Source organism: Indicator indicator, chromosome 17 (assembly GCF_027791375.1).
Source record: "Indicator indicator isolate 239-I01 chromosome 17, UM_Iind_1.1, whole genome shotgun sequence".
In the NCBI taxonomy this organism is placed as follows: domain Eukaryota; kingdom Metazoa; phylum Chordata; class Aves; order Piciformes; family Indicatoridae; genus Indicator; species Indicator indicator.
In genome coordinates, this window is record NC_072026.1 from 17,376,573 (window position 1) to 17,514,156 (window position 137,584).

At 53.0% G+C, this 137,584-nt stretch overlaps 9 protein-coding genes across 11 annotated transcripts in view; 6 read left to right on the forward strand and 3 right to left on the reverse strand.

Moving 5' to 3' along the window:
* Positions 1-1,293, reverse strand: part of LOC128972772 (chloride intracellular channel protein 2-like) — a 9,861-nt gene extending 8,568 nt beyond the window's left edge. The window contains exon 1 of the mRNA XM_054388883.1: positions 1,272-1,293. Coding sequence (XP_054244858.1) covers positions 1,272-1,293 — 22 coding nt within the window. The remainder of the gene's footprint in view (positions 1-1,271) is intronic.
* Positions 1,294-2,240: 947 nt separating this feature from the next.
* Positions 2,241-7,691, forward strand: LOC128972700 (protein eva-1 homolog C-like). The gene is made up of 8 exons (XM_054388804.1): positions 2,241-2,322; positions 3,598-3,797; positions 5,169-5,292; positions 5,493-5,645; positions 5,812-5,955; positions 6,115-6,186; positions 6,530-6,619; positions 7,306-7,691. The coding sequence occupies exons 1-8, from the start codon at positions 2,241-2,243 to the stop codon at positions 7,689-7,691; spliced, it is 1,251 nt and encodes a 416-aa protein (XP_054244779.1).
* A 4,464-nt stretch (positions 7,692-12,155) lies between these two features.
* CCNB3 (cyclin B3) lies at positions 12,156-15,914 on the forward strand. Its single transcript, XM_054388727.1, has 11 exons — positions 12,156-12,248; positions 12,331-12,414; positions 12,580-12,698; positions 13,182-13,263; positions 13,612-13,710; positions 13,890-13,982; positions 14,241-14,378; positions 14,809-14,982; positions 15,227-15,376; positions 15,549-15,679; positions 15,842-15,914. The coding sequence occupies exons 1-11, from the start codon at positions 12,156-12,158 to the stop codon at positions 15,912-15,914; spliced, it is 1,236 nt and encodes a 411-aa protein (XP_054244702.1).
* A 788-nt stretch (positions 15,915-16,702) lies between these two features.
* Positions 16,703-37,797, reverse strand: LOC128972436 (diacylglycerol kinase delta-like). Its single transcript, XM_054388417.1, is given in 30 exon segments — positions 16,703-16,777; positions 17,200-17,330; positions 17,859-17,967; positions 18,056-18,204; positions 18,207-18,342; positions 18,429-18,546; positions 18,657-18,823; positions 18,918-19,052; positions 19,242-19,355; positions 19,536-19,643; positions 19,722-19,818; positions 20,274-20,381; positions 20,760-20,859; positions 20,963-21,064; positions 21,309-21,549; positions 21,842-21,941; positions 22,183-22,274; positions 22,746-22,827; positions 22,971-23,110; positions 23,282-23,390; positions 23,487-23,649; positions 25,462-25,564; positions 25,934-26,059; positions 26,495-26,601; positions 26,799-26,931; positions 27,145-27,249; positions 27,458-27,538; positions 27,650-27,760; positions 36,590-36,804; positions 37,758-37,797. Coding segments are annotated over 29 exon segments (3,540 nt in total). The 5' UTR covers positions 36,788-36,804; positions 37,758-37,797.
* Positions 37,798-40,878: 3,081 nt separating this feature from the next.
* Positions 40,879-52,613, reverse strand: SHROOM4 (shroom family member 4). Its single transcript, XM_054388483.1, is given in 12 exon segments — positions 40,879-42,471; positions 42,550-42,822; positions 43,380-43,566; positions 43,649-44,053; positions 44,314-44,913; positions 45,293-45,354; positions 45,524-47,456; positions 48,031-48,162; positions 48,828-48,943; positions 48,946-49,006; positions 49,331-49,482; positions 52,488-52,613. Coding segments are annotated over 12 exon segments (4,317 nt in total). The 3' UTR covers positions 40,879-42,201.
* A 2,893-nt stretch (positions 52,614-55,506) lies between these two features.
* On the forward strand, positions 55,507-57,132 carry BMP15 (bone morphogenetic protein 15). Its single transcript, XM_054388571.1, has 2 exons — positions 55,507-55,834; positions 56,357-57,132. The coding sequence occupies exons 1-2, from the start codon at positions 55,507-55,509 to the stop codon at positions 57,130-57,132; spliced, it is 1,104 nt and encodes a 367-aa protein (XP_054244546.1).
* A 4,772-nt stretch (positions 57,133-61,904) lies between these two features.
* On the forward strand, positions 61,905-80,944 carry PHKA1 (phosphorylase kinase regulatory subunit alpha 1). Of its 3 annotated transcripts, none has more exons than XM_054388730.1 (32): positions 61,905-61,982; positions 62,141-62,299; positions 62,838-62,885; positions 63,432-63,600; positions 63,964-64,046; positions 64,244-64,324; positions 64,691-64,789; positions 64,900-65,046; positions 65,352-65,405; positions 66,937-67,059; positions 67,172-67,267; positions 67,956-68,063; positions 68,265-68,343; positions 68,718-68,852; positions 69,875-69,984; positions 70,590-70,734; positions 71,713-71,791; positions 72,237-72,391; positions 73,354-73,391; positions 74,367-74,526; positions 74,916-75,010; positions 75,215-75,354; positions 75,503-75,659; positions 75,824-75,903; positions 76,097-76,175; positions 76,261-76,390; positions 76,773-76,874; positions 77,276-77,401; positions 79,003-79,202; positions 79,691-79,744; positions 79,855-80,055; positions 80,771-80,944. In XM_054388730.1, the coding sequence occupies exons 1-32, from the start codon at positions 61,905-61,907 to the stop codon at positions 80,942-80,944; spliced, it is 3,684 nt and encodes a 1,227-aa protein (XP_054244705.1). The 3 variants fall into 3 exon arrangements, with proteins under 3 accessions (XP_054244705.1, XP_054244706.1, XP_054244707.1); XM_054388731.1 differs by having other exon boundaries at positions 77,276-77,391; positions 79,032-79,202; XM_054388732.1 differs by lacking the exons at positions 73,354-73,391; positions 74,367-74,526 and having other exon boundaries at positions 72,237-72,412; positions 77,276-77,391; positions 79,032-79,202.
* Positions 80,945-83,988: 3,044 nt separating this feature from the next.
* Positions 83,989-99,652, forward strand: HDAC8 (histone deacetylase 8). The gene is made up of 10 exons (XM_054388572.1): positions 83,989-84,069; positions 84,630-84,682; positions 85,876-86,006; positions 88,621-88,762; positions 91,142-91,254; positions 92,804-92,912; positions 94,517-94,689; positions 96,015-96,109; positions 98,766-98,871; positions 99,158-99,652. The coding sequence occupies exons 1-10, from the start codon at positions 83,989-83,991 to the stop codon at positions 99,178-99,180; spliced, it is 1,026 nt and encodes a 341-aa protein (XP_054244547.1). The 3' UTR covers positions 99,181-99,652.
* A 1,318-nt stretch (positions 99,653-100,970) lies between these two features.
* Positions 100,971-106,237, forward strand: RPS4X (ribosomal protein S4 X-linked). Its single transcript, XM_054388881.1, has 7 exons — positions 100,971-101,003; positions 101,227-101,304; positions 101,505-101,685; positions 102,119-102,216; positions 103,277-103,448; positions 105,264-105,421; positions 106,089-106,237. The coding sequence occupies exons 1-7, from the start codon at positions 101,001-101,003 to the stop codon at positions 106,188-106,190; spliced, it is 792 nt and encodes a 263-aa protein (XP_054244856.1). The 5' UTR covers positions 100,971-101,000; the 3' UTR covers positions 106,191-106,237.
* Positions 106,238-137,584: the final 31,347 nt, after the last annotated feature.

A 137,584-nucleotide genomic window follows, 5' to 3' on the forward strand; every position in this document is an offset into this window, starting at 1 on the left:
TTTCCTTCCTTTTTCAAGCGGGGAGGAGCGACGGGGCGAGTGCCGGGACCTGCCGCCGGGGAGGGGGAAGCTGTGGGGCCTCCCAGCCGTGACTCAGCACGGGTCTATCGGGACGTGTTCACGGGTCCACTCCAGTCTATCGCAGCCGCCCAGGCACTGCTCTGGTGGCTCCGAGCACTGGGCCGGCTGCCCAGGCGGCCCCGGCACCGCTGCGTCACCTCCCAGCCGGGAGCGGCGAGTTTGGCTGAGGAAGTTTCTCTGGTCTTGCCCCTTCGCCATCCTCCCACCCTTGTGCCCAGACACGGGTTGCCCAGGGCTCGCCACTTCTTTATCTCTTTCAGGTGAAGCAAGGTGACGTTCCCACTGCCTTCGTCCCTCCTGCTGCTACACCACGATGGGCAGCTGCCAGGAGGGAGGGTACAGCCCCTCTCCCTGACCACCACCCACAGGGTCCGCTCGGGTAGGTTTCTCTGAGCATCCCTCGCTGCCAGGAGTGGGGTGAGGGCTCAGGGAAGCAAACCGGGGCAGCTTGGCCACCTGCCACCGGCTCTTTGCAGCCAGCTAGGTGCTGCCAGGGTGCAGATCTTGCACAGGAAGGATTACAAAACAGCCAAGGAGTGAAAGCGAAGGGGCTGGACCGTATCAGGGTGTAGCGGGGAACCCCAGAATGCCGCTGGCAGCAGCCCAGCCACGTGGTGGGGTGATGGGAAGGGATGTCTCCGGAGCTGACCCCCGGCAGGGCCCCGTTCCTGGAACCGGGGCTGTTTCTCCGGAAGGATGACCCGCTCGCCTTCCTCCTCAGGATGGGAGGGAAGCGCTCTCCGTCAGACCGTCCTGGCTGCTGTCCCAGTGGAAACGGCTTCCCAGCACTCAGAGGGTTAGCTCCTCTCTTGGGCAAGTCCTATCTCACACACCAAGACCTCATAGCTCGTACTGAGCTTTGCATTAAAATGGGGATCCTGATCTTTTGACTCAGTGGCTTCCCAGCTCGGGTAGCTCAGACTTTCCTAAACGTAACCAACCCCAGATAAGAAAGTATCCACTTCATAGCAATTAGGAAATGATTTTTCAGGCTCCCGGAGGGGTGTCCCCAAGGGGATGTTTCTCTTGGGTGCTGCTGCACAGCCCAGGGTGGTGCTTGTGCTGGCAGCTGTATGGCAGGGGCTGAGAGTATTCTTGTTTTCACCTCGCTGGAACGTTTGGAGAACTTGAAACTCCACCCAGTGGGACAGGAAGCACTGCCTGACGTTCTCATAAGCAAGAGGAATGTATTAATGGCATTGTGAGGGCCATGGCAGCACCCTCAGCACAAGCTCAGCACCATCTTGCTCCCCCCACCCAGCTCCTGCTGCAGACCCCCAGGTGATGGATGTTGGTCCCTGCTGCCGCTCCATCTTCCCCTTGCCGTTCCTGCACAAGAGAAGCTGAGCCTGCAAACAGCCCGCCGGCTCCTGGCACTGCCGGTTGCTGCCTTCACTGCTGACCTCAGCCTAGGCACAGTGAGCAGCTCCTACCCATTGCACTTCCCTCCAAGCTGCCAACTGAAGCAGGATTTAACTCCTGCCGAGCAGAGGGCACAGAGATGGCATCATGCCGTCCCTGCACTGAGATGTCAAAGTGCCCAATATCTGGCCCGGCAGAGGCTGTCGAGGCAGAACGGTGGCAGTGAGGAGCTCCCTGCCCATGGTGTTTGATGAGGGTGTTTGCCTTTTCGGGAGGAACAGCCGTCTTGGGAGGCAGCACAGGCAGCCCTTCCCTTCCTCCCCAAATGGTGAATGGCCGGACATTTGCCGAGGTGGAGATTACAGCACAAGCATCCGGATTTCTCACCATGTCTGTGCGAAGCAGGGTGCATGTTGGAAACCTCACCAAGCCCTGTCCCCCTGCCCAGGGAGAACGGAGGTGGGAGGGAAAGGGCTGCTGGTTTCTCCACCAGTGATGGTGATGCCAAGGCACAACTCCCGCTCCCCTGCCACCAAGTGCCTTTGAAAACATGTCCCTCCCTCCCCGTGGGAGGTGTCCCTGTGCTGAGAGTGTCCCAGCTGTCCAGAGCAGCCCCTTGCCCTGGGCAGCAGACAAAGACTGGGTACACAGGCGCCCGCCTGGCCCCAGCTCTTTGGCAAGGGAGAGAAGTGAGCTATTGTCCCTGCGCACTGCCTGCCCCAGCGCCTGCCGCCACCGAGGACCAGGGCAGCACAGACTGCCTGGTGGGACGCAGAAGAGCCAGCAGTGGTCGTGACATGGCCGGGCCAGTGGGGCCAGCAGCAGCCATGGTCCTCCTCAGCCTGGCCATGGGGCTGGAGGCCAGCCCGGAGCTCTCTGGTGAGTGGGGGCACAGGCAGGGTAACAAGAGATGCTGGGGACTGTGCTGGTGTGAGGGGAGGGCAAAGCAGCAGCCGGGTTGGTGGGGTAGGGACAAACAAAGCATAAACCAGTGCAGGCCAGAGGGAGTTCACCAAGAAAAAAACAACAAAAAAAAATCTTTTTATCCTCACAGCAGGGCTGGGACATGAAAACACCCTGTGGACCTGCCACAGGCCCAGTGGGAGCAAGGGAGCAACTTGCCTCACTGCTGCTGCACTGCCTTAGAGAGTTTGTAGGCAGAAAAGCAAAAAATACAGATCTTAAGGCAGTCCCTGAGATTTCCCAAGACCCTCCTGGCTGTTATGTTCATGGCCTCAGTGCTGGTCTGTGTGCGTAGCTGAAGTCTCTCCTGCAAGCCTCTGATGCTCTCAGAAAGTAAGGGAAGAGACGAACTGAAGCTCTAGCTGTTCTCTGTCAAGAGGCAGTGGCTGAGGTCCCCAGCCAGAGCCACACATGAGTAGGGGTGCTGCAGATGGTACAGGCACCAGCCACAGCAAGAGCCAGGTACTCTCCCTGGAGGCAGCACCAGTGAGCTTTATAGATGTAACTAAGGCAGAAATTTGGAGTCCCTTGTACCACAGTGCTTAGACAATCAGGATAGGCACAGGCAGGCTGGGTGCCTGGGGACTGCCATTCTTCTGAGGGATCTTCTAGAAACAGCCACACTGTGCATCAAGGGTGGGCTGTGGCCAAGAGGATGTGATTTCATCTGGGCAGAGCTAGCTGCACAACCACACCACTAGGGACTGAGTCAGTGGCACGGGCAAGCAGCCAGAATCAGTCATGGTACCTGTCTGAAGCCTCCTGGCCATAGTTTCACTTAAAACAGCCCCCATCTTCACATTTGCTTACTGCACCAAAATGGTGTGATGGAGAGTCCCTGTGGCATTGTTTGAGCCTTGGTATAAAATACAAACTACCAGCACTGCCAGCCAGCATGGCGGCAGGGGAGTGTACCTGCTGTAAGGCAGCTGGATGTGGGAAAACTCATTTCTCCCCCTATTCCTCCCTCATGACCCCCAACATCTCCAGGATCTGGGATGCTGGCCACAGATACTGAAGGATTAGTGGCAGCAGGGAAGGTGAAAGGGCTCTTTGTACAGCTGAGCCTGGCACTGGTTTGCAGAGGGACACAGAGAAAAGCACGGGGCTGGAGCCACCACTCCCCCCTTCTTGTATTGGTTTGGGGGAGTTTGACAGCTCCAGTTAATGCCCTGTGCTCTCCCCTTCCAGGGTACCTGCGCAAGGTGCTGAGGAATCACACTGCCCACACCTGCGACGGGGAGCAGCTCCTCATCATCTGCCCTCGCAAGACCACCATCAGCATCCTTGGTGCCTTCTACGGGCGTCGTGTGCCCAGCCCCAACCTCTGCCCCAGCCCTGGCAATGCCTCCCAAGAGAACATCGAGTGCACGTCTACTACTGCCTACCTGGTAAGTGCAGAGGGTTCCATGGGACAGGGTTGCACAGTCCTCCTTCCCCATGCCACTGGGCTGCCTGTGTGGCAGCACAGCCTCCATATGCCCCTTGCTAGGGCTGCAACAAAACCCCTTCCCCTCAGAGAGCAAACCCAACAGCATGCTGCTGCTGATGGGCAAGGGGAACATGGAGCTGAAGAGGAACAAGAGCTGAAAGGTCAGGTCCCTGCTTTGAGAGCTCCCCAGGCTTTGCTGCCTGGTCCTGCTCCAGCTGCAAATCTCCTCCTGGCATCTCACATGTCCCAGGAGCTCTGCAAGCACTGATCTGGACCATGCTGATGTGGCACTAAGTTGGCCCACAAATCATCCTGGCCCCACAAACCACCCTGCAAACACAGGTGGCCAGAGCTTGCATGTGAAGCACAGGATGGAGGCACAGACATCTGAATACTGAAGGGCAGGCCTGTGAGACAGACTTGTGCTGCTCAGGCTTGCAGAGGAATGGAGCTGCTCCCCCCAGGAACTGTGGGTGCCCAGGGCTGGGTTCCTGCAGCCCGGAGGGTGCTGCTGAAGGAGAAGGGGTGTCTGGAGAACAGAGAGCATAGGGGCTGCTGATGTCCAGCTCTGCTAAGGCAAAACATGAGCAGAGATTAATTGTATTTGCTCTTTAAAGTGCACCTCTGGCAGCTGGTGAGAAGCAAGAGGAGGCTCAGGCGCAGAGGAGGAGGGGGAGAAATGGAGGGGGTCCCAACTGCCTCAGGCGGTGGGATCCCAGGGCCCGAGCGATGGGGCAGTTTCCCCTAGGGTCAGTTTCCCCTAGGGTCAGTTTCCCCTAGGGTCAGCAGCCTGGGGTTGAACGAGCCGCGGCTTCGGTCTCGCCGGCGGCCTCTACTCGGGCTTCGACTTCGCCGCTGCTGGGGCCTGCGACGCGCCTGGCACCGCGAAGGGTATGCTGCACGCAGCCCCGGGGCCAACCAAGCCCCGGCTGCCCGGAGCGTCCCTGCCAGCGCCCTGCCTGGGGCCGCCGGGGCATGCGAGGACAACAGCGACGCCACCCCTGTCCCGGCGGGAGGCGGCCGGAGCAGCGGCGGGACCTGCCTGGCGCCCCCGTGCGGCGGGACCGTGACCTGCGCCAGGCGGGGCCGGGGCGGCAGCGAATAACCGCACGACGCTGCCCATCGGCACATCTGCACGGGTGTTTGGTGCACATCTGTTCTGTGTGGTGCAGGAGGAAGCAGCGTGATTGTAACAGGGGCCCTGAGCAGCCACAACTCTGAGGGGTGAGAGGCCCTTTCCCTGCGCCTAGTGATGGCACCAAGGGACAGGAGGTGAGCACAGCTTCAGGACTCCTCACCCATCCTCACTCCGTCCTGTTTCGCTCTCCAGAAGCTGCTGGCTGAATGCCAGGACCAGCAGTGGTGCCAGTTCTCAGTGCACAGCCAAGTCTTTGGGCCGGACCCATGCCCAGGGACACACAAGTACCTCATCACTTCCTACAAATGCCGGCCAGGTGAGGTGCAGGAGGGTCTGGGCAACTCTGCGTGGGCACTTCATCTGCCTCAGTGGCTTGGGAAGGAGCCAAGCTACTCCTGCATCTCGCAGCCCTCTTCCAGACCTGCCCCTGCTGCTCTCAGCCCCCCAGCTGGGCTAAGGGAGAAAGAGGCTGCAAGGTGATTCAGGATGCATTGGGACACTAATATCACTCACCAGGGAACCACCGGGTCAAGACCGTGTGTGAGAATGACAAGCTGAAGCTGCAGTGCCGACCAAAGTCTGTCCTGGCCATTTATTCTGCAAATTATGGACGATTCCTGCGGGGCAAACCAGAATGCGATGCCCTGAACACCGGGGGACCCCATATAGGTATGCTGGGACAGTTCGTGTCAGAAATGGGGCCAGGAACCATGCAGAGAGCATGGGACAAGTATGGCATTGGGCCATAACTGTGCCCATTGACCCCAGCTTGCTGGTGCCCAGAAGGCAGGGGGAGGCAGGTCTGCCCACAAGCCCATGCCCCATATCTTTGCAGAGTGTTTGGCTCCAGATGCCCTCCGGAGGGTCTCCAAGAAGTGCCACCGTAAGGTGAACTGCACAGTGGCTGCTGACCAGGCCACCTTTGGGGACCCGTGCCTCCCTGGCACAAAGAAACAGCTGCGAGTCTCCTACACCTGCGGTGAGAGCCACCCACGGGGCTGGGGCATGAGGCCTACTGTCTGAGTCCCTGCTATGCCCACCCTGTGCCATGCAGACAGGGGCATGGGAATCCCTGACATGGGAGGGGGCTGCTGGGGGCAAGCAGGGTGATGATGCTCAGTGTGCGCTCTCCTTGCAGTGCCCAAGCAGCTGCTGGAGGAGGTGGGCTCTGACTCCTCGGACCCCTTCCTGCTCTCGGACTACATGCATGGTAACCAGGGAGGGGGGAAGGCTATGGCAAAACTGGTGTGGCATCATGTCCCAGGTGAACCACCCCTTCTATGGCCTCTCTGCATCCATAGTGCCCACTGCTGGCAGAAGCCCTGCAGCTCCATCCCAGAATCACTGTTCTGTGGCTGAAGCCACCCATCAGTCCTTCTCCATGTTTGAGGGGCTGGAGAGATGTGGTCTGCTGGGAGCAGGGCAGAGGAGTATCCACAGGGGAGTTTCCCTGTGCAGGAAGGAAGGAGCGTGGCAGACAGGGGCAGGCAGTCAGGCAGCAGGGCACTGGGCAGCATCTCGTGTCTCAGCCCACGTCCCCTTGTTCGCTGCAGGTGGCTGGTACAAAGGGCCCAGGTTCTCCAAGCTCCGGGAAGACCAGATGATTTTTACTAGCTCTCTGGCAGCTTTTGCCCATCTCTGGGGTACGTGCCCTCCCCAGCTCTCATCCAGCACCTGGGGGAGTGGGACAGATTTGGGAGGGTGGCTTAGGTCCCATAACAGACTCTGCTCAGCCTAGAGCTCATCTCTGGCAGGGTCGGCAGGGTCAGCAGTGTCAGCAGGCACACAAGGGAGGAGGACACCAAGCACTCATGCTGGGTTTGAGGGACTCGCATTGGGTGGGAGCTTGGAGGTGAACAAATCTCCAGGTCCCACAGCACTGTCAGTTGCAGTGCACTGTGGTCCTGCCTGCAGATCTTCCTTCTCCAGTGGCCTGGATTACCCATGGGTCTGCTTCCTTCCTGCCCTGTCTTGCAGGTGCACTGACAGAGAGCACCTCTCTGTCAGTGAGAAATTTCCCTTGCCAAGGGAAATTACTCATTTAAATTCCTGGAGGTGATTCCTTCCCCTGTGCTGCCTGCCCTGCATCCCAGTGGGGGTTTCCTATGGGGAAAAAGGCATTTTGGGACACTTGGGCACTAATGAGGCTCTGGGTGATGCTCCCATGGTTGCCGGGGCAAAGTCTGTCCTGCCCCCAGCACAGGTGCTGAGGGAATCCTGCTCCCCTCCTCTTCTTCCTATGTGCCTGGCAGAGGTGCTTTTCCTGGCACTGGTACCACAGGAAGCAGTTTGTACCCTGGTGTCTCTCTTTGCTCGTCACCCCTTCCAGGTGTCCCAGAGAAAGTTGGCCTCTACTTTCTTTGCGGGGTCTCAGGAGGCCTCATGCTCCTGCTGTGCATCATCAGCCCCAAAACAACCTTCCTCCAGGAGGTGGGAGAGGCTCTCAAAGACCCAGAGCTGGGGAGTAGCTCAGAGCTGAGTAGGACCAAGCTGCGAGACGAGCAGGATGAAGACCTTCCTGATGACAGCTCCTCAGACTCCTCCTTCCGCCACCTCACCCGCACTTACCGGGCCACAGACAGCATCTTCAGCCCTGAGCTGACAGCAGCCATGGAGGGAGCGGTGGAGCACCACGGCCGCGGAGGGGAGGAGATCTGGATGCCCAAGGAGTCAAGTCCCTATGCCATTCACAAGATCAAATCAGCCACCAAATAAGAACTGGAAGAAAATGGCTGGAGAGCAGTGGGAGGCGGGGGCTAAGTGGGATCCAACATGGGATAGACACAAGAGTTTGGGCTCCTTGGGGTGAGGGTGTATCCCAAGTGGCAGCCAGGTGACAGCAGCGCCAATATGGCCATCAATCTGCTGCTCCACCAGCCTAGAAACCTCTAACCTGGGGGAAAGATGCAGTCCCTGGGTGTCAGGAGCAGCTGGGGGATGGCTCGTGGAGCTGCTGGCCGCTTTGCTGCAAGCATGCTGCTAACCCTCAACTAACCTCCCCGCTCTCGGCTCACATCAGCTGGCTCCAGTGCCTAAGCTTGCTCAGCCACACCAAGCCCATCCTGAACCTTCCCAGCTGTTTGCTCCTGGTTCTTCTTGAGTGCTGTCTCTCAGTGCTGGTGCTGCAAACTCCCTAGCACTCAGGCAGCATGCAGCAGTGGAGATGCAGAAATGGCCCCAGTGCAGGGAGGAAGAGGGCAGAATGTGTGGAACAGCATCAGAAGCATCACCCAGCATGGTGCTGGTACCCCTGGGGGCTGGGACAGCCAGTGGCTTGGCAAGGCACTGCCTTTTGCTTCCCCATAGGCATTTGGGAGCTCTGTCACCCTGCATTGCTCTCTGCTTTCCTTCGTGCTTCCCCCTCTGGCAGCAGGGCCCCGGGGTTAACTTGCTGGGGCTTTTCCCAGTAAATAAATGCAGCAGCTCGTCGTCTCCATGTCCCTCCCTGACCTCTGCCATTAGCAGCGAAAAGGGAGGAAAAATGAAGCAGCAAATTCAGCCCTCTCTGCACAGATCAGCTCCTTGTCTCCCACCCAATTTTCTGGCGCTGGGCCACAGCGAGTACAAGTTGGGCCTGTTTGAGCATGGGAAAGGGTAAGGTTTTAGCCTGGGGAAAAGAAAGGTGGGGAAAGCAGTTCATGGGGATCCCATGAACAACATTTCCCTGCCCTTGCACATCCTCTTGAGCCTGAGGCTCTGTCTGGTAAGGAACCCTGAAGCAAACATGCCCAGATGCCATGAAGAGGGGCTTATTGGGAGACCCACAGTGCCAGGGAGCAAGGCTGGGCCTGGGGGCTGTTCCAGCTCCATAAAGCAGTGCAGGGTCTTCAGTACTGTGGGAAGTACTGGACAGAAGCAGTGATCCAGCTCTTCTCACACTATGGATACTTGAGGCACCAGTGCTCTTGAGCTGCATGTAGCATGGTCTGGTTTTCCATCCACCACCACAGACAGAGTGCCTGGGCTGGGTGCAGAAGGTGTGGTGCAAGCTGCAGCTTCTGCAGTGGGGCTGGGCTTCCAGAGAGTCTCTTGAGGAAAACCAGCATGGCAATGCAGCAGGGACTGGAAAAGCCAGCTTCCTCCTGCCAAGCCTGGAAAGGATGGGCAGGTGTGGACGCATCCCAAAACAGGCAGCTTGCCCAAGTGCCTGCAGAGCCTCAGGCAGACTTGGATGCGGGGTTTTTGGTTGAGGATCTTATCCACCAGTGGTGGGATGTGTCCCAGCTCTGCCTGGTGAATGTGCACCCAGCTCATGTTTTTGGCTGAAGTTTGTGCTGCCTGGACATGCACAAGGAGAGTCAAGCACATGGATCACTGAGCTCTGCTGAGCATACTTCAGCTGGGGGGGTTTCCTTTGAGCCTGAAGCTTGGTGCAGTGCCAAAAGTTCCCAAGAGCTGGAAAGGGGAAGACACATCTGCACAATAGGTAGCATATGTACCACCCGCCATTCCAGTCCCCAGTGGAACAGGGATTGTGTCAGAGCATTCCCAAATACTCTAGGATCACACGAGCAGCTCAAATGATATGAGTGTGGTTCAGGGGCTGCATCTATTTACTGGGAAAAGCTCCAGCAACCACCATCCTGCACAAGCAGGGCAGCTCCCACCCTCAGAGGCAACAGCTCAGCTCAGCTTCCCTCAGTTGAGCTCAGGTGATGGGCATGGGGATGGTGCCTCCCACCATGGGACTGCAGGCAGTGGTTACCTCTGACCCCGGCAGCTGCAGACACTGCTGCTCCCCCTCCATGCCAGCTGTGACATGACTGATACTCAACACTTCCATCCTCCTTCCAGAAAATGAGACACTGGGCAGGAAGGAATTCCTCCCTGGGGAGGTCAGCCCCTCCCTCTTTCAGGTATTGATATAAGAAGCGGATGGAACCCTCTGTGAGCAAGTGAACTGGTGGAAGAGCGCAAGATGGACCATCCTAGGTCCCCAGAGCCCAGCAGACAGGAACAGAGGGCAGGGGAGGAGGCAAAAGGATCAGACCCTTTCTCCCAGCCATGCTGCAAGGGCTGTCTGGGGCTAGAGCCTTTCTCCCTAGACAGCATATTAAACAACATGCCCCATTTGAGGTGGCATCTGCAGCAGTGGGGTTGTCAGCTCAACCAACAGGGATGGCTGCTGGTGCCATCCCTGCCGAGCCAGGTGTGATGGATGCTTTCAGCTCTTTAACCACACTCACGGCAGACTGGTTCAGGCTCAAAAGGAAGTAAAGGTCTGAGCCATAACTGAGCCAAGAACTCCTCCAGTTCAATCTGTTCTCTGAAAACCCACCAAGTGGCACAGTGCTCATCAGTGTACAGGAGTTTGGAACATCGATTATGTGATTAACACATGAATAGTGCATGGCTTTTCCAAAAGCTATTCATTTATCAAGGAACACAGAAAGTTGTGGGCACAAGGAGTCTCATGCCTACTCCTCACACGTAATTTGACTGTGAGCCAACCACTTTATTCCATGACTAGGGCAGCCTGAGCTCTTCTCCGAGCTCCCCCTGCTCGGCAGTGTGGCTGCAGGCATTGACCTTCCCTTGAGCTGGGACCTTTCACCAGTGGCAGACCCTCGGTAAGGCGAACCGACGTCAGCCGCAACCCTGTTTTGTGCGTTGTTAACTTGGATTTTGCCTTGGTGAATTTCACTCTGCCTTGGTAATTTTGTATCCCTCCCCGAACGATGGCGCCGCGCTCACAGCTTGAGCCCGGCCAGGCAACTCGGACAGACCGCACTTTTACATCCCGCTAAAACCACCTTCGATGACACCGACTGTGTTCTCACTGATTCACCACCGCGGGTCACTGGAGCTACATGGCTAGCCCAGGGCACAGCCTGCTCTTCAAACCAGAGTCCAGAGAAGCGGCAGCCCCGGTGCTGATAGCAGAGGAAGCCAACAGCAAGCCGGGGTCGCGGACCCTGCGGGGCAGCTGGACCCAGAAACCTACGGAAGTCCACCTCCAGCCCCCAGGGCGGGCGGCCGGAACAGCCGTGGCTGCTCCCCCAGAGCTCCGGGTCCCGCTGGAACACGGCAGGAGGTGCTGGAGGACAAGACTGCTCTTCCACCTGCAGTAAGCCCGACCTAGCGGCCGCCATACCACCCTCCCGCCAGCCCCCGCGGGCCGGAGTTAAACGGCATCCCGACCTACCAATCACTGCTTGCAGTGGCCTGCAGGCCAGCACCGCCCCCACCGCAAGCTCGCCCTTTCATTGGTCGCCGGGGCTGAATTTTAAATCGTGCCGCCCTGCCCCTTAGCAACAGCATCCCTGCCCGCTCGCCGATTGGCCTCCGTCTGGCTCTCCCCCGCGCTCTTATTGGACAACGGTCGGCCAGTGCTGGCCGGCCGCTACAGAGCTGCTACTTTCAAAAGCGCCGGAGCCGGCTGCGGGGCGGTGGCGTGGGTAAGCGTGGTTGGGGCTGGGGTATCTTCGGGGAACTCCGGGCGAGGGGAGCGCGGCCACCAGGAGTACGAGGGTGTGTGGGGGAGTAGGGGCGCGGAGCTCTTAACAAGTTCTGAGCCTCCGAAGTATCCCGGGCTGGGGAAATGCGGCCATCTGAGCCCCGAGGGGTGCAGGGGAGTGCAGCGGAGTGGGCTCTGAGTGGGTGGCTCCCTGAAGTCTTAGCCCCTTCATCCCCTGCTTTTCTCCTCCTTAGGCTCGGTTTTCCAATGCTATGGGCCTGCTCCGAGGCGGGGGGGGGGGGGGGGGCAAGCATGGGGACCACTGTCTGGGTGCTTATTCTCCCCTGGGGTGCAGAGGTACCCCTGAGTCTGCTTTCCTCCTGGTGTTGAGAAGGCAAAGAGAGTGAGAGCCCTTGCATTCTTCTGTGGCATGCAGGAAGCTGGGAGCTGTTCCATCCACCTCCCTGCTTCCAACAGGGTGCTCTTGCTGGGAGCTGTAGGGCTCCATGCCCCCCTTTCCCTGGGATGAGCATGCCAGCCCTTCCCTGAGCCCCTAGCTAGACCTGCACTCTCCCTGGAATTGCCTCAGGGCACCCTCCACTTGTCATGCTCAGGGAGCAGGCTGGGACCTGTCCCTGCTGCATTACCACCACCCCCCCTACCAGGGAGGGACAAGTGTCCCATGGCTCTGTCTCCAGACCTTGAGTGTATCCCTGGGGCAGGCAGCTGCCCACATCAAGCCCTTTCTGCTCCCAGCTTGCTGGTAGAGGCCAAGGGACAGGATGCCGTTGCCACGCAACGCCAAGATGCTGAGCACCAAGCAGTCCCGAGCTGGCAAGGTGGGCCCTGCTGCAGAGAATGTCAACCCTGAGAAGGTGAGTTCTGAGGTGGGCAAGGGGTGTGAGGGCTTTCTGTGGGAAAGTTAGCCCCTCATCTTTCTAATGGTCTCTATTACAGGAAGAGAGTTGTCAGGCCAAGAGGTCTCCATCTTCACCCCAGGGTGGGCCCAAGAAGAGGTCGGCATTTGGGGACATCACCAATGTGAGTTCTTCTGTGTGGGTGGGTGCTTAGGGGCCTCCTATGTGCCCTCACCTTGGCAGTGGGGCTGGGTATCACCTCCAGCATGTAGAACTGGGAGTGTTTCACACTGTCAGCAGGACGAAAGTTCTGTGCACCCCTCTATATACCCCTTTCTGACTCAAACAGGCTCACAAGAACCAGGTCGTGGCAGGGAAGAAAGAGGCTGTGAAAGCAGCACCACAGAAGGTCCAGAGGGCCCATGCTGCCCTGGGAGTGGCCAAGAACAATGAGATCAACCTGAAAAAGTGAGTAACTGGGGAGGATGCTGCAGCATCCAGCACCTGCAAACTTGTCCCATGGGGAAGAACAAGCAGTGGTGGGGGCTCCATTTAGTTAATGGAGGCCATCAACCAGAAAGGGAGGGCACACAGTAGATAAAAATGGACTCAGTTTGTACCAGGGAAGGTTTAGGTTGGATATTAGGAAAAAAAATCTTCGCTAGGTTGTCAAGCCCTGGAACAGGCTGCCTGGGGAAGTGGTGAAGTCACCATCCCTGGAGGTATTTAAAAGATGCGTAGATGTGGCACTTGGGGATGTGATTTAGTGATTGGAATTTTTGACTTGATATTAAAGACTTTTTCCAGCCTAAATGGTTCTAAGAGTCTCTATAGAGATATTTTGGGGATGATTTAGGCCCTTCCTGAAGCACCAAAGGGCTCTGGAGAACCACTTTCATCCAAGACGAGTGCCTTCCTCCCAGCAATGATTTGCTCTCTTGTCCTGCACAGGTCAATGAAGAAAACTCCCCCAACAGAGGCTCCTACACAGCCCAAGGAGGATCCTGTGCCAGAGAAACCAGAGTCTGTGAAGGTACCAAAGCCTTCTGATGAGAGGGCAGGGACCCTGGGTTGCAGCCTGGCCCCCAGTCCCATCCTGATGTGGCTGATCTGTGGCACCTAGTAGTGATATAGGACAATCAGGCAGTGCTCTGGACCTCAGACAGTACTCTGGGCAGTGGTGGGAAGTTGGGGAGGAGGATAAAACCCCATAACCTTCTAGCTCCAAAAGATATCCCATGGGAAAGTGAGATGGGGACTAGAGTGATGGGTGCAGAAGGGGAAGGGGGTGCAGAGGTGCAGTAGCCTTGCCCTGAAGGGGTGACCATCACCCTCAGAGTTCAGAGCATTCCCTTTACTGCTGCCTCCTCCATCCCAGCAGGTACCATCAGTGGAGGACATAGACAAAGAGCAGTTGGGTGACCCCTATGCTAATGCTGAGTATGCCAAGGAGATCTTTGAATACATGCGGAGCAGAGAGGTGGGTGATGTCTGGCACGGGGGTGGCAGCCCCGTCTGGGAAAACTGTGACCATGTGGGCAGGGCCACCCACTGCCCAGAGGCTCTGAGTACCTGGTGGGGGCCTGCATGGGTCATGAGGAGACTTGTTTGAGGGCAATGGTGTCCAGGGAGAGTCCTTGACAGCTGGTACCTCGGCAGGAGAAATTCATACTGCCTGACTTCATGGAGAAGCAGCCAGACATCAGTGGGGACATGCGTGCCATCCTGGTGGACTGGATGGTGGAGGTGCAGGTATGTGGGCATGAGGAGGGGCCATGGCCTTCCACAGAGCAGCTCCCACCCTGCATTTGGCATGTGGGATATCAGTATGCCAGCAGACACTCTGGCAAGTGTCCCTAGTGCAGAGCTAATGTTTCCCCTCCCCAGGCTGGGGCTAAGCCTGCATTCCTCCCTCTGAGCCTGGCCCTGTGGGCACCTCTGGCCTATGAGTGATTGTGGCAGGGCCAGGCAAGCTAGCTTCTGCTTGACACCCTGCCCCTATCCTTGCAGGAGAACTTTGAGCTGAACCACGAGACACTGTACCTGGCTGTGAAGCTGGTGGACCACTACCTGGTGGAGGTGGTGAGCATGAGGGACAAGCTGCAGCTCATTGGCTCTACTGCCATCCTCATCGCCTCCAAATTTGAGGTGACTCTTTGTGTGCTGTCTTGGGGTGCTAGGGAAGCGGGGGCTGTGCCTCTACAGTCTCCAGGAGAAGACCAGGTCCCTGCAGTGCCAGGCCACTGTCCCGAGAGCTGCTGACCTGGCATGTCTGTCCTCATGTTCCTATCTCAAGGGCTGTGAATGCAGTCTCGGGTGCTGGATTCTGCCTCCTGGTATCCTTAGAAACCTGACACCTCTCTGCTCTTCAGGGACCCCCCAGGACACCTGAGCTCACCTCATGCAAACAAGGCTTGGAGTTAAAGCCAAGGGTGGGGGCAGCACAGACATCACACTTGCCCCCCTGGATGTTATCACAGACATTTCAGGGGCTGGCAGGGCATGAGCCATTGTGGGCACTGCACACTGGTAGGATTTCCTGGGTGTTGCCAGGATAAGGCCCTGTTAGGGTGCTGAGCTGCTGTGCCCCTGGCAGGAGCGGTGCCCACCGTGTGTGGATGACTTCCTCTACATCTGTGACGATGCCTACAAGCGAGAGGAGCTCATTGCCATGGAGATGAGCATCCTCAGCACCCTCAAGTTCGACATCAACATCCCCATCCCCTACCGCTTCCTGCGACGCTTTGCCAAGGTGGGTGCAGCAGCAGGGTGGGCTGCTGTTGAGGTGACCCCAGGCACTCCAGGGTGGTGATGTGCATCACTGGGACCTGGGGCTTTGCTCAGCCCCTACCAACAGAGTTGAGTCAGGGTGCCAATCTGTGGTAGGCTGGGAGTGTGGGATCTGTGTCCTGTGCAGCACTCTAGCCCCCAAAAAGGCTGGGTGGAGAGCAGAGCTGCCCAAAGGGCTGAGCCCTTTCCTGCCTGTCTGGCTGCAGTGTGCCCGTGCCTCCATGGAGACGCTGACTCTGGCTCGCTTCCTCTGCGAGATGACCCTGCAGGAGTATGACTACGCCCGGGAGAGCCCCTCCAAGCTGGCTGCCAGCTGCTTGCTGCTTGCCCTCACCATGAAGAACCTTGGTGGCTGGGTAAGCACCTGCCCAAGCTGCTCTTCCCTCCGCTCTCTGAGGCACCACAGGGCGCAGGAGTGGATGGATTGTGTGCAGGGGTGATGCTCTGGGACTATGCTCAGATTTGGAGGGCTGGAGAAGAAAGATGGTGGCTGTGCCATTACTGAGAGGGCCCCATGTCCCTGTGCAGACCCCTACGTTGGAGTACTACAGTGGGTACCGCTCCCAGGACCTGCATGCCCTGGTGAAGAGGCTGAACTTCCTGCTCACATATCAGCCCCGTGACAAGCTGAAGGCTGTGCGCACCAAGTATTCTCACAGGTGAGTGTCACTTGGCTCTGCCTCTTGCCTGCCCCCTCTACCAAAGGTGACAGTACCAGCAATGCATCCTTGGGTGCCTCAGAGAGCTGGGGGCTGGGGGGGGTGCTGGTGGATGGATGTCAGGGCTGTGGCTGAGCTCTAAGCTGGTGTGGTTCCTTCCAGGGTCTTCTTTGAGGTTGCCAAAATCCCCCCTATGGACATGCTCAAACTGGAGGAGAAACTGAAGAGCTGCTAGCCCTGTCTCTGTAAATAGCCTGTAAATAGCCAGGTGCCCTCTGGCAGGGGAGCACCCTGTACATAAAAAAAAAAAAAAACTAGTAATTTTAACTGAAGGGGAAGGGGGAGTGGGGAAAAAAAAAAAGTTGTGTGGACCTGTCAATAAAATGCTGTTTGTCTTAGGTGCTGCTGGTGGCTGCTAGGACAGGGGTTAGGAGATGGTGGTAGAGATTGTGCTGAGCCCCTCAGCTGTGATTCTTTTTGCTGTGTTGGGGCAGAGGGTTTGGGGAGGGGCAGGAATTGTTGCATGATGGGGAGCAGGAAGGACTGAGTTGAGGAGTGAAGGCTGGAGGGGACAAGGTCCCCAACACCCTCCCTGCACCCCTCATTTCCCCAGGCAATGACACTACACAAGCAGCAGCAATGAGTATTTTTTTTTCTCCAAATATTTACACAGCTTAACTACCCACGAGGGGAAGGGGCAGTCTTTGCTTTGCCCCCAGCTTGGGCACACATATGGCAGCCCAGGCTCTTGTAGTGATGACCATGCCAGGGGCTGGACTCGGGGGGGGGGGGGGGTCATGCCACGTTGCCTCGAGGCTAGACCTCTGATTTAGTGTTTCCAGCCTCACAGGCTTGGGGAGAAGCAGTGGCTCCAGGGATACTGGGGGACAAACAGACAAAGCAAGGCAAGCAAGGGTGATCCAAACAGATGGGGTGCAGTGGGGACCTGGAGCTCTCCTGCCTGACCCCTGGTCCCTAGGGGCAGGACCCAGCACATGGTCTGAGTGCTGCCCTGCTGCTGGTCTATGGTGGGTTGCTGAGTTCCTTAATGGCTTGGAGAATTCTCTTCATGTGGCCCACTTTGGTGATCCCCAGGTCCTGCAGGAAGGAGAGAGGAGAGCTGTCATACTGGTCTGGGGCTAGCCCTCAGCTCTCACTGGCAGGGCAGCTGCAAGGCAGAGCATGAGACAGCAAGGCTCAGCCTTCCATGCTCTCCCTGTCAGAGCATGGTCCTTGCTAGGAGACCTCTGGTTCTCATGCAAGCATGTCCCTGGATGCAGGAGAGGGTATAGTGCTGTTGATCCTGCTTTGGGCAGGTGTAGGGAGCCTTGTAAGCTGGAAGGCCAGAGCCAACCCCCTCCCTTCCAGCCCATCTGCAAGCAGGGTAAGCTCAGCCCAGGGGGGCCAGGTGTGGGGTCTGCACCTCTTCCCCCTTCGCAAGGGGTGGGGAAAGGAGGGATGAAGGATACTGCACCCCAGGGCTGGTGGGGCTCTCAGGGTGCACAAGGTGGGGATTGTACCTTCAGGTCTCTCCTCTCCAGCAGGATCAACTCGGAGCCCTGGATGTCATGCCGGACAAAAATCTCTTTGTATTCCCCCAAACCAAGCGCTTCCAGCCAAGCTGCCACCTCCTCGGAGCCCCACTTGTCCGCTAGCAGGGAGGAAAATCACAGAAGTAGGCAGGGTCCCCAGGGATGCAGCAGGGCAGGCAGCAAAGGGCAGTGGAGGTGGCAGGCTGCAGCCACCATCCCCTCACACCACCAGCTCTGGCAGGGCCAGAGGACGCAGAAGGCTCAGGCTGAAGAGAGTTTTCCTCTCCTTGGCTTACTTACAGAGCATCTGAGCTTCTCCCCCTGGATTGAGACACCCAGCCCCGGGGCAGGGACTTACCCAAAGGGCTGAGCTGTACCATAGCCCACTTCTCCCCCTTGCAGTGATGGTAGTGGAGTCACAGGGCTGAGGGGCTCCCCATGTCCATTAGCAGAAAAATTAAGATCTAAGGGACTGTTGGTGACAAAGTGACATCTCCAGGCAGCCAAGACAATGCCCCCTTCACCCCCAAGAGGGTCCTTCTACAGTGTGCCCATGACACAAGGCCAATGGAAAGGTCAGCATGTAGGGAACCCCACATGTGCTCTGTACCTGCCTCCTTCTCTCCCTGGCACAATGTTCACTTTACCTGGGAGCATGCTGTTGGTCTTCTGCTTTTGGACCTTGTCCTTATCCTTCTTGGGCTTGGGGATGTTGAGGCGAAGCTTGAAACTGCCCTTGGCACTGCTAGCACTTTCCTGTGAGAAGCCAGGCTGAGAAGGGTTCTACAGCCCCTGCTGGGGCCACCCAGTGAACTATGCCCAGGGACCTGGGGGGAGCACCCACCTCCTCTGCTGGGTGGGCAATGGGCCCCAGCCAGTGGATGTCCAGCAGTCTCTGCAGCTCCTGGCCCAGCACACTCAGAGGGCCATGCAGTGCCTCTTCCTCCTGAGGTGAGTCCAGCTGTACAGGACAAGGACAAGTACTGCCACCCCTGGAGGTGCCAGCTGTGCAGGGCTGAGGGTGCTCTCTGGCCCCCCACTTACCGCCTTCCCTTCCAGGAATGCTCTGGTCTCAGTGTACAGTTCCTTGATGCTCAGCACTACCTCCACAGCTGCATTCCTGCTGAGAAACTGGAGGCAGGGAGGGGTAACTCCTTGAACAGCAGGATCCTGGGGTGCTTGGATGAAGTTTGCCTTGTGCCCCAGCCCTAGCTCACCTCTGACGTGCCAGCAGCTTTGTTGGAGAGGGCTTCACTTAGTGCCAGGGAGCTGGTGTTGACAGCATGTGCTAGTTCCTGCTCTACAGCTTTGTGAGCCTTGGCTGCTTCATGGATCCTGTGGCAAGAGGGGCTGGAGCTGCTGGGGCTCCCCTAGGCTACCCCTGTAGCTCTGGGCAGCCACAGCAAAGTTTTCCCTGCTCTCCCCTGCGTCTTCTGCATCCTGACCTGGCAATGAGGGTCTCTGCAACCCGTGAGACCTGCTGCAGCAGGCTGCTCTCCTCCTCCGTCAGGTACTCCATGGACTGCTGCGAGCTAAGCCGTGGCCGGGCAGCCGCTCGGTAGCTCTCCCCCTTCTGCTTGTCCTCCCACGACTTGAGGGTGCTTTCAAATGCCTGTGGGGGGACAAAGATGGTCCCCCTCAGCCTGTCACATCCCCCAGTGCCCCAGCACAGCCCTGCTGCAGAGGCTGCATGACCCTGAGCTCACCCGGTCCCTTGTCAGCATCTGGGCTCGGTTCTTGTGCTGGATCTTGATGATGCCAGGTGGCTGGATCCAAGCTTCTCCATCCACCTGCACAGGGACACCCTCGTCCCCCCGGATGGTGATCTTCACCACACGGCACTGTGGGGTGGACAGCCTGGAGTTGGCATTACAGCTCATGCTGCACCACGGGCTTCTGCTGCTGTGCTAGGGCTGAAAAGCCCTCAGTGCCAGCCAGGAGCTCAGATGAGCTGTACTGCCTCAGGCTCTGTTGGTGCCCCAAAACCTTTCTGGCACCACTCAGGGTGCCAGAAGGTCTCTTGCCCGTACCTGTGCGATGCGATGGTGCTGGAGGTTGATGACCCGTGACACAGCCATCTGGATGCTGCCAAAGACAGCCACCACCTCTAGCTTCTTGTCATCGAAGGACGGAGCCCCAAAGTTCTGTACGGGACCAGTACAGGTGAGATGTCCAAACTGGGCTCGTTTCTGGGACTCAGCTTTTTCCCTTGTCTGTGCCCAAGGCAGGGACACTCCAGGCCCCTGCCTAAGGGCTCCTACATTCCCTGGGCCTGCAGGAAGGACTTTGTGCCCCCCTCCTCACACCATGGCACTGGCACTCACGTTATCCTCTTTGGTGCCTCCCCAGAAGTTGATGCCCCCAGCATAGCTGGGGATGTTGAGGACAGCAATGCCCTGCAGGCTGGGCAGCGAGATGGGCACCCCGTCACACTGCAAGAGAGGGCTGAGCCTGAGGGGCTGCCATACAGCTGCCCCCGCCCCAAGTCCCTGTTGCCCCTGGCCCTGTACCTCCAGCTGCACTCGCTGCTCCAGGTTCTTGTATGTGCGCTGCAGGAGCTCCTTGGTGCCCAGCACCCCATACCACATCATGTTCTTGGTGCGGCTGCTGCAGGGCCAAGCAGGACAGGTGAGAGGGGCAGAGGGAGCTGAATCAGCCAGCCACAACCATCAGCCCTGCACCTGTCTCAGTTTCCCCATTCCCAGGACAGGGGGCTGTCCACTGCCTCCTGGGACATGCAGGCTGCAGCATGTGGCACACAGATACCCACCCTTCCCTGCTGGCACAGCTCCCCTGTCCAGGTGTGGAACAGGTGAATCCTACCAAGCTCTCCCATGCCTGTTCACACTTCCCAGGGGTGTTTGCAATCTGCCATCCACCCAGCACTAGGCACAGGTGGAGAACCTACCGCAGCAAAAGGTTCCCAGTCAGGCATGTCATCCCCAGGCTGATCCCATGGCTCCTGGCATCCTAACAGACCCTCCCACTGTGGGCATCAGTGAGCCAGGGGTAGATGTGGGTTTCCCAGGGGAAAGGTGGTACGGGGGATGGTTTCAGCCAACCTGCATTTCTTGGGGTGCTCATCCCTTTTGTTGTTGAACTCCAAGGAGATCTTCGCATCCAGGCCGATGCCAAAGTAGTTATTCATGACACATTTCTCTGAGAAGTGGCTGAAAGCAGCAGACAGGGTGGATGGGGTGGGAGGCAGCTGCACATGGGCAACAGCTTGGCTGGCACCAGCAGATGGGGTATAAAACCTGCCAGAGCTGCAGTGTGAGCTCACAGAGGGGTTAGCTCTGGACAGCCTAGCCAAAACCAACAGGGATGGCTGTTGTGGGATAGTGGGACACAGGGCACATGCAGGGCCTGCCTGCACCAGGGAGGGGGGCCTCCAAGCTCCCAACATGAGGTGCCACGCTGCTGGGCAAAGGATGTGCCCCAGCAGCCATTGCCAAGATGCAGCAGCATGGTCCCAGCCCTGTTCCTGCTCCAAGGTGGACAGCAAAGGTGGGACAGGGTTCCTGGTCTGAGCAGGACCTCAAACTCACAGAGCACTGGGATCTTCAGGGAACTGCAAGCTGCCAAAGGTGTCCGGCCGGTCCAGGATGATGGGGGAGGATGCAGAGTTTGCTGTCTCCTGCTGGGAGCCTGGCCAGGGAGGGAGAGGAGGCAGCTGCTGAACTGGCTCTTGCCCTGAGCCCGTCCCCATGACTCACGCCCTGACCAGCCATGTGTCACATTGGCTTCTTACTGAGCTTCTCCTCCTCCTTGTTGAGCTCCTCCGTGCTGTCCTTCCTGCTGGGACCCACACTGCCTCGATATGCTTGGGTTTGCTTGTTCTGCTCATCCACAGCTGGATGCAAAGGGAGGTATGACAGTGAGTCTTGGGCAGCTCCATGGCCCTGTGCCCCCTCCCCGAGTCAGCCCTGCGGTCTCGTGCCAAGCAGGGCCCAGGGTGGCACCTCTGACCCATGCTGCAAACCTCCCTGCTGCCACCCCAGGGATTCAGAGAGGGAAACCAAGGCATGGGTCCAGCGCTAGCCTGTGCCAGGCTGCTGCAGTGCCATGCGAGCTGCCAGCCCCTGCCACTCTCTCACCTTTCTCTGCCTGCTCAATGATTTGCCGCAGGGCTTTCTTCAGGCTGTTTGCCCGCAGCATGAGCTGCTCCTTGGATTTGAAGATGCGAGGCACCGGGCTGGGGTTGAAGCTGCCACCTTTCTCTGGGTCCTTGGTGTCAGCAGGGGTAGCCTGTGCCATTCCCTCAGGGACCACGATGGCCTGAGCCTCCTCATTCAGCTCCCTCACCAGTGAGTCCAGCTTCTCATTCAGCATGGCACACTGTGGGATGCCCACCTCACTCAGCACCCTGGCATAAGCTGCTGACCCCTCACCAGTGCTGGGTGGCTCCCTGGGCACTCTGTGTTTGCCTGGGCACTCCACAATTGACTAGAGACCCTGAGTGCCTGGGTACCCCATGCTTGCTAGAGCATCCTGCGTGCCTGAGCACCATGAGCACAGCACACCCCAATGCAAGGACACAGACCATCAGAGCAGACCCTGCCAGCCCCTCCACTGCACAGGGGCTGTGGCACCCAGCCCACCCCAGCTCTCCAGTTCCCCTCCAACCCACTTTCCGTGCCATCAGCTCAGCCTCCTGCTTGTTCTCCGTTGCCCTCTTGTAAGCCCGGCCAACCTCAGCCACGAAGTCGTTGACAGTGCCACAGAGGAACCTGCCAAGGGAAGCAACAGGTGTGTGAAGGGGGGCATGGCACAGACAGCTGGGCAGAGAAGACAGCCCAGGGGGCTGCCAGGATAACGTGTCCCTGCACCAGAGGGGTGGTGCTGGTTATCTGTCCGGCACCAGCACAGTTGGCAGCTGCTGGTGGCCAGACAGAGGACTGCCTGGCCTGGCAGACATGTCCCCAGCCCAGCTGGGAGTTCTGGCATCCCCACCAACAGCCTCCTCCTTACTTTGCAGAGGAGATCACCACTGAGTGCTTGTCTGACTCCAGAATCTTGGCCAGGTGGAAGGCAACAGAGTCAGCATAGTGTGAGATCTGGGCCTGGAGGGAGACAGGGGAGGACAGCTGAAGCCATGGCACCCTGCTGGGCACCTCATACCAGGATGGAGCTTTGCCTGGCCAGTCCCGGAACAAGGACAAGCTGTTCTCCTCAGCCTGCTCCCCTGCCCCAAGGGCAGCCATGCCTATGTCACTGGGTAGAGGGCATGTTCAGCCACAGCAGAAGGGAAACTGAGGCAAGAGGTTGAGGGGGAGCACACCAGGAGTCAAAAACAGCCTGCTGGCAGCTCCACCTCACCATGCTGCCTGCTCCCAGGTGTAGGTGCCCATCTGAGACCTGCCAGACTCATTTCATCACAGGCAGTTGGCTGCCAATCTTGGCACAGCTACAATCCCCAGGGCCCCAGCACAACCTCTCCCTGTGCAATCCCATTCTGCATGGCCCTGAACCAGCTGATGAGGTGAATGGGAACCTGATCCCCACCTTCCCTCTCAGTGCCCAGCAGTGCCCACCTGGATGTTGGAGTCCCCATTCTCCTCCTCCTTCAGGGCTGGAGGGGACTGCTTGGGGACCTCATAGGTGAACACACTCCACCTGCCAAGCAGAGACCACTGCTGCCTGCCACCTCCTGGCACTCAGGCACAGGGACACATGGGCAAGGGATGAGGACAGACTGCCTGAGAGGTGAGAGACGATTGGAGGGAAGATGAGAGGCATGTGCCCCACACCACGCTCACCGGTCCAGCATCTTGGTGGTGGCCCTTTCCAGCTTCTCCAGGATCTGCAGCAGCTGAGTGTCATCATCACACAGGCTGCCCCAGCCCAGCACCCGTGCCAGGTCATTGCCAGTCCCCAGGGGCAGGACACCCAGCTGGCACTGTGGGAGAGAGATGGGGTGGGGGGGTCAGAGCAGCTCCTGAGGGCAACCACGACACCCCCAGCCCTGCTGTTCCTGCCGCTTGCAGCATCCCAGGGCATGCAGTGGAGCTCCCAGCTCCACTGGGCACAGTGCCAGTCTCTGCTAGGGATGCCAGGTACTCCTGCTCACTTGCTTGTGGAGGCCAAGGGCGTCAATCTCAGACAGCACCCAGCCCACGCTGCCGTCCCCACCGCACACCAGAATCCGGAAGGTGGAGAACTTCTGGAAAAGGCGCAGCCTGGGTGGGGGAACAGGAGAGAGGGGCTGGGGGTTGTGCCAGGCACCTGCCAGGACTCTGCTGAAGCCACCCTGCAGCACCCAGGCCAGTGCTCACCCCAGGTGTGGGCCCCCATTCATGAGGTCAAAGACTTGGGCTGGGTTGAGGAACTGCTTGAACTTGCGCAGAAACTTGACGCCCTGGTTGTCCCCGCTCTTGGAGTTGACGAAGGCCAGGAGAGGGCTGGAGCAGGTCGAGGGGCAGGTGGCCTTCCAGAAACCTGCAGCAAGCCCTAGCAAGTCAGGCACCCAGCCCTGGCTCCCACCCCATGACAGTGATGGAGATACTTTAGGAGAGCAGAGGCTTTGTGGATGCCTTGACTGTGCTGGCTGTGCTAAAGCCAGGCAGTAGGGACAGTAATCAGGGTGCCCAGGGGATGGTGAGGGGTGGAAGGAAGAGATGACAGTGGGGATGGGAAAGGGAATGAGGTGGGATGAGAACAAGGAAGGTGAAGGCTAGCACTAGGGCTGATCCAGGTTAGGTTTCAGCTCCATCACTAGGCACTCAGGAGGGTCAGTTCCTCACTGTGCCAACAGCAAGTGCAGCTGGGACTGACACAGCAAAACCACACGGGACCAGGGCACACTCCCACCTGGGGGTGCTTCTGGGAGTGGCACTCAAAGTGGGCATGATCAGTCCCAGCTGTCACCCCCAGCTCTGCTGCCTGCTCCTGCCAGGGGTGGGTGCAAATGACGCAGAAGCCTCGGGAGGCTTGGCAGTCAGCACCACGCTTTTAAAGAAATGAGACAGGAATGAAATATGCCCAAGGCAGGAGAGGATCGATCACTGGCCTGCAGCCTGCATCTGCCTCAGGCACATCGTGGCCATCCCAGTCCCCCAGCCGTGAGCCAGTGCCTGCTGGCTCCTTCCCTTGGTAGACCTGCTGATGCTGCGGCAGGGTAAGCACAACCCTGCCACTGGCACAACCCCCGTGGCCACCACACCCGAAGGCCACAGGATGCAACTGGGAGCCCCAATGCCTGCCCTGTACAGGGTACAGGGAGCAGCATCCTGGCACCCACCACCACCCAGCCAAGGCATCGCTGGATCTCAGCTGCCAGCCCAGCAAGCGGAGCAGATCCACAAAGGAAAGCGCCGGGGGCTGCTGAGTCAGAGCGTGGGCTGCCAGCAGGGAGCTGAGCCTACTGCCAGCGGTACCCACACGCTGGGGAGGTACAGCTCAGCCACAGGAAGGGCTGGAGGCTTCGTCGGGTTGCTCCCTGCCGCAGCAGAGCCCTGCTGACCCCACAGCCGTGTTGGCTTTGACTGACCAGGCCACCACGAGAGGGACAGGGCAGAGACATCACAAGCTGCTGCGGCTCTGAAGCCAGAGAAGCTGCATGATGGTTGCCCTGACAGCATCCCGATGAGTAACGAGGAGCAGATGAGCCACCGGCTGAGCCGAGCAGTGAAAATCATTAAAGGAGGAAAGAAATATCCGGTGGAGAAGAACAGATTTTGCTCAGCAAAGGCCAGCTGGGCCCCTCCAGAGAGGGCAAGGGAGATGGGGGAAGGCATTGCTTCTCTCAGCAGCACCCCACAGCCACCTGTGCCAGGGCAAGCTGTGCTCTGCACTATGAAAAAAACGTCTGTAGTTCAGACACTGAGAAATAATCCAAGCAAGGGCCTCATCCTCCCCTGAACCACTGGGGTGTCACAGGGGGCACCCCATGTCAGGGTCTCAAGGCTGGTTCCGCTGACCTACCAGCAGGGAGAAACCATGACCAGGGTCACCACAAGAGGCAGCCTGGCAAGAGCAACTGAAGTCACGGTTGGGGAAGCAGTGCCACCTCATTGCAGCCAGCACTGTTGCAGCCCTGGGGCAGAGCACAAGGCAACAGGCAGCCTTCATCTGAGGGTGTGGCAGAAAGGGGCACTGACTCTGGAACCTACTGATGGTGGTGTTCCCAGTACCCCACAGGAAAGTGGGCACAGTGCCACAAGCCAAAGCGGGCAGCAGAGCTCAAAGCCCTGTCCTTGGCAGCTTGTCCCTCCCCACCCACAGCCTAGCCCTGTCCCCTCTGGGACTCACCATCTGAATCGATGCTGTTCAAGGCAGTTGGTGGGATGATGGACACTTTGTACTGACCCAGGGGACACCTCTTGCCAAAGAGCTCCTTGCAGGCACTGTGAACCTGAGGACACAGGACACGTGCATAAGCAAAGCGAGGGGACACAGTGAACAGCCCAGACAGTCTGCAATGCAGCCGCCAGGGGCAGTGCTCTCTGTGCTGTGGCAAGGGGGAAAGGGACAGGCACATAGAATCATAGAATTGTTAGGGTTGGAAGGGACACCAAGGATCATCCAGTTCCAACCCCCCTGCCAGGGGCAGGGACACCTCACACTAGATCAGGTTGCTCAGAGCCACATCTAGCCTGGCCTTAAAAACCTCCAGGGATGAGGCTTCTACCACCTCCCTGGGTAACCTGTTCCAGTGTCTCACCACCCTCATGGTGAAAGACTTCTTCCTAACACCCAATCTGAATCTACCCATCGTCCTTACAATGGCCTTGCACCACAGACATCGCCAGTCCTGCAGCCTCCGGACGCTGCCACAGGCACGGTCGCAGACAGCACAGCGTGCGCTGACGGGCAGGTTCCCCTCCAGCCACTGGTGGGGCATGGTCACCTGCAGAAAGGGACAGTCACCAACGGCATACCACCCTTGCCACCCCCTCCCTCAAGCATAGTGGAAGAGGTTGGTAACAGATGATGCCCCACAGCAAGGCAAGGCAGCCCCAGGACCCCTCCCCTGCCCTCTTGTCCTTGTCCGCCTGGCCCCTTGTGGCCACAGGCACGCAGGGCAGGGCAGGGATGTCCCCAGCAAACATTTTGGGGTGGCTCCACTTGTGGAGCTGTTTATAAGGGATCCTGATGCCAGGATCAGAATTGTCAGAGGATGTGTCCCCAGACTATGTCCCTGCAGAGCCAAGTCCAGAGGCCACACAGTACAAAGGACAGCTAGGTGACAGGGTCCCCCCTGCTCCTGATTTGGGCATAGCCAGGCCAGCTCTGCTGATCGCTCTGTCCTGCCAGAGTCTCCCATGGGGACTCCTCTGCTTACCCCATCCTCATCCTCGATAATTTCAGTGCCAATGGAGGCGAGGGTTGTCCACTTGCAGTTGTTGGTAGCTCTGACAGCACAGCGCTTGTGAGCCTTGAATTTGCACACTGCAGATGAGGGAGCAGGTGAGGAGTAGGGACAGTTTTCATGGCAGGTACAGCCCTGGTCCCCAGTCCCTCCACGGCTCGTGACAGCAGCCAGGGGGCATCGCATTGCACCCATCCTGCTCCAGGCCAGCCTCAGAGAGGGTATCCCACCCTGGTCCCAGCCCTAGCCCACCACCCAGCAGGACCCCAGCACTGACCTTCACAGGAGAGGCCGTGGGAGGTGACCCCCGGGAGGGCTTCCCGGCACACATTGCAGAAAGTGGGGCGGGCGTGGGAGCAGGCGTACCAGTTGTGCATGCCCGAGAAGTGCTCCATGTTGAACTGGGTGGCCTGATGAGGGGGCACAGTCCTGCCCTGTGAGTCTCCCGGGACCCCCAGCCAGCGCTCCTTCCCTCCTAGCCCCTCTGGGAACCCCCAGCCCCACTCCCAGCTCCTGTCCTCCCCACAGGGTTGTGCCAAGGGCAGCAGCTCCTGTCCAGCAGCCAACGGCTGAGGAATACCCACTCACAGATTAGCACCTCCACAGCCTCCCATCCCAGTCACCTCATGGACTTCCCACTTCTGGACAGATTTTAGGGCACTGATCCAGTCCTCCATCTCCTTCCGGTTCTCTGCACATAGGATGAGCTTCCGGAATGGCGTGATCACCTGCAACAGCCACCACCTCTGTGTCCCCTTGTAAGGCCACCCCCAGCCAGCCAGTCCCCAGGACAGCAGCCCCCAGCAGCCCACAGCACACTGCCATTGATGCCACCTCCAGAAGCACGAGGCCATGGCTCTGTGGGAAGATGGGGGGTCTGCAGTGCCTCCTCGCTGAGGGGCAGGGGCACAAAGGATCACCTGGCAGCTCCCTCACCGTGAAACTGTTGTTGATGTTCTTGGTGCTGGTCTCAGCCACGCTGGCATCAGAAAGATCCACTTCATCAAAGATTAGGGACTGCAGGGCAGAAATGGGAGCCCCAGCCCATCAGGTAGTGAATTTGGGCTCCTGCCAGGTTCGTAGGCTCAAGATCCCCTGGCTGAGTGTGCTGGAAGCCCCCCAGACTACCTTGGCATCCTTGGCGTAATAGAGTGTCCTGCCCCGCAGCTTGAAGTATCGCCTCTTCCACCTCTGGAAGGAGCTTGTCTGCTTCAGCAACAGCCCTTCCTTCACACTCTTCTGCAGAGACCAAAGGGTCATAAGTTCCTGCAACCCCCAGGACCCGCAAAGCCACCCCCCATGCCTTCAGTGACACCAGTCCCTGAGACCTCAGGAGTTAAGTAGTGCCCAGAGCACAGGGGACACTCTGGGGTTCACACTGTGTTGGATGTGGCAGGGTAAATGATGTCCATCTCCCACCATACCCTAAGCATCAGGTACTATACAACTTGGCAAGATGCTGCTGGATGAGCTACTGCTGCCATCTGTCTCTCCCCACCCAGAGCAGTGTCCTGGAGACCCTCAACCTGATGCCCCTCCCAGGCAACCGAGGGAAGAGCTGAAGCCAGGGGAGCTTTCTTGAAAGGGACACTGATGCCCCAGAACCACCAGGACTGAATCCTGGAGGTGGCATTACCCAGGCACTGCAGCCCCATCACCTTTGCTGGCTTGGAAGGCAGATGGCCAGGACACAGCAGCCGTGCTGTCCTCCACAGCCCCCAACAGGGACAACCTGGGGCCAAGGACAACCAGTGGCAGGCAGAGCATCCCCTGGCAGCACGTCCCTGCAGCCTGTCAGCCTGCCCTCTGCCCTCCCCGATCCACAGCACCTGCCAATATTTACCCTCCTCGCAGCGGTGTTTACAAGGCTCAATTAATTAGCGTTTGCAACGTGGCTACAAGCCTGTGCTGAGCAGGGTGGCAGAGATGCTCTGGCACTGCCTAATCTTTGATTGTATCTTCTTTAAACACCGCCGGCAGCCCCATTCAGCTGCTCCTCCGCAATTAGCCGCGGCGGCGCTCTATCAGATCCCGGCCCGCCGCGGCCAGGCGCAGTTCAGAGCACATTAGTGATGGACACTGAGGGCATCGAAAGAGAGCTGCAACACCCAGGCACCCGCCAGCCTGCAGCACATAGTCCTCTGGCCTTCGCATTAAACCCTACGGCCCCACTCCAAACAAGACATCCAGAGCACCAGGAGTAGCAGGAGCCTGCAAGGTGACAAAGAAGCTAAAAGCTCACCTGAGGTGCTCCTTGAGCCTCAACTCCCACAAGCCCCTAATCCATCCCCAAGGGCCCCTCCCCAGGGCATGCAACTGGATGTCCACAGCTCTCCTTCACCTCACAGTCTCAGGTTCAGAGAGGGATGTTTTAAGCCTGTATGGCTCCCTATCAACACTTTTGCCTGATGAAACTGGTGCAGGGTTTGCCTGCAGATGGCCCCGTGCTGCCTTGCAAGTGTTGGTGCAGGTTCAAACAGCTGTGGTGTCCACAATGCCAGCATCCAGGGACCCACCATATCCCCTGCCTGACCTCCCAGCTGTGAGAACACACAGGACACGGTGAGCCCAGAACTGTCCTGAGCACAGGATGCAACACGGCCAGCAAGGGGAGTGCTGCCTTTTGCAGGAGTCCCGCTGTGACCCCCAAAATCCAGATACAAACCATCCATCCTAGCAGTCCCTGCCCCACATCAGGAAAGGACAGGACAGGGTCCTGCCATGGTCGGGGGTTCCAACCACAAACACCACTTCCACTACACACGTTTGGATGTAGCAAATGCAAGCACAAGCTCTGAGTTTGCTGCAGTCATAGCATGCTATAGCAGTAAGCGGCACGGGGGAGCCCATAATGGCGAGGAGCAGGAGAACGTGATGACAAGAAGGAAGAAGAGGCAGGTTTGTGATGGTGGGTTGGGGCTGTCACAGCATGGGCAATGGTGCCCAGCTCTGTCTGGCTCCAGGTGGGTGGCATAATACAGCCAGGAAAGCTGTCCAGTGGCATGGCATCCTTCCTGTGAGTGGACTGGAGCTGAAACACCCCCAGCAGCACCACTGTAGCTGCTGCAGCAATTCCTCCTGGTAGCCAGTGGCAACGAGGCATCGAACAGCCCTACGATGTCGCAGCCTTGGCCATTCTGGGGATGATGATGCAGGTGCCAGCACTCTGCCTGGGGTGCTGAAGGGTTGTTTCTGGAGTGAGCCACCCAACCAAGCCTGACTGTTTTGTCCATGAATTTCAGTCAGGACACCCAGTGCTGCCCTGTGCCAGGAGCAGCTCCCCAGTGCCTCTGCAGTTTTGGACCCCTGCTTTTGGCACTAGAGTAAGAAAGAGACCTGGAAGATACCTGATGGCCAAAGGCCACCAGCAGACCTGGCCACACACTGGGAAGCTGCACTGCAGCAGACAGCATTGAGCAAGGCCATCACTTCCCCTTCACAAACAGGAAAGAAGTGGGGATGGCAAAGGCCAGCAGGCAAGACATGCCAGGATGGCATCACCCCTGCCATGCTGGCTCCCCACAGCCTCAACCAGGGCTCCAGGGTTACTACAATACAATCCCCAATAGCAAGTGGCTGTTAGGTACCCTATAGCTGCCAGAAGCAGGAGCCATGCACCTGAATCACAGGGCAGGGGCTGCCCCTTCCTCCCAGAGAGCTTCCAGGGACACTGACAGTCACTGACATCAGGGTGGCTGCTACGTACTGGCGACCTGCACCCTTGTTTGAGCCCTAGCCCCTCTACTTACCACAACTGCAGCTTTTCAGGCTGGTGAGCCCTGGCCAGAACTGCATGGAGCTCCAGCAAAGCCATTGCTGGCTTTGTCCCCACAAGAAAGGCAGCACGATGGCCTGCCAATGGCCACAGTGATATGCGACCTGCCCAGGCACCAGCCCAAGGCCAGGTCACCTTTGTGGGGCTCTGCCCCAGCCCTCCCCTGCCCTATCTCAGAGACCCTCCATGCCCTCTCCAGTCCAGGGGGCTCAGCACCATCTGGGACGTGCCAAGCACTGGCCCAGGGAGGTCCCAAAGGGTGGGAAGGCAAAGGCAAGAACGAAACTACCCAGTGTCTGCAAAGAAACTGCCACCCCTGTCTCAGCCACATCTCAGAAAGGGCACATGGCACAGGGCCTTAGAGAGAAGGTAGCTAAAAGTAGCCCCAAGAGGATGGCCAACCACCAGGCATGTTCTCCACCAGGACTGGGCTGGTCCCCAGGGGCCATCATGCCACAGGTTAGCTGTGTGCCTGGCACAGGCAAGAGGTCTTAAAGTGCAGCCTGGTGAGCTCACCTCCCTCCAGGACAATACCCCAGCAGGGCTTCTTCCAGTCCAGGGTGCCCCCAGAAATGCCAGCTCTTCCCTCAGCCCTAAGGCAGAGCCCTGGGATGCTGCTACAAACCCACCTCCTGCTCTCCCAGCTCTGCCATCACTACCCCAGGGAAGAGCTCATAGTACAGCCAAGTTTGACTACAGCTGGGGCAGGAGGGTTGTCCTGCTGAGATCAGCTTGGACAGCAAAGGAGCTGCAAGAGAAGAGGCAGGAATGCTGTTATTTGGGGGTGCTGGCGCATATGACTGGTGGCCACCACACCGGCTACCCACCTAGCTTGCAGCCCTACACTGCTCCTTATGGGATCTGCTTGGCCCCATGGCGACATCATGTCTCCCCTGGGGGAGGAGGAGAAGGGACTGAAGCCCCCCCAGTGCACTGACCTGCATTGCACCAACCACATCCCGCGCAGCCACCCTCCTCCAAACACCACTCTGGATGGCTCAGAGCTCATTCCCACCTGGCAGGTGCCAGGGTCTGGACAGCCAGCAGCCCCGCAAGCAGCTCAGCTGCAAGGCCACCAGCATCTGCTGGGCAGGCTGTGAGCTGCAGTCGGTTGGAAACCTTATCAGGCTTTGCGGTACAGCAGAGCTCTTCCGGGACAGGGCAGCCGGGGGGCTCGGTGCCCAGAGGGTGCTACATCTCCACAGACTGATCTGCATCCACGTTCCCTGAGGATGCAACCTGCTGCCACTGCAGGACCGTGAGTCCCCCTTCAAAGTGCTGCCAGGGGATCCTTGAAAGGAGGTTCCAGCACCAGTCCTGACATGCCAAAATGTGGTGCCTCAAGGCACTGCTCAGGCCATCGAGAGAGGACAGAGGATTAACGTGGAGGAGAGCAACGAGAGAAGGAGCCCCAGAGGAATGGTGATCCCTCCTACGCCTCACCCTCCAGCAGTCACGACCCTCACTTGCTTTTTAGAGATGAGCTCCTGCTTCCCTCTCTACAGCTACACTGCTCTCCGAGCATCCTGCTGGCAGGAATCCCATGCCAGCCTGCCCCGTGCCGGTCTCTCTCTGCCCCCTGTGCCCAAGTACCGGTGGGCACTGCTGCAGCTCTCCCACCCTGCCCTGCTGCTGGCGGGTGAGAGTGGCACTTGCATAATGGAAAATGTGAGCGGGGAGGGGACAGCACATCTGAGAAACCTCACAAACATCCGGCCAGCGACACTGGGGCTATCTTTACACCCCAGGCACCATCTCAGCGAGCCCTGATTAACAACAGCAAGCCCAGCCTCCCCTGCCCTGCTGCAGGGGGGAGTGACTGTGCCCTGTGGCATGGTCCCTCCACAGGGGGTGACCCAGTGACCAGATGGTCCCCTCAACAACCCCCAGCAGGCCACATGCCGCAAGGCTGGGACCAATGAGGGGCACAGCTGGAGTGAAAATAGGCTTTGGTGCTGGCTGGCCAGGGCATGGCTGGGGCTGGCAGGGAGCTCTGGGGATGGAGCCCGAGCAGGAGTCATCTGGAGTGGTCCATGATCATGAAGATACTCATGGTTTCTGAGTATCTCCATGTATAGAGACTCCACAGCCTCTCTGGGCAGTGTGTGTCAGTGTTTGACCAATCTCACAGCAGAAAAAGTGTTTTCTTGTATTATGACGCAATTTCCTATTTTTCACCTGTGTCAAATGCCCCTTTGGAGGACAGTAATGAAGGGGCTCTTCAGTTCCCTCTTCAATGCACTCCTTCAAATATTTCTTAACATTACTGAGGACCCCACAGCCCCAGCCTCCCTTCCCTGAACAATTCCAGCCCTCTCAGCCTTTCTCCATATGAGAGATGCTCCAGTCCCTCACCAGTGTCAAGACAGGAGGATGCACATGCCACCTTTCCACTGCAGGAAGGAGGTTTCCAGGCCTGGCCCCAGGGGTCTTACCTTGCTCTCCTTGTCTTTTGGCCAGGATCCAGCTCTCAGCAGATAGCCCTGCAGCACTGCCCTGCCAGGCCCCACACACTTGCCCCAATACCCCTACAACCACGAGCACAGCTCACCCTGCTGCACCCTGAGCCTGTGGGGTGCCCAGTGCCTCCAGCAAGGACCAGGAGCACTTGTTCCTTGGGATACCAATAACCACAGTGACCATCCCCAGCCTCCCAGGAGGATGCTAGCAGCACCACCTCCCCCTCCTCCCCCCCACAACCCAGCAAGCAGCTGCGATGTACCCAGCTTCAGGAATTTGGTAACATGGTCCCACTTTCTAAATAGCAGACAAACCATGCTCCTGCCTGTCACAGCTCTGCATACTGTGCTCACCCCATGGGCAATGCTCTTATCCCAGGTATGCAGCCTCCCATGCTCCCCTTGGTGCCTACAGCCCCCCAGCCCCAGTGTAAGCACCCCAGGACCATGCTGCAGCTCCTTGCAGCCTGGGGCAAACCAAGCGGAGCTGCCAGATTGCTCCCCACCTCCACCCAGCTGCTGGGGAAGCCTGTGCTAAGGCAGTGCCAGGAGCCAAGCATCCAGCCCACGCAGCCATGATGTGCCCCTCATCCTGTTTGCCAGCACCCCATATATCTTGGTGAGCCCTGGAGCCAGTGCCCACTCCTTCTCCATCACCCCTTCCCTCCAAGGGAACCAGCACTGGACAGCATCCTCCTCCCACTCTGCCCTTGCACTCCCAATACTTGCTGCAGGCAGCCAGCAGCCCCTGAAGTGGGGAGGAGGAGGGAGAGGCAGCAAGACCCCATCGTCCTGGGGCCGTTGAGCTCGGCAGGGGTATCGTCGCCTGGCAGCTGTCATTGTCACCGAGCACAATGGCCCCGCCGCCTCCACGCCAAAGCCAGCACAAAGCCACACAGGGTGCCCCGCAATTACAGCCAGAGAAAGTCAAGCCGGGGGTGTGGAGTGGGGAGACGTGATTGATGGGGAGGTTTGTGGAGGGGATGCGGGAACAGGCATTCTGGGGGAGGCGCTGGGAGCGGGAACCAGCAATCAGAAGGATTCAGCAGACTCCAAAATCATCCTCACCCATTCCTGTCGCCATGGGGCTGGACAACACCCTAGCATGGGAGAAAACACTCACTCCCATTACCAGGGAAGAGAGTCTTGCCACTCAGTGTGAATGGGCAGCAAGGGACCCAACCCTTACCCACCCCTCAACACAACAAGCTCCTACAGACCCCTTCCAGCACTGTGACCACCACAAGCAGCCAAAACAATAAGCCAGCATGCCCCTCTCCCCACTGCTAACCTGGTTATCTCTTGGGAGCTGCAGCCCTGGCATGAAACTCTTGCTCCCTCATTAGCTGTGTGCTAATTACATACATGACCCAGTCTCTGGGGTTCAGGCAATGGTTCCCAACCCCACATGGGGTGCACAGGGGTGTCACAGTGGCTCAGAAAGGTGCCTGCCATGGCTGTGGCTGCAGCCAGAGGGACAAGCAGCACATGTGCCTGCCGCGGCACGGCTGGGAGCCAGGGACAGCCCGACCCAGGTCACAGCAATGATCACATCCCGAAATCCTCATCTCCAGAGGGAAGGAAGGAGCCCAGCCAGCAAGGAACCAAGCTGGCAAACACGGTCCTACCCATCCAGACCAAAGAAAAGGGATCCTCCGGGAAAACCCTGAACCCTGATACTGAAAACACTTCAGCGGAGGCGGGGGGACGATGAACGCACAGCCCCCTCCAGCACCAGCCCTGCCCAGCTCTCATGCCTCTCTCCTCCTGTGCCAGCTCCGCGGGCCATTAACCCAGCCATATCCTTTCAGCCTGCCCATCCATCACACCGCCTGCCTGCCTGGCACACTGCGCGGCATCACCTCCTGCATGGCTAATTGCCGGCAGTGGGCAGAACGCGGGCAGTAGGCACTGCAGGCAGGGGGAGCAGGCAGCTCACACGCAGCCTGGCAGCCCACAGGGCCAGACCAGCTGATGGAATAGAGGGGCTTTGATGCCTGGGCTGAGGGCTCAGGGCATGCTTGTGTCCCTGTGCTGCTGCTGCAGGACGTGAGCACAGCCCAGCCATCCACCCTTGTCTCTCAAGTTTCCTGGCACTGTCTACTCTCTGCAATATCCCCCGTGCTCCACAGCACAGCAAATCCCTCTGGCACAGCAAATGCCAGATCGCAAAACTCCACTGGCTGCTGCTACTGCCCCTCCAGGAGGCTACTCAGCACTAAGCATCCCCAGCCACCTGGCACCCAGGTCAGAGTAGGCAGAGGAGATGCTAGTCTAGTCCAAAGAAGGGGAAACTGAGGTACATTCCTTCCTCACTCTGGCAGCCAGAAGGACTCAGACAAACTCCCCCCCCACCCCCAAACACTGCCTGCCCCAGAAATGTCTCTTGCCAAGTAGGAAAACCCCAAGGTGCCGAGTTGGGAGCATGCAACGTCCCGACTTCCACACCCCTGGGCAAAAGCACTTTGCCCTCCACATGCCACTGTGCCAGACTTGGCACAACAGCCAGGTTTGGGCCAGTGGGAGGGGAGCTTGTCCCATCCCCAAGTAGCCCTGAGGTGCCACCAGATCCTGCACACCACCCAATTCCCACTCTCTCTCTCAGTGCCCACAGCACTCAACATCACAGGCCAGAGGCACACCCCTGCCTGCAACTGCATTCCCCTATGGTCTTTTCTCAGCTGTACCCCCCCCCACCCAGGGTGACCTGGACACCAAATTCCCACCAAAGTGTGGCTGGGACCAGGAGACAGCTGCAGGGGAATTTCTGGCATGGCCTCAAGACAAGGGTCCCCCGCTCCACAGCACAGCAGCCCCCGCAGGCACTGCCTTGAGTCACACCACACCACCACCTTCCTCCCGCAGCCAGGAGGTGGATGTAAAGGGACCACTCACTCAGCATGTCTCCCAGAGCACCCCCCTCACGTCGTGCCCACATCCCTCCTCCCCAAAACCTCCTCAAGCCTCCTCCCCTTCTGCTTCCCACCTGGCTTTCAGCCCAGTTTATCTCCCCCTGTGCTTCAGGCAGGAGATGCCTGGCCATTTCACCACATCCACTGAGGACACCAACACCACACACTCCTGTCTGGCCAGAAGGCACCGTACCCATTATTTTTGTAGGTCCTATCAAAATAGCTTCCTCTGAGCAAGCTACGTGCACACACAAGCTGCCCTCATGCCAATGCTGGGGATGTCACGTCTGACCTTAAAGGTGTCCCCATCCACCCAGCAAATCACCGTGGGGGACTGGATCTAGGGAAGGCTGCGGGAACAGGGCCCATGGGGGTCTGGCACAGCCAAACTAATCTGGGGCATCAGGAAAGATGCCAAGTCCATTTTACCACCCACCAGGCCCCTGCAAGCATGGTACATATAGCAGGACAGGGGATCCTAGGAGCATACAGCACCACAATGACCCTGAATCTTACCCCCAGTGCAGCCATGGTGCAGAGCCTTCACAGAAGAGCTTCCTTTCCCTAGGAGCAGGAGGGGAACCCAAGGAATAGAAACGTGGATGAAGGCCATTTGGAGGGGCAGTCTGAGTATGAAAGACACCCTGCCTCCAACTCAGGGGTAAAATCCATGCTCCATAGCCCCACAGGACCAATGCTGACTCTGCCATTGTAGGTATGCAGCTTCTCCATGTGCCTTTCCACAGGGCACAGGGTACCAGACCCCTCTGGCACTTGCCTAGGTACTGATTCGGTTGGGTCTGCAAGCAGCAAGTGCCTGGCACTGACTTCCACTCTGGAGTGGGCAATCCCCCCCATGGTGTTCTCAGCAGGGCCCTCATGCACCAGCAAGCCCCCCACCCCAGGCTCCCATGCCCCTGACCTTGCTCCTCATCTGCCCAGAGGTGGACACCTTCCGGATGAGCTTGTGGGAACTGTCCTCCTGCTCGCCCTCGCTGTCGGACGACTCCTCGCCACCCGCCTCAGGCGAGATGGGTGCCAGCTTGTCCGAGTCCAGGGATGACACTGATTCCCGGGTCTTCCTCAGGAACAGGTCCCCAGCCACCAGTTTCTCAGCCATCTTCTCAGTGGGCTTGGCTCAGGGCTTTACCACTTCCTGTGACAGCCCTGGGAGGGCAAGGACACAGAGGAGTGGAGGAAGAGTCCTGAAAGGGGATGCACACCTTACCCTGTATGGCTCAGCCAGCTGAGAGGTGAAATCCTGGAAATCAGGGGAGATGGCATTTTCTTCATCACGAAGGCTGCTCAGGGTGGCTTCTTGTGTAGGCAAAGTTTGCCTTCCTTGCCTTTTTTCAGTGTCCCAACTCACCCCCACCCTGCCTGGTACCCCAACACTACCTCTCACTCTGACGTGGGAGACTGCAGCCACCCCATGCCCTGGCATTGGGGTGCACCTCCCTTGCTGCAGCCCAGTCCAGCCTCCCCTTCCGGTGCCCATCCCCAGGGTGCTGGGGATACCAATAACCCCAGTTACCAGAGAGGAAAAGCAGCAGCTGCCTCCTGCCATCACTCTTGCTCTGGCAGCCGGGAAGGGCTGAGAGCACTCCCCGGTCCCGCACCTGTGGGGTCGCCAGCTCTGGGCAGATGGCAGCGGAGTGGGGGTGGGATGGGGTGGGGGCAGCCCGGGTGCAGTGGGCGGGCCGTGGGGGGGCACATACCTGGGCGAAAGCGCTTGGCCGGATGAAGAGCTGCCGTGCCCGGGCCGGGGTATGGAAAGGGGCACCCCAGGGCTCTGTGCCCGGCCCCGCAAGGCTCTCGCGGTTCGGCCCCGCCACCTCCCCTGCAGCTGCCGGCAAACGCGGAGCCGTCTCCCCGCACAGCAACAAGCGTTTCGGGAGGCGAGGCGTGGGGGGGCGGGAGAAGCGAGGGCACCACAGAGCTACCTACCCCCTCTCCCGGGCGGAACCTTCCTCTTCGCTGCAGGCTTCGCACCCCCCCCTTTAATCTCGGCGCTTCCCGGTGCCGGGTCTCCGCCGAGCATCCCGCACACGCCCGGTGCGAGAAGGTGGAGGGTGCCCTCCCGTGCACACACCTTGCACGCCCCGAGCCGCCGCCGCCGCCGCCGGTGCAAGGTCGCTCCTCCTGCGGCCCCCGGCCGCAGCCCTCCCCGGCCCGCAGCGCGGCCCCGCCGGGATGTGCCTCTGCAGGAGCACCGGCCCTGCCCCTGCGCCGCAAGCCCCGGCCTGCTCAGCGCGGCGGGGCTGCTGCGCACCGCGGCAGCGGCGGCCCACGCACGGCCCCGAGCACGCGGGCACGGCGGGCATCCGCACCGCAGCCGCGCACATACGTGTGCACCGCCCCCGCGGACACAGGCATGGGCACGGGAGAACACATGTACCACTGCCGTGCACATACGTGTGCACCCTCCCACACGTGAGCACGCGCAAGGCTGCCATGCACATAGGTGTGCGCACGCCCACACCTGCACGGGTGGGCGCGGCATGGGCACGGGCAAGCACATGCACTGCCACCGTGGGCATCATTGTGCACCACTCGCACAGGCACAGGTTGGCACATGCATGAGCACCAGCCGTTTGTGGCTGTGTGTGAAAACAAGCACATGTGCACAAACGTTGGACATCCTAGGCAAAGGAAGGCACATGCACCACCTCTGTGAACATACATGTGCACCACCCACATGGGCAAGGGCATGCATGTGGGTGGCGTGGGCAACAACACATCTTGGTCATGGGTGTATGTGTGCACACACCCACCCGTGCATCAGTATGCACAACTTGGGCATGAGAGAAAAGATGCACTGCTGCCATGCACATACAAGTTCCTGCCCCCACGCAGGCACATGCATGCACGCATGCACTCTTTGCCATGTGTGTGTGCACGTGCCCACACAGGCACAGGCATGCACACTCCAGGGCTGAGCAAGCACATGCACCACCTCCATGCAACTGTATGTGCATATGCGCATGGGCATGCGCAGGCATGGGCAGGCTCACACACAGACACCTCTATACACACACAGAGACCATAGGAGTTGGCAATATGCACTCACAACCCAGAAGCCAAACACCACAGCAGCATGGGCAGCAGGTGGAGGGAAGGGATTCTGCCCCTCTGCTGCTCTCTGCTGAGACCCCACCTGCAGTGCTGGAGCCAGTTCTGGAGTCCTCAGCACAGGACAGACATGGACCTGTTGGAGCAGGGCCAGAAGCCACAGCAATGATGGGAGGACTGGAAGCCCTCTGGTGGCGGAGGGCAGGCTGAGAGAGTTGGGGTTGTTCAGGCCTGGAGAAGAGAAGCTTCTGGGGAGACCTTATTCAGATAGAAAGCTTTTCAATATAGAAAGAAAGAGAGACTTTTTACCAGGGTCTATAGCTACAGGCCAATGGGCAACGATTTTAAACTGAAAGAGGATAGATTTAGTTGGACATAAAGAGGAAATCCTTTACAAAGAGGGTGGTGAGACACTGGAGCAGGCTGCCCAGTGAAGCTAGATGTCACTGAAGTGTTACTGCTCCCCACAACCTCATCCTCCCCCAGCTCCTGGTCCCCGAGGAGCAGGGCTGTGGAATACAGGGAGATAGACCAGGAGTCCATAAAATGGAGAGACTACAGTGATGGGGAGTCAGAGAGCAGTACCAGGAGCTCCCTCAGCATGTTTGGGTCCTGCCTTGCATCTCTGGGAGGCCCAAGAAGATCTCATGCTACAATGACCCAGCTGGCCTGCAGCTCCCCTAGGGTCCCACACAGGGATCCCCAGACCTTCCACCCCATGGCCACATCCAACTTAGGTGCTGAGGGCCCTGGTACCCAGTGGCGTGCCCATAACCCCATGCCCCAGGTTCACAGTCCTGCCTGGCAGCAATTGAAGCTGCATGGAGGAGTTTCAAATAGGCCATGGGGCACAGACATGTGTATGCACATTCCCCTCCATGTCTGCTTGCAGTTATTCGTACACGTGGCTTTGCACAAGCAGCCCTGCCCTCACACATGCACACACATTCACCCACATGGGCACCCATCCACTTACCCCCCTGTGCATCTGCTCACCTACATGTGCACACGTTTGCATGCAGTCACCTGTGAGCACCAGGTGCATGTGCTTGCAGACCCCCATGCATCCGCGTGCTCACACTCGGCCGCGTGTACTTGAACACTCCCACAGGTGCACACAGATTGTCCCTGGTGAGTGCTCACTGGCAGTCACACACCCCTCCGTGCACACGTGCTCACCCCCACGTGCACGGGCTCACACCATCCTCCGCTCCCGTTTCCATGCCAACATGTGTGCACACACACTCCGACGCGCCCACATGCAGTGCCAGTGCACGGCCATGCCTGCAGCCGTGTGCAGTCACACGCAGCAGCAGCCGCCCGTGTCCATGTGCTCACACCCGCGCTGCTGCACCCGCGCACACTCACACGCGCGCTCACACAAACGCACGCCCTCACACGTGTGTGCACGCGCGTGCCCCCGCCCCCCCGCGCTCGTGTTCTCATACGCGCTCTGGCGCCACCCAGCGGCCGGTGCTGTCCCTGCACCGAGACCCCTGACCGGTCCGGTCTCGGAGGGTACGGGGCGCTGGCGGGCGGGGCCGTGTCACAGGAACAAGGGGCAGACCGCGCTCCGTGGTACCCTGGGGAAAGCATGTGGCCAGCAAGGGGATGGTGGCCGTGCACACTCGCACCCTTTTGCCGGGAACCAGGACACCCCGGAAGGGGCTCAACAGCAGCATCCCCACACTGCTTCTCTGGGCCCTGCCTCCCCTCTCAGGGCCACCCTCTCCTCGGTGCGGGGCAGCAGTGCCGTGGTTGTGACTGACAGGGACAATGCTACAACCACCACCCAGGAGCTGTGTCCCTGGGGAGGGGTCCAGGCACTGCCCCTTGTCCCTACCCAGCCTGGTTGAGCTGGATATGGAAACTCCCTTCTTGTCATGGATACACTTCAAGTGCCTACAGTGCCATATGGGAATTTAGGTCCCAAGAGATTGCCAGGGCTTTGGCATCACACCCCCATCCCCTATCCCCATGGCAGGCACCTACCAGCCCTGGTGCCACTGGATGAGGGCACAGGGACAAACCACACAAGACACAGCTTGGACAATCGTGCAGCCACTGCTGCTCCTTTAGTGTGAGAGGCACAACGGCAAGGCACGGGCACAGGCATGACAAACTGCCCCAGCACAGTGACAGGCTGAGGGCGGCCAGTCAGCTCACAGTGGGTGCAGTGTTTGGTCCTAGAGTATCCTTGTGCAGTGGAGGCCTGGTGGCAGCTGAGATTACACAGAACACCCTGCTCCTGCCAGGCACCACTGCAGGGTAGGGATGGGAAGGTGTGGGGTGTAGTGTTCAACAGGCTGAGGGTGGCACATCGGGTGAGCAGCCACACTGGGGAGAGTGCTGCAGTGCTGAGTAAGCAGGTATGGGTGCTGCCTGCACCCTGGGGCTGGGCTGTCCAACTGTGGCCACCTCCAAAGCGTTTGGGGCCCACCCCACCTCCCCAGAATACTTGCCTGCACCACCTCAGGCTGCTACAGGTTGCACGAAACCCCTGTGCAAAATCAACATCAAGGCACCTGTGTATTCCATGACAGACACACAGAGGCAGAGCAGGGAGGCTGACCCAAGGGGAAGTCTAAGTGCTACTTGGGGTTGCTGCAGCACAGAGGAAGGGGTCAGATACCCCATTCCATGCTTAGTGTGCTTTTTCCTCTATTAATCCCTCCTTGTGATGGGGTAGAGCCTAGAGGCAAGGGCTGGATGAGACTGGGTGGTCCCCCTGTCCACAGCACTAGTGGCAGGGGGTACCCACAGCTCCCAGTCTACTGATCCCAGCACATCACTTGGCAGGGCACCATTCCAGAGGCATCCGTTACAATGTCCCCAGGAGTGCACAGCACCCACCTTGGCCCCCCATGAAGCCTCTAGCCAGCAGGGAGTGGGTTAAGGACCCGCTGGCCAGGGCCATTGTTTTGGACACAATGGAGAGGAACAGGATGCAGGGGGCTGAAATTCCTCTAGCTCCCATGGGCTGAAATTCCTCCAACTCCTATGGACAGACGGACAGAGTTGGACAAACAGACTTGACAGAAGGTGAGGATGGTTTAACCCTTCCACACACTGTGTGGAGTTGCCCTGGGGCAGCCAGGGGGATGTTGAAGGCACATGGTGCAGCACCAGCTGTGGGACAGGCACGGCTGTCTAGGAAAATGTGCTGGGACCCCTGTAGGCACAGAAAGATCAGGGAGGGGGGTGGGGGGTGGCAGGATCTGTCCATCTGGTCCCACTGCACTACAGGGTGCTGGGTAGCTGTAGAACTCAGGACAGCTCTGTGGCATGACCCCTTGTGCCAGTCTCTGGACTAGGCACACCTTCTCCTCTGCTTGGTAAACTGGAAAATAAATAAAAGGCAGGACAGACGGACAGACACAGGGAGAGTCCCTGAGAGGCCACATCCGCTTTGGCAGCAAGCTGGGGTCATGGCCAGGGTCCTGGGACAGGCTGGGCAAGGGGCTAGCAACCCTTAGGGACCTGGCCGAGGCTCTCGCGCAGGCAACGGAGCTGCTCTTGGCCCAGCTTGATCTTCTCCTCCAGCTCCCGCTGCTCAGTGATGAGGGCTGACTTCATCTTGACGAAGTGCCGGTAGTCCTGCAGGTGCTCAGCGGGCAGGTACCGTGCCACCATGGCACCCACCGCCTCCTCCCGCCGCCCCACGTGCTCCTTCAGTTCTTTGGCGTCCTCTAGCTGTGCCACCAGCAGCCGCTGTTTCTCCCGCAGGGCCACCTGGAGGCGAGATGGGCAGCATTAATGGCAGGTCTTGCACCGCACTGGCCCACAGGTGTCCCTCTGCCCTGTGCCCACCTTGTCCTCCGCAGGTGCATGTGGCCCCAGGCTGCTCAGGGCAGTCTCCACCCGGGCCAAGCGCCCCGAGAGGGAGAGCAGGAGGTTGACCACCTTGTCCAGGTCACCCACGAAGAGGCGGTACTTGTCGAACTCCCCTGGGGTGCAAAGGGCTTGCAGACGGGCAGCCACATCCTCGCCCAGTGCCCCGTTGGCGCTGATGTCCTCCTGCAGCCCCCGCTGTGCCTCCTGCAGCACTGCCAGCTTCCGGCTCAGGCTCTCAATCAGCTGCAGCTGCCAGTGGGAGAGGGTCAGAGTGACTGGGACCACCCCATGTTGAGAACAGGGGACTTGCACATAGGTGCAGGGATGCCACACAGCACTGGGTCCCACAAGCATCTGGTGATGTCCCTAGTCCCCATGAGCAACTAGCAATGCCCCTGGTCCCTGCCAGCATCTGGCGGCATCTCTGACCCAGCAAGCATAGAACAATGTCCCATTCCAGTGAACAATGATGACCTACCTCAGTATCTGTGAGCATGCAGGAACGTCCCAGCCCCTGCAAGGACCCAACTATGCCCCGATCCCTATAAGTATCTGGTGATATTCCCACCTCATGCAAGCACCTGACAATGCCCCTGGTCCCTGCAGGCATCTGTCAATTTCCTAGCCCCTGTGAGTACCCAGCAAGTCCCAGGTCCCCATGAGCATGAGCAATGCCTCTAGTTTCTGCAAGCAACCAGTGATGCTCTGGTCCCTGTGACCATCCGCCAATGCTCCTGGTCCCATGGGCACCTGGTGATGACAGTGGGGAACCCTGAGGGCATCATTCCCAGTAGTGCTCACTTTACCTTCTTTTCCACCAGCTCACGGTCTGCCTCCTCATCCTCATCCTCTGAGCTCCCCTCCACCACCTCCGGCAGCTCCTTCACCTTGCCAAGTGGCTCGGCTTTGCCTGCTGCTGCGCTGTAGTATGCTGGGTAGGAGGTGGAGCTGCCAGTGCTTGTGGGGGGTGGTGAGATGGGCTCAAAACCCTGCCTGTGGGAACAGGGGCTCAGTGCTGGGATCAGCAGGGTGCAGCCTGGCCTCAGCACAATGCCTGATACTGCATCAGCCCTACCTGTCCTGTGCCAGGTTCTCCAGGCGCCAGTCCTGCTGGAAGCACTCCCGCCAGGCCTGCCGCTCACCCATCACCTCAGTGGTGGGGCCAAGGGAGGTCGAGGGGGCCAAGATGCCAGCCAGGGACTGGTCCCTGCCCACCACATCCCACAGCAGCTCCTCTGAGTCCACACGTCGGGGATGGGACTGGCCACCCTGGCAGCTCAACCCCTCGGCTGCACCAAGACTGGGCTTGGGTGCCTCTGGGGTGGTGGGGCCAGGGCCACCACGCAGGGGCAGGGAGCACTCACCCACCCTGCGGGGACTGACCCAGCCCTTCTCCTGGTTCCGGCTGAGCCTTTGGGGCTGCTCCTCCATCTCCCAGGGGTGCTTCACCTTCGTCCGCTCCTCCCCAGTCCCCATCGCCCTGTAAACACCCACCCAGGGAGACCCAAGTCAGCTCCCCAGCCTGCCTGTGGAGGATGGGAACACACATGGCCATGTCCACCCCATGTAAAGAGGTCAGGGACATCTCCCCCACCCCAAGAAAACCCCACAGTCTATCCCAAGGGGTGGATAAGGATGCTCTAATGTAGAGTTCAAAGGGCCACAATGCCCCAAAAGTCATCCTGTGTCCTGATTGTGCCCGCAGCCCCACTCCCATTCCCATGCCATGACAGCACTTGCCTGCAAATCTCAGTGCTACCAGCATCAGGCTCGGGTGTCCTGTGGAGTGATCCGGGGGGCTCAGGTCGGGGCCAGGCACCTGGTAGGGCATGAGGGCGAGCAGCATGCCCCCGGGACCAGCCTCCCTGCTCCCCAGTAAGGCTCTGCGACCGCTCACGCACAGCCTCAGCGATGCCACGGGACGGCACTGGTGTGGCGGTGAAGGCAGAGACATTCCCGGAACCATCTGGCAGGCGCTGGGACATCCGGCGCTGTCTGTACTTCTCCCAGTTGGGAGGTGGTGGGCGGGGAGGTGGAGGGCCTTTCTTTTTAGGGACGCCAGGAGGGTCCAGCTTGGCATGTGTAAGATCCCTTCGGCTGCGGCCCCTAGGGCTGGCAGGCTCCAGGTTGAGGTGGCTCTCGGAAAAGGCTCTGCCCCGCAGCGGGCGGTTCAAGGGCTCCGGGGGGCTCTCAGGGGAGCGGACCACACGGTCGCCATCCCATGACAGGTCATGCGTTGATGTAGCCCGGTAGCAAGGTGGCCACTCCGTCTCAGCACTCTCAAAGCAGGGGTGGAAAGGGCCAAGCCTTGGGAAGCCCAACTGGTAGTGGGAGAGCTCACTGAGGAGAGAAGAGGGTACCCACCCCCTAAGACAGTCATTCCCAGTAGCTCATACCCACCCCAGCCTCAATTTCTCCAGACGGAGTCACACCCAGTCCCTCTGGTGGAGGGAGCTCAGGCTGTCCTGGTACCCCAACACTGGGCAGAGCCCACTGGAGATGTCACTCCCACCCCCCACCATGGGCACCTCCTTGCACTCCCAGGCCCTGCTTGTCCAGGCTGCTATGTGCCTTCACTTTACAGGCCCTGGCACAGCTGTGGCATTAAGGAAGGCACTTTGTACATTGCCAACCAAAATCACAGCATGATCACACCTCACCTCATGGTAGACAACCTTGCCAACTGGCATGCACATCCTGACACCTGGTGTGGGCTCACCTGACTGACTGACTGGCTTTCCTGGTTATTGCTGGTGGTTCCCACTCATCCAGAGGAAATTCCTGTGTGAAGGAAGGAAAGGGAGCGTGAAAATGAGGTCAGCATCCCCTTCCTCGCACCCCCCAACCTATCCCTGTCCAGGAACAGTAAGCATGCAGGGGGTCAGTACCCCACACCCCAGACCATGGTTATGCTCCAGAGGTGTGGGGTGGTGCCAGCGGTCTCACTCACCGAGGTGAAAGCTCTCCGGGGGGGCCAGGCATCACTCTCCTCCCGCCCAGGGCGAGGGGCTGGGCAGCAGCATTCAGGGCAGCGCGCCCAGGGCTGGGGGTAGCACCGGCAGGTGTGGCCACGGGGCAGCGGCAGGGGGCACGGGTCCCCCCCGCAGTAGTGGCAGGATTCAGGGCGCAGGGGAACGCCGTAGGGATAGGAGAAGCCTCGCAGGTACTCCAGCTCCCCTGGCCTTCCCAGCGGCTTGTAGCAGGGGGGCTGCTCCCGGCAGCACTCGGTGTAGGGGCCGGCAGAGCCAGGACGGCTGGGTGAGTTGGGGCTGTAGGGCTGGTCCACAGAGAGGCGGCGGGAGTCCCGGCGCTCGGGGCCGGGGGCCTGGAAAGCAGCGGGATCAGCTGCCGGGGGCTTGCCGTGCCGGGGCGGCGGTGGCCGGCTGCTTTCCTCGAAGAACCGGCGGCGGTCGGCGAAGGGCAGGAGCACAGCCTCATCACTGCCCCGCGGCGGGGAGCCGCGGGCCACCGGCCCCTGCCCGTAGCCCCCCAGCTCGCTGGGGCTGGGCGAGCGCTGCGGCTGCAGCTTGCGCTCCGGGGACCAACGCCAGCGGCCCCGGCCTGTCGGCGCCGCCTGCTCGGGGGAGGGAGGCCCTTTGGGGGCTGGCAGCGGGTCGGGAGTGGAGATGCCCCGATCTCCAGAGTGGCCAGCGTTCCTGCCAGCCTCGCTCGGCACGGGGCTGAGACGCTCAGTCGGGGCAGGGGGGCCCTCCATCGGCACGCTGATTTCAGGGGGCTCTTCGGCCTCCTCCACTGGCTCCTCACCCGGTGGTGGGGCGCCGGGTCCCCGGCTCTTCTGCAGCTGAGCCTTGCGCCGCTGGATCTCATTGCGCAGGCTGGTGGCAAAGCGGTCGCTGCGGCGGCGCATCTGAGCAGAGCGGTGGGGAGGGCCACCAGCCCGGCGGCCCCCTGCCCGGCTCTCCTCCTCCGCTGGACCCTCGGTGGCCTGTGCTGGGCTGGCCACCCGGGTGTCCTGCCCACAGGCTCGCTGTGGCTCAGGGCAGCAGCGGCAGCACGGCTCTGGGCAGAGCTGGGAGTCTTGGGTGGCCCCTACAGCCCCTGGCCGGCTGCCCTCAGGATGCAGTGGGGAGAGGGTCCAGTGGTGCCCATCAGGGGCCGGTGAGGCTCTCCCACTGCTGGTGCCCACCTGGAGGGAGCGAAGCTGGGATGCCAGCAGCTGCTCAGGAGCACTGTGCCGGTGTGGTGTATGGCCCTTGAGGGAGGACAACAGTGGGTTGTCCCCTACTGCTGCTGCATCCGGTACTCTGTGCACACTACTATCCAGGTGCAGCTGGTTGCCAGGATCTGTGCTCTCCACCAGGAGAGGCTCAGCCAAGCACCTCTCTGAGTGGGAACTCAGCATGTAATACTGGTCAGCAGAGAGATGATCCTTCATGGGGTATGGTGCCGGTGTCCTCCCACCCGTCACCTCTGCCTCCCTGTCCCGCTGGCAGAGGAAGGTATCAGAGATCCACCGGCCCTTAGCATGCAGCATGTCCACTGACACTGATGCCCGACGCCTGTCCCCTCCACCAACTGGGGCTGCCCGCAGGCTATCCCTCCTGATAGGGGGTTGGGGGGGAACAGGTGCCCGCCAGGCCTCGGGGTGCCGGCTGGCAGGCAGCTCAGCTCCCGTGGTCAGGTAGCGCCCATCGGGGGGCTTGCAGGGACCTTGGAGGCTGGAGTCAACAGATGTGGCCTCCTCAGGGCGGAGGGGGAGGGCGCAGTCAGAAGCAATGGAGCTGGCAGAGAAGGAGCTGTAGGCTGAGTCCCGCTTGCTGTGGTACATGCCCTGGTCAATGGGTGAGGGGTCCCCTTCATAGTAGGCCTGGCTGGGCTGGTCCAGGCTCTCCATGCTCCCGATGGAGCTGCTCCGGTCAGTGCTGCAGTGCCGGGACAGCAGGTTCCACTGCAGGGACAGCTCGCTGCCATGCGGCCCCACACCAGTGTCAGGGGTGCCTGCTACCCCACCTCGAGCTCCCTGCCAGCCCCCCTCATGGGCACAAGATGCCAAGAGCCAACACCTCCCCACCAAACATGGTTCCCCCAGGATAGAGTGGCACAGGCCAGTAGAGCCCCAACTGCCCTTCACCCCCAGGTTTGGGGGCAGCACCAAGGCTGCCCTAGTGCTAGCAGGAAGAATGGGCACAAGGACACAGGGTGTGTGTGGCTCCAGCCACCCGGGCCCTGCCTGCTCCAGCGGGGGGGGCACTGGGACTGAGCAGCTCCTGGCTGACTGCAGTGGAGCCACCGCCCCTTCCTGCCGGGAACTGGGAGTAAACAGGCAGGGGAAAGGGCAGCACAGCAGCAGGACATGAGGGGATGTCTGACAGCAGTGTGGGGCAAGCAAATGATCACCCACTCCACAAGCCCTTGCCCCAACCCAAGAGGGTGCCCATTCTGCCCCTCCCCTTGAATAGTCCAATGAGTATCCCAGGGGTAGGTTGGGGGTCTTACCTGACATCACATCCCGAGGGCCAGGAAAAGCTGAAGGCATCAGTGGGGCAGTGCATGGTGGGGGCGTCGGGGCGGCTTTCGGCAAGCTTGGCCATGTGCCAGGAATGGGGCCGGAGGACGGGCACACTCCTCCTGCCAAGAGCAACAGCGGGAGAGGACAAGAATGGGGAGGAAGCCAGGCCAAGGAACCGGGGCTGAAGTCACTTCCTTCGGGGCTTCCTGTCCCCCTTAGGCCAGTGCCTGCTCAAGGGGCATGGCAGCAAGGAGAGCCCAGTTCTACCACCCCCAGCACTGGGCAGGGGGATCTCACAGTTCCCCCTCACTGCTGAGGCTCCCCTGCTTGTAATGTCCTAACTGCAAGCATCAATAGGGGATAAGGGATGTGGTCTCAGTGCAAATGATGGGCAATGTCCCAGCAGGATGAGGGACCCTGCCAGGACTGCATGGGCTCTGCAAGCACACCAGGAGACCCTGGGGGCACATCTGTGTCCCCACTCTAAGCCTAATCTTTCTTTCTTGTTCTTTGGTCCTTTAGCATCTGCAGCAAGCACCAAAGGGGTTTGGAATCAGACCCTATCATACACCCTGTTCAGCACAGCTCTGAGGGTCTCCAGACACCCCCTCCAAGTGCATGCAGGCAGCAATGTTCAGTGCCATGGCACAAACACTGCAGGGTGGCAAATACCACCTTTTGTAACCCCCATGTGCCCAGTGCTGCCCCAGCATCTGTCAGGTTGGCAGAAACAAGCTGTGTGGTCAGCACAGGGATCCCTCCCCACCCAGAGCCCCAAACTCACCATGGATGATGCTGAGCCCCAGCACTGCCCCGTGGCACCCCCTGCCCTGTACACAATGTCCTGCACTGCCCCAGCCCCTGGCTGTTGTTGGAGCTGGAGTCCAGTCGGGTTGCAGCCAGGGAATGGATGCAGGTCAGGAAGGGGGACACGACTACAGAGCCTGGCCCTGCCTCTCCTTCCTTCCCCAGGCAGGCAGCAAGCAGGCAGGCAGCAGGCAGGAAGGGAGAGGAGCGGTCACACTAGAGAATACCGCCCAGCAAGGGGGTGGCGAGCCTGCTGCACTGCCCCAGCTCTGCAGGCAGCACTCTGGGCTGGGGAATCCCCACCCACCATAGGGTACTAGCAGCCATAGTGGGGCTGCCCCCTTCCCAGTCCCAGCATGGGGCACCTCCAGGTTGGAAACAATGGCAGCACCAGGCTCCCACCAGGACCTGGGCAGGTGATGCCCCCCAGTCTTGCCGCCACTACCCCTCCTGCTTCCCCCCACCTGTAGTGATGCCAACCTGCGGACGATCATCTTCAGGGTGCGGTAGGAGCCCTTGATGAGGATCAGGGCCTCCTGGCGGGACCCGTACAGTGGTGTCCCACTGATGTTCACCAGCTCATCACCTGGCTGCAGCCGCCGGGACAGCGCAGCCTTGCCCCCGTCCTCCACCTGGGCAAGAGAGAGGGGTGTCAGGAGTAAACTGCCCCCCAGAACACACCCTGGAGTGCACCGGGGAGAAACAGGCTTTGGAAAAGGGGTGCACTGCAGAGGGATCTGTGGCACTGGGCTCCCCACTCTGCCCTGGTCACATGAATTTCTGAGCAAAGAAAGGGCATCAGGGAGGGGGGAGAAGAAAAATGTCCCATCCCAGCAGATTCCCCTGCGGGCGCGGGCAACACAAGGGCCCTTTGTCTGGCGTGGATGCCAGCCCCCCGCTACTGCTCCCAGCCTCACGTCAGCCCTGCCCAGACACCCACGGTTATTTTGATGCCCAAAGGATGCCATTACACCATCTGCACCAGAGAAACAGCAGGGGAAGTGGCAAGCTGTGCCTGGCCCTGGCATGTGCCTACCCCATCCTGCCACCCACAGCCAAAATGAGCCTGGTACCTGGCACCAGCATGGCTTGGTGGACACCATGGAGAAGCCCCAGTCTGTCCCCTTTGCTCCAGCAGGTAGGTGCAGCGCGGGCAGCCTTGGGATAAGTAGTGCCCAGCCAGGGCAGGCAGACCACCCAGTGCTGCCAATGATTTCTGCCCATCATGCTGTTCTCAGTGACTGGGGATTGCCATGTCCAGCTCCTCACAATGCAGGAGGGCATCCATGGCTCCTCAGCAGGCTGGCCCTTGGGCACCCCTTCCTAGCCCTGTTGCTGGGCAGGGCTCAAGGGGCATTCTGCTGCCCATGGAAGACATGGCACCTGGGAAGCCAGGCATGGACAGCCAGGTCTCCTTCCCAGCCCAGCACTGCTGTATGGTTCTGCTGGCATGGCTGTGCTGTGTCCCACAGCTCTCCCATTTCTTCAGGAACCTGGGGATTGCAGTGCCATGCCCAGGCTGGGCATAGCTGCCCAGGAGTCCGCCATGGGGCTGCCTTCCTCAAATGGGGCCCCAGCTGCCTTCAAGGGCTCCCAGTCCCACAGTGCACTTGCTACAGCGCCTAGGTTTAACCCTTGCCATGCTGCTGCTTACCACCGGGCAGCTTTGGCAGAGCAGGCGGGCAAGGCAGGCTGCACCTTCACCCTAGTCCTCTGCCCAGCCACATGCCCCACCATGTGCTGCCTGCCACAGCCAAGGGACTGAGTCAGCAGTGATGGGTGTACCTCTTCCCCCCAGTACAGGACACAGCCAGGGCTGCACCCATGTCTGGGCCACCACATGCTCCAGGATGGACACGGCTCAGCCCTGGCATTGCTCACCAGGAGCTAAATCTGGCACAAACAGCCCCTTGTTCTGCCTTCACTACCAATGAACTCAGCACTGGCAGCCCTGCCTGGACCGGCCAGCCCTGAGCACTTCCCCAACACTACCCATGGTGTTAACTCCGGGTCCCAATGGTGGGCACCAGCTGCCTCACATGAGTATTTGCCTGCCCTCAGAGAGATTTGTCTTACAAAGTGTCCAAGCTGTGCTCATCTTGCTCCACCTCTTGCAAACCTCTCTTCTTGCCCCGCACAGGCACACGGGTCCTGTGTCAGGGTGTGCTCAGCAGTTCCATGGAGGACTTGGCGCCCACAACAGCCCCCAAACAAGGGAGTCTGCCACAGGAAGAGATCCCACCCGGAGGGGGCTCAGAGGCCAAACTGCCTCTTCCAGCAAAAGGACCCCCCTCCTCTTTCCGGCCAGGGCCCCTCCGCGCCGCAAGCGGGGCTGCCCCCTCCCCGCACGGCCAGGCATGCACACACCTCGCTGGCCGCGGCGGCGGAGCGGACGCCCCGGGGGACCCTCCCCTGAATGCACAGAGCGCTGAACAAGCCCCCTTTGTCTGCCGAGCACACGCGGCGGCCGCCCGGCCGGGGGAGCGCGGGGCCCGGCACCCCCGGCCCACAAGGACACCCCCTCCCCATTCTCAGCAGCGGTGGGGAACATCCCCTGCTCCCTCCCGCAAGTCAGCGGAGGCACCGGGACCCACCGGTCCGAGGCCCGGCAGCGAGGCGGGGGGCGAGGAGCAGTTCCCCCGGCCCACGGCAGGGCCCCGGCTCCCGCCCGCCGGCGGTGGCACTCCTGGGGCGCAGGGCAGGGATCAGAGCCACTTTTCCAGCTCCCCCAGCCAGACCACGCTGCCCGCGCCCCGGCGCAGGGCGTGGAGGCCCCGGGGGGCAGCCAGCCCGGCTTGGGGCAGGGACGCAGCCCGGGGCCGCGACACAGCCCGGCCCGCCAGCTCCCCAGCCCCGGCGGGACGGTGGCACTAGGCGGGCAGGCAGCCAAGCCGCCCGGTGACAGGGGCTCAGCCGCGCTCCGCGGGGACACAGAGTGCCGGGGCATCTCCGGCTGCTGCACGGCTCCTAGCGGGTTTCGCGGGAGGGCGATGCCTCGACCGGGCCGCGGGAATTGGTGACCACTGCGTGGAGGGACATCGCGGCCGTGGGGCCGCACCCTCTCCGTTCCCGGCTGCCGGAGGGACACGGATTCCGGGCCCTGTAGCCGCCCCACCCGCCACCGCACCCCAACACCACCCCCGTGGGACGCGGCGGACTCCGGTCCCCCCGACCGTGGCCCCCAACGTCCCCGCAGAGCCAGGCCCCGGGAGTACCCACGAGTGGGCACACGAAGGGGAGGAAGGGGCTTTTACCCGCCTCGGGCTGTGCCCCGCGGGACTGGACGGGGGAAACGCGGGGGGGAGACGCGGCACCCTCCCCGCCGCCAGCCCAACGGATGTGCCAGAGGAATTTCTTCCTGCCGCCGAGCCTGGGCTGTCCCTCCGCCCCCTCGGCCCCCACGGCCCCCGCTCCCACTCATCCCCGCGGCTCGGGGTGGTGGGTCGCGGGGGGCCGTGGGTGCGGTGACGGCCACGGCTCCGCCCCGTCGCGCCGCACCGGGACAGGCGACCCCGCTCCCCGCGCCGCCGCGCCCCGAGTGTCCTCGTACCCCCGCCCGCGCCCCGCCACGGGGCAGAGGCCCCTCGCGGGAAGACGCCACCGGGGCCCACGCGAGACCGCGCCAGGCGGCGCCTACCTTGGAGACGATGAGGGGCTCTCCATGCTCCAGCCCGCCGCGCAGCGTGAAGCCCCAGGGCGCGCCCCCCTGCAGCTGCACATGCACGTATTGGGGGGCGCCGGGCCGGCCCCCGCCGCGCTCCATGGCCACTACTATCCCATTCCGCCCGGCCGGCCCGGCCCGGCCCCGCACCGCGGAGGAAGTGACACCCGCCCGCCCGGGCTGAGCGGCGCGGGGCCGAGCAGCGGGGCGGGGCGGGGCCGCTCCGCACCGGGGTTGTTCCGCCGCCGCCAATGAGGCACAGGGGGATGGCGGCGGTCGGATCCGGACCCTACAGCTCGGCTTAGGCACGGCATGGCACAGCTCAGTTTGTCATAGCTTGGCTTGGCTCAACTAGATGCGGAATGGCACAGCTGAGCCAAGCAGTGTGGCACTGCTTGGCTCAGTCCAAGACAGCTAGGCACAGCATGCCACAGCTCGGCTCATGGCACAGCTTGGCACACAATGGCACAGACCAGCATCAAACTACTCAGCTCAGCCTGACTTGGCCCAGGGACCTGCACTGAGGTGCTTGGCTCAGCTTGGCATGGCCCAGCCATCATGGTTTGACTATGTCTAGCTGAGCCCAACATGGCATGACATGGAGGGCTGGCAAAATTCACCGTGGCACAATTTGGCTCAGCTCAGCTTGGGACGGCAGGAAAGCTGGCATGGGTTGGCTGGCCAAGCATAGCCTCAGCCTGGCATGTTTCAATGCAGCTCAACTGGGTTGGCATGTTATGTCCTGGCTCAACTCAGCATGGCAAGGGCAGGGACCTGATCTGGTTTGGCCCCACTTGGCCTGGACTGCTTTTTCTCAATGCAGTTCAGCTTGAGTTGATATGGACAAGCAGGGAAGACATGGTTCAGCTCAGCACAGAATGGCCTGGCAGCACGACCCAGTTTTGCCCAGCACAGTATGGTGCTGCCAGGGACCAGCACCATTAGGGCCAGTTCAGCTTGGCACGGCTCAGCCCAGCCTGGTGACCAGGTGCAGCCAGCAGTTTGGCAGGGCTCACACAGGTGTGAGGGGTGCCTACTCAGGTGGCAGTGGGGCGATGAGTTAGAAGGCTCCCTGTGGCACCTCACCCTGATACCCTGGGCCCTGCTGGTCACAGGCAAACATGCACTGCTGCCTCCTGTCTGGCTTACCCACTATGGCCCCTGCCCTGTCCTGCCAGGCACCCTGAGGTGTGTGTGGCAGTGCTTCACCTCTGCCATCCCCCACTGAGCCCAGGAGGGGTTGTCGAGCCCCCTCGAGGAAACTGAGGCAGGGGAAGGAGGTAGCAGGTGGCAGCTGGGAGCGGTGGGAGCAGATCGACGCTGGTTCCCTGGGAAGCCTGGGAGTCCTGCTCCTCCCCTTCCCGCCTGGGGCCCCGACTCTTACTCATCTCCTTCCAGACAACCCAGACGGCCCGGAAAGCTCTGCCCTGCCAGCACTGCCCATGGCCCAGCTGCCTGCAGCCTGGGTGGGTGCTGCGCCACAGCCCAGGGGGTGGGCTCGGTGTGCCAGGCTGGCGAGCTACCCCAGGGGGTGCTGGAGGGTAGAACCCCTCTAGGTTTACTTGGCAGCTCTCATCCACCAACACCTGCCTTAACCCTTGCCCAGTCCTGCCAAAGTGGAGGCAGCCCAGGTCACATGCCCTGTGCTGGAGCCCACCTAGCAGCAATGCATGGCCACCTGACCTGACTCTCCTGCTCTCCCCCCCTTCCATGCCACCCCCTCATTGCCAGCTCCTGCCATGCCTGGACTTTTCCCAGCCTCCAGTGGGCTCAGTTGCCCCTGTGCCCTTTCCCAAATAAGTAACCAGGGCTGCCCAGCCAGGCGTGAGGGCTCTGCACCCTGGCTTGTCACATGGCCTCACACCCCATTAAGCACCACAACCCCACCTTGCCTCAGCACCCCCAACGTGGCCCTCCCAGCCTTAACTGCTCTGCCTGGCTGGCACTGGGAAGTACCCAGGACAAGGCAGGCACCAACACACCTCAGTGGTTCTCAAACAGAGTGCCCAGCCTCTCGGCACCTTCCATCCTGACATGAGAGTAACTGTGTCCTTTGGGGCTGGGCACCACGCCAGGTGCTCTGCTGGGGGCATGGGCCACCGCTGCCCACACCTCACTCCGTGGTGCAACCATGGAGCTTGCCTCAGGCAAGGGCCACAGAGAGGCATCAGGGCTAGGAAGAAACATCCCATGTAAAGGCAATGCCTCAAATGACCCATGCCAGCAAGAGGGTGGGAATCACCATCATAGCCCCTTGGCCTTGTGTGGGTGCTGACAGAAGGATCTTGAAGCTTGAACAGCCAAACCTGGGATGCAAATGTATGGTGATGCATGGTGATGCCTGCAGGGTTGGTACCAGCAGTTGATCTGCCCATTCTGAGTGTCACTGGGATCTGGGTTGTTTTGCCCACCCATGTGCCTCAGTGTCATGGTGAGCTGAAGGGGCTCACCACAGCACACCACTGCACTCCAAACCCCAGCTCTTCCCCTGGGACCTTGGGGCTCCTGGCCCTTTAAACCCTAATTGGGGCCATGCCTTTAAAATGGGCCCTGGAGGCCAGGACCTCTCACTCTGCAGGAGGAGGCTGACCAGGAGCAGGTGGGCTGAGAGAGCTGGTCCTCCCCACACACCCCTACCTCACCCCAGCCTCTACTTTCACCCAACTCCCTTGACCTGGTACTTTTACAGCCTCTGTAGCTAGGCTTCTATCAGGCTGGCTGTGCCCCTGGTCTGGGTTTTAGTCTGGAATTTGCACCCCTTTTGTCATACAGAGCCCCCCCTACACCTTTTTGTTCCTCTGTGAAACTGAAGCAGCTGGCATGGTTTCCCTGGCTTGATAGCAGCTGGCAGCACCTTAAGGTTCCCTTTTGCTGGTGCTTGTGACCAACTCTGCCTCTCCAGGGGGGAGAAGCATGACTGCAGGCTTCCCCTAATCCTGCTGCTGGCCAGCCCCACCTTACCAGGCTCACTGTTTCCCCTTTTCCCCCACCTATCATGGCTTTGTTCCATCCCTTCACCAGCCTCCTCCTCCTCCTCCTCCTCCTTGCTGTGCCTCTCTCTGGGGCTACAAACCAGTCCCTGCTGCTCCCTGGCTCGCTGCCTGCTGTCCCCCCCCTGCCCCTCCTGCAGGCCCTGCAAGTGCGGGCACCAGGCAGCCGGGGCTGGCAACTGGGGCCAGCAAGCAGACAGCCCCTGCGCTACATGCTGGATCTGTACCGACGTGCTGCTGACCGTGAAGGGCGACCACGCCATGGCCGCAACCTGGGCACCAACACTGTCCGCCTGGTCCAGGCCAGTTCCCACGGTGGTCTACCCTGGGCAGGTAAGGAGCAGGTGGGCACCAAGGGCAGTAGGGGACCTTAGTAGAGTCAGCAGGGAGGGCTTTGAGCCCTGGTCTCTGCCTGCCTCCTACCCTCTTTAGAATGTCCCAGGGCTGGCATGTCCTGTGCCCTCCAGGGCAGCCCTTGGCTATGGAGTTCCCCTTGGCAGGAGAGCCAGGCTCCCAGGCACATGGGGCGAGATAAGCAAGTGCATTGCTGGCCCCATGTGCCCCTCTCCCCTTCCCATCCTGCTTGATGCAGTGCCAGGCTAATGATGTTAGTCCAGAGGATGAGAATTGTCCCAGCCATTCTTTGCCCTTCATCCTTCCAGCAAGGTGCAGCACATGGCTGCTGTTGGAGGCTCCTGCCTCGTGCTGTGGCAACTGGTTGTAGTGGGCTTTGAGGGTGGTGATTTCGTGGGCTCCACTGTGGTGTGTGTAGCTGTAGCACCCCGGGAGAAGGCTGTACTGGTGTGGTGCCTGCTGCACAGAACTAAGGGGGCACTGACCACTGCTTCCCTACAGGTCGCTGGTACGTGCAGCCCCTCACCTACCGCCTGGAGGGCCAGTCCAAGGCAGAGCACCTCCTCCGAGCCACTGTGGTCTACCTGCCCAGCCTGCCACTGGCCAGCGGTCGCCTCCTTTGTGCCCTGGAGCTGGCGGCCACCGGTGAGGCACCCGGGTTGCTGCTCAGTCCTGCTGTCCACCCCCGCCACAGTTGGGCAGAAGCAGAGGTCACCCCCTACCTGGTGCCAGGAAACGGCAGCACAGGGAGCCTAGAGCTGCGGCATGTCTGTGTGCGTGCCGGACGGGCAGGCGGTCATGATACCCCAGCGGCTCCCAGCCACCCCTTCCTCCTCCTCTACCTCAACGACACCCGGGCTGGGTTGGCACCTCCAACAGGAGAGCCGCAGAGACACCGGCGTGACACAGGGACGCTGGCCCACGATCTGCCTGGCTACCTGCGGGAGAAGGGAGGGGAGAAGAGTGACTGCTCCCTGCGCCCCTTCCCTGTCAGCTTCGCCCAGCTGGGCTGGGACCACTGGATCATTGCTCCCCACCGCTACAACCCGCGCTACTGCAAGGGTGCTTGTCCCCGCCTGCTCCGCTATGACTACCACGCACCCAATCACGCTGTAGTGCAGAGCTTCGTCCATCAGCTGGTGGATGCCAACGTGCCTCGGCCGTCCTGCGTCCCCTACCGTTACAGTCCCATCAGTGTCCTCATGATAGAGCGCGACGGCGGCATCCTCTACAAGGAGTATGAGAACATGATCGCAGAGTCCTGCACCTGCCGGTAACGCCTGCTGTCTCAGCACGTTGCCCCCAGGCTGCACCTATCCCTGCGGGACCCAGACTTTAGGGTTTGTCTTGCTCTGCCTGGGGTGGGTTCATCCCCTCTCCCTGTACGGAACTGCTTTGTGGGAAGGTTTTACAGTGGCAGTTTTATGTAAATTGTAGGTTTTTAAAGGCAGGAGCCTATGCTGGGGCAGTTGCCCCATGGCATCTGTCCTTCCTACAGCCCCACAGCTGCTGCCTGTTTTTGGGGGAGGCTTGGCCTGATGCTTCCAGAGAAAGGCTGGATCCCTGGACTGGAGCACAAAGTCCTTCAGAGGTGGTTAGGAGCCTCCTGGTGGAGCCAGGGCAGGGAGGATGAACAATCCTGCCTGTGAGATTCCTTCCTAGTTCATATGCACCCTGTCCTGTCTAGTCCCAGCTGTGGTGACATCTCACCAGGCTGGGAATTGAGCTGTGGTGTCAAAGCCCCTTCTCTCCTGCAGTTCCGCTCTGGGCGGGGCTGTGAGAACTGGAGGGACTGAAGCTGCCAGCCCTGCTCCCAGTGGTGGGGGCAAGGCAGCTGCCTGCGCAGTGCTCTGCCTACTGCTTCCTCTGCCACCCCTGTCCTTCACTTCCTTGGCTTGCTCTCTAGCAAGGCTTGGGTCTCACCCTATCCCAGGGGTTGGACCCCTGTCACAGTGTCACTCTTCCTTTTTGCACCCTTATTGTCCCATGGGACACAGGCTCTGCTGGACTCCTGGTCTGCCCCATTGCTAGAGGGGTCAGTCCTACACCAGCACCCCTGCTGCTTGGCTTTCCTCTATTTATTGCTGACTGTGTAAGTAAATAAATGAGTGGATTTTGCTAAAGACCATCTTGACCTGTTCTTGCTCTGTCTCTGGGGTGCGACTCATGCCCCAGGACAGGGTGGTGTAGACTGTGTCTACACTTTGTGCTTGCACTGGAAGGGGTGGGTGCTGCTCCTTGCTACATGGGGGTGTAAATCCCAGCTCATTCAAGCAGGAGCTGGGAGAATCACAGGATGTTAGGGGTGGGAAGGGACCTCAGGAGATCATTGAAGAGGTTCCCCTGGAGCACAGACCTGCCCTGAGACAGGAGAGACCAGATGTGGCTGCAGGCAGCTGCCTTGGTGAGGCTGGGGTTGAGAGATGCCCTACATCTCTCTATATAGGGCAGCTCCTAGAGGACTAGGGTGGGCCAGTAAGATGAGTCTCCTTGGGCTGTCTGTCAGCATGGCCAAGCCGTATGGCTACCATGGTTATTTTGGGAAGGCGTCACCAGGCAAGCCTACCTTTGTTGTGCACCATGCCCTGTGTTTACAAAGCTGGGGCAAAGCTCCCCTTCACTGAACAGTGAGGCATGGGTAGCAGCAGTAATTCTTGTCCACAGTGCTTGGTGGCACTACCACCTGTCAGCTGGGTAATGCCTCTGCATCCCCAGTGCATGAGTCTTGCTAGGATCTGATCTCTTGCTTGGTCTCCAGCCTCATCTGTTACTGGTGGTATGGGGATGTTTTAGCACTCATTCCCTCCTGTAGATGTTTGCTGTGGGGCAGGGTGCTACCAGTCCTCATCCTTCCCCTTCTTGCCAGCCCCAAGTTGTCCCCATCCTAAGTGAGGAGCTACAGAACCCCAAGCTCCTTCCTTGCCCCAAATTTGCCAAGTCTGGCTACCTCAAGCCAGGAGGCTATGACAAAAGGAATGTCTTCTGCTTTTTTTTTTTTTTTTTTTTTTTTTTTTAAGCCTGTGGTCCTGACCCCAGGGAGAAGATTTTTTTCCCTTGTCAATCATTAAGCATGTGGTGTTGACTCTCCAGGCAAATGATGATGAAAGGCATGAGAGCTGGGCATGCTTGCAGGCCTGGGCTCCACTGCATGCCAGTGCTTGGTGCTGCCCCTGGCAGGGACCCTTTGAAGCTGTTGATTGTCCAGAGATGGATAGGCACTGAGATTTGTCTGTCCCAGCCCCATGTTCTCATATACACTGTGCTGGTGGGCTCTTGTACCTGTTGACCTGGATGCCTTCCTGGGGTACCCTCAGGTGCCAAGGGCCTGCCCCAGCAGTGTAATCTCTGTGCTGGTGGTGGGGCATGCCCTGCCAAAGAGATGGAGGAGCAGCAGTTCAGGGAAAGAACTGTCGTCCCTGGCTGACCCTGGCACTCTGCCTGTGTCAGTTCTGGGGCTGCCAGGGCAGAGCTAGATGAAGAGCACAGGGGCCCTAGCCCAGCGCCCTGACCCACCTTGGGGGGTGGCTCTTCCTGAAGGTCCCAGAGCTGTGCTCATCCCTCAGGCACAGACTGATACCCCATTGTTGCCAGCCCCATGGGGACCACCAGGAGCCCTGGCTTTGGGGACATGCCCTCAATCCACGCTCTGGGGCAGAGTTCTTGCCTGTGGGACTGTTGCCTGCAGTGGGGCTGCAGTGGCCCCCTGCTCTCCTCCTCTCCCTTCCTTTGGAAGACCAGCCAGCGCATCCCTGCCCCTTCTTGCTCCGTTCCCAGCCCCTTCTTGCTCCGTTCCCAGCCCCTTTTCCTGCCCACTCAAAATCCACCCTGAGGCTTTGCTCTGTCTCTGCCAGATCCCAATTCATTCCCCTTCTGGCTGCTCACCCCTGGCGGGTACTGCCACCTTGCACACTCCATCCTCTGAAGTGGCACTGAGCAGGGAGGGGGTCAACTGCCCCAGAAGTCCTAGCAGCACTGGGGCAATAGATGTGGAGCTCACCCAACTGTGAAGCACAGCTGCTCCCTGGGCATTCTGCTGGGGGCTGCAGCTGGAGGCAGATGGTGATGCCCAGGCACTGGGTGCCCCACAGATGCCCCATGAATACCCCACAGAAGCGCTGGCAGCCCCCAGCTGGGGTGGGGGCAAGGGGCTGTCCAGCTGCGTGGGGCTGCTCAAATATTTGTGCAGGTCTGTGACCCAGGAGAAGCCCAGCAGAGGCACTGGATGGCTGGAGTCTACAGCATCATGGCATCCTCAGTCTCTGTTGTATTGGATGCAGGCCAAGGTTGCAGGGTCAGCTGGGGTCCCCATGCACCACCACCAGCCTGGCACTGCTCTCCTCCTTCCTCTTGTTTCTCTCTGGCTCCCCCCAGGTGAGTCTGGGCACAGGAGGGGGGCACCAGGTGCCAGGGGGCTCAGCACCCTCTTCCCCACCCCATCTGCCCCTCTGGGTGCTGCAGGAGCACCAGGGGGCAGGTGAACATGCAGCCCCTCGGCTGCCTCGCATGATGCCCTTCTGGAGGACGGTGGGGAGCAGACCTCTGGGTGCCCACTGCTGCCAGGGCCTCGAGTGTGTCACCAGGGCCTACAGGTAAGTGGCAAGCCCTGCCCAGCCTAACCTGTGTCCCTGGGGCCCTGCATTTCCCTCTCCACAGGGTCTGCAGCTCTGGGACCCTCCATGTATCTCAATGTCCCCAGCCATGGGGCCCCCACAAGTACCCAAACTTTATCACCCTCCTTAGTTTTGGGAGTTCTCCACCCTGGGATCCCTTCACCCCTATGCCCTTCCCTGAGCCCAGATACCTCCTGTGCACACCAGTTCTGGTGTTCCCCAGTCCCAGTGACCCCAGCCTGTGACTGAGACTCAGCAGAGCCCAGCTTTGCACCCCACCCTGGGGTGCCCCTAGTCCAGGGGCATCCCCTGTCCAGGGTCCCTGACACAGCAGTCCCAGCTGTTCTGCCCCACGGTGCTGGGCAATGTGCCCCACCACAGTACAAGTGCTGACAGTCATGGGCAACCCCAGGAAAGCCAACCCTGCACAGAGACCATGGGACACTGGGGAGCACCACACGTCCACCACTGAGGCAGGACTGCAGACAGGGCTGGGCTGGGGAAGGGCTGTGCCCCCAAAACCCCCAGGGCAATGCCATGGCTCAGCCCCTCTCAATGATCCTCACAGGCAATAAACCCACTGCTCCCTGCTTGTGTCTGGCTGCTTCCTGCCCCTGCAAAGACAGGCCTTACAGGTGCCAGGGCCACGTGCACCCAGAATGGCACAGGGTGGCACATGGCATCTGCAGGCACCTGGCTCTCGCCTCATGGGTGGTGAGTCCATCATAGCATCTGCTTAGCTCCCATCTGCCCAAACAGGTCCCCTGGGTGAGGGGTGCTGCTGTACATACGCCTGAGCTTGTGTATATGCACATGTCTGCGTGCACCTGTATGTGTCAGGCTGCATATGGCTGTGCCTGTGTGCGTGTGTGTGATTATTTGTGTGCACGGTAAGTGTGTGCGGGTGAATAGCTGTGAGTGAACAGCTGTGCTGTACAGCTCTGTCCGTATAGCTATGAGTGAATAGCTATGTCTGTGCAGCTGGGTGTGAATAGCTCTGTCTGCGTGCACGCCCAGGCCCTCCCGACTCTGCCTATGCCCGTGTGTACAGGCGTATACACACACAGCGACACAGGAGTCTGCACAGCCCCGCACTGGGACTTGTGTCTGCGTGTCCGTCCGTGGGTGCGCGGCCGTACCGTCTGTCCGCCCGCAGCGCTGTGCGACCTCCGCCCGGCAAGGGGGCGCTGCAGGGTCCGCCATGGCTGTGGGTCCTGCCCGCTCGCTAATGAGCACCCCGCGGGCCGGGGCCGCCGCCGCCGTCGGGAAGTTCGGGGCGGCGCGGACGGAGAGGCCGCTCCGGGGGTGGAGCGGTGCTCGGGACAGCGCTACCGACGGCAACGAGAAGGTGGCGCCGCGCTGAGGGGCGGGTTCGCTAGCAGAACCCAGGGAGAACTCTGCTCTCCTTGCTGCCGCGGCCGTGTCCCGCTGCCGCCGTCATGCGCAGCCGGAGCAACTCGGGCGTGCTGTTGGACGGCTACGCGCGCTTGGTGCAGCAGACCATCCTCCGGCATCAGGTGCGGGGCATGGCTGGGGGACAGGGTTTGGAACCCGCCTCACCGCGGGCCCCGGGCCGCCCCGCTGGCCACGGGCAGCCGCCGCCTGGCCCTGCAGGTTGAGTCAGGAGGAGTTAACTGGGAAACGGGGCCGCGGCTCCACTGTGTCCTCTCCGCAGGACGCGGTAACAGGTCTGCTCCCCGCCAGCGCCGACCACCGGGATGCCTGGGTCCGGGACAACGTCTACAGCATCCTGGCTGTTTGGGGGCTGGGTCTGGCCTACCGCAAGAATGCCGACCGCGACGAGGATAAGGCCAAGGCTTACGAGCTGGAGCAGGTAGGACGGACGTGGCGGGAGGGAGGACCTGTGGTGGCCGCTCCAGCCAGGCTGGCGCTACCCGGGAACCGGCCGTCCGCTCCCGTTTGATTTGCTTTTGTCACGGCCCGGCTGTGGCGCTGAAAAGCCGAGGGTGGCCGTGCAGTGAGGACGGGGTAGGGCTTATCCCCATGTGTGGGGGGCAATAGGAAGGGATGCCAAGGCTTGCTCCTGTGCTGGAGTGCTGGAGCCTAGCTGGAGCCTAGCTGGAGCGTCCAGGCTCTGGGGTGATCTGGGGACGCAGCCCTTCTCCCAAGGGCTGGGCAGCTGCGTTCTGCCGCCGTGCCTGACCTCTCCCCGCACAGGAGCTCGGCCTTGTTGGCAGACCAAGAAATCTTCCTTCCCTCAACTATCAGCTAGGGAGCAGGGCCCATGGAAATGTGAGCAGGGGCTCTGATTATAGACGCAGGAGCCCTGCAAAGGTCAGCGGCCAGCTGATCCTGAGTCAGGGTTTCTGGCTGCATGGGGATTAACACGGCTGTTTTCCTTGTTCCTGCAGAGTGTGGTGAAGCTGATGCGGGGGTTGCTCCAGTGCATGATGAGACAGGTATGGGCTGGGGAGCACCTCTGAGAGTTAAGTGTTCTTCTCAAAGCCCATCTGTCCCACAAAAACTCTTGGTCCCATCTGTGCCAGCTCTCCCCAGCCTTGTCTAAAAAGTATAGGGAAGGACCCCTTCCAGCAAGTCTTGAAATAAGCTCTAACTTGGCATCTGTCCTTGGTGTGATGGAACTCCCAGTGCTCTGGGCTGGTGGCCAGTGGAGCCTTTGCCAGTTGCTCCCTGTCTTGTGGCCTCACTGGTGCTGGGATTCTGCAGCTCTTCCCCCGAGTGCATTTGAGGTGACCCTTTTCTTTTCACATGGTGCAGCTGTGGCTCCTTCCTGGCTGCAGCCTTGAGCTAGCTAGACCCATGAGACTGCATTCACTGCCTTGGTGCATGGATGGGCTCAGCCTGGGGTGTGCAGGATTGCTGGCCTGCCAGGAACTGCTCCACATGCTGGGTTGACACTGTGGGACAGCCCTTGTCTCTGGGCCTGGCAGACCTCTCTGGAGACAGGGTTTGATTAACCTGTGTATCTCATTGTCCTTCTCAAGGTGGACAAGGTGGAGGCATTCAAGTACAGCCAGAGCACCAGGGACTGCCTGCATGCCAAGTACAACACCCACACCTGTGCCACTGTGGTGGGGGATGATGAGTGGGGTCACCTACAGTTGGATGCCACCTCCCTCTATCTACTCATGCTGGCACAAATGACGGCCTCAGGTGACACTATGGGGGGATGCCATTATAGCTTTAAGTGTGCTGATCTCCAGGGCTCTCCACATTCTCAGTTTGGGTGCAGCTTCCTGAGGAACAGGCTGCTGTGATGGCCTCCCCCATCTCACTGTTTTCTTAGCATCCAAGGTGGACTTGGGCCCCTTGATGTCCATCTCTTAAGTTCCAGCTTGCCTGAAGCACCAGAGCTGTTGCAGGGACTGGGAGTGGGGTTGGGAGTCAATCAGCACATGACTCCCGTGGGGCAGATGTGCAGTGAAGAGGAAGGGTCTAGCCTGGGTTACTGCAACCCCATTTTAGGGATGCCCATGGTCTTGAAGCAACAAATGTGAATTCTTTCCTCTGCTTCAGGCCTCCACATAATTCACAGCCTGGATGAAGTCAACTTTATCCAGAACCTTGTGTTTTACATTGAAACAGCCTACAAAACTGCGGTGGGTAGCCGGTGCTGGGGAAGGGGAGTGTGTCCTGGGGCTGCAGGTGGTGGGCTGGTGTCCAGGGGCAGCTATGGGTCCCTCTTGAGCTGTGGTGGGCAGAGTCCATGTTTCCTGCTGGGAGCACCACTGATGGGTGGGATCTGAAGGCTTTCTGGCTGTGCTGCCTTCTCCAACGTGCTGCTGCTTCTACACAGGACTTTGGAATATGGGAGCGTGGGGACAAGACGAACCAGGGCATCACCGAGTTGAATGCTAGCTCTATTGGCATGGCCAAGGTGAGGTGGGAAGAGGTGCTGAGTGGGTGCTGAGGAGAACCAGGGGCCCCATGCTGCTTTTTTGCAGGGCAGGCTGGACATGTTGAACACTAGTCTTCCTCCCTAGCAATGCCTTTTTTCCTGTGTGCTGTTATAAAACTGTGCCACTCTTGCCTGAATTTAGCCTGAACTGGGAGTGAGAAATTGAGGTGTGTGGCAGAAACGTCCAGGGCCTGGCTACCTGTGGCTTTGGAGATTTGGTCACATTCTGATCAGGGGTGCTGTGCAGCCACAACAGGGTTTAAATTTGGGCAGGCACAGGGTGAGAGCTCTCACAGATGAGCAGTGTGGCAGAGGACTTGATCTTGGGCCTTGCTCTGCTTGCAGGCTGCCCTGGAGGCACTGGATGAGCTGGATCTCTTTGGGGCAAAGGGAGGCCCACAGTCAGTGATACGGGTGCTGTCAGACGAGGTCCAGCACTGCCAGGTGAGAGCTGCAAGGACTTTACCATTGCAGGATGAGCTGCCATCTGCTGAGGTTGGGGTGTGAACAATGCCCAGCCTGGAACCCAGTCATGCCTCTTCTCTTTTGCCCAGTCCATCCTCCACTCAATGTTGCCCAGGGCCTCTACATCCAAGGAGGTGGATGCCAGTGTGCTGTCTGTCATCTCCTACCCAGCGTTTGCTGTGGAGGACAGCGAGCTGGTGGAAATCACCAAGCAAGAGATCATCACAAAGCTACAGGTGAGCAGCTCTGCCCTTGTCTCATCCTTCCTGGGGGACAGCTACAGTCCAAACTGTTGCTGCTCTGCTGTCTCCTAAAAGGAGAGGTCAGGAAGAGGGGTGCGGGAGCCTCTCCCAGTATCTGAGAACTGTGTCAGGGGTGTGCAGAGAAATTGTCCTGTATGCTGTGGCCCTCAGCTGTGATGGTACCACCCAGGTGAGCGAGGGAGGATGTATTTGACTGGAGGAGACCATCCCTATGTGTCTGCACTCAAGGTACCTCATGCTGTGCCTCCTGCTCAGCAACTTCTTTCCCTCCCTTCCAGGGGCGCTATGGCTGCTGCCGCTTCCTCAGGGATGGATACAGGACCCCCAAAGAGGTAAGTGTCCCCAGCCCTGCCCCCTGCCAGAACTTTAGTGCCAAGCAGCAGCTGCCCTGGGTTGCATTTACAGCAAACCCCTGCTGGGTGCAGTGCAAAAGCTGTCGTGAGGAGCACTGGAAAGATGAGATCCATGAGTAGCCCCAGGCAGCGTCATGGGTCCGAGCTAGGCTTCCCAAAATGCCAAAGCACATGGCAGAGGTGGTACATCCCACCCACTCCCATAGTAGATTGGCAGAGGTTGGCCTTGTCTGCATCGTGGGACTAGTAGTGTCATGTATCTCTTAGGCTGGGGGAAGATGGGACCACTGCCTTGCTGAGGTAGGCTCTTTTCCCCAGGTCTCACAGGGCTGCACAAGCCCCAGGCGAGGGTTGGAGGCCTGTAGAGGCAACCATGCAGTGCTCCAGGATGGCCTCAGCTCTGGTAGCACTGGAGGTCACAAAGCTGCTTCTTCCTCTCCTGGGACAGCAGGCAGTGTGGGTACTGCCACACTTGGCTCTCAATGGAGCAAGTGGAGGCTTTCTTCTGCTGCTTTGGGGAGGGAAAACCAGGAAAATTTCGTAAGGAACAATCATATTTAATAACTACAGAATCAGGAAATGATATTTGGAGGCTTTCAAATAATCACCAGCTGTTGAGCCTATAACCTGGTGGGGCTTCTTTAGGCATCAGTGCCTCTAAAGGCTTCTCTGCTGCTCCTCTTCAGACCTGACCATAATAGGCAGCACGTATGGCTGTGTTTGCAGAGCCTGAGAAAAGCAGCAGTATCTCCAGGCTGACTGTCCCAGCACTCAGGAGCTTTGCTAGTGTGAAAAGCCATGGATTACTTGAGGGGAGCTACTAGGCACAGGAAGGGCAACGCTGCCAGCAGAGGCACTGCAGCTGGCTGGAGTCAAACAGGAGTTTGAGAGCCTCTGGCTGATGTGAAAATATTTGCTTCTACTGTCCCAGCTGTCCTCTCTGCTAAGGCCAGCTCTCTCCCTTTTCTGTGGCAAAGAGTTAAAGCAATTAGCAGGGAAGGTCAAGCACAGATCCCTTGGGGCACTACACCAGCTCCCAGTTGCTTCTTTTGTGTCAGGCTCAAAGTTGCACCAAATGTTAGGAGGGATCCTGTTCTCTGCCCCTGCTTGGCCAATCCAAGCCCTTGCACCCAACTGGGCTAGCCTGGTGATGCTAGAGGAGCTGTTCAGGGGCTGGGGTAGAGCAAGCAAGGCAAATGAGATGCAGGCATCCCCAGTGAAGTGAGGGGAACCTTGTGCTGTTGTACAAGGTTCTGGAATGCTCCCCTGGCTCCCTTTGCCCAGGAAAGGTGAAGAATCCCTTTGGCATCAGTGCAGGGAGCTTGTGAGGGGATGTCTGGAGGAAAGGATAAGCCTGGAGGTGAAGGTGCTTTTCAGCCTTGTCTCAGCCATCATCCACCAAGAACTGGAAGGACATTTGAGGCTGGGGTCCTGAGCGGAGTAGCAGCACTGTCAGATTGAGGGGATCCTGCCACCCACCACCAGCTTTGCTGTCACACCTTCCCTGCAGGACCCCAACCGCCTCTACTATGAGCCTGCTGAGCTTAAGCTGTTTGAGAACATCGAGTGTGAGTGGCCTCTCTTCTGGGCATACTTGATCATTGATGGGATTTTCAGTGGAAACATGGAGCAGGTATGAGAGGCAAGATCTGCTGGGCTCCTGCAAGGAAGCCCCTGGCGAGGGAGGCATGAGGGAAGGACACAGGGAGCCGTGACTAGGGGCAGATGCTCTCTATCTCTCCTAGGTGGAGGAGTACCGGGAAGCCCTTGAGGGGATTCTCATCAAGGAGAAGAATGGGGTGTGCCTGGTGCCAGAGCTGTACTCTGTCCCACCAGATAAGGTGAGTGGTCTTGAGCTGCAGTGGGAATGTCTCATTACTAGATAATTACATTCTAACTACTTATTGACCCAGATCATTAGTAAAGCAACATGTGTAGTGCATAGGAACCCCATGTAAAAAAGGTGTGGCTTGGAGCTGCCATAAACCCATGTTGAATAAATAAACTGTTTTTTTTCCTCAAAGCATTTCTTGCCCCCATATACAAGCGTGCTTTCCTGACAGTCAGCTAGCCTGGAGTCAGATTCCTCTGAGAGGTCAGGACATACAGACCTGGGCTGACTGAGGAGGTTGTGCTGAGCTTCTCACCAGTGGTGAAGGTGTTTGTGTGGGCTTGGGCTGAGAGCAACAGCCTCCTGGTGCCCAGATAGTACAGAAGAGGTGCTCTCCTTGTTTGCATCTGAGAGAATTGCCTGGTACTTCTGGGGCATGTCAGTCATTCCTGTGGGATGGCCCATGTTGGGAACACAAACATGGTGTGAGCAGCTGATCTGTTGTGTGATGTCATGGCCTGGGGCGATCAGGAAAAGAGAGGAGGAATATGGCCAGGATGGTTTTCACCCTCTTTGGCAAATGCTTTTGTCATCTCTTATGTTAAGCCTTAAACTACTGGACTTCAAAATGCAGTGTTGATGCTTCCTTCAGCATCCAGTGTGTGGATTCCTCCCTGACCTCCTAGCTTGCCTTCCAGGTGGATGAGGAGTACAGAAACCCCCACACTGTGGATAGAATACCCATGGGCAAGCTGCCACTCATGTGGGGGCAGTCCCTCTACATCCTGGGCTGCCTGCTGGCTGAGGTATGATCACCCTTGGTGCTGGGGAGGGTTGTGGGGCTAGACTTGGATCTCTGAATGGGCAAATGCTATCACCCTGAGCCGCCTAGCATGGGGAAATTTTCACCTCCATCCTCTCAAGACCTCTTAAAGGTGGGTTGTCTGTAGGCATCACCTGTTCTACCCCATACATGAAATGTTCATCTCATACTTCTCTTTCCTCAGGGGTTTCTTGCTCCTGGTGAAATAGATCCACTCAACCGCCGGTTTGCAACTGTCCCCAAGCCTGATGTGGTGGTCCAAGGTGAGGGAAAGGGACCAGCTCTTGATCCCTGTGCTTAGCATGCCTGAGGACTCCGCTCATGAGGAATTCATGGGAGTGGCTCTGCTTGCTGGGTGGCTGCCAGTGCAGCTAAGTCTCAGCTCTGGCAAGGTGGGTTTAAGGTGGGGTGTAGGGAGATATTACCTGCTACAGACTCCTCTGCAGAATGGATAAAAGCTCTCCATGAAGGCTTGGGTATAGTGTTGGGAGGAGCAAGGCAGTCCTATGCAGTGCTAAGTGGTTCCCAGAGGGACCCCAGACAGCTGCCTCTGTGTGACACAGCATGTTGCATGTGTCCCCAAAGGCCAGAGGCAGCTCTGTTGCTCCACTGTGCCTCTGTCTTCCTCCCTCTGCAGTGTGCATCCTGGCAGAGACAGAGGAGATCAAGGCTGTCCTGCTGAAGGAGGGCATTGACGTGGAGACTGTGGCAGATGTCTACCCCATCAGAGTGCAGCCAGCTCGCATCCTCAGCCACATCTATGCCCGGCTGGGTAAGCCGAACTCCCTGCTTCTGCAGGAGTGTCTGTCCCATCTCCTGGCACTACTGCTCACAGATGCTGATGTCCTGCCCTGCAGCTCTCTGCCTGGCTCTGCTACCTGTTCCTGGGCCTGGTAAAGCTACTTCTGCCCAAGGGGAACTGGGGTGGCAGGTAGTGCTCTTCAGGGAGATTCTGAAAGGGGTAAGACTTTGGCATTGCAGTTGGACAGTCACCTTAGGGACAGGAAGAGGCTCTGATCCATATAGGATAGACCTGGTGTGGGCTGGAGCCGATCTTTGTTCTTATACTCAAGATCTTAATGGGGGAGGCAAGCCAGACACCAGGGCAGGGTCCCCTGGTAGTCCATGGCTGAGAGAACCTGTAGCACAGACAGGATGGCTGATGCTGGAGGGTTCTCAGGGCTGAGTGTGAGAGGAGGATGTGTTCAAGAGTTCTGCATTCCCTCACACTGAAATCCCTCAGGCATGGGGCTTATGTAGGAGCTGGGGACCCAGCCTGGGCTAGAGGAGAAACCTGATCCACTGTAGGCTACATGAGCTGGCTAATTTAAGCCACCAAAAGGCCAAGAGTGACATGGACAAAGAGGGGCAGGAGAGCAGCCTGGCACTTCTAGAATGACATGACCAAGGGGCAATGCTGCTGCTGCACTATCCCAGGCTCTGAGACTAATGTAGGAGCTGATGGAACTGTCAGCTTTGGGAGCTGTTCCTGTGCAGAGAGAAACCTCTGGCCCTGCCACAGCTTCTGACACCCCCAGAGACGTGGAGGTGTGCTTGTTGCAGAGATCAGGACAGGCTGCATGTCCCTGTTTCAACAAGAGTTTCTGGGGAGGGCCTGGGTTTCTCTAGACCCCAGATCATGCCTAGGGGACAGATTGTCACTGTCCCTCGCAGCTCTGCCAGCTCGAAACAGTGTCCTGGGGCACCTCAGTCAAAACCATCCTTCTCCTGTTTGCTGCTGCATCCCTTTTTTTGAGGAGGCTTGCACCTAAAACACCTTCCCTGCCCCTCTAGGCCGCAACAACCAGATGCGCCTGACGGGACGGCCCTACCGGCACATGGGTGTCCTTGGGACCTCCAAGCTCTATGACATCAGGAAGAACATCTTTACCTTTACCCCACAGGTGGGTGGCATTGCATGGGATCTTTCCTAGCTGTTGTGCAATCTGGAACTGAGCAGGAGGTTTCTGCACTGAGTGAACACTCAAGTTGTTCTTGGGGGTGGTCCAGCACCCCAGCTCTGTGACATGAAGCATCAGAGCTGGTAGTCCTGGTTGTGTGTGTGTTGTGAGGAGATGGCTTCAGGTGGTTTCTAATGATCAGTATTGTATGAAAAATTCTTTTCTCACCCTGATAAGGCCACCAGGAGAAGGCTGATGGCAGGATAGGAATGCTGCTGTCTCCTGTGTCCAGCACGATTTGGGGATGAGCAGGGTTGCAAGCCTGGCACTGTGGGCAGTGCATGTTCACTTGGAATACACACTGTGGGGTTTGGGTGTTGCTGCTTCTGCTGAGCTGTGGTGTTACCTTCTCATAGCTACTAGTGGCCAATAGCTGCCCTGGGGGCTGAAAGTCCTTTGCTGTATGGGATGAGTTGTTGGTGCAAAAGAACATGTCTCCTGGCTGCACTGTGTGGCTGGCCTGGCTGAGTGCTTGTGGCAAGTTGTGAGTGCCACCAGAGGGACCTAGTGGCTGTGAGAAGAGCAGCTGACATCTACTGTCTTCACAGTTCATAGACCAGCAGCAGTTCTACCTGGCTCTGGACAACAACATGATTGTAGAGATGCTGAGGACAGACCTCTCATACCTCTGCAGCCGCTGGAGGATGACCGGGAGACCGACCATCACCTTCCCCATCTCCCACACCATGCTTGGTACAGATCCTCTGGCCTGGCGAGGCCTTTGGCTGGAGCAGCCCTGGGAAGCAGCCTCTGCAGGAGGAAAGGGGTGGGCAGATCTGGGACCATCTCGGTCATGGGGAACACGTTGGGACTGGAACAGCCAGTAGCATCCTGTAAGAAGCTTACCACTCAAAGGAGCCAGCTGGCAGCTGTCCTGGCAGCTAGGGGGGCTGCCTTCCAAGCACTGGTGCCTGCAGCTCAATGGGCATGTGCTGGCACAGAGGTATTCAGTTTCAAAGCAGCTAGGCTTGTTGGGAAGCCTCTTGGGAGAAAGACCAGAAAAAAAGTCCCCATGTAAAAGTGTTCTTGGGGCTCTTCCTGCATCTGGACTAAGACTGCCTGCTAAAGGCTTTCCTAGACAACAGAAAGGGGAAAACCTGGATGATCTTAGAGAACTTGATGATCTTACAGGTCTTTTCCAACTAAAACAATTCTATGATTCTATAGAACAGTGAACAAGAGGGAGCAAGTAGCTGTGCAGTGGTGCAATGGCTTTTCTGGAGCAGCTCACAGGTGTAGGCAAAGGACTCTGCTCTGCTTTCAGGCCTTTTTTGTTCTCCTTGAGTACTTGAAATCCCTTAGTGCCTTGAGATGCCCTTTGCTGTGGTGTCTTCTGGCCATGACAGCAGCACCTGCTCTGCTGCCTTGTTTGAATGCCAGGGGCAGAGCAGGAGACTGTTTAGGTGCTGCTGTCTGGTACTATCAGCTTCAGCTCAAGGTGAATCCCAGGAGCCTGGAGTGCATCTTGGCCTGACTTTCTTGGAACCCAGTCCAGACAGTTGTGAATTTCCCTTTTTGGGTGGTGCTTTGGGTGCTATAGTTTGGCTGTGCCTCCCAGCTCTGGCTGATGCCACAGTGCTTTGTGTGTCTGGATGCCTACCTGGGCCTGTGTTACCTTCTGGGAGCCTGTTTGAGTGGAAGAGCCTGACTGCCTGTGTCTGTTGCCAACAGATGAAAGCGGCACCAGCGTGCACCCCACGGTGCTGGGGATGCTGCGGAAGCTGCAGGATGGCTATTTCGGTGGTGCAAGGTGAGTGCAGCTACCTGGGGTGCAGGAGGGGATAGGGCTGGTGTCCTCTGAGAGCCTGGTTACGAGGGTACCTACTGAGAGCCTGCTTAGGAGGGTACCTACTGGGCCTGAGCATCAGCTGTTGGGGACCAAGCTGTGGAGGGCGTGCTAGGCTGTACATGCACCCCAGTGCTACAAATCTAACAGAGGAGGTGCAAGAGAGGACATACCTCTTCATGCCATCAAACACATGGCTGCAGGATCCCTCTAATAGCTCTTGGGCAGCTCTTCCATGCCCACCTGTGGCTGGAGGAGTTGCAGGCAGCTCAAGCAGGCACTGGGGCATGTGCATGTTCCTGGGTGAGTGTCGCTCCCTGCTGAAGAGCCTTTTCTGGATCCAGGAGGCAAAGCCCAAGGATATTGCCTCCCTCTTCCCCTCTGTGTGACCTCCCTTCCTCTCGCCCAGGATCCAGACGGGTAAGTTGTCGGAGTTCCTGACAACGTCATGCCGAACGCACCTCAGCTTTATGGACCCTGGGCCAGAGGGTAAGGTCTTTGCCGAGAGTTACGAGCTCAGCATTGACAGCTTTCAGGAGCTAGACGCCGAGGAGTGGCTGCATGGCTTGCAGATAGCAGAGGATGGTAAGGGGGAACAGGCCAGCTGCTGTGGCATGGCAAATGCCAAACTCACCTGTAAACCCGTAACACCCTGCCAGCATCTGCCACCATCTTATTCACACACTTGAGTTTTCACCATGTTACTGTGCCAGTCTGACCCTTCATCAATTAACCTTGTCTGGGCGACTCATAGTGACACCAGTGGAATGGGGCTGGGTGATTGGATGCAGCTGTTGTAGCCCCTTCACCAGAGGGGTTTCCCAGCTAAGACAGGGCTGAGGCTGGTGGACATGGAGAGTGCTCTGGAAAAGCTGCTCCTGAGCTTCATAGGCCATTGTGTGGGGAAGAGATGAAAGGTTGGCAACTTGCCTTTGCTCAGGAGAGTTGGCTGAAGATCTTTAGTGGAGAAAGTGATGGTATAGCACCTGAGATGGTGGGGGAGAGCCACTGTGTCTCCAAGCAATCTTTGAGTGTTGTTTTACCACAGCCTTTGACCCTCCCTGGGCAGTGCTGCTCCAGTGGCTGCCAAATTGGGGCCTTGCTGCTGTGGATAGGGTTTCCAAGAGGGCCTTAGGCCATCACAGTGTGATGGACCCACCCTGCCCTGAGACCAAGGCAAGTTTCATTGCTACCCTTGCAAGGAGGTCTGGGTACATCCTCCTTCTGTGTGACCTAGTATCGGTCACCTTCCCATCATTCTGCTCTGCCTCTGTTGCTCCTGTACTCAGTGTTTGCACTGCTGTGACTCTGAGTACTTTATTTCTTTTGCCCTCCTTTTGCTTTGCTTGTGGTCTACTTGCAGGCAGCATTTGGGTTTCTCCAAGGTGCCTGCTTCTTCCCAGCCCCTATGGAAGATAGGGCCTACTTGGCCTCTCTACACCAGCTAGAAGAAGCTCAGTTTAAAGTTTTCCCTGTGGTCAGATGCTGGAGCCAGGCAGGATGATGTTCTCAAGCCTGATGTCTAGGGTATTCCTCCAGCTCATCTGTCAGGTGCTGGCATGAGGCATCCCCACCAGGTGTGGAAAGGGGATGCAGTGCAGTCAGTGTCAGATGCAACCTGCAGCTCACCTCCTGGGGCAGACACACCAAAGATCTTTTCTGCCAGCTGAAGAGCCATGAGGCTTTACCCTGGCTGATGGGCTGGAAGTGCAACAGCTCTGTGTTGTACTGCATTGCCTTCGCATAGAGCGTTTGTCCCCAAGGGTTTCCTCCTTGCAGCTGAGCAGTTTCTGGTTGAGCAGAGACCTCTGGAGCACCCTCCTCCATGTGTGCTCCATGCTGCAGTTAGCAAGTCAGGGCTCTGGCACTCTTGATGTGGTGTTGGAGCAGTGGGAGTCACTGAAGGCTAGGCAAGGAGCCATGCAGGAGCTGTAACTCTTCCTCTAACTCCCAATCAGAAATAACTGCTAGTTTCTAATCAGGAATAACTGTTGTAAAACCCATGCTGCCTTGCTCCTGTGTGTGAGTCCTGCTTGGATGAGGCCTTTGCTGTGTTGGAATCCTCCTAAGTGGTCTCTGCTTGGACAGTCAGCCCTTGTATGTGCCTCCCTTCTTCCTTGGAAGGAAAGTGTGTGAGGGTTCCGCCACAGGCTTTGAGCAGACTCTGCTGTCCTTGTGCAGGTTTGGACCAGACGGATACTGGTGCCCCATCACTTCCTTTGTCTGGGTGTGGTAGTTTTATTAGTTTTGGGTGGTAATTTCAAACCCACCATACTGGGAAACTCAGAGGGAGCCTCAGTTTGGCCCCAACTGGCAGCCAGTGAAGTAGTGCTGCGATAGGGGTGCTGCAGCTGCTGCCTTTGAGAGCCCAGCTGATGTCATTGTCTGTCACTAGCTCCACAGTGTCGCTTGGTGCAGCAGGCAAAGCTTTGCCCTTGCTGAGGCACAGATGGGGAGGTCTCTAGGGTCTGGAGATGCCCCTGTGCAAAGCTGAACTTTTCCTCTTCTGCCTCCCGTTCCTGCAGACACGTACGATGAGGTTGCTCAGTACTTGGACCACCTGCTGCAGCACACAGTTCCCCATTCAAACCTCCCTCCCACTGCCCAGCAGGGAGGGCTGGGCCGCTTCCGGGCTGCCGTCCACACCACCCGTGACCTCATGTTCCTGGCGTCCAAGGCCAAGGACCTTCATGTCCAGAGTGAGTGATTGCAGCACCCTCAGCAGCTTTGCTCAGCCTGAGGCTGAGGCTGACATACTTTGGGAGCTTTCCCAGCTGTATGATGCTGAGAGCTTCGTGGGCTGCAGAGCAGCCCCGGGCAAAGGCACACTATGTCCATCACATTAGTCCTGGCCATGAAATGTCTTCGAGTTGGTGCCTATGCAGTTCTCGTGGAAACGGCTGAACGATAAGGGATAGCAGGTTCCTGTGGTGTTCCTCTAACTGGGTGGGCAGAGTCTACTTCTCCCACAGCTGACTTCTCTGCAGGGGGTGTTTGGGGAGCAGGGTGTCAGATGTGAGGTGGTTTGAGGCCCAACAGTGGTGGTTGGGGTGGAGAAGTGTCTGCATGAACCTTGGCTTTCTTTTAGATGTTGGGATGTATGTCCCCAGCAAGATCTTCCAGGCATCCCAGCAGTCAGTCAAGTTGCTGAGTTCACCTGACCCGCATGATGCAGATGGCAAGGTGAGCTCTATCCCTCCCAGACTGGCTGAGCAGTGCTGTCCTTTCAGCTGAAGCTAGAGGGTCCTTGTGGGGGCTGCTTGGGGAAGGCTTGGTGTTTGGCAGGGGGGAATAGGTGTGGGTGACTGGCCTTTGCTCTGTAACCAGAGAGCACTTGGCGTAGAGTGCTGGCAGTGTCCAACAGGAGCATGGCCTCCCTTTCCCCAGGGCCACACACCCTATGCAGAGATGAACCTGCCCCGTAATGAGGATGGCAACGTGGACTGCAAGGCACTGGTGGACCAGCTGCGCATCTGTCCCACGCTGCAGGAGCAAGCAGACATCCTCTACTTACTCCACATCCTCAAGTATGATGAGCTCCAAGACCTGCTGGCTGGCTGAGCAGAGAGAGCTGGTGCAGCCATGCATGTGTCCCAACCCTCAGAGCCTGGGGGCTGGCAGGGAGCTGCTGCAGGGCAGATCGCTGACTGTAACCTGGCATCTCCTGTGCTGCAGGGGGCCTGAGTGGCACACAGGGCTTGATAGTGACCCTGGCCCCACCATCAAGGAGCTCCTCACTGAGCTGTATGTGCGGGTGGGGGACACATGCCAATGGGCCCTGATCCGCTACATCTCTGGCATCCTCAAGAAGAAGGTGGAAGCTCTGGATGAGGTAAGAACTGTGCAGCCGCCCCCTAACAAGCTTCTGTCCATTGGGGAGGAGGCAGCAGAGTAGATAGGCATGTGGCCACAGCAGCTCTGTCTCTCTCTGCCTTGTGCTGAGGCCCCAAGCCCTGAGCTGCTGCTGACACCTGGGGTGACCCTTTCTGTCCCTAGGCCTGCACCGACCTCCTGTCTCACCAGAAGCACTTGACGGTGGGGCTGCCCCCAGAGCCACGCGAGAAAACTATCTCCACGTGAGTAGCTTCTGCCTCCCTACACATACTGGGCTGGGCCAGATGGGAACCTGCTGCTCTGGAGTCTATGGACAGGAGTGGCTCTGAGTGGCTGTCCCTAGCCTGTCTCTCCTCTCTCTGGGCTATACAAGACCATGACATCCCTGTAGCTCTGCTGCCTCTCACATGGCTCCGCCATTCGTTCCCTCCCCAGCCCAATCCCCTACGAGGAGCTCGTTCGCCTCATTGATGAAGCCAGCGAGAAGAACCTCAGTGTTTCTATCCTCACCCAGGTGAGGAGCCAGGGTAGCAGGGAACTCCACAGCTGGGTGTCTGCCCTGGTAATCAGCAATTGGTGATCTGCCTCCTCCCCTGCAGGAGATCATGGTGTACTTGGCCATGTACATGCGCACCCAGCCTGCACTCTTTGCTGAGATGTTCCGCATCCGCATCGGCCTCATCATCCAGGTGATGGCAACGGAGCTGGCACACTCCTTGCACTGCTCGGGTATGTGCAGTGGGCCTGCACGCTGGCTGGGCCGGTGCTGCAGTGCTTGGGGCCCTGTCAGCCAGGAGGGAGAAGTGCAGTTAAAAAGGGGCATCTTAGTTCCAGGACAAGACCCTGCATGAAAGCACCGGGGTGGGTCAGCAGCTGGAGCTGTTCTTGAGCAGCACAGGCAGGTGATGTCACTGTGGTTTCCCTTCAGACGTGTGTGTTGGGCTGGTGTGGGGAAGAGTCCTTGTTGGTAGGCAACACCTGGAGTTAGTGTATGCCCTTGGAGGATGAGCTCCTGTACCAATGCACCCTCTGCTAACAGAAAAGGATGCAGAGTAGAAATGTCCCAGAAGGGCTGGGAAGCAGGGTACAGCATCCTAACTGTTCTCTCCAGCTAGAGAAGCCACTGAGTACCTGATGAATCTCAGCCCATCAGACATGAAGAGTCTTCTCTACCACATCCTCTCCGGCAAGGAGTTTGGGGTGGAAAAGAGTGGTGAGTCTCTCAGCAGGGTTGTGAGAGCATTTGTGGGCAAACCTGGTTCCTGGTGTGGAGTGGGGCCATCTCCAGGTGTTCCCAACTATGTGGGATGTGCCTGTCCTCCTGCATGTTCAGCACAGCTGCTTCTGCTGTGCAGTGGTCTAGCAAGAAATTGTGCTCTTTAGCAGGGTGGTGCTGAGCCAGTTTCTGGAGATCAAGCCTCAGTCCTGTGGCTGTTGGGGCCTTAATTTGTCAGTTGGCCTGGTCAGACCTGAGTTCTGTGCTGTACTTGTGGATCTCCAGTGGTGGTTGGGCAAGTGGGCAAGGATGTGCAGAGGTACTGGTGCCTGAGCAGTGACAAGGGGCATCCATGCCCTGAGCCACAGTACCCACTCTGGACCTCTCTTCCTCTCCAGTGCAATCGGTCAACTCGTCGCTCACCACTGCTGTTTCCATCTGTGAGTTGGAGGCTGCTGGGGCCACCAAGTCTGAGCGTGTTGGCCTCGTCCGGCTGAAAAGCGAGATCAGACAGGTGAGGGCAGGTGGTGTAGGCTGCTCCTGCCAGGTTTTCTGAGTGATTTAGGGGAGAGCAGGAGGGAGCTCTCTCTCAGACTTCGGAGAACTTATTACAGCTACTTCCAGGAGCTGCTTTTGGCTCTAGTTGTGACCTGGGGGAAGAATTGGGGTAAATCTTTTAGTGGGGGTGGGAGCTGCTCTGACAGTGCAGTACAGGAGGAGCACAGGGCTGCTTGAAAAGGTGCAGGGCTGGGGAGGACCCACACGGTTTTCCAGGCATGGCTGGTGTCCTGGTGGGCCTCTTCCAGCAGGAGAAACTTAATTTCCTTCTCTTGCAGCAATTGGATAAACGTAGGCAGTCTCTGAATGTGAGTAAAGTGAAGCCACCCTGGACTTCCTACAGCTTCAGCTTTTATCCCCCATGCCACACACCAGGGCCGTTCCTGAGCGTTCATGAGTTGAGCTTTCCTAAGCAACCCCCTGAGTGAGCTGCTGCAGCGATGCACTGCCTTTCCCTCTCTGCAGGCTCAGGTTCAGGGCAGGGGAAGGAGGAGGTCAGCATAGCAACTTTTGGGAAGCTCCCCTTTGAGTGGAACCTGCCATGTTTGGACTGCAGGGTGTATTAGGGTTACAACCATGTGGGAGCTGTGTTCCATAGCTGCTGTGGCTGAATAGATTCCATTATACCCTAAAAAGCCTGCTGAGCAGGATGGCATGATATTTCCAGTGCCATGAGCATCCATGGGCCTGATAGACACTGGTGATTGCTGGTTGCTGCCTGTAGCCTCCTTACTATGCCTTCTCTGGAGGAAGAGGCTTCTGCCCAGCTGTAAGTGACAAGGGTCTCCTTTGGTACCTGGTGTGTGTCCAGGAGGAATCCTGAGCTCTAGAAGGGGTCCCATCCTCAAAGGGATAGGGCCTACATGGAGCAGGGCCAATGCAGAAGGAACCTGCTGCACTGTGAAATCTGGTGCAGAGGGACCATGTAAGTCATGTGAAGGTTGTCCATGGACAGTGACCTTGCTGCTGGCCCTCTGGTCTGCCTGAGACTAAATCCCTGCCCATGCCAGCAGCCAACAGAGCAATAGCAGCCCTGCTTCTGTGTGCCGGCTGGCACAATCCTGCTGCTGCCACAGCACTGGCATGTGGAGCCCCCATAGCCACTCAGTGTCCTGGTGAAGTCCTTTCCTTTCTGATGCTAGCCTGGCTTTCTGCAGCTCACCTTTTGAAACTACTTCTTAATCCCCATCTAACTGTGGCCCCTGGGACAACTGCCTATGACCTGAGCTTGCTCCAGACTGCTGCTGCTGCTCTGCTTGCTGTGATGGCTGCAGTCTGAGTTTTGTCTCTCCCTTTCTCCTTCAGCCCCTCAGTTTGCAGTCTGTGGACACTGACCTGAAATCCTCTCTGGTAACCTGTGTTTATTGGCTGCACACATCGGGGTCTGTCCTGTTTGTGCCTGCAGAAAGGAGCTGTGCTCTGGGGGGTGCAGCAGGGAGCTGGGGTGCAGGGTGGGTTTTGCTGGGGGCAGGAGGTGGCAGCTCTGCCCTGGGAACCAGGCTGGGTGAGCACAAACTCTTGGGCAGCAGCAGACTGCATTCTTGTGAGGTATTTAACTTTTCATTAGTCTCTCTGGTCCTTGTTTTGTCTGCCCAGTCTGCTGGACACTCGGAGCTGCTGGGCAAGGGTTCCCTTTCAAACATTCTGGAAGAGCAGAGTAGTAAGGACAGTCGCCAGGGCCAGTGGCAGCGGAGACGGCGGCTGGATGGGGCCCTCAACCGTGTCCCTGTAGGCTTCTACCAGAAGGTCTGGAAGGTCTTGCAGAAGGTGGGCTGCACATCTGTCTGGCTTAACTCCAGGCATATGAGCCTGTGGTCCCAGGCACCAGCCTTCTCAGGCTGGTCCCTGATGTTGTGTAGATACTTGCTCCATGGGCAAGGCCTGCGGCTGGCCTTGAAAAGCTGAGGAAGAACTGGAGCTGCCTGGTAGCATGCAGGACCCACCTCATACTGTGCTGAACCTTGCAAAGGGTTCTGGGGCAGGGCTGGAGGCTGGAGCTGCAGCTGAAGCAGCTCTGGGCATGGCTTGCCCTTGGTGTAGACCAGGGAGCAGAGCCCTGTAATGCATGCAAGAGGGCTCTGGCTGATGCTGAGCTGTTGGGAAGAGAGTGATGCTGTGCAAAATGTCAGGAAGTGGAGCTGTGCTGTGTGAGCAGCACACACCAATGCTGAAGTGTGAGTGTGTTGGTGGGCTGGACCTGTGTGTCTTAGCACAGTGCTTCTCCAGGGCGTAACTATGGCCTTCTTGTTCTGCAGTGCCATGGCCTCTCTGTGGAGGGCTTTGTTCTCCCCTCTTCAACAACCAGAGAGGTAAGAGGTTTGTGGGGCAGGTGTGGTGCTGGGTTGCCTTAGGTGAGTGCCCAGTAGAGCTTGGGATTTGTGCTGGTGCTCTAGGTGCCTTTGTTTCTCCCTCCTCACAGATGACCCCAGGGGAAATGAAGTTTGCTGTGCATGTGGAGTCAGTCCTCAACCGTGTACCCCAACCAGAGTACAGGCAGTTGCTGGTAGAGGCTATCTTAGTGCTCACCATGCTTGTGGACATGGAGGTGCACACCATTGGCAGCATTATAGTTGTGGAAAAGATCCTGCACATGGCCAACAACCTCTTCTATGAGGAGCAGGTAGGGGTCTGGCTTCATGCAGGGGTCACAGCCTGTCCCCAGGGCTGCTAGCTGTGTTCCCTACAGCTGTGCAGTGTTCACCTGCCGGGAGGGTCCTGCCTGCTGGAGCCACTGCAGAGGAGGGCAGTGGAGCTGTGAAGGGCCTGGAGAATAAATCTTGTGAGGAATGACTGAGGGAGCTGGGGCTGCTTAGTTTGGAAAAGAGGAGGCTAAGGGGAGACCTCATTGCTCTCTACAACTGCCTGAAAGGATGTTGTAGAGAGGCTGGTGCTGGTCTCTTCTCACAAGTAATTAGTGATAGAACAAGAGGGAATGGCCTCAAGCTATGACTGGGTAGGTTTAGACTGGACATTAGGGAAAAAATTTTCACAGAAAGAGTGGTCAGGGATTGGAATGTGCTGCCCAGGGAGGTGGTTGAGTCACCAACCCCGGATGTGTTTAAAGGTGGTTTGGATGTGGTGCTTGGGGATATGGCTTAGGGGTGAACTTCGTAGAGTACGGTTATGGGTTGGACTTGGTGATCCTGAGGTCTTTTCCAGCCCGAATGTTTCTGTGATTCTGCTGTCTGCATTTGTTCATGGGGCACAGCAAAGATGCAGTGTCCTCCTCCTGCTGCTCACCATCAATGTGTCACACTGCAAGCACGACTGAAGGTGCTTGGCATGGAAGCTGCCCTTACTCCTAATGCTGCCTGTCTTCTTCCTCCAAAATCCAGAAGGCCCTCGGTGCTGACGAGCACATGCTGGAGAGGGATCCCGCGACGGGGATCTGCTGCCTGCTGTACGACAGCGCCCCCAGCGGCCGGTTCGGCACCCTGACCTACCTGTCCAAGTCGGTGGCCATGTACGTGTACGACTTCCTGCCCGCCGACAACTGCTCCATGCAGTAGCTCTTGCATCTTCTCTCCCCAGGCTGTGCAGATGCCGTGGGTGGGTTGTTTTCATGTAGCTTTTAAAAGATGGGCTAGTTTGCAAGCAGACTGTATGGCCATCCCCCCGCCCCCACCATCCAGTCCTGGCCTCTTGATGGGTGAGTGGCTCTCCTTAGGAGTTCTGCAGGAGGCACGTGTGCTAAGCTGACCTGGGTCTGTGTGTGGCCTGTGGAGCAAGGGCTGGCAGGGAAAGGCTGGGCTTGTGTTAAAAATGTCTGCCTGTGTGGCTCCTCCTGGGCCATCACCCCAACAGCGGCCTGTGTTTGATGGAGGTGGAAAGAGCCCCCCTCAGCAGGTGCATGTGCTCAGCAGTGCAGTGCTCCCTGGCTAGCTCAGCTCTCTCTGCCTCCAGCAGATCTGAAGTTTAAACCTGTTCTGTTTTTTATTACAAATGTGCAGGGTTTGTATTAGTGTATGCTGGAGCTCTCGCTCTTCTTGCTGCTGATTTGTTAGAATAATTGGGAATGCTGCCTGAGCTTCCCTCCTAGCACACATAAAATCAAAACAGTCCAACCCAGCCACAGATTAGAAGTAGGCAGCACATTGTGCCTCCCTCAGGAGTCCTGTGTGCTAAGCTGGGGAGGCTATTTGAGTCAGCAGCATCCCAAGGTGGTACCTGTTACCACCAAGCTGTGAGGACAATGCTGCTGCCTGGCTGGGGGGGTGCCAGCAGCAGCCCCTCCATGCCATCTGCAAAGTTCATACATGCCCTGTGAAGCAGCTCTGAGTTGGCTGCTTGGCTCAGCATTAGCTGTGTCATCACCAGTATGCTCTTAATGCTCAGCTCTGGCCTCTGCTCCAGCTGCCCACAGCCTTGCACAGGAGAGGGGTGGTGCCTGTAGAGTGAGCCTCAGCTCTGCTCCATGCTGCTGGTCAGACCCCATGTAAGACTGTGGTTGGATTGATGGAGATGAGGTACACACACCACAAAGTGGTTGAGGGGGTGGGCTTATAGAATCATGGGATGTTTTGGGTGGAAGGGACCTTCAAAAGTCATCTAATCCATCCTCCATGCTGACAGGAGGGACATCTGCAACTAGAACCCCAAACAACTGGACCTGGAATGGTTCTAGGGATGAGGCTTCTACCTCTCTGGGCAACCTGGGTCAGTGCCTTACCCCCATCAGTGTCAAATATTTCTTCCTTCTGTCTAGTCTAAATCTCCCCTTTTTAGTTTAAACCATCATCCCTTGTCCTGTCACAACAGGCCCTGCTAAAGAATCTGTCCCTATATTTCTTGTAAGCCACATTAAGTATTGAAAAGCCAAACTAAAGTCTCCCCAGAATCTTCACTTCTCTAGGCCGAACCCCAAGACTCTCAGCCTTTCTTCCTGGCAGAGGAGTCTAGCCCTTGGACTGTTTTTGTGCCAAGGACTCCAGAGGTGGATGCACAGAGCAGTACCAGAGTGGAGCAGAGGGGCAGAATCTCCTTCTTCCACCTGCTGCCTGTGCTGCTGGTGCTGCAGCCCAGGATAGAGGTGGCTTTCTGGGCTACAATTGCACATTGCTGGCTAGCATCCAGCTTTTCATCCACCAGTAGCTTCAATTCCTTCTCCACAGGGTGCTCTCAATCCCTTTGTCCCCCAGTCTGGATGGATACTGGGGGTTGCCCTGACCCAGGTGCCAGGACCTTGCACTTGGCCTTGTTGAACCTCATGAGGTCTGTACAGGCCCATTTCTCAAGCATGTCCAGGTCCCTCTGGATGGCATCACATCCCTTAGGTGTGTTACCACACCACTCAGCTTGGTGTCATCTGCAAACTTGCTGAGGGTACCTGGTCCCACTTTGTCATTGATGAAGATATTAAACAGTACTGGTCATAATATAGACCCCTGAGGGATGCCATTTGCTATTAGACTTGCCTTTTTTTTCTTGTGGCTGTTTCTGTCTTAGAGATGGAAGAGCTTGGCTCCACCTCTCTGTCTTTCTGACTCCCTGCTGCTTCTTTATCGTTGCACTTCGTTCTGTAGCTGTGCCAGTAGGCTGAGCAGATTGTCCTCTACTCTGAATGTGGGTTCTCACTACTACCAGCTGTTTGCAGCAAAAGGCTGTGGCACGTCCTGCAGCCTGAGACTTGGGTGTCTGCATTATGTTCATGGGAGCTCGCTCTGAGTTGCCACATCCATTCTGATAAGTGCAGAGGACATAGCTTTCTGCTGGGTGGAGACTATTGCTAAGCTCTTTCTGATAGGGTGATGGCCACAAACTGAACTCACTTCTTGAGCTGGCCGGGTGCAGGCAACGTTCCACTCATGTTGCTGCTCCTGCCCTGCCTGCCTACTCTGCCTGCTGTAGGGGCGGCGCAGCCAGCTGCTGCTGCTTTCCAACCCCTTTTTTGTGGCTGCAGCTCTGCTGCGTCTCAGCCCGCACTGGGGCAGCTCCCTTCAGCATTGATGTTTGTCTGTGCCTCTTCTTCTCTCCAGTGCTGTTTGGCCTTCAGGTTGGGCTTGACAGTAGCCAAGGGTTGTCAGTGCCGCTGCTTGAGGTAGCAGCTGTTGTGTAATAGCTACACAGGGCTAGTTCCACACCTGGCTTCAGGCAGAGAAGGCTTTAACAGACAGCCCCAGCCTGACTTCTCTGTCCCAAGCGAGGGGGAAGCTGCATTTGGGAATCGTCAGGGCCCTGACTGAGCATGGGGAGCCATGGTGGGAAGCACCGGGCACCTTTTGGGTCACACCCATCTGGCGAGAGGTCTCCAGGTGGATGCATGCCAGCTTCGGGCCTTTTTTAATGATAGTTGTTAGTTTTTAAAGAAAAAGCACCACGCCGTGCTGCGTGGAATGAGTCTCAATAAAACATCTCTAACACGCGTGTGCGACCTGTTCTCGCTAGCCGGGCTCGGCAGGGAGGGAGAATCCCCGGGAGGTAAAGTCCCCGGCGCCGCGGGCCGAGTTGGAGTGCCCAAGGGCTTCCGGTTCTGTCGGGAGGGAGAGGACTACGGCTCCCGGTGTACCCTGGTGCGGAGCGGCTCCTCCCGGCGTGCCCCGGGCGTGCGGCGCTGATGGCGGCAGCGTCGCCGGTGTACGTCTACAGCCCGGAGTACCTCGCCCTCTGCGACTCCCTCTGCAAAGTGCCCAAGCGGGTCAGCGCCGCGCCGGGGGCTGTGGGCCGGGAAGGGTGAGGGGCTGGGCGCGGGGGTGTTGGGAGCGCAGCGGTGAGGCCCGCGGGGTTCGTGGGAGGCTGTTGCGGGAAGCTGCCGGGCAGTCCGCGGGTTTGGGGCGGTAGGCGGTGTCGGGGACAGCGGAAGGGTGTGAGGAGCTTGGGGGAAGCGGTGCGGGGCGTCCCGGCCCTGGGCATGGGTGTGAGGAGAGAGGAAGAGCCAGCCGGTGCCTTCAGGCTGCCTCTGGCAGGCCGGTTACACACTAGGGACACTGCCCGGGCTCGATCGGCTGTGCGCTGCGGTGCCTTTCGCTGACACACCGGGAGGGGAGGCTTCCCCCCATCCCCTGCCGTGCTCCGTACCCTCCGCGGGGGAGACCCTGCCCCGGAACCCAGCTCAAGCTGGCGCCAGTTCAGCTGTGCTGCTGGGAGAGTTCACAGTAACAACTTCTCTGCAAGTTATTTAGCCCCCAGTTGCTGTGTCTGAATCCTACGCTAGAGCTGCTCTTATGTTCTTTTTTTTTTATTCTTTTTTTTTTTTAGGCCAGTATGGTACATTCACTGATTGAAGCATATTCCTTGCTTGACCAGATGAAGTAAGTGCTCCCCTTTTCTGGGAAGAGACTGTTTTCTTTGCTAAGGTTCAAGTAACTGCAGGTTTTTTCTTTGCTAAGGTTCAAGTAACTGCAGGTTTTTTACTGTCCTTGTTGGCAGCATGATTGTAGGAGGACACTTGCTCTGTCCTCCTTAGATCCTTCTAGGATCTAAGGGAAATCTGTTTTGCTAACTGAACAACATTGTGGTAATTATGGTAGGTATAATTTATGGCCACTCTTCCTGCTCCAATGGAGTACAAATTGCATTGTAGTTTCCCTTTATGTCACCACTGTCTCCTTCTGTGCATGTGGCTCTGAGCAGAAATTGTTGGCACTGCTCTGAGTCAACTGGCCAGTGCTGATGCTGAGAGGGAGCATGTTATTTTGGTGCATTATGTTTGATTTGGGAGACTTTTTGTGAGGTCTTGATGCTGTTCAGGAGAGAAGATGCTGAAGTCTGGGGTGGAAGAGTGAGAACTCTCCTGCCCCGTTAGTCTCTTGACGCTGGGAGATATGAAGGGGTGAAAAAGACTTAGTTCAGCTTCATAAAATCTTTTAAAAATCCCATGGGTGAGCTGGAAGCTTCTTGCATCCTTCCAATAACAATGGATCTGTACTGCATTACCTGCATGCAGCCACAGAGTCTGTGGTTTGGAGAGGGCTTCAATGTGTCACAAGATTTATTTAGGTGGCTTGCAAAGTGCAGAAAGCTGGGAAGGGTGATATGTGAGTTGCTGAGGACAGAGACGGTGTCTGCTTTGAGTGCAGGTGAAGATAAGAGCATATAAAAGAAGCTGCTCAGCTCTTGACCCAGCAGGCTGGTGTCCTTCCATAGCACTGGACATTCTCACTCTTGTTGTTTGCTCTGTGTGTAACCAGAACATTGGATCTGCTGAGGGTCGCTCAAACAGGGTGAACAATGCAGAAAACGGAAAAACGAACTTGAAGCAAAGTGGAAAGGTTAATGCAGGCAGCACCTGCAGGTGTTGGGTGAGCACAGCAGGGAAAAAGGCCTACTCCAGCTAAGCTGAGTGGCCTTCTCACTCAAAGCAACAATCCACTGTGAGAGGAAGAGGGAGTTGGTTTGCTTTTTCATCACTAACTGCCTAAAGAAGGCTCCTAGTCTGAGGAGGTTAAAGCTGGAATCCTGGAGTCTCTTGTCCTGATGTACTCTTTTCTTCCTCTCTGCCTAGGATAATCAAGCCCAAAGTGGCCTCCATGGAGGAGATGGCGAGCTTCCATACAGATGCTTACTTGCAGCACCTGCAGAAAGTCAGTGAGGAGGGAGATGATGATCATCCGGAGTCTGTGGAGTATGGACTGGGTAAGGATGTGTTTTAAGGGATAAACTGATGATCAGGTCCAGCATGATTTTGGCTGGAGCTGAGGTTAGACAGAGGGGTGAGCTCAGGTGGGCTGAGGGGCTGTTAATGAAGGGAAGTTGTCTTTGGTGGTGTGTTGCTGAACCCTGTCAGCTGGTGGTCACCTGTCAGGCTGGTGTTTCCAGTGTTGCCAACAGGGGTGGTGCTGCAGTGAAAAAACTTCTTAGACACTGTGGTGCATAAGCAGCAGCATTTCTCTGTCTAGTGGGGCTTTGTGGGGGATTGCTCCACAGCTCATGAGCCCTGGTGAAAAGTTTTTGTATGAATTTATACCTGAGCTTTTGAAAAGACACACTGACCTAATACAATTATTCCTCCTACCTACTACATATTCATGGAGCAGGATTCAGCAAAATATTTGTGGTCTGGGGTATCCCAAACCCCTTCCTTAAATCACTTTTTGTGGCACCAAGGACATGCTCACTGCCTTTAGTTCCTGTTAAGCGATTTGTACCATAAACTCTCTTTCTTATCTATGTTTAGTTTATATACTTGAACTCTCTATATTGATTAGGAAGTGAAGAAAAACAGCTTGGAAACAACTCATGACAAAAGCAATCTCTCTTGTGACAAAACCAACATATTCCAAAACAGATAGCAAACCTTGAGAAACTAGATGACTAGTGGGAAACTCAGGGTTCTCTGAAAAATAAACGAAAGAATCAAAAAGCCTAAAGTCCTGCTTAGTATTGCTCTTTTGAAATGCAGAGAGGCCTCAGGCCTGGTCTTTAAAAGGTGGTCTTAGAGTAATAGGACAGATTTGAGGTGACAGAGAGCTGTCAGCCTCATGATGCTGCTCGCTGCATACCTAGAACCAGTGCCTTTGCTGGTGCTTTGGGGATCCCAGGCAGGACAAAGATCCCACTTGCTGCCCTTGGAAGAGAGTTGAGACTGGCTGCTGCAAGCCTGCTCCAGTGGAGGGCACAGGTTAACAACGGCCTGAAGCTATAGCCAGGGACCAGAGCAGCTGCTGTTGGCTGGTGACTTAGCTTACACAGAATCATAGAATCAGTCAGGGTTGGAAGGGACCACAAGGCTCATCCAGTTCCAACCCCCCTGCCATGGACAGGGACACCTCACACTACATCAGGCTGGCCAGAGCCTCATCCAGCCTGGCCTTAAACACCTCCAGGGATGGGGCCTCAACCACCTCCCTGGACAACCCATTCCAGGCTCTCACCACTCTCATGGGGAAGAACTTCTTCCTCACACCCAGTCTGAATCTCCCCACTTCCAGCTTCATTCCATTCCCCCTAGTCCTATCACTACCTGATATCCTAAAAAGTCCCTCCCCAGCTTTCTTTTACCCCCTTCAGATACTGGAAGGCCACAAGAAGGTCACCTTGGAGCCTTCTCTTCTCCAGACTGAACAGCCCCAACTCTCTCAGTCTGTCCTCACAGGAGAGGTGCTCCAGCCCTCTGCTCATCCTGGTGGCCCTTCTCTGCACACCTTCCAGCATGTCCAGATCCCTCTTGTAATAGGGGCTCCAGAACTGGATGCAGTACTCCAGGTGGGGTCTCACCAGAGCAGAGCAGAGGGGAGAATCACCTCCCTTGACCTGCTGGCCACACTTCTCTTGATGCAGCCCAGGCTCTGGTTGGCTTTCTGGGCTGCAAGTGCACACTGACAGCTCCTGTTGAGCTTCTCCTCCACCAGCACCCCCAAGTCCCTCTCCTCAGGGCTGCTTTCCAGCCAGTCACTGCCCAGCCTGTATTTATGCTTGGGATTGCCTTGACCCAGATGCAGGACCTTGCCCTTATTCTTGTTGAACCTCATGAGGTTGGCTTGTGCCCACCTCTCCAGCCTGTTGAGGTCCTTCTGGATGGCATCCCTTCCCTTCAGTGTGTCTGCTGGAGGGAAGGGATGCCATCTTGACCAAAGGACTCTTGCCGCCCTGGACTTAAGACAGCCTGAGCAGTGCAGTAAAATCTGCATTTATCCTCTGGTGTGGGGTCCTCCATGGGCTGTAATTGGATATCTGCTCCACTGTGGACCTCCATGGGTTGCAGGGGGACAGCCTGCCTCACAGTGGTCTTCACCGCAGGCTGCAGGGGAATCTCTGCTATGATGCTTGGAGCACTTCCTCCTCTCTTTCACTGACCATGGTGCCTGCATAGTTGTTCCTCTCACATATTCCTACTCCTCTCTCCTAGCTGTTGTGCAGCATTTTTCACTTAAGTATAGTATCACAGAGGCACCACCAGCATTGCTGATGGGGCCTTAGCCAGCAGTGAGCCTGTCTTGGAGCCATCCATGTCCACCATGGGTGCAGCTCCTGGTGTCTCCTCACAGAAGACACCCCTGCAGCCCTCCCTCTCTACCAAAACGTTTCCATGCAAACCCAGTGCAGTTTTTTTCCTCTTTGCACCCACTAAATCTGCTGTGTAAGTCTAAATCTGATACCTGTTGTGAGGGTTTTGTGCCATGGCTTTTTCATTGCGTCGGGAACAAAAAGTTAGAGCAGTGGTTAAAGAGAGAGAGAGCTCAACACAAAGAGAACGTGCTTCCCCCAGAGGAAAAGGCCTGTTGTGTCTGACGTGGATTCTTACTCACAGGTTACGACTGTCCAGCTACCGAAGGGATCTTTGACTATGCAGCAGCCGTGGGAGGAGCAACCATCACTGCAGCCCAGTGCCTGCTGGATGGCATGTGCAAGGTAGCAATTAACTGGCCTGGAGGGTGGCATCATGCAAAGAAGTAAGAAAACAATCTCTTCCCTTCTGTTTTCTCACCTGGTGTCTCAAGCCCATTCCCCAACTTCCAGCTTCCCTGCCAACCCTCAGTGTGCAGTGATTCAGCTGGGAGAGAGAACAAGGAGTGACAGGGGTGAGGGAAGGCAGGAGGTAGATAGGAAAGAAGCAGAGTGTATGGCAGTGGCATGGTGAGAGAGTCCTGGTGCTATCATGGACTGCAGTGCAGGTTTAGGGCAGATATTTTCAGAGGTGTCCCAACTTCCATTGATACTTGGTTGTCTCTGGGAGTTCAGGTGAGAATTGATTTTGCAAAGTCCATGGAGAAGGGCTGTGGAGAAGCAAACAATTGGTGTCACTCTCAACCCAGGAGAATGGGAATGTGTCAACATGTTGTCCAAATTGGTTTGTGTGGCTTTTTTTGATTTCTTAATAAGAGATTCTAACCAGTGCAGGACTGACCCCTGTTTTTCCCTGTGCTCAGTGGTGGCTGTTTGCTCTGAGCTATGATGTCAGTAATGATTTCAAGAGCAACTGGAGAGGAAGTAAAAATTTCATCCCTGACTCCTGTGACTCTGTAGTGGTAAAATGATTTCTTTCCAAGCCTTCGCTGTTTACCATGGGTGTAGATTTTATTTTGTGTTCCCCATCTCCCAAAACCCAAGGCCTGTCTGCAAGTGCAGGCGAGGGCAGCCATCCTTGTCCCCAGCTAGCTGATCTGCAGTGCCATTCTGTAAGGTGATCTCAGGGTTAACAAATCCAGGGTATCTCCCAACACAGTTGGAGGTGCAAAGCTTCACAGTGGCTCTGATCATTCAGCCGTGGTTTGCAAGCACAATTCTTGCCCAGAAAGGTGTCCTTGTCTGGGGTGGAGGAAGAGGAGCACGTGGCCTCTGGCCTTGTCTCTGCCTTCACCCCCAATCTGAGCTGCTGCTGCAGCTGGTGCCTGTGCTGGCCCATGCTGCACCCCACCTCACTGACCCTGGTACCAGTGCCAGCGGCACATGTGCTCCTTGGTGCCAGGTACACTCTGAAATGTTCCTCTCACTGGTTTTATACCCCAGCCCAGGTTATTCCTGCCTTCTAGGGAATGTTTAGCATGGTTTGGAACATTGACTAACACAGTCATTTATTCACAGATTCATAGAATGGTTTGGGTTGGAAGAGACCTGTAAAGATCATCCAGTTCCAACTCCCCTGCCATGGCCAGGGACACCTCCCACTAGACCAGGTTGCTCAAGGCCTCATCCAGCCTGGCCTTGAACACCTCCAGGGAAGGGGCATCCATGACCTCCCTGGGCACCCTGTTGCAGTATCTTCCTAATACCCATTCTAAATCTACCCTCCTCAAGCTTATATGTTTAGCATGTACCTGATTTATCTCATTAGCATATTAAGACTTCAATATTAAACTACTGTTAATATTTAGTTACTGTTAATTAGGCAAAGGTTGTTGGGGAAGAGGGGCTTGGACACTCCTGCTGCAACGTATAGAATTTTGGTTTAAATCAGGTATCCAGGGCTGATCTAGGATCTAGTGCCAAGTGATGACAGGGACTTGACCTTGAGGCAAATCTAGAGCAGGGATTAAGAAACTTACTTGTTCCTTTGATGTCAACAATACAGAAGCTGTCCCTTGATGTATGTCATAGATAAATCTTTCCACACAACATCAGTCCTGTGTTTAGCTGTTGGGGCTCTCTTCTGGCCGAGCTCAGGAGCTGTGTTGTGTGGGACTGCATGTGGGGCATCCTACTTCTGTTTTTCTGGGGAGAAAGGGAGAGTGTTGCTGTGGGAAGGGGCTTAGCCTTCGTACTCCAAGAATTTGGAACAGAGCAGCAGAGTATTGCTGCTGGCTTGGACCTGCTTTCCACTGCCAGGATCTTCCTGGGACCTGTGACCCAGACAGCATGGATGGAGTGACTACCTGCCTGTCCCTGTCCAGTATTCACAGGAATGTTGCCAAGTAGGACTGTCCAGGGGCCTGTCCTCTTGCTGCAGAGGGAGAGGAGGTACCGTGGAAAGTGCATTTGAGTCAAGTGGCTCTGAAGTTCTTTAATAGTGCAGAAGGCTAATATTTTATTTGTGCAGCAGCAAAATGGGCAGAGGTAACCTGTGAAACCCCCCATGGTCAGGAAAAGGCAGCAGGGCCAGCTAGTGGTTTACCAGATGCCTTCAAGGCTGGGGTTGAATTGGCACAAGGAATCACGCTGTCTGTGATTCCTAGCCAGGCTTTTAGCTGTCCCTGACCCATCCCTTGGTTGTTGCTCTCCATCCTCTTCTGTGCTCCTGTGAGGTGGAAGGAGACTTGCAAAGTAGGAGTAACAATGCCAAGATGTGGCAGTTGCATTGGCAACGTTCAACCTCATGGACGTTGTTTTCACAGAGATGAAGCTTCTGGCTTCTGTTACCTGAACGATGCTGTCCTGGGGATCCTGCGACTGCGCCAGAAGTTTGACCGTATCCTTTACATAGATTTGGATTTGCATCATGGGGATGGTAAGGCCCAGCACAGGCTGTGAACAGCACAGCAGCACTGACTCAGTGGGAAGAATGGGAGAAATCAAGGCCTGTCGGGGCAGCAAGGCTTTGCTTGCTGCAACAGTCATGGCTTTGCCTCCTTTCAGTACAGTCAGATTCCCTCCATCCATTTCTGCCTTGTCTTGTTTTATGGATTTTATGGAGGTCTGCTGATCATACCTCTCTTCAAGGTCTGAGCAGTGGTCTTGTACCCAAAGCAACAAATAACATGTTCCCATTTCAGTAATTCCCTCTGCTAATGGCTTTCTAGCAAGGACTTCCCCCATGTCCCCTCTCTCCCACCCCAGCAGAACAGCTGTTGACAGTGTTTAATTGTTTAATGCCACCAGTGCAAGAGGGAAGCAGTCAGTAGTAGATGGTGCTTTTAAAAGAAGGCTTGATGTTATAAAGCTAAAGCCAGAGCTGACCTTGCTGAAACTGTTCTCTCATTACATTACAATTACACAGGTACATTATTTCAACACCATTTAACATTTCCTGCTCTCCTAAATTTTATTATGTGATTCATTTTGCTCTGTTTCCCTCCCACATTTGGTTTCTGTTAAGTTCCCTGTTACTTCTTGTTCCTCCTCCCACCCCTACTATTTTAATGTCTTTAAAAAAAAGGCATTTTGAACTGCAGCAGCCCTAAGAAAAAGCAAGAGAGCTCAGTAGTTCTGCTTCTAATCAGAGCAAAGCTGTAGCCAAGGCATCTCTGCTCAACTCCCTCCCCCAGCCTTGCAGGCCAAGCAGTGCAAATGAGTGCTGCTAATGTGGGCACTGACCTGAGGTATTGAGATCCATTCAGTACAGATTAGCATGAGACCCACCAAAATAATTTAGGTTGTGACCTTTGATGCTGTTGAATTCATGTCTCTGTTGATTAAGGATGGATTTATTGAGGCAGATACGGTTTTCTACTTTGCTCATTGTGTCCCTGCTCTGCTTGCTGCCCCATGTTTGGTGCATGGCTCATTGTTGTGTTTAGACTCTCATTTATAGAAAAGATGCATGAAATGTTTTTTCTCTTCTATTTTCTCATAGGAGTTGAAGATGCCTTTAGTTTCACCTCAAAAGTCATGACTGTTTCTCTGCACAAGTTCTCGCCAGGATTTTTCCCAGGCAAGTTGAACTCAACGAGGCTTTGGCTAATTTGGTTCCTGTATCACTGATGAGGCCCCAGCAAAGGCAACACCCATCCCATCTGTCCAGTATCAGTGTCTCATTGCCTCTCCTGTTGACCCAGGAGAAGGAAAGAAGGAGAAACTAGGTTTGACATTGTGAATAGGGTCTGGGCAGAGACCCTGCTGGGCAGCCATGTGCAGCCCTTGCAGGCTGCATGACAGAACTGGGCAGAGGGTGAGAACCAGGTGTGTCCAACCTTTCCTTCGTTGGTGGTGGCAAATGGACTTCTCCATAAGCAGGCCGAAGGTCCTGCCTCTACTCTCATCTGAGACATCCCACACATTTCTCTTGCTGCTGATCCTCTTTCCCTTGTCACCAGTCATGAGATGTTTCTGTTTTCCAGGCACTGGTGATGTGACAGACGTTGGCCTGGGGAAGGGTCGTTACTACAGTGTGAATGTACCTATTCAAGATGGCATTCAAGATGAGAAGTATTACCAGATCTGTGAAGCGTAAGCCCTCTTGCTCTGATACAACTTACTTGGTTTTAGAGAACAGAAACTGCACAGATTTCATTTCACAGAATCAAAAAATGTTAGGGGCTGGAAGGGACCTTGAAAGATCATCCGGTCCAACCCCCCTGCCAGAGCAGGATCACCTAGAGCAGATCACACAGGAACACATCCAGGTGGGTTTTGAATATCTCCAGAGAAGGAGACTCCACAACTCCCCTGGGCAGCCTGCACCAGTGTTCTGTTGTCCTCACCATGAAAAAATTTTCCTCATGTTTCCGTGAAACTTTCTATGCCTCAGCTTCCATCCATTGCCCCTTGTCCTGTCACTGGGCATCACCAAGCAGAGCCTGGCTTCATCCTTACATATTTATAAACATTAATGAGGTCACCTCTCAGTCTCCTCTTCTCCAAGCTAAAGAGCTCCAGCTTCCTCAGTCTCTCCTCATAACAAAGATGTTCCACTGCCTTCATCATTTTTGTGGCTCTGTGCTGGGGTGTTTCAAGCAGTTCCCTGAGGTCCTTCTTGAACTGAGGGGTCCAGAACTGAACACAATATTCCAGATGCCTTACCAGGACAGAGTAGAGGGGGAGGAGAACCTCTCTTTTTAATTTTTATTTACTCTTTTAAATTGCTGTTCTTCCTTAAGCCTTGTCACTTCCCTTGTTGCACTTTTTGAGTACAATGAACATGGGTTTTGAGAGGTCTCAGAGGTCTTGCTGAATCCTTAGGCAAACTGAATATTCAGAGGTGTTTGTGGGTGACTGGAATCTCTTTGCCATGGGTTAGCCTTCTGTATTTGAGAGACATTGAGAGGGATGAGTACTTTTTAGCTGTGAACTTAGGCCTAGGTGATTTTTCTTCAAATAACTGCTCTGAGCTCTGACCATCTGTGATACACTTGGGGCTGAACAATAAGTATTTTCCAAGCATCTTCTGTCTGTGCTGGAAGAGAGAAAGGCTGAACAGTATTATTCCCTTTGTGGTGTTCATAATACTAAAAACGGTGCACAGCCAAAAGTCTGACATGCCCCCAACTGCCTTCTACAAAGGAGAACACTTCTAATAAACTGTATCCAGAACATTGGCCCTGCTCTACCCTGGCATCTGCTGGAGCTGAAGCAATTGTGTTTCTTCCTCAAGAACCATTCAGGAAAGAAGCTAGACCAAGTCTTACTCTGTTTGTCCTGTCCTGGTGAGAGGAGCCAGAGTTTAGGATTGTTGTTTCATCAGACCCTGTTCCTCACTGTGACTTTTGCAGGAGAGCAAAGCCCCTGGATTTGGCTTGCAGCCCTTCTGCTCAGGGCAGCCAAAGCAAATATTTGGTTTGATGCTTCTACTAAGCTAATCAGGACAATATCCCACTCTTCTGTATTCTCAGTGATGTTTTTGCCTTCATCAGCCTTCTGATGAGCTAAACTTACTGCAGGAGACTAATGGGGCAGAAGGCTAGCTGGGAGTAGAGGGAGCCTAACTGGTGTGAGGGAGGTGGGAGCAGAGAACGCAGATGGCTTGAGAGGCATTGGTAGATCTGAGGGCCCAGGGCCATGCCATCAGCATCCCTCTGAGCTGTGCTTGTGGCAACCATTTCTCCTTTCCACAGGGTGCTGAAAGAGGTGTACAGTGCTTTCAACCCCGAGGCAGTTGTGCTGCAGCTGGGGGCTGACACCATCGCTGGAGATCCCATGTGTTCTTTCAACATGACTCCCGAGGGAGTGGGCAAGTGCCTCAAGTATGTCCTGCAGTGGCAGCTAGCAACTCTCATCCTGGGAGGAGGTGAGTGCAGGCTCATCCTGCTGTTATGAGGAAACAGGTTCGTCCCCCTGTCACTCATCCTTGAGTGTGTGCCCTTGGGCTGGGCACTGACTGGAGTTTAGCAGGGTGCCTGCTGGGCAGCATCAGAAGGGCACTTTGTGATGCAGTGTGACGTTTTCACACAGACCTTTAGCTCTTGAGCTAAAGGCTGCTTATCTCCTCTGGAGAAGAGCAGAGCCTGGTAAGCCAGATGAACTGACCCTGGCTTCTCAATTGCACCTCTGATTACCATCTGTGTTGATGAGTCCTTCAGCACTTCTGTTTTAAAATTGAGCACTGCGTTCCCAAACCTTGGGGCATCTGACAATCAATGACTCTGTTTGGATTCAAGCAGGAACTTAGGAAAAGGATTTTGGCTACCTGCATGGTACAGGTGTTCAGTCTTGCTGTGGTATGTCTTTCATTATACTGGGGATGCCACCTTTCAGGCAAAAAACAACTCCAAAGCTCTCAAAAAATGAGGAACAACTATTTGTCATTGATGAAAATACTAAGAGGGTATCCCACCACTGCAGATTACATAAGCATTTGAAGTGAAGACTGGGAGAGGAGTCAATACTTGCAACAACAACAAAAAAGTCCCAGACCCCCAAACCAAAACTGAAAAATATGGTTTCCCCCTCTTTTCAAGGTGATTTTTTTTTTCTCCTACTATTTTAGTCAACTTTGCTGGAAAAAAAAAACAACACACCTTCTGAGTCTCTTGCAGGATTGTTTTCAACTAAGGAATCTCCTTTTGGGCTCATTTGCCATTACCACAGAGCTGACCATTACCATACTGACTGTGAAACTTGATTTACTTGTGCAGTAGTCACAAGTTGTACTAATGAGTGCTGAAGAGCTCACCAGTGAATGTCTGGGCCTGTGTATTACACTTTGTAGGTTAAAGGCTGGCCTTAAAAAGCAGAATGCCCCTGTCTCCACTGCTGCCCTTGTACTTCTCTCCCTACTGCCTTTGAGCACCTCTCCTTGTTGCCAGAAGAGAGCATGGGGCTGGAGGCTCGTGCTGGGGGCTGAAGGAGCCTGGCTTGTGCCATGGGGTGTGTAACAGGTTCAGTTTGGGAGGTCTGTCCTTGCATACAGTATCACTTGGACCTGGCCCCCTGTAGCCATTAGGTGCCAAATGATGGTTTTGGGCACAGCTTGAGTGGATGAAATAAAGTGAATTAACATAAACTGTGTGTGTGGCCTCTGCAGTTTGCTCCTTCCACTAAAATCTCTCTTTCTCTCTCTCTCCCCTTTCCCCACTCTTTCCCCTCCAAAATCACAATTCTTGCTGGAGACAGGAGGCTACAATCTTGCCAACACAGCACGCTGCTGGACATACTTGACTGGGGTCATCCTTGGGAGAACTCTGTCCTCTGAGATCCCTGATCATGAGGTAAAGCTTTGACAAACCCTCCCTTCTCCTTGAGCCAGAACTGAGTTGTTCTACCTGATCTAAACTCACCCTTGCTGCTCGATCCTGTTTTGTTGAGACACTCCTGTAATAGATAATTACAGAGGGGGCAGGTGGGGGAATCACCTCTTTGCTCAAACAGCTCTTTAGAACATTCCTGTACTTTTGGCTGGAAGGAGCAGTGCTGGGTGCTACTCTGAACCTTTTCTGATCAATAGTCTAGCAGTGGGCCATGGGCCAGGAGCTGATGGTGATCATGTATGAGCTGTCTCAGTTCCAGTGCTGATGGTTTTAAAGTCTCAAGTCAGGCTGGACAGCTGGTTGCAGGGGCACAATCCAGGCTGAATTTGGGTGGAATAGCTCTAAGTTCATAATAGATCTCAAGCCATAGATCAGTGTTACTGACCCTACAGAAACAAATGTGCAGAGCAGTCCAAGCCTGCAGAACAGAATTACAGTTTTGCCTATGTCTAAAGATCTCATGGAACAGTTTGAATGAGGAAGTAAAGCCTTGTGTGTATTGAAACTGGAAATCTGGCATATTAGAAGCTGGTGATTTCACATGCAAGATAGTTTTTGAGAGATGTTGTGCTTAAATATGGTATTTTAAGCAGGTTTCTGCAGAAATAGGTTTTAAATGAGACTGGATCCTTTGTATGCATGGGAAGTGACAAACTCCTCTGCAGGAGTTAACTGCTGAAGGATTTTAGTGTTTTATGACTCAGTTTTGCTCTGAATGGGTTTTTTTTTTTTTTTTTTTTTGCTGTGTTATTAATTCCTGCACTGAGTGCCCTGAAGGATAAGAGCAGCATGGGAATGAGTCGATTGCAGGATGTCACTGAGCGCAGCAGGGCCCTGTGTGCTCTGGCTGCTCCTTGTCAAAGGAATTCGTGTCCCTTCCTGAGCTGACCAGGACTTGGCCTGCAGAGCTGAGTTGGCTGTGAGTTGTGGTGCTGTTGCTGGCCAGCCTGTTTGGGTTACACTTGCAGTGAAATGGTGCTTGTGATTTTTTTTTTTTTGAAATGAGATGAGCTGCTCAGGGTTCACCCTAGAGAAACAAGTTCCCAGGTAAGAGCCTAGCCTGCTTCTTGGAGCTGTGATGTAGCACTTGAAGAGGGATGAACTGGAGGGAAGGGAAATGTGGGCTGCTGCTGTTGCCACTTGGACACCTATAGGAGAATTTTTATGGCAGGCATATAAAAGTCCCTGCCCCTTCTTCCAGGGACCCCAGGACTGTTAGAAGCAGAAAAAGTGGCAGCTCAGCCTCACTGAGGGAACAAAAAGCACTTTGTGCTTACTAAACAACCTCTGCTCCACTCCCCACTTCACCAACTGCTGCCACTGCTCCCAGAAATGGGCAGACAGGAGGCCAGGTCAGGCCTTTCTAGGGGCTTGTGGCAGGAAATGGGACAATTTATGTTTAGAAGGCGAGCTGGGGAAACTGCCACAAATTCTGATTGTAAGTGATGAAGCCCTTTTGTTGTTTCTTGCCTAAGTGCTGAGGCAGGTGCCAGCATCTGCAGGCCGCTCAGCTGGTGGTGAGCTGAGTGTCTGGCCCAGTAGATGGCAATTCCCAAAATGTAACAGCTCCACAGAGCTGCAGAGCTTCCAGTCCACAAGAGCTTTCTTCCCAAACTATGCATCTCAAAGATTTATTTTTTTTTCCTCATGTACAGCAAGAAACAGTTGTTGTGGTGTTGCCCACTGCAAGTGTTTCTCTTTCTCCCTTGGCCTGGGCACTGGACTTGGCTTGGTTTGTTGTGATGGGAATGTGCAGTCTGGAGGATGGTGCCTCTTTTGCCATGTTAAATGAGCAGTATTGTTCAGGAAGCTGTCAGTCTGCTTCTTTCCTCTCCTCTGTGCTGCAGTGGCCAACACCAGATGCTGAGGAACAAATATCAGTAACAGTGCAAACACAGAGTTTCTCTGGCTACTTCCCAGTTTTCTATGATGTAAGCCCAAGAAGTATCCTGCTGTCTCAGGATTTGTCCATTTGGTAACGTGTATGCCTTGATTTGTGAGAGGGTTCAGTATTATTATGGTCTTTATATGTTTAAAGTGGTCCTGGGGGCAGCTTTGACTGTTCAGCACTTCTCCAGATCTGTCCTAAACAAGCAAGACCCTGGGCAAAAAGAGAAACGCAAGGCTAGTGACAGGTTGTGCACAGTGTGCTTTCTGGGGCTTGCCAAGTGCACACAGGAAAGCTGCTGCAGGGTGACATGTTTGGAGCCATCCTTTTCTGTGACTTCTCACTCTCTGCCCATCACTTGATGGGGATGAATTGTCTGAACCTCTGGTCTGGAGTGAGGTGGGGGTGCCTGGATTTATGCCAAGATGTTGTTCATTTGGAAAACGAGGTTTTCAAGCAGCTGTACGTAAAATGAATGCCAACAGCTTTCCCAGAGAAAGCATTTGGATCGATTTTGGCTGCACCATTGAACCCTGCTTCCTGAACCCTTGAGTTGGTAGCAGCGGCAAACTTCAGGTGGGCACAGACACTGCAGAAGCAGCTCTTTGATGTCCCTGAGATGAAGAATATGTTTTTGCCTTTTGACAAATAGGTACCCATGGGCAGCCCTCCCTCCAGCTCAGCCAGCCAGAGACCTCTCTGTTGACTCTCTTCTTCTCGTCCCTGCAGTTCTTCACAGAGTATGGTCCTGATTACGTGCTGGAGATCACACCAAGCTGCAGACCAGACCGCAATGAGCCACAGAGAATTCAAGAAATTCTTAACTGTATCAAAGGTGAGTTGTCCAAGCCAACAGTACTTCAGGTTTACAAGTCTTTTTAGAGAGGACTTCAAGAAAGCTCACTGAAGTCTTTCTCAGAGACTGGGAAGACAAACTACATTCACTTGACTGCCCATCATGTACAACTTCACCTGTCTCTTGCTTCACATGGGATTTTTGGTGTTAGTAGCACATCAGCTCAGAACTGTGGGTCTCTTAGCAAAAGTTGCCCCTGGCTAGGCCATTCTTTCAGGTTGAAATATCAGTGGAAATACCCTTTTTTGCCTCCTTTTATTTGCAGGGAATCTGAAGCATGTTGTTTAGCAGAGAAGAAAAGCTCAGGTTTCCACAAGAGCATTTCCTGCGTGAAAGATGGCGTGTTTCTGTGAGCTGCTGGTAAAATTTGTGGCTGCAGAGGAAATTTGGAAGAAATTGTTGTTGGTTAGTTGTTCTCTTTAAAGAATAAAAGCTGCTGTGCACCAGGAGCACTGTGGCTCTCCCCAGGCAGGGGTGTGAGTGCTCCAGCCACAGCCTTCTGGTGCTGGCAGATCCTTGCTTCTTCCTTTTTAAACATCACACAGTTTATTCTCACAACTGGTTTTAAATGTTTTTTAAAAGAGAGGCTGCTCAAAGCTGTGAACCCTCCCTAGCTGGAGCCCACCACCACATTGGCCTTCTTGGCAGGAGCGTGGCTTCTGACCTGCCTGCCTGGAGAACAATGCCAAAAAGCCAACTGTGTCCTGGGGCATGGGCTGTGCTTCCTTCCCAGGGAAAGGCATAGCCATTGTGTTTTCAACTGGGATTTTTTTTTTAATAAAGTATTTGAAATAACTCTTCCAGCCCTTTCCTTTCTTCCTGCACCCACCCTTTGCCATTGCTTTGCCAGTAATCTTTTCTGCAGCACTTCACATGTTCAGTGGAGGTCTAGTGCTGGAAAGCAAAGATCTACATTTATGTTTGTAACTGTCACTTCCAGCTCCATCACACAAGGCAGCACAGCTCCTGAAATCCTTTGTGGAGGGGCCAGACCCTGGGGATGCTTGCTAGAGTGTCAAGGGAGATGTAGAGCAGGGTGACAGCCCCTGTCCCAGAGGATCTCAGATAAACCTCTAGATGCCCCAGCACCCCATGAGAGCTGCCACTCAGCATCTCAGTGAGGCCTTTCAGCAGGGGAACAGATACACAGGTACTTGGGGCAGATCCCTCCTGGTGCCTTGGGCTGTGGAGCTTGGGCTCTGCTGCCCTTGTCCCTTCCTTCATCTGGCTTGCAGTGCTTTTATCTGTGCTGTTTCTTTTTAAAGATTTCCAGTGACTGTGGGAATGTTTCCTGTTGCTTTAATTAGATTACACTGGAATAAATAGCAAGATGAAAGGACACGCAGCCTGGCCTGGCTTTGATTTGATCTCTTGTTTTCCACAACTGATCTAAACAACAGGAAATCCAGTGTGGAAGGAGCTCAGCTGGACTCATGTCTGTGTCCCCTGGCTCCTATGTCCCCTAGAGTGATTGCTGACCCCCTCTGTGTTTCCCCCCTTGTCCCTCTGGCTCCTGCTGTTTTAGGACAGGGTAGGATTGGCCTTGTTTCGTGGCTGCTGAAAGGAAGCTGGCACTGCCACTGGCACAGCGAAGGCTCTCTTGGTGCCCACAGAAGATGTCAGCCCTGTAGGTCGTTCAGCCAGGAGAAAAATGAGATATGAGGGAGCAGAGAAGCTGGCTGGCTGCCCCCTCTGCCCACCCACCTTGGAATCCTACATGCTCTGTCCCTGCCCCAGGCACACACAGGAGCTGCTTCAGGAACAGACCTTGGAAAACAAGTAACAGGAAACCCCCCGAAGTGTCAAACGCGCACAGTTGCTGGAAGTGGGGTGCTCTAGGCGAGGCCGCTTGCGGCAGGGAGGAGCCGGGGCACCCCACCTCGCTGGTGGAAGCTGCCCAGACCGACGCACACGCACCCACCCCATCCCGTGGGCAGCACGTCAGTGTGGCACCGCGGGTGGGAGGGGCATGCGCACCCCTCCTTGCCTTGGCACCGGGCGGCGCTGGACCTCCGAGCCAGCAGGGGGCTCACCGCGGCGCGGCCGCCTCGCTCGCGTATATCACAGGCGGCCCGGAAACTGCGGTCCTTTCCTGGCAGAGCGCAGCCATGGTGAGTACGTGGGATGGCCGCTCATCTCCGCCATCCGCTGCCATCCACCACTCGCCGCGGTGTGCGGCCGCTCCCGCTGCGTCGAGGGCCGCAGGAGGAAGCCCTTTGCCAGGGCCGAGGGGAACGGAGAGCTCGAGGGGGCCGAGGAGGGCCGGCTGGGGGGCCGGGCCGGGCCGGGCCGGGCCTGGCGGCGGCCCCTAACATATCCTCTTCCGCTCTGTAGGCTCGCGGCCCCAAGAAGCACCTGAAGCGCGTGGCTGCGCCCAAACACTGGATGCTGGACAAGCTGACCGGCGTCTTTGTGAGTGCGGGACGGGGACGGAGGTGGGGATGGGGTGAGTCTGGGTCCGGACTGCCCGGAGCAGCAGCCTTCCCCGCTCTGCAGGCCCAGGCAGCTTCGCAGCCTCACCAGCAGGTGTTCGGGTGTGTAACGTTCTTCTCCTGGGGACAGCTGGTGGAGCTCTTGGTCTTGAGGATACTTTAGAAAGCTTCTGTTTGCAGGCACCCCGTCCATCGACAGGCCCTCACAAACTGAGGGAGTGCCTTCCGCTCATCATCTTCCTGCGAAACAGGCTGAAGTATGCCCTGACAGGAGATGAGGTCAAGAAGATTTGCATGCAGAGATTCATCAAGATAGATGGCAAAGTCCGCACAGACATCACCTACCCCGCGGGCTTCATGGGTGAGTGAGGAAGGCTGGTGCTGGTTTCTCAGGCAGTTCTGCTGCAGTGCTGGAGGAATGTTTTGTGAGGCTAGCATGATTGGGAAGAAAAGATGTTTTCCTGGTGTAGTTGAAGAAAAGATAAGTACTTGTTACTTAGTTTAGAGTTATGTATTGCTGTGAATCCTAAAGCCAGATATCTGCAGCCTGTAATTCTCTCCTTGCATAATTGTAAACTGCTGTGCAGGCTTCAACCTTCAGCAGGTTTTGCCCATTTGCAGTGTGTCACAGTTAAAGGTGTGAGCCTGTGGTCAAGGGGAGGTACCTCATCATTCACACCTGAAGTGTTGTTCAGCAGTCCCTAGTTCTTTTTTAAACGTGAGCTTTGTGCTGAGTTAGTGTTGGGTACTATAGCTGATAACAGCCTCTCTGTTCTTTCCTACTCTGAACTCAGATGTCATCAGCATTGAGAAGACAGGCGAGCATTTCCGCTTGGTGTACGATACCAAGGGCCGCTTTGCTGTTCACCGCATCACAGCTGAGGAGGCCAAGGTGAGGGGCTTCAGCTTGGGGTAAGCATGGGCTCAGCTGGGTTTGGTTGGGACAGTATTTCTTTGGTAACTCCTGAGTCGGAGCTGTTGTGTCTCTTCCCTGAGACCTAAATCCGTGCCACCCTTCAGAAGCTCAGGGCCTTTGGGGTTGGGGTATGACACCTTTGGCAGGGGGCAATCTTTTGGTGGCATCAAAGCAGCTCCTAGATTACTGTAGGTGCATTGTCTGGTGCTTGTGTTGACCATGTTGGCATGGGTTGGGTTATCTTAACAGGGAGCCTGGGGATGGGTATGGTCTTGCTGTATGTGGTGAGCCTTAGCATAGGGCTGTGGTCAGAAACATGGTAGTACCTGTGGTCCAAAAGCCTTGAACTCCTTCCTGGATTTATTATGGAAGTGTTTTACAGAATTGCTGTCTGGCTCTTGGAAGCAACTCTTCGGACATGTTTCCTTAGCCTGAGCATGTTGGTGTTGTTAAGCTGCAAGTCTGCACCCTCCTTTGCAATGTCCTTCCTAAGGACAGGCTGTGCAGGCACATAGGGATGCTGAGGGAAGAGCTGGCTGTGCTGTAGTTGGATATGGTGTGCCTAGGAGGCTTCTCAGTTTTTACTTCTGTCTATCACTTAATTTGACCCATGAGTCCCAAAGTGGCTGTGAAGGAGTCAAGGGTGAAAGCAGGGGAAACCAAGATACACTAAAGGAGGAATACAGATCTGTCTTAAGTCAGATGCTGCTGCCTCTGCTGTGTGACTATGGGCTTTGGAGCAAAATGGCTGGGAAAGTTCAGCTAGTGTTTATGAGGAGCCCTGGGTGGGCAGCTGTTCCAAAAGCACAGGTGTGTTCCAGTGGGGCTGTAGCATAGGTGCATGGCAGCCCTATGAGAGGTGTTGCTGGGGCAGTAATCTGGGAGGTCACTGCCTGAGCTCCTGTTGTGAGCCCTGGAGTGTCTGCGTATTTCGCTTGGGGGTCTGGGGCCTGCTGTGGCTGGCAGCTCTGGGGGCAAGGGTGCCTTGGTACGTGGTGCTGCTCACCGTTCCAGATGTATTGGGGTTTGTTTACAGTACAAGCTGTGCAAGGTGAGGAAGATCTTCGTGGGGACCAAAGGAATCCCTCATCTGGTCACCCATGATGCCCGCACCATCCGCTACCCAGATCCCCTCATCAAGGTGAACGATACAGTCCAGATTGACCTGGAGACGGGCAAGATCACAGATTTCATAAAGTTTGACACAGGTAGGTCTTGCTTCTCATGTAAAACGCTGCTTTTGCCCACTGGAGAGCACTGTGGAAGTTAAATACAGATGCCAGATGTCTTTGCTTTAGAGAGGCAGTGGTGGCAGCCTTGGGAAAGGAGCTGTTTGTTTCGGGCATCTCTGCCTGGAGCTGCAGCAGAGATTTTTCTGCTGGCATTGGGAGTCATTTGGCATAGGAACTTTGAGGACTGTGAGAGCAATGAGGCACCAGGTAGAGGCAGCTAACTAGTGGAGAGGTTGCTTGAGCCTGGCTCTCGTGGAGCTGTGAGCAGAAAGCTCTGGGCAGCCACAGGGAGGTGCTCTTCACTGTGGGAGAAAATTTCAGTTGCAGAGCCAAGAGCAGTACAATGACAAATGACATGGGAATGCCTCCTTGGTGCTGATGCAACTGAGAAGGTGTCAGGGAACACTTGGTCTGTACCTTGTGACCAGAGAGCTGTTTGGCTGCTTTGTCCTTGCCTCTGTGCTTGGGAAGATCATGGAATAGAGCTCCTAGAAGCTCTGTTAAAGTACAGGGAGGTGATTCAAGAAGGCCAGCATGGCTTCACCAAGGGCAAGTCCTGTCTGACCAACCAATTTGCTTTCTACATTGGTGTGGCTACCTTAATGGACAAGGAAAGACCAATGGATGTCATCTGTCTGGGCTTCTGTAAAGCCTTTGACACAGTCCCCAACAACATTCTTCTCTGTAAACGGGAGAGGTGTGAATTTGGTGGGTGGACTGTTCAGTGGATAAGGAATTGGTTGCATGATTGCATACAAAGGGCAGTGGTCAATGGCTTAATGTCCAGATGGAGACAGGGTGATGAGTGGTGTCCCTCCAGGGTCTGTATTGGGACTGGTGCAGTTCAGTATCTTCATCAGGGGTACAGACAGCAAGATAGAGTGCACCTTCAGCAGGTTTGCAGATGATACCAAGCTGAGTGGTGTGATTGATCAAGACAAGGACAGGATGTCATCCTTGGGGCTGCTGGTGGATGAGGAGTTGGACATGAGTCAGCAGTGTGCATTTGCAGCCCAGAAGCCCAATGGCATCCTGGGCTGCATCAAAAGAAATGTGGCCATCTGTTTGAGAGAGGTGATTTCTGCCATCCTGCTCTGGTGAGACCTCATCTGGTGTACTGTGTCCAGCTCTGGAGCCCTCAATAGAGGAAGGACATGGACCTGCTGGAGCAGGTCAAGAGGAGGGCCATGAAGATGGTCAGAGGGCTGGAGCACTTCTCCTACAAGGAGAGGCTGAGAGATGGGCTGTTCAGCCTGGAAAAGAGAAGGCTCCAGGGAGATCTTAGAGCAGCCATCCAGTATCTGAAGGGGGCTGGCCTACAGGAAGGCCGGGGAGGGACTGTTTAGAGGGGCCTGTGGTGATAGGATGAGGGGCAGTGGTTTGAAACTGGAGCAGAGTAGATTTAGGTTGGATGCAAGGGGGAAGTTTTTCACAGTGGTGGTGAAATACTGGAACAGATTGCCCAGGGATGTGTTTGAGACCCCATCCCTGGAGACGTTCAAGGTCAAGCTTGATGAGGCCCTGAGCAACCTGATGCAGTTGGAGAGTCCCAGCTGAGTGGAAGGGTGCTGGACAAGATGACCTCTGAGGGTCCCTTTCCAACCTGTGATTCTGTGTGTGCCAGGGTTTCTGTGGGATATGTCTCTAGGTGCTGTGGTGGTTGGGCCAACGTGAACTGTGCCCCTGCTTTTCTCCAGCGGTGCTCCTCAAAGACTCCAAGTTGGAAGGGCTTCACCATAGCACACCATGCCAGTTTTTTTTTTTTCACACCCATCTTCCTTCCTCCCCCAGGAAACCTGTGCATGGTGACAGGTGGTGCCAACTTGGGCCGTATTGGTGTGATCACCAACCGGGAGAGACACCCTGGGTCATTTGATGTGGTTCACGTGAAGGATGCCAATGGCAACAGCTTTGCCACCAGGCTTTCCAACATCTTTGTTATTGGCAAAGTAAGTAAGCCTGGATGGATGGGCATGAGGTGGGTGGGTTCTCCCCTGTTATTGGGGGCTGCTGGCTGAAGGAAAGGGGTGTTGGTGTCTTTTTGTAGCCACCTGCCTTCCCACCCAGTGAAACTCCAGTGCTCACACTAGTTGTGACTCTTCTTATGGTTCTGTCCACTTTAAGCTCATGGTTCTGGGAAGGGGAAGCATCCCTAAGTAAAGGAACAGGGATGTTTTCAAGAAGCAGCCCCATGGTGGTGTTTGGGGTTTTTTGTGTTTGTTTGTTTTTTTGTAACCTAAGAGCTGGGAGCTGAGCAGTGCTCAGAATTTGTTGGGACCTGGGCAGCTGCTGTGAGAGTGCCTTCCCCCACAATGCCTCTGCTGTGTTGCCATCCCCAAGGGCCTTTTCTGCCCAGGTTGGAAAGGGGTGGTGGCTCAGTTTGGTTGAAGTGCATTTTTCATGGCCATGACTGAAAGAGACAGATGTGGACTTGGCCCTTTTGTAAGGGACTTCAGCTGGGCCAATGCCACAGCCATGTGTGCATGGCCTGGCATGGGCAGAGGCTGACTTCTGCTGCTTATCCCTTTCTGGGAGTGCTGCTTTTCCCTTTCTGAGAGGGAGAGTTCTGCCCCTCTCTGGGTTTCCTGATGTGAAGTGGCTTTTTCTTTGCTGCAGGGCAACAAGGCATGGATCTCCCTGCCCCGTGGAAAGGGCATCCGCCTGACGATTGCTGAGGAGAGAGACAAGAGACTGGCGGCCAAGCAGAGCAGCGGCTAACTCCAGCTCAGGCTGGCAGTGCTCCTGGCAGTGTGTTAATTAAACCGTTTACCAAATGGCTGTGTGAATGGCTGGGGAGAGTCCCAGGGCTGGGGTGAGCTGCGCTGTGAAGCCACACTCCGCTCTCGGGTAGGTTCTGCTGATCTGGGGAGACTCCTGGCAACCTGAGCAGCTGCCAGAACCACCTTCCAGAAAGGCTGGGAGGAGTGTAGTGCTGGGAGAACCTCTAGGCTGATGTGTCCCCAGGAAGCTGGTGGCATCCCAGGGACATGCTTAGAGGAGTAGGGGAGTGGGAGAAGCCAGCTGGGTTCTCCCTGGGGACAGTGGTGCCAGACAGGCCTGAGGCTCTTGGGGATGTTCCCCAGCTGTGGGACTGAGCAGAGAGGAGGCTCTGTGACAAGTGCAGGGGTGGATGGTGGAGAGGGTTTGGTACTTGAGCCCAGCTGTGGTGGCTGCTTACTGGGGAGGTCCCCCATGTGCTGCTGCTCTTTTCATTCTCTTCTTTAATATTTTTTTCTTTATCCATCTCTCTCCCACTGCCCATCACAGTTGGTGTTTTTTCCTCCAATGCTGGCTTTTGCTCTCCCTTTTTTTTTTTTTCCTGTTCTGTCATGGTGCCTGTGTCTGTAATTCCTGCATCCTCTTTTTTTATCTCTTCTATCCCTTTGTTCTGCCTCCTGGCCATTCCTTGCTCGGTCTCTGTCCTGTTCCCCATCCCTCACTGTGTTTCTCTGTCCTTGCCTTCCCCCTCAGTTTTTTTCCTTTTGTTTTCAGTGTCTCTGTCCTGTAGCCCAGTGCTTTTTTTTTTCCTCTTTCTCCATCTATTTCTCCTGCTGTCCATCCAACGCTTTCCCCTTCCATATGTCATACTCCTGTCTATTTTTTTCCCATCTTTTACTTTGTCCTCCCTTCCTGTCCCTTTTTCCTCTATCATTGTATTTCTCCTTGTCCATGTCTTTCACAATATATCCTGCTCTTTGTCCTTCTCCCCAGTCTCTGTTTCCCATCCTTTTTCCTGTTTTCTTTTTCTCTTTTCCTTCTCTCCCAGTGCTTCTTTCTCCACCTCTGGCCCAGTTCCCTGCCCCATTTGTCTTCTTACTCTTCCCATGTCCTGCTTCCTCTCCCCCTTTTTTCTGTCTTGCTGCTGCTTTTTGCTATAGGTCCCTGTCCAGGCAGCTCTCCTTTTCTCCCTTTCTCTCCTCTGTTCCGATCCCTGGCTTTTTTGCTGTCTCTGGCCTCTAGCCCCTTGCTTCTTTCTTCTTTTTCCCCCTCATTCCCTGTTCTTGATTTCTCTGACCTTTTATTTCTCACTCTGCTACTCAGTTTTCTCCCTTGTCTGTCTTTTTCTGGTCCTCTGTCCCACTCACTATCGCTGTATTAAGTATGTCTGTGTCCACAGGCTGAGTGTCTTTCTGCTCTGGAAGGTGCAGTAGTGAGAGCCTCAGCAGGGCAGGTGAAGGGCTGTAGGTGCAGTGGGTCATGGGTGTGGACAGAACAACAAAAATACCCTGGAAAAAGATATTACGGAAAAGCAAAAACCCCAATTTGGGGTGAAATAGTGGGAGGTTGAGGAAGAGGAACTCACTCCATGTGAGTTGACTGCTGTGGATTATTCTGATCGACTCCAACCATTACCTAACTCTACCAAGGCTACTGCTAAGCCATCTTCACTTAGTACAACACCTGGAGGGAAGGAGATTTGGTTTCATGGAACATAAAGGTGATCTGCAGCATTATATAGGAGGAAGTCTCCAAAGAGCATGAGCTCTTCCAGAGGTAAGATGCAGTCCCTGATTCATAGTATGGTTTTACTGCCTGAAGTCTTTCAGGTAGGGTTTTTTTTTTTTCTCTCATGGAAATGGGTAATGAAAAATAATATATTTTCCCAGATTTGTTACCATTAAACTTTATTAGAGGAGAACGTGTCTTCCAACCAAGGTTGAGGAAGCCAGTTCATACAGGTTCTCTCTGGCTACAAACCAGCCAAGGTTAAGTTCTTGCTGAGTATCATGGGTCCACAGTATTTCGGCTTTTCTCTGTGAGTGTATATTGCTCTTGGATTAACTTCCAATTAGAATTTTCTGAAACAATGGCAGTGTAACAAATCTCAGAACCCTGGAAAGGCCAGCGACTGCTCTCTGCACTGGAGCCAGATAGGGAAATATATTTCTGCAGTGGAAACGCCTCCTCTGGACTAGCCCTGATGGGTGCAGGGAAAGCTGAGGTCCTTGCTGCACTGCCAGTGGTTCTTCAAAAGGAAACCATTCTCCATTTCAGCAGGGGGTGGTCTTGGTCAGAGGCAGTTGTGTAGCACTGGGCACAGCGATTTGCCTGGTATCTTGATTGCCCAGATCCTGGTGCAGCTGTTGCCTTGTAGTCTTGATAATGGCCAAAACAACTGGGGTTCAACTTACAGAAACCTTTGACACCGGAGCAAGGCTGACAACTGGATTTCTACCTGCACGGTATTTATGCTGTGTTGCTAGCTGAAAATAGGTTGTAGGCCAGGAGATCTTCGGAGGATGTGAAATAAAGCAAGAGTGTTGAAATGAAGTGAAAGCAGCAGGCAAAGGAGCTGAGCTGCTTACCCCATACAGTGGCAGCAGACGGCTCATCCCACCTACCAAGTGCTGCTGGTCATAAGGAGCAGAGGTGCTGCTGCACAGTGAGGGTGGCACTTCCCATGCTCTGTGATCATCTGCTGAGGAGCTGGAATACATTACCAGTGTACTTCTTTGTCCCTGTGCCATCTGTGTTGGCTTGGCATGCTGGTGGTAAGTAGCATGGTACAGGGTCCATCCTGTCGGTGAGCAGCCTCACACGGCCCTGCCTGGGGAACAGCGCACGCACAGAGCGTAGCTCTAGAGCGTCGCATGTCCGGGATCGCCGTGCCGTTCGTGCTCAGTGCTGCCGCCCGGTGTTTACCTGTCGGTACTGCAGTTCTGCAGCGGCGTGTGCAAAGTACGGTGAGTGGCTCCGCCCTGTTACATAGAATCGGAGAAATTTCTTGGAATTAGACTGCTCTGAGCGAGCTGTGGTGCTTCAGCTCCACTTCCTCCTCCCCAGTTTCTAGGCTCAGAATAATTAGGTTCAACCCGTGGTAGCTTAGGCTGCTTAAACATTGTATCTGAAGTCTTTCTGAGCAGATGTGGCTTTACCAAGTAAGATTTCTTGCTCAGGATGCTAGGGTTTTTAGCGGCCTTTCAAGCATCTATTTTTTTTTTTTTTAAAAAAAAAGGTGATTCTAGGATCTGGTATCCTGATTCATTCAAGCTGCTTTGGATGGCTGTGGGCTTGGGCTTTCGTTGACAGATGGGGAGAAGTAAAAGCTAGTAGTTTCAGGAAGAGCTTTCAACTGACTTAAAAGCCCAGTGTTCCACTTACACTTACAGTTTGGAACTGACTAAGCTCCATTCTGATGTTTGAAATTCGGCTGCTGAAAAAGGAAGTTCTATGCAGACGAAATGGTAGAGACTGCATGCGGCAATCACTGGCCAGCAGATGGCGCACACACCTCAAAACAGAGCAACCTTGGGTTGGTCGAAACGAAAATCCAAATAGGGTAAATTTAAAAAAATAAACACCAAAAAAATCGCCTCCCAACGAAGCAACCAACCAACACACCAACAACCAACCAAACGAAACCTTCCCAAACAACAAAAGAATTCCACTACACAACCCCCCAGACAAACCCAAACTAACAGTTCGGTATCCTGAACGTAAGCTGTTTAAGAACTTAACGTACAGTGTGTAGAAATCCAGTTACAGCCATCAAATTACTCAAAAAAACCCCAAACCAAACCCCCCCCAAACCCAAACCAAACAACAGAACAAAACAAAACAACCCCCCCCCCCAAAAAACCCCAAAACAACACACCAACAAAAAAACTGTTCACCAAACCCACACAAACACCACCCCCACCCCAACAAAACCCCCCACACTCCAGCTCCAAACTTCCCTTCTTCCTAAAATGGAAGCAGCAAAGACTGTCTAGATATAGGAAACAGAGTTCCTCAGTCCACTCTGAGAAGCCCAAAGCCTACTAGCCAGTTTCAATTCAGTCATGACTTTGCATTGAGAGGGTGACTGGAATAGACACCAAAGAGTCTGCAACCCCATCAATACTATGATTTCCCTTCATCCTTTTGTAGAGGTAGCATTCAAGAAACCAAAAAGAAGCTGGCAACTTGTTTCATTACCTGATGGTTGCTGTGTGCTATAATAGTTCTCTCACACACCACCACATGTTGCAGATTTATTCCATGCTGTTCCTCTTGATTTTATGTAACTGCCTAGGGAAAAGAATGCAGCAGGAAATCATACAGGGGCATCAATTCCAAGCAGTCCACCTCTTTTTTTTTTTTTTTAAACATGCACTTGTGCAAAGGAAGTTAACTGATGTTTTGCCATTTACTTGCAAGTAAAAACCATCAGTCATGTTTTCCTGGAACATGACATGCAGCTATTAAGTTAAACTTTCTTTGGAACTATGCCTTTATAAAATTAGGAGACCAAAGATAAATGACTGCTCCCCACCCCTCTCCACCCCACCCCAAAAAAAAAAAAAAAAAAAGAAGTAGCAGCTCACCTACCCCCATACACTAATTTATCAGCAGAGTAACAGAAACAAAATATACACCAACACAACACAAAAAAGGTCAATTTGTTGCTGCAATTAATTTTTCTTCACTGATAAGGCCACAACACTGGAGATTATTTTCCCCAATATTTTCAGGCCAGCTTCTACGGAAGTCCATACAGAAGCTGCTGTGAACACCTGCTGCTTCCAGTGCATGTGGAAGAAGTCATCATTTAAAGATAAACTGCTAGATACACCTCAAACTTGACTTAATACAAAGTCATATTGGGATTTAATTCCCTTTAGCTCAAGATAATTTTTTTTTTTAAATTTTGGGTGAATTTTATATCACTGGGGAAAAAACCAAACAAAACAGCAGGGAGAAGTGCAATGTAATAATTCATTGTGCTGTAGTTTATGACTAAATATAAAACCAGGTACAGCTGAGTTTTACCCAAGGGAGAAAAATGCAAGTATTTATAAAGGTCTGGAGGTGTTGTGTTTATTTACGTACCCTCTGATGGTGGCATTGATACTCTTTCTGTAGATAAGCTGTATGGAGAAACAGTCTACACATGCACTGTGAAAAACCTCACTGCAAAAATAATTGCTAATTTTCTTAAGGTTCTGTTAAAGCAGGAGTGGAGCAGCCGGCATGGGGAGGGTTCTCCTGGGCTGGCCCCAGCAGATGGCACTGCGGCTCCAGAGGAGGGGCAGGAGCCGTACAGCTGCTTCCTTACATCAGCTATCAGGGTGAGAGCATAATAACGCCTCCTGAAAGACTGATAGGATAGTCTGAAGACTGAAAGATTCCCTGAGAGGAGGTTTTTCTCAATATCTTTTCTAATTAGGCCTGCTTCCTCTAAAGTACAGCAAAAACTACCAGAAGTAATAACAAAATCCAGAGGGTTCTCACACGTATCAGATGAAAACACGCTGTGTTGCGAGCAATATTCCTTCACAGTTACTTCCTTTTCTCCATGCCTGCATTCACATCCATAAACCTAATCACGTGCATATATTTCTGTAACAGCCTGGAGATAAGGTAATCTTTTAAATCCTTTTTCATTTATTTTATTAACAAATTAAGCTGCCTTATTTTTCTTAATCAGGAGACTAATATGAGCACAGCTAACGTGTGCATGTTCTATCAACTCCATTTAGCCGGCTGCAAAATCACCAAATGAGAGCCTCCCTATGCTATCTTGCTGCAAACATTTAAAATGTGGCAGAACTTTTAAAAAAAATGCTTTGCAGTTTTGAGCAGATCCCCATTCTTACCTGTAAAGCAAGATTTTAATAAAGGCCCTGGCACATCAACCTGTCAGCTGGTGCGTTTTTTCCATCTTTCTTCTCCACACGATAATTTACAGGTGGAATTGTCAAGCTTAACCATCAATTTCCTCCCTCCAAGACGAAATCTTCAGCTGTTATTAGACTTTGCCCATCACTACCAACTTCATTTCAAAGTAGCTGACTCAATTAACTACATCTTCCCAGAATGTTTGCCAGACAAATACCAAGCAGTCTTTATGCAAATCTACTGCAGACGACTATTTTCCTGCCTTGAAACATACCTCCAGGTAAATACACATTTTTGCTCTACAAAGATAAAGTATTTTTTTCCACCAAACTAGCTCTATTTTAGTACTGGCCTGCAGGAATGCATCTATTGTACAGTTTACTGAGAAATTAAATTAGTGCTAGCTTGACAGTAACTGCAAAAAAAAAAAAAAAAAACCACTGTAGCAGCAGATGCATTATGGATACAACTGCACACACACAAAAAAGATCTTAAGTGATCACATTCAACTGGGCAATTTTAAGCTACTTTGTCTCATCTGAAACACATCAAAGTGACATGTTTTCACAGTCAACTCTTAATTATTGTCTTTTGCAGACCTGTTGATAAAGCCTGCAGGAATTCTAATTAGCTGTGTTTCTGCAGCATTGCTTGTTCTGTGTATACCACTGTTCTCAGCATGGGCTCTCCTCTTGCAGCTTGCTCAGTCAAGGATGAATACATCCACTGGCATCTTGGCTTTGATCCAAGTTAAAAAACCTGTAGCATTTATTTGTTGCTTTAATCGCCTATTTCTTCATCCCCCTCTAATTTTCTAGATCTGGCTGGCTATATTCAGAGAGCAACAGAAAATCTGACTTCCTTAAAAATCAGAAAACTGTTCTTCTGTAATTATAAATAATAAAAAAAGGGGAAAATGAATAATAGTAATAAAGTGGCAGTAATAAAGTAACAGTAAAATAGAAAGGAATAAAAAGCAAAAGGCATTAAAAGTAATGATTTTAGATATTCAGACTTAACATGAACAGGGAGAATGCTAATGAGATGTTAAAGCACTACTTTCATCTGCTTTGTGCAATGAATTCTCTCCCAAAGAAAGAGGTTTTATTATATTGATATTTATATTTTTAATCTCTTCTTAGACTGAAGAAGTACTTAGCAGTATAAGTCTGCTGGATGTCATACATGAAATGAACTTTCTGATTGTTTTTGTGATCTGCTGCAGTAAGAGTCAGTGATGGATGCTGGTTGTGAAGCAAAAAATTCAACACTTCTATTTAATTCTCCTTCCTGCACTCACTTCCACAAGGTTTTTAGTCCAAAGACGAGATATTTATTTAAGTAATACTAGCGATTAAAAACATCAACAAAACAGTTTTCCAGGGAGGCTGTGGATACCTGCTCCTTGGAGGTGTTCAAGGCCAGGTTGGGTGAAGCCTTGAGAAACCTGGCCTAGTGGAAGGTGTCTCTGCTCATGGTTGGAGGCTGGGGGTTGGAACTAGATGATCTTTGAGGTTCCTTACAACCCAACCGATTCTATGAATCTATGACACAACCAAACAACCCCAAGCCTACAAGGGTGGGTTGTGGAGTCTCTGTCTCTGGAGATATTCCATACCTGTCTGAATGCATTCCAATGTGATCTGGTATAGGTGATCCTGCTCTGGCAGGGGGCTTGGACTGGATGATCTTTCGAGGTCCCTTCCAGCTCCTAATTCTGTGATTCTGTGAAAAATCAGAACAGAAGAATGGAACTTGGATAATAAAACCCACCTACCAGTGACTTAACAACTTGCTAAACAGGTGAGGCAAGAATAGTGCTTTCAGTGTAAAATCTACTTTGACACTGATTTTGAAAGTAAGTTTAAGTTTGTAAGAGTGTTTATAACGAATTGAAATAGACATTACAGTTTGGATACAGAAAACACTTCTCAACAAAGCACTGACAGAATAATCCTGTAGGGTGGAGGGTCTCGTTCCCAAGCAGGTATTCTGCAGTACACTGACTAACAGAAATACACAGAAGTTAAAGATTTCAAATGGAATGCAAACAGTTCTACTGCTGTCCAGTGCCTCAACATAGCCTAGAGCAGGAGTCAGGAAAAGGCTTAGGGTTTACCAAATCACCACATGACAAATCCTTGTTGACTTTGTGTCTCTTAAAGTCAGCAGACCTAAGGTGCTATCAGTATAATTTCTGTTAAATGAATTCCTGTGCAGCCCTGTTAAGTCTTGTTTTCACAAAGATGAAATCACATGATGTAAACCACTGTTTTTACACACACCAGAGGATGTGATTAATGGGATTACCTTTCTAACTCATGGTAACAGCACACCAGAAAACCAGTCACAAGTCTTCATAATTAGCTAACAGGTTTAAGCTTATGGCAGCCAATGAATCCTAAAAGACATGAAATATAAACTGGGTTAAGGCTTTTCTAGTGGTTTGGGTTTTTTGGAAGGGTTGGGTTTTTCATGTTTGGTTGAAGATTTCTGCAAGTAGACATAACAAAATGTAAATATTTTTCCATTATTCAGGAGTTACTATCCAGACCTGGCTGTGCTTTTGCTAGTTTTTCACTTACTTTTCTCTTTCAAAAAGAGTATGAGGACAAACCCCAGAAACTTGTTCAGCAGAAGTTTCTTTTGGAAAATTTCCTTCAAGAGAGAGCAGCAGCTGATGATGTGGTCAAAGCCCTCCAGGTAGCAGTTGCACAAAGCCTGAGCCAATCCTTGTTGAAGCTACATGGAGCTATGCTTCACTCTATAGAGTGTGTATACCTGTAACTTAGCACTGAGGAAGCTTTGGATATCCAACACATGGATATCCTGGAATTTATGAAATACATTGAGCAGGAAGTTGGAAGACAGTATGTTCATGTGACACAATATATATTCTTTGACATAGAACATGACTAAGCTCACATAACAGACTCATGTTCTGAGCATTTCCTTGCACAACTCTGCATAACAGGAGTACCTCAGAGGCAGATGACTGAGCTTCTAATCATATTTTCCCTTGGAAATTAGCCCCTTCGCTCTCCAGCTGTGCTTTAATGCAACAGTAATTTACTTAGCAAAGCTTCCTAAAGCCTAATGGTTTAGCCAATTGGAAACACAGCAAGCTGACAAAACCCAGCAACTCATTTTGAGAAGTTTTCTGAGGTGCTGAGCTAATATTTGCACTATGCACTCACAAGGTAAGGTATTTCTATAACTACTGTGATCTAGGGTATCTGAGATCTACCCTACTTTATGCTGCAACAGCTGCTGGGCTTTAAAACTCTCATATTTTCCATAATGCTAGAGGGAGAAAAGCCACTAAGGCAAGTAATGTGAACAGGAGAATCGTATTAGGCAAGGAGCTGAAAGTCTCTGTATCAAGCAGAATACTGTTTAACCTTCCAGTTTACCTTAGAATCACAACCACTACAGAGATGCTGAATGAGTACATGCACTGCTGTCATGGGGAACAACAGCAGGACTACTCCAAATGAATAATATGCTCAAATTGCTAATTACCAAAAACCATTAGAAAAATTACAGCCTTCAAGTATATAAAACGTGGCTTTCCACCAAACTCAGGGAAAAAAAAAAAGTCACTATGTGAAATTGTTCATCTCTCCTGCTATGTTACTTGTACACATAGTAGCAATGATTTATGGTCCAGCTGTGTGACAGACAACTCTGCCTTTATGTCAAGCTCTCTAGGACACCTTTTTCATAAAAGTGAAGAGTGATTTAGCTGCATGAGTTCCATTAACATTAATGGGTGTCACATGGCTAAATCCCAGTGCCCCACTCTAAAAATTTTATATCTCTGTCTGTGTAATTAGGAATAATTTTCTCTGAACTGACTTCCTAAGTGATTGTGTGGAGAGAGAGAGAAATATTGTAGTGCCAATCCACCATGACAGCAGTGACACAGCTCTTACAGAACACCCATGAGATTACTTCCCATGATTCCAACCATTTCTCTTGCTTTCATAAGTTCCTAGTTTTTTTTCTTCCAAGGTATTTTGCTTGCTGAATATATATTTTGTGCTGGTTTTCTTTCACAAAAGGTGCAAAGTAATGATAACATTAAGCTTTTCTCTCTTAACAGCTGAGTCACAGAAATCAGGTATTTAAGCTATGTGCTTGAACTTTGAGCCTGCTAGATCACTTGGAACATATCCTGTGCCATGAGCTAACAGCTCGGATGAATGCCCCTTTCTGTGGGGTTTTAATCTTTCAGAGCAACTGCCACAATCAGCTTTTCTGCACCAGGCCAGAGAGATTATTCCACATCTGCTTCTCTGAGTCATGTTCAAAAATCCAGTTCCCCATTATTTCTACCATGACACACAACCTAATGAAACAAGGATCTTGTGCATACGCTCACATGTAAGTGTGTGCAAAATGGAGAAAACCCAAACAAACCAACCCCAACTCCAACCAACCAACAGCAAAATTACTTAGCCACATAGAATTTGTATAGGCAAGGCTCTCCCACTTTTCAGAGACCATTCAAACAATCTGCCAGAAAGAGATGGAGAACTTGGAATGTGCACACTCTCTGGAGAGGCAACTGTCCACAGACAGAGGAGCTTGAGCAGAAGCCACGATACTGAGAGTTTTTGCAGCTAGACATGGAGAAGAGGAGAATCATGAGTGCCTTTTGGTAAGTGTCAGATCCCTCTCCACAAGATCTGAGCATCTGTTAACATGATTCCAAGAAAGAAGAGATGGAGCAAAGGGCAATTAATGCAAAAGGTAACCACCACAAGCAGAACAAAAAGCAAATGGGGAATCCCCTACATGTTAGCAAACATTATACGGAAAATAAATGCAGCAACCAGGTAAAGCAACAGCAGCATGATGAAAAAGACATTTAAAAATGTCTGAAATGCTCGTTCAGAGAAAACTCTTGCTAGAAGTTAGGACTTGGGGCTCATTCTACCTATTAAAAAAAAAAAAGAAAGCATGCAATTCATGCTTCAGCTGCTGTTGTGAGCTATAAGTAACCGATTCAGGGTATGTATCAAGTGCAAATTGAACTGGAAACTTTGAGTGGAAGGTTTTCTTAACTGTTCAAGTGTCTCTTAAAAGCCTGCAGATCACTAGAAACTTTGCCCCACTTCTGATGATGGCTGTATTGCATGCCAATGATATCCACTACTGTAAGGAGCCAATTGTTTGGTTCATGTACTCAGGTCTATTGTAGCCATTTCCATCCAATAACTGCTTCTTCATGCATACAAACTGAGCCATTTATTTCAGTTAGTATCTTCATGAGCACAAAGCAAAGCCTCATAATTTTCTGATTGTTGCCATTTTCATGTGCAAGCTGAACTGCAGTTACCTATACTTTTTGTATTCTTTTGGTAATAGCTCACTTGGAACAAAACAATCTCAATCTTTCTAGGGTTTTCTCTCCATATTTATTTCTAATTGCGTTCCAATTTTGACAATATTTTGAATGGGTGTGGAAAATAGCAAATTATTAATGTTTTTTTTATAGTGACACAAGATTCCTGATGCTCCTAATAAGGTTGCTGTCTTCTTTTAAAAAGCCACATTAACAAAACCACAGCCTCCCACGTGAGTTCCCTGATCAGTTATATATGTGAAGTTCTAAATAGCTTTATGTAGCATTTACTCTCCTGGCATTATTACCAGTATCATGCAAATATACTCTGGAAACACTTAAAGTTTGGAATTCTGAGCCTGTGCAACATAGCAGCCAGTATAAAAGACTTGATAAGCTCAAAGTCACAATACTTTGACACTGAGACAATTTAAACGGACACAGTTCTAAAGATAAATAGATTTAAAAGAACTTAACAGCACATTAAAAACCTTTTACCAATATAAGCCACAGTTGTGACATTGCTCTGTACTCAAACTCATTAATCTTGCCAGCATCTCTGATCAAAGCTCAGCACAAGTGTAAACAAATGTATGCTATGGCCATGACTAAAGCATCTCAGGAAACACTTAATTGCCTGGAACTCCAAGCTACTGCAACTTCCTTTTTTCATTTTCTTTGTCATTCCTTAGCAGTTATACAACTTTTTTTTTAAGCAGTGCCAATGGCTGAAAGAACATCAATTTGTTCAGTCAAAACCCACCCACTGTGCATGGTGGGGGTTCTTCCATTTGGCAGATAGATGCCTTACATTGTAAATAAACGCAATGCCACTGCCTGGCTGGCTGAAACCTGACATTCATGGTTCCTTACCCAGCAGCTCCAGAGAACAACAGCTTTGTACTGTGTTGGTAAGCTGCAGAAACATGTTATCCATCTTGCTACCTGTTGATGCTTTATTTCTACACAGTAACACACCAGTGCAACACAATTTTAATTAAAAACCAACAGGCATGTAGATACACATAACTAATCCCCACAAAATCCTTAAAAATTAATTAGATAAGATGCCCTATATAACTTTCTTTTTCCTCTCCCAGGAAAATCAAGAAGAGAATAATTAATGTTCTGCCATTATAAAAACAATCAGGTCAATTAAAACAGGTGCAGCAAGATTCACAAACCAGATTTAAGACAGAATGAAAAGGTGACAAAATACAGGAAAGTTTCAGAAACAGCAGCAAGAGGTGTGACGGTTTTAAGACCATGTCTTTAATTTTTCTCACAAAGTTTGAGCAGAGAACAAGAGGCTAAAAACAAAAGTAGTGGGAGACTTTAGAGGTGGTGACAGTGACTCATCTACTCTGGCCAGGGATGTTTAGTAGAATACTTCAGTTGGAAAGGACCTTCAAGGACCTTCTCAACCTTGTAGGTTGAGAAAGTTTCTCCTCCCCCTCCACTCTGCCCTGGTGAAGCTGCATCTCAAATATTGTGTCCAGTTCTGGGCTTCTCAGTTCAAGAAGGACCTCAGGGCACTGCTTAAAAGAGTCCAGTACAGAGCCACAAAAATGATGAAGGCAGTGGAACATCTTCCTTACGAGGAGAGACCGAGGGAGCTGGGGATCTTTACCTTGGAGAGGAGGAGACTGAGAGGTGACCTCATTAATGTTTTTAAATATGTAAAGAGTGCCAAGAGGATGGAGCCAGGCTGCTCTTGTGATGCCCAATGACAGGACAAGGGGCAATGGTGGCACAGGAAGTTCCATGGAAACACGAGGAAACATTTTTTCACTGCGAGGGTGACAGAACACTGGTGCAGGCTGCCCAGGGGGATTGTGGAGTCTCCCTCTCTGGAACTATTCAAGACCCACCTGAATGTGCTCCAGTGGGATCTGCTCTAGGTGATCCTGCTCTGGTAGGGGGGAGGGGGACTAGATGATCTTTCAAGGTCTCGGGGGAGGGGGACTAGATGACCTTTCAAGGTCTCTTCTAGCCCCTATTATTCTGTGATTCTAGTCCCACAGCCTGGCCATGCTGCTATTTTTACTACCACCACCACCACCAGGAAGAGAGACTACAAGGATAATATTTACATCCAGGGAGATATTTATTATTATACTTGCCAGCTGAGAAATATTTACCTAGAAGGAGCTGGATATTAACAACATCCATGAAAACAAGCTGTAGCCAGACTGCTTGCTCTCACTTTTTGTGAAACTTTTTTGCCCAGGGAAGCCATATAGCAGTAGCAGACAACATGGGCTTGGTTTGATTCATCTCATACGGCATATGACCGAGGGGGATACATCAAGCTTCAATTATCACTTCGGTGCCTACTAGGCTGTCAGTTTTGATTGCCACAAAAATGAGAGTATACTTCCTTAAGGCTACGTTTATTTAATAGGCAAAGAAAACTTAAACATTATCCAAGACACAGAACTAATTGCTTAAGAAAACAACATCACATCCACAAGTATCTTTTTAAGTACTGGTGCTTTTATTTGTGAATGGATCTCAGACATCCTTTTTCTCCTCAATTTAATGCATCTTTATTCCCAGGTTTTATCTTTCCTTGCAGCCTTCCTCTCCTTTCCCTGTCAGTTTCCACTGATTTTACTGTTAAATCGATCTTATTCCCCAAACTCTTCATTCTCCTTTCTTGTAATTTTTTTACCATTATTATTCCTAAATCTGGATTATTATGCTTCAGATATTTTTAAAAAATCATTTGCAGTTTTAATCTTTCTTATATTTAATTCCTTTTATCTCTGTATCTGTCAGTGTTTCAGAGATCTGCATTAGAGGTAGGCTTCTCTTATGTTTTTCTCCTTCAGGTTTCTCAGGAACTCATTAAATATAAACTTACTTATAGATAAGTTTTTAGTGCTCTCTCAACAGAATCATTATAGTCTCCCTCAAAATGGCCTTTATTAAAACTGCCCAAGAAGCTCATAATTCTATATTAACAAATTAGTAGTCTGCATATGTAAAGTTTAACCCTGGCTGGTAGTTAAAAAAAAAGGCAACACAAACCCAACAAAACAACCTAGCTGGAGAAAGACATCAAGTAAGCTTTGCATCCAGGACTACTTATATACCTAATTCCCAAATATCAAGACTATCATCATCCATCCTTAGCAGGAATGCCAATTGTGACAGATTTCATTACATTTATTTGCAAACTGTGCAAAAAGCATGAGGATATTTCCAGTAGATGTAGAAAGGTTGAAGCCAGACTTATTTATGAAAGACTACAGAAGTCGTGGATTACATCTACACTAACTCACATAATTTGCATCTTCATATTACATGGCAGTACCATGTAGGAAACCAATGCATAAACATGTCTTCATGCAAATAGTTGTGACTAGATCTTAAAGTTGGCCATCCTAGAACAGTCACTGAGCTCAAACAGACAACCCACAGCATGGCAGGCACTGCTTGTTTACAGCTGGATCCTATGAAGTAGGATCTCAGTTCTACAACAAAAGAGGATTTATTGTACTGTCTACAAGCAGCGTCAAACCACACCTCAAACTGAGTTTCAAAACTCATGCTAACTTTATAGCTTCAGGATTTACCTACAGATGCCAAACTAAGTTGCTCTTGCAGAGTAAAAGAAAATTTTTCTTTTAAAGAAAAGGTGTCCCTTACCCTATTTGTGTCCTGGAGTTGCACAGTAAATTAAGAGTTTCTACAAGTCTGTATCACCAGCTGTAAAAATATTACCTACATTATCATACTCTCCATTCATCAAGGTTAAATAACTTGGGCTTGACAAGTAAGGAAAATAGCACTCATTTTTCATTACCATTAGGTGAAATATGAGCAAATAGACTGTCTAAGCAGGTAAATCTCATTATTATTTCTCAACACTGTTTGCAATGAAGTCAGGTTAACAAATATTTCAACTCTGGCACTGCACAAGTAGTGAGAATGTGCCAACCTTAAGGGAATCTCCCATAAAACTCAGCAGCAGCTTCTTTCAAATCTTTTGCTTTAAGGATGACATGGTACGATTCCAATAGCTAAACACCTCTAGACAGTGTACTGCATACTGCCCCTCTGGGTCAGCAATATCACTTGTTGTTCTCTGTAGACTTACAATTTACTGCCTGCCTTAGAACAAATTATTTAGAAAAACCGTTCAACCAACCATCAAAAAAAAAACCCACAGAACAAAACAAAGCAAACCCAACCCCCCCAAAAAAACTAAAACCAACCCCAAAGTAGTTATGCTATTTGCAAGCAGATTTTACCATGATGTATTATACATTTGATTGCTGTAATTAAGAGCTTTACTTTCTTCTCCTATCTTCTGTCTTACTCTCCCACACCAGCACCACCCACTTCAGTAAGTTTCTCAGCATTGAACGCCTCTGGGAATGCAAAAACTTGTTATTTTTAAATTTGTCATTACCTTACTTCCCAGGCATTAAATCAAAATTTTATGCAGTGTATAAAAATCTTTCCTTGATTTTATTTGAGTATGGCCAGAATCTACAAGATACATTACAAGATGTGAGTTGATTCAGTCATGCAGATATTTGATAGAAGATTTTAGAGTGACAATCCAAACAACAGTTGTAGGACAATGACAGTGAGATACCTCTGCCTTCTTCCACTGTGCATGAATCCTGGTAACAAACTAAACCTGTAAAGTTCCCTATTCTATTCCATCCTGTGAAGCTAAGGGCATGGTTTCTGCTGAGACTGCAAATTCTGGAAAGGCTTCTAACACTCAAAATTTAAAATACTCATCTCAGTCAAGGTTATGGCTGGGCCAGCCACTAAATGAGTGATGGATAGTCTCTATGAACCCCTCTCCTGTTCCAAAGGGGAAGAGAATGGGAATAAGGGAGGGAAACTGGCGGGTTGGAAAAGAAAACTACAACAGCTTTAATGAAGATAATAACAATAAAATTAAATATTTATAAATAGTTACAAACCAATCATAGAATTGTTTCAGTTGGAAAAGACCTCTAAGACCACTGAGTCCAGCTGTCAACCTAAGACAACCACGGCCATTAATCTCAACGCCTGATGGCAATTATTAACCATTGCCACTGATGCTGTGGCAGGCACTGGGGAAGTCTCAGACTTGACTCAGTAGCAGATGGGAACCAGATTCAGGAAATGGAATTAGGAATTCCATTTAGGAACACATGGACAAGGATCTAAGGCAGGATGGACAGAGTGCTCTTTGAACACCACTCATGGAAGAAAGCTTGCCCCACCTTCAGCTTTACACTGAATATGATGTCCATGGAATGGAATCCCTTGCTGGTCAGCTTAGGGTCACCTGTCCTGTCCACTCCTTGCAGGTGTAGCCTTTTACTTACTGCACCCACAACATGGTACACCAGATTTGGCAGTGACCTTGGTCCGCACCAGAGCAAGACGTAGCAAGAACCTTTCTGCGTACTGATCCTCGGTGTTAACTGCAAACCTCGAGCGTTAGCTCTTTCAGAAACAGCAGCTACAAAAACATGCTGTTAAGTGCAAGAAATGCAGTTACTGAGAAGAGACTGAAATGAAAAATAAAATCACCTAGCAGAATTGCTTCTGTTCTCAAACCAGGACAATCTCAAAACTCTTGCAATTCTGTTTCTGCCCTCTTTTCCCACAGCTGTTTGTACACAGCAACTACTGATGCATAACAGTCTTGGACTCACCTAGTACACAGACTGCTCTTACACTAGGGATTAAGGTGGGGGATCTATCCCTTCCTGAATGTTCCAACACCCAGTAGAATCCTTCCAAGTCTTACTTTCCTCTTCTGCTAAGCACAGGTGATGCACATGCTAGCACCAGCCCTGGCTGTACAACATACCAACTGTACCTGTACAGTGTCCACAGTGAGGACTTTCCTGGGTATCCCCAAGCTCATTTAGATACACATGGGGCCACAATCAAGAAGCTGGCCCACTAGTCCTGAGAGCAAGGGCCTAAGGGGGAAGCCTGAAGAGGTGGTGGGAATGAAGGTGTCCATCAAACCAAGCAAGCTTCTAGGAGAAAGTGTTACCAATAGCAGAGAACAGACTGGGAACCCACCAAAACTTTAACTAGTCATTCTATTAAAACAGATTTTAATACCAGTAATGCAATTCTGCTCCAGCCTGGTGCAGCAGCAACAGAAAATCTCTGCTTTTGCTGTAGGACTATGGAATGCTGGACAAAGTTTATTTAGATGTGGCTATATAATGGAAGTGTTGACGAACTCAAGTCTAGCAACATCTGGCATAGCCTGGGGACACAATTATTCTCAGCTCAAGTTTTTTCATAACAATCTTCTGACTGCTCTATCTTTCAAAAGAAGAAGAGGCACATTTTCCCTGAAAATGTGATGACCAGTATCATCAAAAATATCAGCCTAGATAATGGCAGGAAAATCCAATATTTAGACATGAAAATATGCAGAAAGAGGGTTTTTGGAAAATAAACTAATCAAACTGATACATTAATCTATTTAAATGGGAACTCTTCCTTCCAGTCATCATTCAGATGTATCTATGTCTGTGCCATAATATGAAGTCCCTGGTCTTTTCTGTAGGCTTTCTTTCTATGGAGTCAGTCTATGGTCCTTATGAATAGAGAGCTTCAGGAAGGAAGCAGTAACTTGCAAAAACCTCCCATCAAGATAAATTCACTTACACACAAAAAAGAGGAAGCTCATCAGTGAGTGACCTGAAGCAAGGATGAGAAAGATATGAAAGGATAACTCTGCAATTTGATTTCTATGCTATTTTTAACAGTTGAAGAAAGGGAGATACTTGCACAAACTAGCTCTTTCTCACTGCATTGCACAATACAGCAGCATTCACATACTCAGTTGCCAGTCATATAGATGGAGATTTTGAAGAGACTAAGATTAGAAATGGAAGGATAATGCTTTCTCTCTCTCTCTCTTGAGAAAAGCAAGTATCTTATAGAAAGCATCCAACAGCCTGGGCATAGCCTAACTGAAATTACCGAATTAACACAGCATTACCTTACAATAATCTCTTTTATTTACCCATCAGACTCAGAATTTGTCGTTCTGCCACTAAGAAAACCTTTGAACATTCTAAATTAAGGAATCTGACTTAGTTAGGGAATCTCAAAAAATTTAGGAGCTGTCACACACCTTTCCAGAACAAGGTGAAGCACTTCAAGCCAGTATTATTAACAACAAATTCGAAAGAATGTAAGAAAGATTCAGAAGCACAGTTAAAAGTTAAAAAGATCTTTCTTTGCTGGAGAAGACAAGTAGAACTTGGTGAAAGTGCTGACAGAAATGTCACAGAAACTGCAGTAATGACAACTGCACTACTAGCTCACTAGTCAGCATGCAGAAAAAAAAAATGACAGCAATGAAGACCAGGTTATAGTACTCTCTGACAAAAAGCTAACCAGATGTAAGTGGACTATATTTTTAGCAGAGGTGCTTGCATAAAACACACTTCAATCTAACACCTAGAAATTACTGTTTTTCCAGGCATAATTTCTAAGGAATTGATCTTAAAAACTCCCTATGCAGGAACTGAAGATGAGCAGGCAGTTTCAACTGCTCAGAGAACACAAGACACACAGAAAACTGCACAAAAGGAACAACTTCAGGAATTCTTGGGTGGCATAAAACAGTTCTCTCCTGTTCTCCTAATTTCTGTGCTACCAAAAAGTTCAGGGAATATAACTGGGATTACTTTGATTCTCAATTGCAAAACACAGGGAGGGTAAAAAAAGAGAACAACAATTTAGCAGAGGTGATGGCAGCTCCATGCAGCACTAATATGCACTGACAACTCCAAGCCAGCCTCAGGACTGAAGTGATCTACACAACAGCCTCAAGTAAACCAAGTTCTGAGATCACCAGTCTTGCCACAAACCACACCTACAAGCAAAATATTCTGCCCCTCTTCAATCTGCATCTTAGGAATGCTGAGACAAATGGAACTAAAAGGGAGGTAATCAGCACAAAGAACGACCTCAGGGACTACGTAGTTGGATGTTTTTTTGGCACTCAAAAGTATCTTGTGAGATGTGAATCACAGAATGCATCAGGTTGGAAGTGACCTCAAAATGTTACTTGTCCAAGCACCTTGCAGTGATCAGGGACATCTTTGTCTAATCATACATTTCAGGTCCCCATCAAGTTTGACCTTGAATGTCTCCAGGAATGGGGCCTCCACTGCCTCTCTGGGCAACCTATTCTCTTGCTTCACTGCCTTCATTGTGAAGAACTTCCCCCTAATGTCCAATCTAAATCTATCCTGCTCTGGTTTAAAACCAATGCCCCTTGTCCTATCACTATATGCCATTGCAAACAGCCCCTCCCCAGCTTTCTTATAGGTCCCCTTCAGGTACCAGAAGGCTGTATGAGGTCTCCCTTGAGCCTTCTCTTCTCCAGGCTGAAGAATCCCAGCTCGCTCAGACTGTGGCCCTCCTCTAGACCCATTCCAGCAGGTCCATGACTTCACCTAGAGTACGGTGTCCAGCTTTGGAGTCCTCACCAGAGCAGAGGGGCAGAATGAACCACTAAAGCTAATAATGGAGAATATTTTCACCTTGAGTCTAAATCCAAACTATATCTGTTTTTTTTTTTTTTTTTTAATTTTGCATTGCCTTTTGCCCCCATGCCCCTTTAAAAAAAAAAAAAAAAAAGAAAGATTGTTGTGGTCTTTTTGAATTTGAAGAGGTCTTCATTTTAGGCTCAGAACCTGGGATAATTTGGGCTAGTCAAGTATTTTTTTTTCTTCTCATAACAGTCCTTGTTGCAATTACTGCTATTTGTTGTCTCACAAAAGACAAAAGACTAAAAACACTGGACATCAAATATCCCTATGGGGAGAGGTTCTGCTCCACCAGAGGAATGAGAGAGCAGGCAGCCTTTGACACCACTTCTGTTGTTAGGCTGTTCTGGCAGCAGTGTTGTTGTTACAGCAGCCTCTAGGAAGGAAATTCAATTACTAATTACATCAGTGACTGAACAATTTAAAGTTAGTGAATTACAGTTTTCTGAATTATGTCCTGGATTACCAGCTTTTAGTCATAAAAATGAACTGTGTAGTTATTCAGCAGATACTAATGATCAAGACAAATCCAGTAACTGACCAATTTCACTGTCATCTTACTTCAAAGAAAACATTTTTAAAAGACAAGATGATAAACCAGGATCAGATTTAACAAGATCCTATTCCTACTCCAGCTGCTCCAATTATTTTTGTCTTTAGCATTTGCTAATGCTGCCATTTTAAGAATTTCCAAACTACCAGCACACCCTGACTAGGTACCTATATTAATTTCTAAATGAACAAATTGATTCCAGTGTATTCAGAGATTTGCTAATTAAAATGACTGATGGTTAATAGTGAAGTCATTCATAGTTCTTGTCAACATATTAATCTCATTCTTTAATGTATTAGGCACATTATGAGATATTAAAATGCACCAAAGCCTGTATTATTCACTGTATTTTGGGGGAAAGGAGGGGGAAGACAAAAAAGACTCTATATCATTCAAGAGAACACGGTCATCCAAGCATCTCAGGATAGAATTAACATCATAAACTAACCTGGAATTAGGCAAATAAATAGGACAGCAGCAGGCAATTAAGCAATGTGTCCAGAAGAGCACAAAAGCTGGTAGCACAGTGGTATCAAAGAATATTTAAGGATTTGTTTAAAATATCAACACTCTGCAGTAAGAATCAACAATGTGTGTGGAAATAAAAAGAAGACTCCATCTGTAAGTTGTGACAAGAGCTGTTAAGTCCTGTGGAGGGAAATTCTATGCATGTGGTCTGCACATATCTGATGGGTGTCCTATCCCAGGACACCTCTAAGGAAAAAAGTGGACATCCTTTCTTCATAGTGAAAGGTAAGAGGAGCCTCTGCTTGCAGCAAAATTTCGTGTCAGAGAAACATTTCAAAGACTACAAATGTACTAATTGTAACACAGACTAAGTTACTTACACGACTAAGTTATTTATACAGTTCTGTGCAACACACCACCACAGACATGCTCTAGGTCCAATACCAAGGGAGCAACTGTGATAGAAGAACACAAATTACCCCCCATTATCCCTATAATCTTGACTGGAAATCAGGCAAGGAATTACCATCCACAAAGATATTGCACTAATGGGAAAGTGTACTGTAAATCGTATTTTCAATGTCTTTAAATGTTTCCAGGCATTGTCTTCAATGCAGAGCTTACTCCTTCTGCCTCAATTCATTAAATAAATGCTACATTGCACATAAAGAGTTGATATGTACAATTAGTAAATAACATGCTAAATTTCTATTTAATTTTTATTCTTCCTCTTGTCTTTGTCCATTTCCGTATACAGCACTGACAGGAATAAAACTTCTCTGGTTTGTTCCTGTACAATAGTTCTGTTGTTCCCCACTATGCTTCAGAAAAACACTGCACAGTACTTTCAATTACATCACCTATAAAACCTCTTGCTTGCTTCAGATGTATAAAGCTGGCCTTGGGAGCTCCCAATACTAACATTAAATGATACACTTGAAGGCAGTTTAGGAATCCTCTGAGGGGAAGATACCAGCACAAAAGAAAAAGAGTTAATTCCCTTAGATTTAGCTGTCATTATCTGCAAACCACATCTTTGTAATGGAGACTAAAAAGTAAGCACTGTTCTGTGGTGGGGTCACCCCCTCCCCCTCCATGTCATCTGGAAAGAATGTATTGAATCATGGAGGATGAAAAGTTGCTGGAAATCAGCATTTTCATACCTACTGTTTCGTGTTGTCATGGTACTTAGTTCCTTTTAAAAACCACACACAAGATAACATCTCATTGCATTCACAAAATTGGTCCCAGGACACCCAAGATGCTACTGTCTTGTCAAGATAGCCTCGAAGAACTTTCCTGTGTTGTCATCAGAGACTTTAATGGTCTAAATATTCAACAGTATTAATTTTTTTCTTTCAGCGAAATAAAATATACTAGCAGAGCTGAATAAGAAACTCAAAAACATTCAGGGAGAAGGACCCACAGTACTGTGTGTGTGATGCTTCCCACTTCCTCCACACAACACAGCTTCCTTTACTGTACAACACAAAGGTAAGGAACACCACCCCGTTCCACTGCCTCTGCACTGCCTACCAAAGCTTTGCACTAAATTCAGAGGGGTGGACAAGTAACAGAATTTATCAGAGAATATAAGAAGTGTAAAGTGATGAAAATGACGTCTATCAGAATACCCCAGAAACAGCATCATGCCTTCAGGGTACTGGAAGCAATTATTTGTGGTGCATGGAAGTTGTGACTGCTGGTTCACAGGCTGTGTGTGGTTACCTGATACTGTGTTACGGAAACAGGGGATTTCTCTAAGTGATCTTCTTCAACCTCAGTGCAGCTCAGTTTTTCTAAACTTCCTGTCAAGTGAGTTACTGCTCACATTGCAAGGAGATGTGCTTGCCTCTCCTTCTACAGACCTATGCAAAGTATAACAAATTGCAGATAATTATTACTATAATACCTTATTTTTCCTAGGCGTATTTTAGTCTATAATAATACTCTACAATGGATTCCAAGAGATTTCTGTGATCCTCTCAGACTTTTTCTTTTTTTTTTTGAAAGGAGACAATTATTTATTTTATTAAAAGTAATCTCAGCCTGCAAACAGCCTGAAGTAAATTACATTAAGGAAAAAAAATTCCGTGCAACAAAACTTAACTTGTTATTAACTTCTGCAAGCGTGTGATGTTGGAAATTGCATGTTGCAATCATGCTATTAAAACAATAAAAGATTTCTATTACAAAATTAAAGGTCACTTGGACTGGAAGGGACCTCAGGAAGTTTATAGTCCAACCTCTTGTCCAGAAGCAGCTCTGAATTTAACCTGGTTTGCTCAGGAGTTTGCCCCGTTGTTGACCCAAATCATCCAAAGATGGTTAACCATCATCAGAATGCATAATTTTCAATTCAGAAGATTAATTACCAGCCTGCACACACACTTTTAATTGCTAACATGGGATAATCACCATGTCATATCTCATGAAATGTCACTGAGAAGCACAAAGGAACTCCAAGGTAGTCTCCTCAGGACTGTTCTGCCAGTTGGTTCTTTTTCATAACCTTTTGCCAAAATACTGATTATAGTTAAATATCCAACCCAGTGCATTCTACGATTCTGTGACAGTTGGGTTTTAGTTGTGTTAGGTGAAAGCATTAAGTAATGTCTCACTAAACAAATGCTACATATATTTTGTAGAAATTTTAGCACCTAACACTTGCAGTTAAATACTTTTACATCATAACGTTAGAAAAATTAAGCCACAAACCATATATTGTTCTGGTTAATGTAAATAAAAGGAAACAATGCTGGTCTGTATCTCAAAACCAATCTTTCTGAACAAAACAGGCTTCAATAATTCTCAGTTTTAAAAATTACAAACAAAAATTACTTGATAGAGCCTGGACTGTATTAATTTTATACTTCTGGGAAAAATCAGCAAACAATCTTTCATGTAACAGACTGAAATAAGAACAACATTGTGCAGACATTGCAAGAACATGCCAGTTACCATGGTGTAGTCTCTGGTGAAATATATTTCCAATTTTCAAAGTTGAAAGGCCTTCAATAATGGTAATTAAAGATGCTCTAGTGCTTAAAACCCTAAATGCACCAGGGATAGAGAGAGAGATTAAACCATTTCCAGTGGCTTAGCATACAGCTGATGTTGCAAACCCGTGGTGGGACACTTGCAGAGAACACCACACACCCTCATTTACAGGCATTCTTCTGGAACATCTGACTGCCAAATCACTGCTGGGACTTGTTTTCATGGTTCACTAGCTGGAACATGCCACAATCATACCAGGGACCTTCCTGTCTGCCAGCACAGAGAGCTGGGTCTCAGCACCTGGGACATCTCCTGTGCACACTTGAGTATAAATTCAGCTCTTATCTGCAATTTACCTGTTTACCTCAGTTGTCTCTGTGTTACTGAGAATGCGTGTTCTAAATCCTTTCCTGTGTCTAAATTGGATAAATGAACTGATAGATATTAAATAATATCCTCAATGGCACAACTAAATTTGATTTAAATCAGTAAAAAAGAAAAAAAAAAAGCCAGTAGAGCAGATCACCAATCACCATTAGTTCAGGTCTCCTCTTTTAATAGAATAAGCAGCCTCTAAATTGAGAAAAATTACAGTGGAAGTAAAATGTGGTAATCCAGTTCATGTAATCTTCTTCAATGTGCTAATATTTCAATGGATTCAAAGGCAGGACACACTAAGGCATGTTTAGTTTCTTTTCCATATTCACTTTCTTTCACAACAGGCAACTGCAAAGCCACACAAAAAGAGCAAACTACTCACATTTTATCTGCTGAGTGGTCACTTAGAAGTAAGAAAAAAAATTAATCTATTCACTTTCAATTTGCGTTTCTACTATATTAATGCCCAAAGCTTGGCCCTACCTTAGTACATTTCTGCACAAAGCAGGTTACAACCTGAATTTTATTCTAATCTTTATTTTCATCAAGACTTTCTACATAGAAGTACAAAAGCATCTAGCTTTGCTTATGTTCAGCTGTGAAATTATCTCTACTTTCTCCTCACTCTTCATCAACCTTAAAACCTCAACCTCCACACCTTTTTTCCCACTAATTTCCTGTTCTCATTGATGACCCCTGCCTCTGCAAATCAGGACTTGCTCTGTATTGCCTTTCTCTTCTTACCAAGCAGTGCTTTCCAGTTTCACACACCCATAGGGCTTCTCTGTAAGTGCAACAAAGCAAGGGACTGCTGTTATGCACAACATGAAAGGTGTTTTTAATTGGCATGATGTACAGACAATTATATCTCAGCTTTTTGGTAGGCAAAGTCATCACTCACCACTGCTGCCAAAAAACCATGAGCAACTGTAAATACAGTAATGCTGTATTGTAATTCCTCTTATCTAAGCCTATGGGTTGTCACCCATATGGGCAAACAACCAGGCCATGTTTTCTTTGATCCCTCTGTGCACATCATGTGTTTACAATCTAGAAATGCATCTTTAGTATACATGTAAGGAGAAGAGCTACGTGATCTAAACTCAGACAATTTTCAGGTTTACTGATATGAGCAATGGTTACTGTTTAGTGATGCTGTGGAATCTTCACTCACACTACTGAAGGTAACCCAGGGTAAACTAAAACACAAAACTTGCACATTCAGGAATGGAAGAGCTTGAAAGACAGGCAGCTACTCCTCACACAAAAAGACAGGCAGCTACTCCTCACACAAAAAGACAGGCAGCTACTCCTCACACAAAAAGACAGGCAGCTACTCCTCACACAAAAAGACAGGCAGCTACTCCTCACACAAAAAGACAGGCAGCTACTCCTCACACAAAGCTACTCCTTTAAAATCCTATAACACAGCAGGAGAAAATTCGTGGAAGAAATTAAATTCCAAATTAACAGGAGAGAATTGTTATATGCATGAACAAGGTAACAATCACAGCTATCTGAGATGTACAGTAACATGCTTTCCACACACAAACTGAGAAATGAAAAGGGGTATTAAGACAAATTTGCTACGCTGAGTAAGAACAAAAAGCCAAAAATCCTGAAAAGGTTTGCTTTCCTGAATTCATTGAGGTAGATGCTTTCACACTAGCCCCAAATCTGCCAATGTGGCAGTTAACATGAGTTAGACCCAAGCAGCAGAGTTGCTACATTAAGTCTCTTAAACTTTTTTTTGGAGATGAAATTTGACCAACCACTTGTCCCAAACAACAGAATGGACTTTTTGCATGCTGTGATGGTTTGAATCAGAACAAAACAGGTCAAACCCAACCAGTGGATTAATCTGGCTATTTTTCCATCACAGAAATGAGAGAAAAGTAACACACAAAAAACTTGGGATTGAGACAAAAAAAAAAAAAAAAAAAAAAAAATTTAAAGATTGAAGAGAGTTTACTGGTCAAAAAAAAAAAAAAAAATCAGATAAACATGGTACCAAATGCATAATTACCTTAGCCTATTTACAGAAGCAGCACGGTGCAAAGCAGCAACAAGCAGAACCAAGTGAGCCAAAAGCCCAAGCCAGAAAACTACTCCCCCATCCCTCCTTGTCCCCCTGCCATCCCAGCAGAAAAGGCCAACACCCAAAAGAAAACCACCCTGGAACCCAAAAGCAGAAACCAGAACAGGAAGCCTGCCCTGTTGCAATGTGAACTTCAAGCCCCATAATACTTTGCTCCAGTCAGTACTTTCATTTTTGACTGCGGCATGGTATGAATAACAGCAGCAGGTTCAATTCATGGCACATGACATGCTCAAAGAGATAAACGACATAACCAACCTCTTGATCACCATGAAACACAAGTGCACCCAGAAGGGTGCTGAGGGAGCAGCTGGGGCTCCATCGTGTCTCCTACAGAAGGGGGAACTCATGGCGTTTGTCAAATGGCACACTGAGTAAAGTGTTCTGCTGAGTGCATTTCAGTTCCCATTTTGCCATTTGGTCTTGCAGGAGGCATGATTTGTCAAAGTATAAGATGCAACATGTCCTGCACGAAATTTAAAGCTAAGGGGGGAGGTTTATTCCCAAAAGCTCCGATTTAAGATGCCTCAGAAATCATAGAATCATAGAATAGAATCATAGAATCAAGAAGGCTGGAAGAGACCTCAAAGATCATCGAGTCCAACCTGTCACCCTAAACCTCATGACTACCTAAACCATGGCACCAAGTGCCACGTCCAATCCCCTCTTGAACACCTCCAGGGATGGTGACTCCACCACCTCCCTGGGCAGCCCATAATGCTACAACAATCTTGTAATGGGAAACAAACAAACAAATTAAGTTAAAATTAGTGTAGAAGATGATTCCCATCTATCAAAACACATAGAATCATATCCTGCATTTTCAATAGTAAATTTAAAATTAAATACTACAGTAAATATTTCAAATATAAATTAAATACTTTCTAGCAGTAATTGATTCAGATTTCTAAACTGATTTTTTTTTTTTTTTGAAGGAATGACATCCATTTCTCTTTTTTTTTGTTCATATAAAGGTCTTGTTTAGTCCTACAGCAGTACCCACGTTCTATGACTACCAGCCCTTCTTTTCAGAGCTCTACAGCATTTTATTATGGAGACTGCTTCTCCTTCTATGAGGTTTTATCGTTTCCATCTGGCATTTTAAATTACAGACCTAGTATCAGTTTTACATACTTGCTGAAGAGGAAAAAACCCACCTGACCTTACTGCTGACTTTCCTGCAAATTTACATCACGACTCCATTAAAACTATTAATTTTGCAACAGAAGTCTAGCATTAAGTATTTTTCCTTTCTATTATAGAAATATATCTCATTATATGTTGGGCAGCATTAGAACAAATAAATCAAATGAAGGCTAACATTGAAAAAGTCATCATTTTCAGTTTTGTAGGAAATCACTGAAAAACCCCTAAAGCTGAGTTTCAATGAATACATAAGAAACTTGATTAAGATAAGAATGTGACCAATTACATGGAGCTGGGTATGTCTGAAGACACACACAACACTATCTACCAACCTTCAAGCAACCCAGCACCAGACACACTGACTGGAGGCTGTATTCTGTAATCTGCACAGCCAAGTATGAAAGAGTAACAGAAAACAGCAAGAAACCCTTGGACCCCCTCTTAATGCATTTCGCTTGAGATTCGGAGCCCACTGGTAGGTTTACACACCTGATACTTTTGTGTAAATGAAAAATGCTAATGACTTTGATTCAAAGGTCCATAGTTGAAAAGCCTGCCATATAATTCATGTTACGTAGACAGACATGTTACAACAATTTGAATCCCAAGAGAAGTGCAGAGGAAAGAAGAAAGACTACAGCATGCCTTGCTGTGAGTGAAGAAATGTGCATTCTTGGTAAAATCCAAGCATTTGTTTACAATTTTCTACATGAAGCATTATATTTGATACATGATGTCATATTGCTTGACGTTTCATGGGCTGTCATGTTACCCAGCATGATTTGACAAGAGTCATTTGATAAATTTTAAGACGCAGCATGTCATGCAGGAAATTTTAAGGCATGGGAGGAGGTTTATTTCCAAAGAAACGATGTTTCCCCCCCTCTAGAAGTGTTTTCAATTACCTATTTTAAATATAACACAAAAACACCCCTCCAGCCCTATGGTTGTGTAAAACTTTTTATCTACCAGTGACAGGAAAATTACAGCTCTGAAAACATCAGATATATAAATCAGAAAAATTTTACTTTAGCATGTTCTGTTCCTGTAATTTACTAGTTCTGTGCTGTCTCTGGGAAAACTGCACAGCTCTTTAGAAAGCCAAGTGATTTTCTACTCAACTTTTAACTTTCATTCCTCTGTAGGCAAGTCCAAATTCAGAGGCTTATATAATTAATTTCCTGTCCGCAGCTGCTTCAAGATTTACACACAATATCTACTGCCAAAAAACAAAGAATTCCCCTTTCAGTAAAATACTACAACAGTTCAATCACATCCTGGACTGCATCAAGAGAAGCACAGCCAGCAGGTCAAGGGAGGTGATTCTCTACTCCTTCTCTACTCTGCTCTGGTGAGACCCCACCTGGAATACTGCATCCAGTTCTGGAGCCCCTGTTACAAGAAAGATATGGAAGTGCTGGAATGTGTCCAGAGAAAGGCCATGAGCATGATCTGAGGGCTGGAGCACCTCTCCTATGAGGACAGACTGAAAGAGTTGGGGCTTTCAGTCTGGAGAAGAGAAGACTCTGAGAAGACCTTATTGTGGGCTTCCAGCATCTTAAGGGGGCTACAACAAAGCTGGGTAGGGACTTTTTAGAGTGTCAGGTAATGATAGGACCAGGGGGAATGGAAAAAAAGTAGGAATGGGTAGATTCAGATTGGATGTTAGGAAGAAGTTTTTCAACAACAGGGTGGTGAGACACTGGAACAGGTTGCCCAGGGAGGTGGTGGAAGCCTCATCCCTGGAGGTTGTTTCAGGCCAGGCTGGATGTGGCTCTGGGCAACCTGATCTAGTGTGAGGTGTCCCTGCCCATGGCAGGGGGGTTGAAACTACATGATCCTTGAGGTCCCTTCCAGTCCTAACAATTCTATGATTCTTTATCAAGTAGTTTAAGACTGAGAGCACTGTTTTGATCTGATCTGTAGGAAAAAAGCAAATGATAACATAAAATTAAAAAGCAGCAACTCTGCTGAATTTTCTACACTGACTAAGCAGTTTTATCAATTCAAGGGCAGGAGAAAAGGGGGCAAGGACTTCAATTCTCCTTAAAAGCAAATTACTGACACGATTGAGATACATATGCCAACATCAAGTTGAATTCAACAGGACCCTCTGGAATTTTAAATCCTCTGTATAGTGTTTCAAATGGGCAGTATGTGCTTTCTTTCCAGCAAACTGACAAAATAAAAATGAAAAATAGGCAAGTAGGGATATATTCACCTCACTGAGCTATTCAGTAAATAATAATTAACCATCATTTTTTTGTGTATGTCTTGTCCACAGCTTATCAGCTTTTAAAACTGGAGCAAATGCATGATTTAAATTTCTTTCCACAAATAGTCCTGAAGATCATATGGAATGAGACTAACACCAGGAAATATTTTGTGTTCTCTAACAATAATTTTTTTTTTCAAATTTAAGTAAACTGCAGCAGTAGTAGTTTGCTGGTTTGTGTTATGCCAGTCATTTTATGGTACATTTTATTATTAATATACATACTGCAAAAAATTAAAAGGCCTCTCAATTAGTGTCTTGACTCCTTCCAGTAATTTCTTCCCCAACCCCCCCATCATAATATATTCACAGAAAGTTTAAAATCATCATTAGTAAAAGTCAGTTATAAAGTGAAAATCTCAAATCAAATACCAAATAGAGGCTGGGAATCCTAAAGCAAGTCATCCTGATGACAGGTGGAGAAATTTCTACCTGCACACAGGCTGCAGTGCCAGCACTGCTTGAATTCAATTTCATTACAGCATCCTGATGGAAGAGCTGTATGCAGTTGCACATGGGGATTGACTGTTTAAAGAAAATGAAGTCATGTTTGGTCCAGGCAGACTGCTGGGGTACCTCCTGGGAGTCCTCATTCCTTTGTGGTTAGCAGTCTGTGCTTTGTAGCATGGAATCTTTACTCCCATTTCATCTCTCACAATGCATTGCTCTGAGAGTCCCCACGTAAGCTCTCTTCCCTGAGACAACAGTGATAGACTGATGCAAGAAAATCACTTCAAAAAAACCCAAACAAAACAACCCCACCAAACATACAAAAAAATCAGCAGCAGTGGGAGGACTTGGGACTGAGCAGCAGTATTTCTGAATTGAATTATCTTTCTCCTGAATAAATCACCTAAAGTTTGAGGGCTCCTTATTCACAACCTAACCTATCACTCCCAGCGGAAAATGCAGCATTAGTTTGTTTCCTAACTAGGTTATTCACACAGAATAAGTTATTATTTTCCAAATACAAATAATGACACTTTGTACTCAGTTTTGGAAGGAAAAAAAAGGTAAATTAGTGTATCATTGTCCCTTCTAAACTGTGTTGTAAGTTCTCTCAGTCATAAATAGAAGAAAATATGACAGTATCCTAACGAAATCAACTTTCCTGTATCTATGATCTTCTATTAACCAAGAACTACAAGCACAGATCCTCTAGAAGCTGTTTGGTGGCACTAGTGTGACACCACCACAGTACTTCTTTAAAATAGAGACTACATAAAGTTTAAAAGTAAAAATATATACTTGAATATGACAGACAAGAGGAATTTCTGAATAGTGTTTAGCAGTGATCCTGGCAGACAAGTGCATCAACAGTGACTAAAGAGCCTAACTTAGGGGAACAAGAAAAGTATGGCTGAAGTATAACAGAGTTATTGCAAATATGTTTTTTAAAGAGTTTCTGTGGGTAGATAGGTGAAAAGGCCCAACATTTTGTGATCCTGATAATATAACCCAACATGAAAGGAAGAGCTAATCTGGGACATCTAAAGTAATAAAAATAAATCTCTCTCTTCAGTCTCACCCTCAAGTATATATAAGACACAATCCATCTAGAACACAAGGGCCTCCAAAAACTACCTGAGGAAGGAGAATAACTGAAGACAACTGAGGATCAGTTTAAAATTACATTACAGCAGTAGTCAAACTGCAGTATATGAAAAAAACTAGCTTACTTCATTATGGGC

What these genes read in the sequence shown, in the direction of transcription:
- LOC128972700 (XM_054388804.1), top strand. Translation starts at nt 2,241, where the DNA reads ATGGCCGGGCCAGTGGGGCCAGCAGCAGCCATGGTCCTCCTCAGCCTG. An exon ending in GCGAGTCTCCTACACCTGCG is followed by an intron (nt 5,956 to 6,114) that starts GTGAGAGCCACC and finishes CTCTCCTTGCAG; the next exon opens with TGCCCAAGCAGCTGCTGGAG. An exon ending in GCTCTCGGACTACATGCATG is followed by an intron (nt 6,187 to 6,529) that starts GTAACCAGGGAG and finishes TGTTCGCTGCAG; the next exon opens with GTGGCTGGTACAAAGGGCCC.
- CCNB3 (XM_054388727.1), top strand. Translation starts at nt 12,156, where the DNA reads ATGCCGTTGCCACGCAACGCCAAGATGCTGAGCACCAAGCAGTCCCGA. An exon ending in CATTTGGGGACATCACCAAT is followed by an intron (nt 12,415 to 12,579) that starts GTGAGTTCTTCT and finishes TGACTCAAACAG; the next exon opens with GCTCACAAGAACCAGGTCGT. An exon ending in TCATCGCCTCCAAATTTGAG is followed by an intron (nt 14,379 to 14,808) that starts GTGACTCTTTGT and finishes TAGGGTGCTGAG; the next exon opens with CTGCTGTGCCCCTGGCAGGA.
- BMP15 (XM_054388571.1), top strand. Translation starts at nt 55,507, where the DNA reads ATGGCTTTGTTCCATCCCTTCACCAGCCTCCTCCTCCTCCTCCTCCTC. An exon ending in CGGTGGTCTACCCTGGGCAG is followed by an intron (nt 55,835 to 56,356) that starts GTAAGGAGCAGG and finishes GCTTCCCTACAG; the next exon opens with GTCGCTGGTACGTGCAGCCC.
- PHKA1 (XM_054388730.1), top strand. Translation starts at nt 61,905, where the DNA reads ATGCGCAGCCGGAGCAACTCGGGCGTGCTGTTGGACGGCTACGCGCGC. An exon ending in CATCTCCCACACCATGCTTG is followed by an intron (nt 70,735 to 71,712) that starts GTACAGATCCTC and finishes TGTTGCCAACAG; the next exon opens with ATGAAAGCGGCACCAGCGTG. An exon ending in TACTTACTCCACATCCTCAA is followed by an intron (nt 75,355 to 75,502) that starts GTATGATGAGCT and finishes CCTGTGCTGCAG; the next exon opens with GGGGCCTGAGTGGCACACAG.
- HDAC8 (XM_054388572.1), top strand. Translation starts at nt 83,989, where the DNA reads ATGGCGGCAGCGTCGCCGGTGTACGTCTACAGCCCGGAGTACCTCGCC. An exon ending in GGATTTGCATCATGGGGATG is followed by an intron (nt 91,255 to 92,803) that starts GTAAGGCCCAGC and finishes TCTGTTTTCCAG; the next exon opens with GCACTGGTGATGTGACAGAC. An exon ending in TATTACCAGATCTGTGAAGC is followed by an intron (nt 92,913 to 94,516) that starts GTAAGCCCTCTT and finishes TCCTTTCCACAG; the next exon opens with GGTGCTGAAAGAGGTGTACA.
- RPS4X (XM_054388881.1), top strand. An exon ending in CTACCCCGCGGGCTTCATGG is followed by an intron (nt 101,686 to 102,118) that starts GTGAGTGAGGAA and finishes CTCTGAACTCAG; the next exon opens with ATGTCATCAGCATTGAGAAG. An exon ending in TCACAGCTGAGGAGGCCAAG is followed by an intron (nt 102,217 to 103,276) that starts GTGAGGGGCTTC and finishes GTTTGTTTACAG; the next exon opens with TACAAGCTGTGCAAGGTGAG.